The 138,577-nt window shown below is 46.6% G+C and overlaps 12 protein-coding genes and 1 long non-coding RNA gene across 20 annotated transcripts in view; 9 read left to right on the forward strand and 4 right to left on the reverse strand.

Moving 5' to 3' along the window:
• The first annotated feature begins 16,811 nt into the window (after nucleotides 1-16,811).
• fam20cb (FAM20C golgi associated secretory pathway kinase b) lies at nucleotides 16,812-43,878 on the forward strand. 2 transcript variants are annotated; one of them, XM_047032084.1, is made up of 10 exons: nucleotides 16,812-18,355; nucleotides 18,675-18,850; nucleotides 19,848-19,926; nucleotides 37,943-38,035; nucleotides 40,273-40,388; nucleotides 40,527-40,707; nucleotides 41,000-41,109; nucleotides 41,189-41,270; nucleotides 41,527-41,586; nucleotides 41,830-43,878. In XM_047032084.1, exons 1-10 carry the CDS (start codon nucleotides 17,820-17,822, stop codon nucleotides 42,098-42,100), a joined length of 1,704 nt encoding a protein of 567 aa, XP_046888040.1. In that variant the 5' UTR covers nucleotides 16,812-17,819; the 3' UTR covers nucleotides 42,101-43,878. The 2 variants fall into 2 exon arrangements, 1 of the variants encoding a protein (XP_046888040.1); XR_006956934.1 differs by lacking the exon at nucleotides 41,830-43,878 and having other exon boundaries at nucleotides 16,816-18,355; nucleotides 41,189-41,344.
• A 3,487-nt stretch (nucleotides 43,879-47,365) lies between these two features.
• Nucleotides 47,366-52,596, forward strand: foxl3 (forkhead box L3). The gene is made up of 3 exons (XM_047033154.1): nucleotides 47,366-48,048; nucleotides 48,672-48,840; nucleotides 49,182-52,596. Exons 1-3 carry the CDS (start codon nucleotides 47,903-47,905, stop codon nucleotides 49,647-49,649), a joined length of 783 nt encoding a protein of 260 aa, XP_046889110.1. The 5' UTR covers nucleotides 47,366-47,902; the 3' UTR covers nucleotides 49,650-52,596.
• Nucleotides 52,597-53,633: 1,037 nt separating this feature from the next.
• Nucleotides 53,634-64,774, reverse strand: tom1l2 (target of myb1 like 2 membrane trafficking protein). 3 transcript variants are annotated; one of them, XM_047033149.1, is made up of 14 exons: nucleotides 64,647-64,772; nucleotides 64,143-64,227; nucleotides 63,275-63,353; nucleotides 62,441-62,590; nucleotides 61,709-61,843; nucleotides 61,407-61,583; nucleotides 61,050-61,300; nucleotides 60,748-60,799; nucleotides 59,191-59,362; nucleotides 58,897-59,020; nucleotides 58,364-58,439; nucleotides 57,447-57,506; nucleotides 56,802-56,838; nucleotides 53,634-56,692 (listed from the first exon to the last, which is right to left on the reverse strand). In XM_047033149.1, exons 1-14 carry the CDS (start codon nucleotides 64,696-64,698, stop codon nucleotides 56,526-56,528), a joined length of 1,617 nt encoding a protein of 538 aa, XP_046889105.1. In that variant the 5' UTR covers nucleotides 64,699-64,772; the 3' UTR covers nucleotides 53,634-56,525. The 3 variants fall into 3 exon arrangements, 2 of the variants coding, with proteins under 2 accessions (XP_046889105.1, XP_046889106.1); XM_047033150.1 differs by lacking the exon at nucleotides 57,447-57,506; XR_006957010.1 differs by having other exon boundaries at nucleotides 56,631-56,692; nucleotides 56,802-57,506; nucleotides 64,647-64,774.
• Nucleotides 64,775-65,776: 1,002 nt separating this feature from the next.
• On the reverse strand, nucleotides 65,777-68,058 carry atpaf2 (ATP synthase mitochondrial F1 complex assembly factor 2). The gene is made up of 8 exons (XM_047033153.1): nucleotides 67,795-68,058; nucleotides 67,547-67,591; nucleotides 67,291-67,439; nucleotides 67,101-67,198; nucleotides 66,802-66,882; nucleotides 66,564-66,676; nucleotides 66,332-66,447; nucleotides 65,777-66,085 (listed from the first exon to the last, which is right to left on the reverse strand). Exons 1-8 carry the CDS (start codon nucleotides 67,928-67,930, stop codon nucleotides 65,948-65,950), a joined length of 876 nt encoding a protein of 291 aa, XP_046889109.1. The 5' UTR covers nucleotides 67,931-68,058; the 3' UTR covers nucleotides 65,777-65,947.
• Nucleotides 68,059-68,212: 154 nt separating this feature from the next.
• noxo1b (NADPH oxidase organizer 1b) lies at nucleotides 68,213-80,915 on the forward strand. Of its 2 annotated transcripts, XM_047033152.1 has the most exons (10): nucleotides 68,213-68,612; nucleotides 69,210-69,269; nucleotides 69,371-69,478; nucleotides 69,672-69,773; nucleotides 69,869-69,999; nucleotides 70,370-70,429; nucleotides 78,301-78,437; nucleotides 78,600-78,713; nucleotides 79,012-79,129; nucleotides 79,669-80,908. In XM_047033152.1, the coding sequence occupies exons 1-10, from the start codon at nucleotides 68,424-68,426 to the stop codon at nucleotides 80,333-80,335; spliced, it is 1,686 nt and encodes a 561-aa protein (XP_046889108.1). In that variant the 5' UTR covers nucleotides 68,213-68,423; the 3' UTR covers nucleotides 80,336-80,908. The 2 variants fall into 2 exon arrangements, with proteins under 2 accessions (XP_046889108.1, XP_046889107.1); XM_047033151.1 differs by lacking the exons at nucleotides 68,213-68,612; nucleotides 69,210-69,269; nucleotides 69,371-69,478; ... (1 more) ...; nucleotides 69,869-69,999; nucleotides 70,370-70,429 and adding exons at nucleotides 77,164-77,295; nucleotides 77,393-77,473; nucleotides 77,584-77,656; nucleotides 77,791-77,977 and having other exon boundaries at nucleotides 78,223-78,437; nucleotides 79,669-80,915.
• A 2,953-nt stretch (nucleotides 80,916-83,868) lies between these two features.
• rnf151 (ring finger protein 151) lies at nucleotides 83,869-86,074 on the forward strand. The gene is made up of 6 exons (XM_047032710.1): nucleotides 83,869-83,962; nucleotides 84,154-84,299; nucleotides 84,560-84,656; nucleotides 84,841-85,070; nucleotides 85,330-85,483; nucleotides 86,066-86,074. The coding sequence occupies exons 1-6, from the start codon at nucleotides 83,960-83,962 to the stop codon at nucleotides 86,072-86,074; spliced, it is 639 nt and encodes a 212-aa protein (XP_046888666.1). The 5' UTR covers nucleotides 83,869-83,959.
• Nucleotides 85,774-93,350, reverse strand: tex2l (testis expressed 2, like). Its single transcript, XM_047032711.1, has 12 exons — nucleotides 93,322-93,350; nucleotides 91,817-93,233; nucleotides 90,674-90,874; nucleotides 90,182-90,479; nucleotides 89,756-90,027; nucleotides 89,389-89,538; nucleotides 89,188-89,287; nucleotides 88,199-88,340; nucleotides 87,574-87,711; nucleotides 86,821-87,036; nucleotides 86,556-86,676; nucleotides 85,774-86,251 (listed from the first exon to the last, which is right to left on the reverse strand). The coding sequence occupies exons 1-12, from the start codon at nucleotides 93,348-93,350 to the stop codon at nucleotides 86,093-86,095; spliced, it is 3,243 nt and encodes a 1,080-aa protein (XP_046888667.1). The 3' UTR covers nucleotides 85,774-86,092.
• A 4,318-nt stretch (nucleotides 93,351-97,668) lies between these two features.
• neurl2 (neuralized E3 ubiquitin protein ligase 2) lies at nucleotides 97,669-101,625 on the forward strand. Its single transcript, XM_047032750.1, has 5 exons — nucleotides 97,669-98,750; nucleotides 99,040-99,629; nucleotides 100,065-100,302; nucleotides 100,380-100,497; nucleotides 100,735-101,625. The coding sequence occupies exons 1-2, from the start codon at nucleotides 97,961-97,963 to the stop codon at nucleotides 99,153-99,155; spliced, it is 906 nt and encodes a 301-aa protein (XP_046888706.1). The 5' UTR covers nucleotides 97,669-97,960; the 3' UTR covers nucleotides 99,156-99,629; nucleotides 100,065-100,302; nucleotides 100,380-100,497; nucleotides 100,735-101,625.
• On the forward strand, nucleotides 99,447-101,625 carry msrb1b (methionine sulfoxide reductase B1b). The gene is made up of 4 exons (XM_047032751.1): nucleotides 99,447-99,629; nucleotides 100,065-100,207; nucleotides 100,380-100,497; nucleotides 100,735-101,625. Exons 1-4 carry the CDS (start codon nucleotides 99,575-99,577, stop codon nucleotides 100,743-100,745), a joined length of 327 nt encoding a protein of 108 aa, XP_046888707.1. The 5' UTR covers nucleotides 99,447-99,574; the 3' UTR covers nucleotides 100,746-101,625.
• Nucleotides 101,626-101,689: 64 nt separating this feature from the next.
• On the reverse strand, nucleotides 101,690-106,218 carry LOC124475895. Its single transcript, XR_006956976.1, has 4 exons — nucleotides 106,006-106,218; nucleotides 105,750-105,909; nucleotides 105,451-105,525; nucleotides 101,690-103,062 (listed from the first exon to the last, which is right to left on the reverse strand). It is a non-coding gene; the product is annotated as an uncharacterized LOC124475895 (long non-coding RNA).
• A 4,048-nt stretch (nucleotides 106,219-110,266) lies between these two features.
• On the forward strand, nucleotides 110,267-120,770 carry si:dkey-121b10.7 (heparan sulfate glucosamine 3-O-sulfotransferase 6). The gene is made up of 2 exons (XM_047032657.1): nucleotides 110,267-111,121; nucleotides 119,402-120,770. Exons 1-2 carry the CDS (start codon nucleotides 110,607-110,609, stop codon nucleotides 120,018-120,020), a joined length of 1,134 nt encoding a protein of 377 aa, XP_046888613.1. The 5' UTR covers nucleotides 110,267-110,606; the 3' UTR covers nucleotides 120,021-120,770.
• Nucleotides 120,771-132,970: 12,200 nt separating this feature from the next.
• Nucleotides 132,971-137,712, forward strand: meiob (meiosis specific with OB-fold). The gene is made up of 15 exons (XM_047032489.1): nucleotides 132,971-133,631; nucleotides 133,745-133,779; nucleotides 133,952-134,050; nucleotides 134,255-134,312; nucleotides 134,564-134,695; nucleotides 134,874-134,946; nucleotides 135,054-135,249; nucleotides 135,565-135,665; nucleotides 135,919-135,971; nucleotides 136,060-136,155; nucleotides 136,241-136,333; nucleotides 136,580-136,724; nucleotides 136,972-137,158; nucleotides 137,266-137,352; nucleotides 137,448-137,712. The coding sequence occupies exons 3-15, from the start codon at nucleotides 133,979-133,981 to the stop codon at nucleotides 137,553-137,555; spliced, it is 1,401 nt and encodes a 466-aa protein (XP_046888445.1). The 5' UTR covers nucleotides 132,971-133,631; nucleotides 133,745-133,779; nucleotides 133,952-133,978; the 3' UTR covers nucleotides 137,556-137,712.
• Nucleotides 137,713-137,975: 263 nt separating this feature from the next.
• The window catches only part of mlst8 (MTOR associated protein, LST8 homolog (S. cerevisiae)), a 3,474-nt gene continuing 2,872 nt past the window's right edge, over nucleotides 137,976-138,577 (forward strand). The window contains exons 1-2 of one of the 4 annotated variants that reach the window (XM_047032271.1): nucleotides 137,976-138,096; nucleotides 138,342-138,537. In XM_047032271.1, the coding sequence (XP_046888227.1) occupies nucleotides 138,409-138,537 (129 nt within the window). In that variant the 5' untranslated portion in view covers nucleotides 137,976-138,096; nucleotides 138,342-138,408. The remainder of the gene's footprint in view (nucleotides 138,097-138,341; nucleotides 138,538-138,577) is intronic. The other 3 variants (XM_047032270.1, XM_047032268.1, XM_047032272.1) reach the window with 3 other exon arrangements.

Here is a 138,577-nt window from a genome sequence, read left to right on the forward strand (position 1 = left end):
TAATTTAGGATGTGCCATATTGCGTTGGCAAGGGGGTGGCAAAACCGCGCGGTCGCCTGGCAACCCGTGAGTCATCGTAACGTGTTTCTGGACACCATTTGCTGTCAGGGAAAGAGAAAGACAAAAGGAGAGCAAGAGAGGGAGGGAGGGGGGTGAGAGGGGAGAAAGGGAGGGAAACGGAGAGTGGTGAAGAGGGAGGGAGGGCCAGACAGACAGACGGAGGGAGGGTAGAAGCCTAATGGAAATGCTTCAGCAGAATGCCCTCGTCCCCCGCGGCAGCACCGTCGTCTGGGAGTTTCATACTGTAGAAGTTATCTTAGACCAGAGTGTGTATTGAGTTATATTAGACTGGAGCGCTATCTGTTTCAGACACCGGGCGGGGCCTCGGCATTGAGCTTTGATGTTCTCTCCCTGGTGGTTTCCCCATTACCATCCCTCATAGAGATGCTACATTGTTTATTGATCAGGCCTCATAAATAGAACAGGAATACAGAAAGGGGGGAGGGCCTGAGAGCAGCCCTAAATAGATGAGCGAGCTAGCGAGTGGAGAGCACAGCCTGCAGAGCATGGCGGGCTGACAGGAAGGGCCAGCTGAGAGCATCTTCACTATGTGAAATGACATAGGACGGGAAATGAGACAAACACACCAACATGTCCGTGGACACATGAACACACACTAACAAACAGTAACCCCCTACCTTCTCACACACGCACACACGCACTTTCAGCTGTCAGATCGTATATTTTTCATCGGCAGGGTGGAGATTGTTTGTGTACTGTATATGCTAATATTCTGTGGTAATCATGTTTGGAAGCTCCGACAGATAATTGAGTTGTTTAAATTACAAAAGCCATCTCTTTGAGTGTGACATTATCAAGCCTGCCTGCTGTCTTTCGCTGGGGTGTCGCATGTGTGTATATGTTGGCATATGTTAGTGTGCGTGTTTGGATGTGGTTGAATGTTGATGTGAGTTACTGTGTCTGCTTGCGTGTGGTTGTCGATCGGTGTGAGTTCATGTGTGCGTTTGTCCTGTGGTGTGTGTGTGTGGTTGTCTATTTGTATGAATAAGTGAGTGTGGATGTGTGTGATTGTCTTGTGGTGGATGTTTGTGTGTGCGTTTGTCGTTGTCTGTTGGTGTGTGATAGTGTGAGTTCTCTAGGGGGAGGAAATAAGCTATGAATTGTAATGCTGTTGCAGGGGGAACAGACATCCGTCTTTGTTCTGCTTGCTGATGTCCTGTTATATTTCACAGCCAAGATGAATGCAGTTAATAGACTGTGACACCACCATTAACTACAGCTGTAATGGAAGCACACAGCCTCCTCTCCCCACAGTGCCAACGCACACAGGTAAATGTTTAAACACTATGCGCCGTGAGGCTCCCCTCTCTCCTCGCTCTACATCTGTCTCGCTCGTTCTTGGTTCCTCTCCTCTCAACCTCTTTCGCCATCCCCTTTTCTCGAGCTCTCCATCGCAAACCTTTTCCCTCCCTCCCTCCCTCCCTCCCTCCCTCCCTCCCTCCCTCCCTCCCTCCCTCCGTAGTCCTCGTCCGTGGTCCTTCATCAGTTCCATCTCCGACATCAAAGCAGCAGATAAAAGTGTCCAATTGTTCGTTTTTCATCCACCAAAAGTTCTCCACAGGGGGGGAACCACATCTGTTGATGTCAGCTTTCATCCCCAGCATCTCCTGAACACACAAGGAGATAGGAAGACAGGCAGAGTTCGACAGACAGCTGGAGGCCTTTAAATCAGCTGGACCCGTGCTCCAGAGTGAAATTACACAACATGTCACTGATTGGCTATTTCAATAATAATGGCCCATGGTCTATGGGTATATGGTTACTTGCAGGCCAATCATCATTGGACAAGAGAGAGAGAGGGACAATCTGTCCACGCATGTTCTAGGACACTCCGGGAGATGTACTTACCGTAATTATGAGAAATTGCTTCTTTGTGTTTTCTGTGTCATGACTATACTGAAGCACATGAACTGTCTTTAAAAAAAAAAGGATTTGATTTACTTTGATTCAGCCTGTTTCAGAAGGTGTAGTTGTAGAATAAAAGAACAAAAGGTTGATCATGACAGCAGGATGGAGGCTCTGGAGACTGACCTCCCATGGCTGCAGCACAGCTTGGAGCAACCAGGCTGATAGATGAGCTGTGTCTGTTTCCACGTCTGACTGAGCAGCTGAGATGACTAGACCTGGGCTTTATCTGCTCTGATCACTAACACCTGTGTGTGTGTGTGTGTGTGTGTGTGTGTGTGTGTGTGTGTGTGTGTGTGTGTGTGTGTGTGTGCGAGCTTGTTTGTGTGTGTGTGGGTGTGTGAGGAGGGGGGGAGTGTGTGTGTGTGATCAGACCCACCTGTTTTTGGACCCATCTGGAGCAGTGCAAACCCAGCAGCGCATCATTACCTGGTCTGATTGGACCAAAGCTCCACTGACACCAACTGAGAAAGGTTCTGGACAAGACAAGGTTTCGACTGAAACCAGTAGGGAGAGAAAAGTGAGAGCGAGAGCGGGAGGGATAGAATGAGAGAGAGACTGGGAGAGGGACCTTAATTCATCTCCTTATTAGGGACTGTCCCCTCACTGACAGGCAGGGAGAGGCCCTGCATCTGTCCTCCCATTAGAGAGCAGCCTTGAGACATCACTGTCACCCTGCCTCCCTGAGAAATAACATCCTCACTTCCTCACCTGCCTCCTCTCCTCCCTTCCTCGCCTCCTTCCCTCCTCCCATCCTTTGGTTTAACCTTCCAGCTTCCCTACTTTCTTTATAAACACTTTTCTCTCTCTCATGCACACACACACACACACACACGAACACACGCAGTATTTTTAGAGCACACCGTGTACAGGCTCCCCAGTTCCTGAATACAGCAGGTCTAACATGTGAATGTCACCCCCGCGTTACTCGCTATCATACTGAGATCAAAGCCTTAAAGACATCCCAGCTAGAGTCACCTCCAAACACGCTCTGTAGAAAGTCACTGCAGATAGACACAGAGCTGTCTTAATTAGAGTGTGTGTGCTTATGTGTGTACCATGTGTGAGAGTGTGTGTGTGTGTGTGTGTTTGAATATAGGAGATGGTTACTCTACATATGAGCCTTCAGGCTGCCTCCAGTATCTCAAAGTAGCAGGTGGAACTCATGTGTAAGTGCTGTTGCAGAAGGGGCTGTTGGCAGCGTAACACTGGTGTGAAGCTTCAGGGCTGTGGCACCTGCAGAGAACAATATGAGTTGTACACTACAAAAGGTTCCCTCTTCTCAGAGTCTTAGTGTCAGCATTTCCTTGTGTGGATGCCAGATTTGAGGCATGGCTACATGGTGGCTCTTTTGTTTTCTGCAGTTGCATCATGATAAAAAGCCTGAAAAAGGCTAAATGTATTATTAGAGACATTTACTAACTGCAGTTACAGTAACTACCAGTAACACACTTCTGTAACCATGTTCCAACCACTGTTGGGAAAATACTTTCAAAAACTTTGGGTGAACTTGATTTTCTTAATGATTTCAATAACCACTTTGACAAATGAAGCATAGCGCAAGTTCAGTCAGGCAAGACCGATCCCTGCACTCGGGCGCATTCATAGTATGCACTACTCACTCCCCCCGCTAAGAACGCCCTACCTTCCCCCGTTCCCGGGTCGGGCGGTCACTGGGGTTCAGGTTGATTAGCGCTCCCGCCTACAATACATGGCGTCATATGATCCGTGCCTTTAAATACGATTCTCTCCCTGTGTAGTTCGTTCATGCCATCAAGTGCGCGACCCTCCACCACCCCGTCGCCACCCGGTTCCTGTCTCCTTCTTTGACTCGATTGGTCGTCGGATGTGCCACCGCCACCAGTGTCTGGTCTCCGCGGGGGATTCTCTTCGGGCGTTGGGCAGGCGCCCGTTGATTTATATAATTCCCCGCGGGGTCCAAGCTCCAAACATTGTAGTACATTTATTATGCTGTAATAAATATCTTTCACTATCCAGGTCTCTCCTGATTGAAATCAACTGCACTGGTTTTTGGACAGACTTTGCTAAATGTGGTCCACAGCGACGTGGTCATGAAGCAGGAGCCCTCAGATGCTGAGCCACACCTCGGTAGGGCTGCACAGAGAGCTCAACCATTTTCAAGACCAGCAACTTTCAACTTTATAAAAATTGATCTGTTTGTTGTGAGAGTAGACCCATTTGGACTCTCTCGGGCGTGAAATCTTTGTGAAATGGGTGTATCAATCAGAGAGAGGGAGAGGGAGAGAGAAAAAGAGAGTGAAAGAGAGAAATAGAGCTCAAAAGAGGGACAGAAGGAAAGAAGGTAAAAAGAGGGAGATGGAGCAAGAGAGAATACCTCTTTAATTGAGCTATTGTCTCAGCTGTATCTAATCCCTTTAAGAAGAGCTGTCTCTACACTCTACTGTCATCTCCAACGCTTTCTTTCGCTCTCTTACGCTTTCGCCATCTTTCTTTTTCCTTCGCTCTTGATATCTCTCGCTTTTTCTCACTCTCTCTTTAAGCCTTCTACATCCCCTTATCAGCCCATGGTCTCTCTCTCTCTTTTCTCTCTCTCTCTCTCTCTCTCTCTCTCTCTCTCTCTCTCTCTCTCCCCTTGCTAAACTTTCCACAGGTTCAGAACCCCTGTCCCAGTTCTCCGGAGGATCTGAACCAACCCACTGACTGTAACAAGACCATCCTTTAATTAGCCTTGTCTAATTGGCTACCACAGATTCATCTAGGTGCTGATTTGCAGGAGGGTGTGCACACGGGCATAATGTAAACCCAGTTTACACAGATCCAGGTTTGTCAGGAGAGATCTTCATTTAGCAATAACGAATTGTAGATGTGGCTTCAGTGGTTAAATGGACTATACAGTTTATCTTCTCCGTCTACCTGTGTGTGTGTGTGTGTGTGTGTAGGTGTGGGTGTGGGGTTATATGTGTACTTGGTATTCTAGAACCATAATTCACTGCTGACCATGTTTGACAAAGTAGCCATAGCAACAGCTAACCGGAGATCTTCATCTATCTTAATGGAGGAAGGAGAGAGAGAGATGTTGTTTGTGTGTGTGTGTGTGTGCTACCCCCGGTGAACTAAGTGTGCTCAGCTCATGGTCACAATGCTCTCTAATGGGGTTCATCCATTTGGACTGACGCAATGAATGCACAACCATATCATCTCCACAACGCTGGTCTGATCATACACTGCACAGCAGGGCTGGAGAGACAGGGGAAAGTAATCACCCCAACCAACAATCGCCTGGGCAACCACATCAGCTCTCATCCCTGTAGCGAGTGTATGGTGTTGAATGTACGTGGAAGGGGATGGGATGAGCCAGTCAATTTAATCCACGAGGGAATATCATTATACTGTGTGTGTGTGTGTATGCTTGTGACAGCTGTAGTCAGCCGGTCAGTGTGATCCAGGAGGGACTTGTCATTATGCTGTTCAATGGAGCAGCTATATCTTTGGGCTGCTGCTAGGACCTTGGGTCTCCCTGTGATACCTTGCAGCCTGGTTGGCTGGCTGGGTGTAAGGCTTGCTAACTGTTGAGTAGGTTGGTAGATGGCTGCCTGGTGGTATAGTGTTGAATGGATCGGACTGTTTGATTTCCCTGCTTGTCTGACTGGCTGACCACTCAATAACAAAGTATTTTTGCCCTGCTCCAGCCTTCTATTAAACCCAGGAAATACGTAACTTAATGAGGATTCATTAAGCACATCAAAACTACAGCTACCATCATGCACTGCTGTGCACAAAGAGTTGGCCAATAGCTCTATTAGGACCAACATTACATTAAAAGGCCAAATTGATTTAGATACAGCCAACTCCTTTCAGCTTGAGTAAAGGCAGTGTCCATTAAAACAGGCTATAAATCACACTGGGTCCTTCCCTCTCTTTCTCCGTTCTAGCTCCACTAGCTCTCCCCCCCCAAACACACACACACACACATCATCACTCCCCCCCCCCCCCCCCCCCCCCCCCCATCTCCCTCATCCGCCTGGTCCACAGCCTGTCCAGTCCAATCTGAATAGATCAGAAGGATAGAAACTACATATGGACTCTTATAGTAATAATAATGTATTCCTCCATTTGACTATTCTATTGTATTCTTTAAAAAAAACTGTTACTGTGTGGTTTGTGGAATAGACCATGCTGCAATCACATGTCAAGTACATGGTGTTTAAATGAAAGCTTCTCAAAAAATGATTGCGAGAGTCTCCTCGACAAGCAATCAGCTTATTCAAACGTATACCTTAACACAAAGATGGCTGTCCATTTCTATAAAAAATACAGACATCCCTGTCTGTATTACTTTACTTACGAGAACAGATGCAGTCTGTTCATTTGGGGAAACAGTCCAGTAGTTGTACAGAGATTTGACAGCTTTGTGAAGTGTTTTCTTAGTGGAGAACATGCCACAATATGAACCCTGTCTGATGTACAGTCTACTGTTATCTATACAGACATGCTGATTATTAAGTAGCTATTTCTAGTTTAAGTACGGTAGCCTACCACCTTATAGCTGTGAGAGAATTCTGTTAGTATCGCCAGACCAGAACGTCATAAAGAACGCTTTCTGAGTAGCAGGAAATTAGCTTATTCACATGGATCTCTGGAGAGCAGTCGATAATCAGCACTTTTATTTTTTTATTTCAGTGTGGGAGACGTCTCAGGTACCTTACACAAACAGATGGGTTAATAGGATGCCTTGCTACACAGGCCTCAACCTATCAGTTAAACCTGGCTTCGGTCATGGTAGACAGGGAAGGACAGTGGTAGAGCAGTTATTACTCGAACCTTCATAGCTTCAAATGGGTTCATTTCTCCTCTCAGATGGAAGATCTTTCTTTTTTTTGGTATTAAAGTCATTCGCATATATTTTACTCTCTCTTTTGTTTGTTTCTCTTATCTCTCTCTCAATCCCATTCGGAATGGAAAGCCCGGGGGGGGGGGGGGGGGGACAAGACTGCCAATGAAATCTGCTGACGTAGATGTTTTTTTCCTGTAACCTCATCTCAGTTGGAATCTTCATTTCTAAATCCTCCACCCCTCAACCAAGACCGCGCTCTCTCTGGAGGTCAGATCGATAATTGAAAACAGCAGGGTGATGGGAGGGATGGGGGAGGAGCGATTCATGTCAAAGCATCTGCTAATCCACCGAGAGGTCAGCCTTCAGAGCGGATTTCTGCAGGCCCCGGACAAACAAGAGGATGTGATGCGTCTCCCGCCAGTCCAAACAGGAAGGGACCCCACCATTAAAGGGACTCATTAACATGTTAATCTGCCGGAAAACTGATAACACATGAAAACACTTTGTGACCGACCAGTCCATCCGTCTGTCCCTGTATACTGTGTATCAGCCGTCCTGAGAAGCCAGTAAGGGTGGTCCATCTTGTCTAAACAGGTGTGAGAAGAACACTGACCATCATATCCAGTTGTCCTATGACTGCTTGATGTTACGTATCCCTCCACTGTGACCGTATGTTTAAAATAGAGCTTTGTTTCTGGGATGCAGAGAAGGTATCAGCCCACAGTGTTGACAGAGGTGTTAATTAGTTATGGAGCCATTCCCCTTTGTATCATGCCATGGCGTGTGTATGTGTGTAAGGGGGGGGGGGGGGTTGAGAAAGAGAAAGAGAGAGATTCTCCTCTTTCAGAATGAACAGTGCCCTCCTTTCTCACTCCTCTCCTCGTTCACATTGTCCCACCCTCCTCAGTGACTAATATTAGATATCATTTTTCACTGGCCTTCATTTGCTCTCAATGGAATTATGATATATTTTCAGAGAGTGAAAGAAAGAGAAGATGGAGACAGAGAGAGAGTGGGAGAGAGAGAAAGAGAAGAGGGAGATAGAGAGAGAGTGGGAGAGAGAGAAAGAGAAGAGGGAGACAGAGAGAGAGAGTGGGAGAGAGAGAAAGAGAAAAGGGGGACAAGAGACAGTGGGAGAGAGAGAAAGACGTACTGTTCGAGAGAAGAGGAAGTAAGAAAGAGAAGCCAGAGATATTAGGTTTGATTGATGTGGACCATTCCTGTAAGGCACCTGTGTGTGAGTGGTGAGCAGGACTGAGCAGGGCCGGGCCAGACCAGACAGATGAGCTTCTGCCTCGGTCACAGAGGAGGGACAGGAAGAGCACAATGAGAGGAGCATTCTTCAGCAAACAGCAGCCTTTCCCAAAGAGCACACTGAACAGCATCCATTTCACTAACAATGGCCTGGCCTTCATTCTCTGCACAAGGTGGTTGGATTGAGCACAGCTCATTTTCATCAGCAGAGAGCCAGAGAACGAGAGCCAGAGCGAAGGCAGGAGAGAGAGAGAGGGAGACAGAGTGGTGGACGGACAGAGGAGCGTTTCAAGAGCTTTGAGTGCAGGAGATGTGACACACCAATTGCTTTGAAAAAGCTGGAACTCAAATATCACTTCCTACTAATTTAACCTCACCTCCGCCCATCTCCACTGTAACGAGGGAACACATTAAAAAGCAGAACATACATTGGAAGGTAGGAGGCAGATGAACCCGCCAGGTATTCCTCTCCTCAGATTAGCCTCCAGCAGGACAGCTGGATGCCTTGATCCCGCCGCCGGCCAATCAATCTACCGATTCAATGATTGAACACGGCTAATCCTATTGATTCTTTTCCAGCATTTGAGGGAGGATTACGTGAGATATATTCAGCAGCTTCTATTAGTCCTCTTTCCTTGTCTGTGTAGTTTAAAATGGTAGGTTACCAAAGACTGACTGACCAATGACACGGGAGACTGTTCTATATATTTATTCATTTTTGCTAACCAATCATCACCAAATAAACACTTTAAATCACGTAAAACATCTGTACAAACACTGCATTTCCATTCTCCTTCCTTTTCAGTGTACGTACTATCAGCACAGGTCCAGCTGGTATTTAGATAGAGAGTGGCAGAGCTACAGCAGAGCAAGTCCTCCTATATTCTACACTGATCCCAGAACCACGCTGACACAGAGTTTCATCTCAACCACCTATCAATACAAACCTTCTGTAGGTTGGAGGTAGGAGGGCTGTCCGGCTGGGCTGTGAAGAGGAAGCAGGAAGCTGAGGAGGACCCTCCACGATAGGAAATGAGGTACAGCGGGGAAGCGGAGAGAGAGCCTTTGACAGCTTTAGCCCGTCCACAAGCAGTAAATCCCCCTTCACATCCTCAATGACCAGCAGACAGAGGCAGAGAAGCACAGGCAGAAAAAGATGACAAGAGGACAGAAATAGACAGAATGAATGAGAGAGGAATAGAGAAATAGAGTGAGAAAGAGAAGATGAGAGAGAGAGAAATAGAGCAGAGGATACAAGATAGAGAAATTGAACAAGAAAGAGTGCACATGAGATCGAGACAGAGGGAGACAGAGGAAAGAGTGGAAGAGGCAAGGCATCTCAGCCTGTACCCACGTCTCAAAAATTAGTGTTGATTGTTGATGTCATTAAAAACATGCAGTCAGGCGTCTAACTTCAGTAAATGCATGTTGGATTGCTGGTAGTCTGGTGATGCATGCTGCAGTACAGTAGGTTGTGCTGAAGCCTGAGGAAGGAGTTGACAGCTTTGTGAGCTACTATTCATTGCAGAAGATGTGTGTGTGTGTGTGTGTGTGTGTGTGTGTGTGTGTACAAGGATCAACAGCATCAGCAGGTATGTATCATGGGTTGACTATTCAATAACCAAGACAGGTGCACGAGCCTATACCCAAACCACCAGGGAAATAGCACAGGCTTGGGTTTGGACAGATCAATATGGGGTTTGAATTACAGACAGCACTGTGTTTTACGTCACAGATGGTGTCTATGGTTAGTGTAGCATGATCCACATGTTTTAGTGCTGGTGATTCTGTTTCAAGGTTTATCTCTGCCACATTGATCACACCCTCTACTAGTCTGATGTAATAAGAAACACATTAAACTGTAAAACATGACACTGCAGAGCGCAGATTAGCTGTGTACCATGGCTCATATAATCTTAGTTTGGGATTAAATGGAAATGGCTTCTATTCAAAATACAGTTTTGCCCTTTCCACATTGAAAGGGTGAAAACCATTTGTTGGCTCACCGAGGCTGAGAACCCTCCACACGGACCAGGGTGAGACTTTATCGTAATTTTCCATGACACCCGATAAGGAAAAGAAGGTGAGGGGGATTTTCTCTCTCTCTCTCTCTCTCTCTCTCTCTCTCTCTCTCTCTCTCTCGGTTCTCCTCCCCCTCTCTCTCTCTCTCTCTCTCTCTCTCCCTCTCTCCCTGCATTTGTTCAATCGTTGGCTCAATAAAGCTTGTGTTTCAGGGAAACACAGTGGCCGTGTCTCTCAGCCTTGCCTCAGGGAAAGTACCTGGTGTAGAGGCTATCACTGAAAGGTCAGATGCTCTCAGAGCCAAGAAAACTATCCAGGACACACACACACACACACAACAAAGAACATCCACCTGCATGCGCATACACCTACTGTACCTCACAGCCTCTAAACTGAACACACACTTCATGCCGTTCATTGGTACCCTTCTATCTAGTGGGTGAGGTGTGGAGAATGTCAGTCTATCTGATGACCTTTGAAAGGACAGAATTACAATGGAGATCTGACTCCCTGGTGATGTCATATTCCCCCCCCCCACACACACACACACACAAACACACCTTCTACTGTCGTTACCTGTAACCCTCAATACCCTATCTTCCTCAGTGTACCTCAACAGCAAATATAGATAAAAACTTCTCCTCTCCTTCCTCTCTCTCCCTCCTTACCCTCCTCACCCCTCCCCGCCCTCCTTAACCCCAGCACCATCTCATCTGTATGCATTTATGCGCCGTGTTTGTGGCTGATGGTGACAGGGTCTCGTTGATACTCTGCCTGGAGACAGCTCAGGTGAGGAGGAGAACCAGGAACCTTGGCAGGAAGAGCACACAGCCAAGAGATACAACTTGGAGATACACTAGAGATGCACTGCCCAGCCACCTAGGCATAATACCTACTGTAGATATACACTACCAAGAATCACACCATGCAGACACTCTTCCTAGAGTTACACCATGTAGAGAAGCACTACCACTACCTTGCAGACAAAGACTATCTGACAAAGACAGTCCTTGTGGGGGAGAAATAAGTGACCAGAGGTGGAATCAGCTACAGTCAGCAGGTATAAGTAGTGCGAGTGTGTGGGTAACGTACTCCTGTGCGTGTGTGCAGGTGTGACCCCACACTCCTGTGTGAAAGAATGAAGCCTACCTCCATATATCATATATCTAATGCTGTTGGCTGAGTGTCAAACCTTTAACATTCGTCTCCCTGTGTAGATTCCCCTTCTGATCTTTTCCCTCTCCCTCTCTCAGTCTCTCCCCCTCTCTCTCTCTCTCTCTCTCTCTCCCTCTCTCTCTCTCTCTCTCTCCCTCTCTCTCTCTCTCTCTCTCTCTCTCCCCTCTCTCTCTCTCTCTCTCTCTCCCTCCCTCTCTCTCTCTCGCTCTCTCTCTCTCTCTCCCTCTCCCTCAGTACTTTCATCATGAAATGACTGTTGGGTGTGATCCCAGTCATCCATGGCATTATTTTAAATTCTGTGTCATCATCGTATTCTGATTTACAGCAGAGCAAGTCTCCAAACCCCTTTATCTGCACAGACCTGCCTTTGATAAATAGAGGGCAGTATTAATAGGGAAGTATCAATGTTTTCAGATCATCAAAATTTACCGCTGGACAAAAATAAAGAATAAATCTCCTTTGCGTTTTAACTGCAGGGCTATGCTTGGAGGTCAGGCTGACCGCAGATGCGTTTGGAGGAGACATCAAATATATATGATTACAAATGTACACATAATAGTAATGTATAATGTTAAAGATTTATTTAGCAGACACTTTTATCCAATGCAACACACAAGGGGAGATTAGAACCTGTAACGTCTTAGTCTGCAGTCAAATGTTCTACCACTGAGCTCTACCAGCCCCACTATAACCCCTCTCCTGTGGATAATAGTTGATAGAAACCAAAAGATTTCACAGGTCCTTGGGAAAAGAGGTCATGATCTTCCAGAGGTATTATACAATTGTATCAAATTCATATGTCAAAATTCTGAGTAATAGATTGCATTAGGACATGCTTGTAATTATCATTAAGAAATGATGAAAGTTCCGTCTGCAGGCTTGGTGTTAAGCATTGAAGTCATTATTTGTGGCTGGCTCCTGAATAAGCTTTGCCTGAATAATGAAACTGTTTGTATGTTGGTCTTTTCATCTGAAGGAAATGATGCTCGAGTTCTTTCCTCGGGGAAGATGAGCCCTCCCAGATCCAGCATCTGACTGAGAGGAGCAGGAACATGGTTTCTAAGGTGTAGATGTGGGTCTTTTGGTCAAGATGTGTATTTATAGCTACTGAGGCCGAAATAACAAAAATCTTTCACACAGACCACTGTTATTTGGCCTGACTGTGTGTGTGTGTGTGTGTGTGTGTGTGTGTAGATGGGGGTGGTGGTCCTATAATGGGAGTCTTGGCGCAGGCCTGATTAAGAAACCACACTCAGAAATAAACACACACATACACACGCACTGCTAGTGAAATGATGATCTAAACAGGAACGCTCATCCGTCTAACCGCACACACTCATTAAAGTCATCCGCCCAAGGCTAATTATAGGATTAGAGGGGGGACAAACATCAGACTGTTGGCTACTACTACTCCACACACACACACACACACCACATATTCACATACAAACAAGTTGCTCTTTCTCCCTTAGAAAGTATATATTCACCCCGTGAACAGCATCTGGCTCTCCTGGTCATCCCTCTTCTTCTCTCTCCTTTTCTCTCAATTCTTCTGTCGTATCTCTCCTCCTCTTGTCGCTGTCTTTCTTTTTCTGTCCTCCTCTTTCTGTCTTTCTGTACTTACTGCATGTGATGTGCTGTATAGGACATACAGAAGCTCCTTTCTTCCATTCTGCTCAACTCCAAGCACACACACACACACAGCCAGCCTTATAAATAAACACAGGTTTGTTGAGGAGACAGTCTGATGGTGGGGGCAGGCTGGGGCAGGAGAGTGCAGAAGTAGCAGCCTCTGAGTGGAACTGATTCTTCTCATGTGATCACTGCTGGTGAGGTCACACAAGAGACGTTATGGAAATACTACTGTTTTCTATGTACATTATTTGGGAAGATGGCTCACTTACCAAAGAGGTTTTGGTCACAAGTGAGAAATAACCCTCACTTTACCAACCCTTCACTATATCTAAATACAGACCTGACATGACAGTACAGCTCTGCTCTCCTGTCACAGCCCTTGGGTTGTTCTGTAAAGACAAGCAGCAAACATGTCATATGGCTCCAAACCACAAGCACAAATGATGTATGCAAATAAACAGCACAAATCGGCTGATAAAAAAATACGTGACGGCACAAACTTGTAGCAATGAACAGCTTGGGGATTCACACAGTCTACAACGGATCGCTTGACATTCACACCTTAAATGTAAATTGATACAGTCAGTTAACAGAATGAAGTTGCGGTGTTTAAACAATTCTCCGACAATCGGCCAATGAACTCTTCTGTATGATGACAAAGAGGATGACGAGCACGGGAAGGAACAGAGGAGCAGCAGGAGGAACATTATGCAGGAGTGCGTCTTATTGGGGCCGACAGAGGGCAACATTATTGGAAATATTGAAATGGAACGTGTCCAACGCATAAAGAAAGTCTGAAATGAGTCCAGCTCCATCTTCTCTCTTACACTGGGCTGACCATGCCCTGGGCAACCTTTACAATTTTTTCTACCACTCAGAAAATAGCTTACATAGGTAGTTGTTTGCACAGTCTGTGCAAGAAGTAGGCTAGTGAAAATACAATGATTGGAAAAGGCCAAGACAAAGTCCTGCTATCTGATCATAATATAGAAATGTCAGCAGTTTTTTTTTTTTTGAGCTGGGTGACATTTACAACCCAAACTTCATACATTTTAATTCAGTATATTGTTCAATTCATAGTATGTTTCCATATTAGGCTACTGGAATGATGTTAACAGTTCTCTCACTCCTTTTATGATGTCATTGACAACCAAAGTTTACGTTCCTACCGCAAATTTGACTTTGAAAACGTACAAAACAGCCATTTCACTACACAATAAACTTTAACAAGTGAGAAACATTCCTACTGATAATTGAATCCGCTTTTCCACGGACACACGACAATCGACCACTGCCAAAGTCAGACCTCTTTCCCAGCTCTCTACAGCAGCAAATGGACTCTTTGCCCTCAGCTATGATAGTGTAGATGTGTGCTGGAGATACAGCTGGCTATCTCCCCATCCTCCTAGCCAGCTACTGGTTGCTCTTTCAGTAACATTGCACTACTGTACCTCGCCACCAGGCTCCTGTTTGGTCATTGACAAAGTCACTGATCTGTAAATTTGCACTACTGCACTGTACTCCATTTAGGTTAGATTAGTTTATAGGGTTGTAACAGGTTTTTTTTTTTTTTTTTTTTTTTTGTGTATTAGGGTTAGTATAGCGTACTATTTATTGTTATCTGTAATTTAGGAAGTTTTAGTGTTAGGGTTAGTATAGTCGTTTGTTTATTGCTATCTGTATATTTAGGAAGTTCACTTATCTAAGCTCAGCATAGATGTAAATTTGTTCTGTGTACTTATATGTTATGTTATGCCAAGTGCTTGCGTTGTCTTGTCTTAAGAATTTCAGTGCCCAGTCTAACCTTGTGTTGCTCTGTGCACCTGACAAATAAAAAGACTTGAACTTGGACTTGACTTGAACTAGCCAGGCTATAGATCTAATAGACAGCCTGAGGTGTAGGGGACATTTGTCGGCTGTATTTATGACCTGTACTGTAGTCAGCTCTCTGTTAGGATGGGTCTGAGTTAGGCTACCATGGGCCTGTGCAAGTCTGGGTCTGGGTTTGGGTCTAGGCCTAAATCGGAGTCTGTCTGGTTGGCCATCTACAAATATAGTTGAGATTCTTGTTATCAAGAAGTTGGTCAAGAGGGGGGGATCTCCTATTACCAATATACATGACATGTATGACATTCATTAGGTTCTTCAATGTTTAAAAATAAAATCAAAATCAACGTACAAACTATCTCAAATATATCCAGTTACAACCGTGGAAATCCTGGATAAGAGTAAGATAGGCTACCATCACTTTAATCGATGCTGATTTTTATCAGTGGACTTGGTAGTATGGTCTATAAATTGCCTATGTTTCAAAATTCTATGGGGAACTAACTCATGGCTAGAAGCCAAATCTTTCAGGTTAGTTAAATTGGGACGAGGAGATTGCGAAATAGAGGTCGTTCTCAGTGGGGTGTATCTTTGGGTATCCATCGTGGGATGAGCTTTAGAGAATGATAACATTTATGGCGTGTTGCTCATCTCCAAATAGTCAGCTCACATTACCAGTAGCTCACCCTTTAATAGCTTCTGACAGACGGTCCGTCACTGTGCGAGCTGAACGGACAGGATAGCTAGCTAATAGCCAGTCTTACTTAAGCGGGCACAAAGACGCCTGTTGATTCGACTTCCTGAAAGGCGTTTTACAAGACATCTTTGTGGAGAGGCAATGACCTGTTGAGATGCTGTGATCCTTGCTGACTAACTGACATCAATACACATCCGTCTGTGCTGATTTTACCCCGGGCTATGGCTTGTGTTATAGCGTTCTGTGTGGATGACATGAAACACAAGTGGAGTATTGTGAATGCGAACAACTATCGCTGGCAACAGCCGCTGCATTACGGTAAGTATCACTGTCATGAAGCACCATCAAAGGCGCTGTGAACCCCGTCGTGATGGCCTTTAGTCATTTGACTGCCCACGTCAATAAGGTTTTTAGTTTAACTAGAGGGAGGTTTGAATGACTAACTTCCCCTGTCTTATACAATGAAGAAAGGTATGACGGCAAGGTGGGCAAGTGCTGTGTGTCACCTGGTATGTCAGTTAATTATTAGAAAATACCCTCTTGGCAAGCCCGAAATAAAGCATAGGCCTAATTTTGAAATCATTGACTTTCTCTCACACACACTAGAACTGGCGTGTGCTTATTTCAACACACAAAGATTGAAAACGACCAATTAGTTCGCTATTCAATGTTGCCTTTAGTAGTTATCGTTAACTAGTCTACATCCATAGACCAGTCACCAGGCCCTTTGTGCGGACCTGAACCCATGAGGCGCATTACGCATCAGCGGGATGCGTTGGATAACCGTGGATGCGAGGTAATAATCTGATTGAACTATCAAAAGGGTTTTATTGTACCGATATAAACCCTATGTGGTCCATGTGTCCATCAGCCAATCACATTGAGTTTGGAAATACGTGAAATAAGCAATGAGACCTCATCACACAACGAGCCACTAAGGGGTATGGAGTCAAAGGTTATGTGCCTGGTTGAATTAAATGGAATGGTGTTGGTTGGGCATACAGATTTGGTAGAAGACCATGACCAAGACTAACGTCCATCTGACCTCACACCTGATGCTCATCAGCAGCTAATCACATCAATAACACGCCTATCTGCTCATCACTGTAGGCTATAGCATACACCTGAGCCAAGTCAATAAGGGACATTAAATACAATCATGCTCGACCTGTCACTTCTGGGTTTCTACTTTTGCACCCCAACGGTTGCCGCTTAATTGTCTTCGTTTGCCAGCAGCTCTTCCTGCCATCGAGGCACCTCCGGGATCTGCCCAGTTCTGGGAAGCCTGGCTGAGCTTCCACAATGAGTCTTCTGCAGTCTGTCTTTTAATTCACTTTGTCATTGTTATTGCTTCAAGTGAAACTACTAAATAATGTTCTGCAATTTACTCTGAACTCGTAAATACGCTACGTGTAGACTTTAGTGTTCAACAGACAACAACAATAGGCCAGCGGAGTGCTACGCCCCCTTGTTGCACAAGGTGGATGTGCAGGAACAGAGAGCGCTCCCCAAGGAATGGGTCGCTACAGTCATCCGACCATCGCGCTTCAGATGGTCGCTGTCTTCTCTCTTTGTGTCTGACTGGGAAACACGCTCAGCCAATCTGATTCCAGTGACGCAGCGCGAGGAGGATCTACTGCTTCATCATAATATTTAACACACCCACCCAAATTCACACATGCCTCAGTTTGCTTTATCTGGCTCTGGGATGCACTCCGATCCTTGGCACTTGTCACGATTTATTTGTGATTTGTAGGCTTTTTATTTTTATATTAGGTTTATTCGCACCCTGGATTGTTGGATGAGACATGTAGGCTACTTCTCAATAAATTCTGCTTTACTCAACAAAAGGACTTTCCTACTGTCTGCGATGAGCAGCGGTCACGGTGCATTTCTTTTGACACGTTACCAGTGGCCAGTTGATCAGCTGCAGCTTCGCTCACACCTTGGGCTCGAGGTTGGGAGGCTTGGATCGATGCTCGACAGTAGAAAATCGCGTGAACACTACTTGTTTTAGTGCTGCTTTGGTTCCCATCGCAGTCAGAAATATCTTGGATTGAGTGTACATTAAGGTTGGCGTGTAGAGAGAGAGTGAGTTGAGAATGCCGCTTGCGCAAGTCGGCAGTTTGTCTGAACGTAGTCGACCTGTTTTACCTGGGCGGATGCGGAGAATTATGTTATTCTGAATCTGGAAGAAAAACAGAGATTCTACATATTAAGGAATATAAAGGCTGAACACTGAAACCACCATTCAAGACGGCAAGTGAAGATGGTTACTACGTGTTCAATGTATATTTCATTAAATTGGCTTCCAGTGTGATAAACATTATCAGCGATGTAGTCAGCCTGGTTATATGCGTGTTGATCATTTGCAGTAAATACTCACAGTTGCTCAAACAAGGGACTATGAAGATGATACTATTCCGTAAATTTCGGGTCTTGATTCTCATGGTGTTTCTGATCGCCTGCTCGATGCACATTATGATAGACTTGTTACCTAAGCTGGAGCGGCGCAGCAACACCGGCTGCTCCTGCTCGCACACGCCGAGCGAAGAGCCCGAGAACTGGGCGAAGCACCGCGTCATTTCGGGAGCGGAGTCAGGCTGGCCTAACAAGCACACTCTGAGAATCCTGCAGGACTTCAGCAACGAACCAAACTCGAATATCTCGTCTCACTCCCTGGAAAAGATTACTACGGCCGGGGACAGAACGGAGGCTTTGAAACGACTTGAACATTACGCGCAGAAAGGAGACAACGGGAGACGGTTTATACAGGACTCGGTAGTTACCAAGCACGTGCCTGTCAGAGGGTCGCGCCTGCTGGCTCTGTTCGACCATCCTCTTTACATGCGAGCTTTACCGACGGTCACAGACGAAGACACCTTGTTCAACGTCAACACGGACATCCGATTCGACCCAAAAGCCGTTGAGAATCAGGAATGGTGAATCAATTTTGTCTACCCCCCCCCCCCCCCCCCCCCCCCCCCCATTATCACGAAAGAAATGTGTATATGTCCCAAGTTTTATCTTACTGTTCAAATGAGCAACTTACGGTGAAATGCATACAAACTGAAAACCTTTCAATTTTGTGTTTGCATATCAAACTTGGTTGTACAATTACTGTTGTGTGAAAGCCGTTGTCAGTGATTCGAATGACTTGCCATCCATGCACTCTGTGTGATTAAGATCATGTATCCTGTAATCATGTCACAATATCAAATGGAACCCCCCTCTCACCTCTACTCCTCTTCCCCTCTGCAGGCACGGAGAAGGGACTGTGGAAGAGTACCCTCCAGCTGGAGAGCCAGTGGCTGACTCCTACCCCAACTGGCTCCGTTTTCACATAGGCATTAATAGATACGAGCTGTACTCCAGGCACAACCCTGCCATCGACGCACTTCTCAAGGACCTGGTCTCCCAGAGAATCACCAGTGTTTGTAAGAGAAGGGAGACGGGGAGGGAGACAAGCTGGTGGAAGGGAGACGGGGAGGGAGACAAGCTGGTGGAAGGGAGGCTAGGAGGGAGAGCGGCGGTGAGACATGGAGGTGAAGGAAGGGCAGGAGGGAGAGAGGAGGCTAGTTGACTGTGAAACGTGCTTCAGACATTTCGACATTGTTGTTGTGAAGGATGGTGTGTATGTGTGTCTGCTCGCGTGTGAGCGTTTAATATGTGTGGATGCAATCTGGTGGAGTGTTCACCAACACATTGCCTGTGTAATTACACAGAGCGAGGGGGAAAGCCTGGGACTAGAAAAGTACATCTTGCATGCCTTTTTTTAATTTAGGAGGCTGTCCACAAGCCCACAGCAGCACACACACAAGTTGACTCCATTGACTTAAATATATGTACTGAGTGATCCTTATTCTGGGCACCAAGTAAAATAATTTAGATGTGAAAGACTGTCAGCTGCTGGGTTTATGGCAGCCATTTTTTCAGTAGTGTTTTGTATGGTCTTCTCAGAAGGCCTGCATGAATAACAGTTCCAACCAGCAAATCTGTGTTAGTAGGGAGAGCCCCCTGGAGACTCACCATAACTCTAATGCTAACCCTGAAATGGCCAACGAGAGGAAGAAATACAGAGGGAAAGTGTGAGAGAATATGAGGGAAGAAAGGCTTGGGGGACAACAGACACAAGACAGATTAATAGTGTGAGCCAAGGGAAAGGGGGATAAAAGAATGGCGAGAGGGAGCAAAGATAGAGAAAGAAGAGAGTGCACTAGAGAACACGGCATTGTGATTGCACTTGCTGTCCTTCACCCCCTCAGCCTCCATATTGATCAAACAAACAGTATGACACAGACACACACACACACACACACTTGCTAGCACCAAGCTTGAGTTGGAGGGAAGAGAATTCTGACAATTGCCCGTAGAGAGTTGGTGACTAAGCTGATTTGTTGACAGTATTTCTTTTGTTATTTTCTGTTTGGACAGCTATGAAGTCTGGAGGCACCCAGCTGAAGCTCATCATGACCTTCCAGAACTACGGCCAGGCTCTGTTCAAACCCATGAAGTAAGAACTTTCTCTGTTAAGCCAAACTTTTACAACCCCACCACTCTACCGTTGCAGTCTGCCACTAGTTAAAAGACAAACAGAAAGAGATCCATGTTCAGCTCTCCAAATTGAGATTAAAATATCATTTACATCATGAGAGACCTGGTTTCACGCTCCTAATCTCTTTTTGATTGGCGGATTTGAATGTCACTCTCATTTCCATGGTGACGGTGATTGCAGGTTGATGGGTTCAGGTGGGGATGGGTGTGGCTCTGTCAGGGACGGAGGCGGGATCTAAACTGGGAATGGTGAACAGATATCAGACGTAAAAACTAACCTAGAACAGACTATGGACTCATGTAGTGAGGGATAATAAAATCTAACAATTACTGTTGGCTGTTGGCACCAAACCTAACCCTGTTGGTACAATACCAACCTGTTTTTGTGTCCACTCGCACACATTTATTCACAATCTGCCAATGTGTATTCCGCATTGGAATGTGTTTCCACATAGCACATCAAAGAGGGAGGCTTTAAAACCTTCTTGGGAAAGCTCATCTCCTCTCCCTGTCGGACAATATGACAGATTGAAAAGATGAAGTGATGTACAGTAGGCTTATATTGCTTGAGGTTGTCTGGGGGTTGTGGCACACATGGATTGATGCAGGGGAGTGCAGGTGTGGTCTAATCTCTAGGAGGCTCAAAGATGACTCAGTCAGTGTGGTCCTGTCTCTGCCTGTTTACTGTACAAATGATTGTCAGCCCACACACTGTAGTTGCCTGTTGCCCAACCTGTGTGTGTGTGTAACTCCAGACCTAGCAATGCATAAACACCACCGTCTCTGAAATGATAATTATCTTGACGCTGGTGTACGTGCGTGTGTGGTTTGAGAGAGACGTGATAGTCATACCCTCAGTCAAATTAGCCCCTGAGCCCAGACGCATCATTTGATGATGAGTGGAGGGGGGAGGAGGAGGAGGAGGTGATGGATATAATGATGCCTTCCACCGCCGTGCTCCCAGTTAATTGTAAGGTTGTCAATCTTCGCCGCTCTCAGAAAGTCACACATGAATCACGTTTTGGGTGTGTGAGTGACATATCTGTGCCCATCACCCTACACTCAGCCTGGCAGGGTGATTGATTGCTGAAGTGGAGTGATGTGTCTTTAGCTGCTCCTGTCAATAGCTGCTCCCGTCAATATCTATTGGCAAATGACATGCCCAGAGAACTGCCTTTTTATTGTTTTTGTGAACCATTACGTTCGAATTGGCGGCACATGAATTTTGATGTTTTATCAAATGGCATCAGTGCTCAGGGCAATCTGTGGAGATGGATGAGGGGAGAGAAGATGGGAGGGAGGGACGAGTCTGAACAGAGCCCTCTCCCACAGGCTCACGTCTGCCTGTGTTCCTCTGAGAACAATGGAACAAGGACACGGCGAGGGGAGGGAGACGGGGACAGAACTGTTCCTCTGTCTGTCTGAGCCGAGAGGGGGAGGGGGAGGGGGAGGGGGAGAGGACCCACAAACGCCACCTTTCTGTTTCTCTCTCTTTCCTATTGGACATGGCTCAGTTGTCCTCCTCTACTGTGTCACATGGGTTTCAGAAGCCGTCAGTCAGAGAACACCCCCCCCCCCCCTGTGTCTTTCTCTTGGAGAGCAAAGGAAGAACAAAACAAGGGTCGATAATGTTGGTTCTGAGCATTGACTGCATCGGCTAAGGACACTTCACTTCCTATTGATCCAGCTGAAGTACAGCAGTACGTGTGAAGGAGAGGAGGGATGAGGAGACGACAGGAGAGGGAAGTTGGAGAGAGGAACAGTGATAAGCGAAGGTGAATAATTCCTCAATAATCTGAATGGTAACTGGATGCCGTATCTCAGTTCTTCCGGCTGTGAGCTGCATGTGGTGTAATTGACGCTGAGACAAGCTCCCTCATGTCATAATAACTATACCCCAGGCACTGTGAGTGTACAGTGAAGTAAAAATGTTAAAAACAACACAATTCTTTCAGGCAGACCTTGGTGCACAGTGCACATATTTAACACAACTGTTGAAACCTCTCCTTTCCTTTTCTCCTCTTCTAATGCTTTTCTACACTTCTCCTTCATTCTCTTTTGTTCCCATACCGTTTTAAACGCCACACACTCTCAACTCGCACACATACACTTGCGTGCAGTACCTGTTTGTGTGTGCATAACTCAGGCTTCCCGCAGCTGCGCGTTCTGATGCTATCTCACCGTTACCCGCCAGGTTACTGTTATCAGTCTGATAACGCACAGCTGTAGCTGTGGACGATTGGCAGGCTGGAACACAATCTGCATATGAAAGCCAGCGTTGGATTCCTTTGCTGTGCGTCTGCGTTTGTGTGTGTGTATCCTCCACAACAGTCTTGTAGGCTTATTCTTTGGCGCAATCCAAACTCTAATCTCTACAAATGCTGAGCCTCTGATCCACTGTCTCTGTTAACTTTTTAACAACACACACATGCGCGCGCACACACACACACACACACCCATGCAGACCTTGCACTCAGACCTTGCTCTCCCAAGAGATTGCTCTCCCTGGAGATTACATCTGCCATGCTGTGGTGGTCATCTTCACTGGACATCAGACATCGATTGATCTGGCCTGTCCCTGCCCCCTGAGGGGAGTGTCTTAATGATGTCAACAGGTGTCTGTCAGACTTGATTTTCCAAAATGGTTTCCAGCTGAACTGGTTTGTTCATCCTGTTGTAGAGGTGAAGTACTGTTCTGAAGGTACAAGGGGCCACATTCTGTCGGGTTTACTGTTGTTTTTACCGTCCTCTCTCCCCGGGTTTACTGTATGTGTGTGTGTGTGTGTTGCAGACAGTTCCAGATGGTGTATGTGTGTTTCTGTATGTGTATCAGGCTGGACTGTTGTCCTATCTTTATAACCATGAGAACCGCTAACAGAGGCAGCCCCCCCCCCCCCTGCCCGGCCCCATCACTCTCCCAGTCTGCAGCTTCACGGCCTGTGATTAGCGCTGAGGGAAGCACCTCAGGGCCACTCATTACTTCGTAACAAGACAGAAGGTAAAACATCACCTTGACCTCTACTCCACTGCCCCCCCTCCCCCCCCCCCCCGTTAGGTTTGGGCCCGGTGGTTGACAGGCGTCCCCCTCACCGTTCCGTTTTCGCTTCCCCTCTCTGGCACAGGCGGGCACATGTCATCGCCCGCCACCTCTGGAGAGCGGAGGGAAGTAGAGAGTGGGTGGGGAGCGCGTGTTGTGACGCGTGGTCTGGAGAGAGCGACATGTGGTCTGATGTTGGGCTGGCTCTGGCTGCAGCGTCGGGGGGGGGGGGGGGTTGACCTGCAGTCGCGGCTCTGAAGGCTCAGGCAGCATCTGTTCTGCACGGCTCCAAGCTGGAGATAAGTAGTGAGATTTACTCTTGTCTGCATCTCTCCCTGTCTCTTTTCAACAACCTGATCCGACTAGGAATGTGGGTTGCTCACCAGATTGCCCAAACAACCGCCTCCTTCTCCTCCTCAGAGAGAGGGAGAGAGAGAGATATAGATGTGATGGAGAGAAATGGAAGGGTTGGAAAGTCAAGTCAGTTGATGAAGCTGCTTACAGATGTGCAGGCTTCTCTGGCTCTTCCCCCAACTCTGCAGATGATTCACTAGAATGATTCACACATGCTCTCAGCTGAAGACCCGCGCTGGAAAGTGAGTTGGCTTAACATGTGCCCTGTAGCAGTCAGTCTGTGGCTCAGTCTAAAGGTTAAGAAGCCCAGCCACCACGGGAGAACCATGATGGAACACTGTGTCACCCAGGTCCCGTTCACAGAAAAGGACTGACCCTGTTTTTCTAGCCTCTCCTAAGCACCAGTGAAATATGAAAGGCTGTAAAGCAGATAGAGGGGGGGTTGGAGAAACGAGGGAGGACACGGCGTAACCATAACAGCTTATTTATTATGAATTCGTTCCACTCGAGGCTGTTGAAGCAGTAGCTGCCATTGAAGGAGGCAGGCAAACATGGCTGGAGTGAGAAATTACATCTGAATAAAGTGGTGGAATACAAGAACTGGGAAACTGGTCTCTTGTGACTTGAATAAGCAGATTTGTGCTGACAACCACAGCGTGTGCGTGTGTGTGTGTGTGTTTGTGTGTGAGTCAGACCCTATGCTGTTTTCTCTTCTATTATCCTGATACTGATTATTAATGTGGGATTTGTGAAGCGGAGTTAAAGGATAAAAGAAATGGCATATTGCAACAAGCCTCAATCCAACAAGGATTAGGAAGTGTTGTCATGGGGAAGAAAATTACAGTTACATACAGTACAATACTTTACATCTGCTTTGTGTGTGCGGTGGAGGGAAGGTTAGCTAAATATGTCTTCCACATTATATGCAACACTTGTGTAATGTAGTGCAAGCCTTTGGTGTGTGCGTAGGATTGGTTGGGTGTGTGTGTGTGCGTGTGTCCCGTGTGTACAGGAATGTGTGCAAGAATCAAGTTCTGCGTTTGTCCATGGCTTAGTCAAATATGAGCTTTGGATTTCAGCTCTTGTCCAAGCCATGGTTGACTGGCCCATGAGGGGGGGGGGGGGGCTAGGACACAGGATGCATGTATGTGTGTCTATATATACAGTGCCCTCCAAAAGTATTGGAACAGTGAGGCGAATTCCTTTATTTTTGCTGTAGACTGAAAACATTTGGGCTTGACATCAAATAATGAACGTGAGACCAGAGATCAACGTTTCAGCTTTTATTTCCAGGTATTTACATCAGGATCTGATGCACAACTAAGAAAATATCACATTTTGTTTGAATCCACCCATTTGTCATGTGATCAAAAGTATTGGAACAGATATACTTAAAACATATTTAAGTGAATAAGACTTAATATTTAGTTGCAAATCCTTTGCTTTCAATAACTGCAGCAAGTCTGTGACCCATTGACGTCACCAAACTTTTGCATTCTTCCTTTTTGATGCTTTCCCAGGCTTACACTGCAGCCTCTTTCAGTTGTTGTTTGTTTTGTGGGGTTCCTCCCTTCAGTCTCCTCTTAAGCAGGTAAAATGCATGCTCTATAGGGTTTAAGTCTGGAGATTGACTTGGCCAGTCTAATACCTTCCATTTCTTGCCCCTGATGAACTCCTTTGTTGTTTTGGCAGTGTGTTTTGGGTCGTTATCTTGCTGCATGATGAAGGCTCTGCCAATCAGTTTGGTTGCATCTTTCCTTAAATTGGCAGACAAAATGTTTCTGTAGACTTCCGAGTTCATTTTGCTGCTGCCATCATGTGTTACATCCTCAATGAAGATTAATGAGCCCGTCCCAGAAGAAGCCATGCAAGCCCAAGCCATGACATTACCTCCACCGTGTTTCACAGATGAGCTTGTGTGTTTGGGATCATGAGCAGTTCCTTTCTTTCTCCAAACTTTAGCCTTTCCATCACTTTGGTAAAAGTTAATCTTTGTCTCATCAGTCCATAAAACTTTGTCCCAGAATTTTTGAGGTTCATCTCTGTACTTTTTGGCAAATTCCAGCCTGGCCTTCCTATTCTTCTTGCTAATGAGTGGTTTGCATCTTCTGGTGTAGCCCTTGTACTTTTGTTCATGAAGTCTTCTGCGAACAGTAGATAGTGATACCTTCACTCCTGCCATCTGGAGGTTGTTGCTGATCTCACTAACAGTTGTTTTAGGGTCTTTCTTTACAGCTCTCACAATGTTTCTGTCATCAACTGCTGATGTTTTCCTTGGTCTACCTGTTCGACGTCTGTTACTTAGTACACCAGTAGTTTTCTTCTTCTTCAGGACATTCCAAATGGTTGTACTGGCTATGGCCAATGTTTCTGCAATGGCTCTGATTGATTTTCCATCTTCTCTAAGACTCACAATTGCTTGTTTTTCACCCAAAGACAGCGCTCTGGTTTTCATGTTGTTTTCACCTCTGAATACAGTCTGCATAGACAAAACCTATCTTACCCAATCTGAACCTGAGTGTAGACATTCAGTGGTATTTATTGATTGAATAATGTATGTAATAGGACACATCTGGGCAACAAAACACACCTGTCAGTCACATGTTCCAATACTTTTGCTCACGTGACAAATGGGTGGGTTCGAACAAAAAGGTGATATTTTCTAATTTGTGCATCAGATCCTGATGTAAATACCTGGAAATAAAAGCTGAAACGTTGATCTCTGGTTTCACATTCATCGTTTGATGTCAAGCCCAAATGTTTTCAGTCTACAGCAAAAATAAAGGAATTGGCCTCACTGTTCCAATACTTTTGGAGGGCACTGTAGATACATGGATATAAATATAGGTGTATGTGTGTATATAATATAAACTGTGTGTGTGAGATGCAGTGTGTAAGGTATATCAGATTTCTGTCATACCTGTTCTGTTGCTCTGCTGTGCTTTTGTCTTTATGTACTCACCACTTGGCAGGTTTCAGGATTCTAACTTCTCTGCTTTTAATACCTAGTTCTCCAGAAAACATAATAATCACTACCAAATATTACTTATATTCCATAGAAAGATTTGAATTCATTAGCCTCCACAAATATCTGGTACAATGCATCTTTTCTCTTCCTGTTTTTATTTCTTATTCTGGGTAACAATGCTGTACTTCCTCTTCTTCTGGCCTTGTCTTCTTACTTGGTGACTCTAAGGAAAGCAATTTATTCACAGCAAAGGAAAATATGAACACTTCATGCCTTCACCAGGGTTCAGGGTGTATGTCTTCCATTCTCTCTCTTCTCTCTCTCCTTTGTTCTCTCTCTTATTGTTCTCCCATCTGTTCTCTCACTCACTCACTCTCATCTCTTTCTTGTTTTCCCTTCAACAAAGCACTCTCTGACAAGCCTATAAATGTTTAACAAGGTCAGTTTGGGGATTGTAGTTTCCAGGCGTGCATCTCCTCTGTAGTGGAACAGCGCAGTTGGGATGGTACTGTAGTGTGGCTGGTTTGGACCACTGCAGTGCAGTGACCCTGTTTGTGGGGCATCATATGGTTATCAGTTTCCCTAGCTAGCTCATTTTGTTGTTCTAGTGACCACATTTCAATGGTAAAAACATGGAACTTGAGTTTGCCTAGACAACTTATGTTGACAAGATTTATAAATAGAGCTGGTAGTTCTGAGGTGAGACTGGGGCGGTCCCCTTGGATCTACATGTCATCAGTATTATATAAGTACGATAGGTGGATCAGAGAGACTCGTGGGAGATGTAGTCCTGTCTACCGATACAAATCTCTTGCTCTTCCCATGGAGCTCTCTCCCTTGTCTTCCTCCTATGTTTTGCATTTTCATTTCAGATTTCTCTTGCTCTTTCCCTTCTCTCCCTTTCCCTCCTTCATATCTCCCTTTCCCTTCTCTCTGTTCTTCCTTCCCTCCTCCTCCTCTTCCAGCTCAGCAGTGAGGGAGGCGGCTGGCTGCTGGGTGGGTTCTGGCGTCCTGGTTTCAGGGGCGGGGCCCTGGGTTGCTCTCTTCTGGGTATTTTTAGAGCAAGACATGGGTTTTCTCTCCGCTTATCAACCACCAAGTTAATCCCCACCCACCAATTTAGCATGGCCGGTCCCGCCCCTCCGCCACAGGCCCTGGCTCTGGCTCCGACTCACACGCGTGCCGTTCCCTCCATTCAGGAGAACCATCCGTGGCTGTCCCCTTCATTGGCTCTTTTGACTTTTCTACCTTTGGCCCTCTTCTTCTCTCTTGGAGAAGATCTAGAGATATGTCTGTTTCCGGACAAGCAGCTCGCTATCCAGCCAGCCGTGTCTAGTCTGGTGCTCCGGGCCTCTTGGCTGGGACGCCGCCACGCAGCCGGAGCATGAATGAAGCTGCTCTGTCTTTGCAATTAAGCGTGAGAAGAAGAGGGTAAACAACCTTGTTGGACTAGTTGGTTCCCGTCTCTCTGCCCCCTTCCTCCCTCCCCCCGGCCCCAATCCTCCACCCCACATGAACCTGTGTTTTATTGATTGAGTGAACACAACTGGGCAGGAGAGGACCAGAGGACAGGAGAGGACCAGAGGACAGGAGAGGACCAGAGGACAGGAGAGGACCAGAGGACAGGAGAGGACCAGAGGACAGGAGAGGACAGGAGAGGACCAGAGGACAGGAGAGGACCAGAGGACAGGAGAGGACCAGAGGACGGACCAGAGGACAGGAGAGGACCAGAGGACGGACCAGAGCACAGACCAGAGGACCAGAGGACAGGAGAGGACCAGAGGACAGGAGAGGACCAGAGGACAGGAGAGGACCAGAGGACAGGAGAGGACCAGAGGACAGGAGAGGACCAGAGGACAGGAAAGGAGAATACTTGAAAATGACTAGTCAATCAAAACGGCATCACGTAAAACAGGTCTTCTTCTTGGGCTGTAGATGGAGCATGACTCACCGCCGAGATTCGACCCTTTAGAAAGGGTGACAGGAAACGGTAAAGATAGAAATGTGGGGGGTGGGGGGGTGGGACGAGAGAATGAAATGGGAGTGGAAGATTGGAAGGGGGGAAACAATGAGAGAAGGAGCCTTAACAGGGGCCACTTGAATCGGGTTTAATGGAGGGTATTATGAACAGACGTATGAGACGTTCTATCTCCGTGGACTCATTCAGCACCACTCAGAACTCCATTGTTGCTTTAGAGAATGACTTTATGAGGGGGCCCAGTTAAAAGTGCTCTTCTGTGTGTCCCTAACCCAGGCCTGTGTGACAAGGGCATAGAACTCCCACTGTCCATTGTTGTAGACTAGATCTACTATGACACGAGCTACGCTGATCTGAGCATTGGTCAATGGTGTTTTTGGAGATGTTTGGAGTGAATACACAAAAGCGCACCTACACATGGCCAGAGGAATGACCCTTAGTGAATGCCTGCTTTGATAATTTTCGAGTGTGTGTGTGTACGCTCGAGTGTGTGTTTGTAAAAGAGAAGGCACTAATGTATCCAACATGAAAGAAGACAATAAGAGGAATGAGAGGGTCTGTGGTCCGGTTACTTCCAACCCCCTAAAAGGTACGCATGCACGCACACACACACACTTACTAGCCATGTCCCTAAATGGGCTTGAGTGTGTGTGTGTGCTGAGTGAACAGGGTCAGGTTAGGTATAACTGACTCGGGGGTAAATGCGAAACCAGACCTGAAGACACTCCTCTCCCTTCACTCCTCTCCTTCTTTCTTCACCCCTTCCCCTTCCTGCTCTCCTGTCTCCTTTACCTCCTCTCTATCTCTCCTCTCCCCTATTCTCTCCTTCTGACTCTCCTCTCCCCGAACCTCTCTTTTTTTCCCTCCCCCTGCTCCCCCCTGCTCCCTCCCTCTCCGTTCTATAAGTTCAGACAGAGATCTCTCTGTTTGGTGGGGGTAGCCCTGACTGGAAGCTGTTGTGTGCTCGCTAGCTGTCTCAAGGGCCTCAGGAGCATGGGGTTACATAAGCTGGATGGGATGTCCATAGGTGCTGTCTGAAAACGACGTCTAACATTACATGTATAGCTGAAGAAGAAAGGTGGAGTGAAATGGAATAGGAAAGTTGGGTGGCTGTGTGTGTGTGTAACCTGGATGACAGGTAGATTTTGAGCTTTATCCACCATGGGAAGGCTGGTCCACTGGGCCACTTACTGCTGGCCTGGTGCCAATGGCCAAGCAGCTAGTGTACCTCCACTTCTGCCTGCTACACTTACAGAGCCCAGGTGTGTGTGAGTGTGCATGTGAGCTTCTAGAATGATAGATGTATTGGTGTGTAGTAGTTAAAGGTCTGAGTACATTTAGCAGACGCTCTTATCCAGAGCGACTGACGGTAAGTACAGGGACATTCCCCCTGAGGCAAGTAGGGTGAAGTGCCTTGCGCAAGGACACAACGTCATTTGGCACTGCCGGGAATCCATCTGGCAACCTTCAGATTACTAGCCCGATTCCCTAACCGCTCAGCCATCGTGTGTGTGTGTGTGATGGTTAAGGGTCTGGAGAAGGTAGTGTCAGTAATGTCCAGCTGTTTCCTGTGTCTGGTCTGACCTGCTCCCTGGGGGCAAGGCTGGAGACACTCTCCTCAAACTGCAGTTTACAGCGGAAGCCAACAGTGTGTGTGTGTGTGTGTGTGCGCATCTGCTCCTCGATGTGAGTGTCTGTCTGCTTCAGTCTCTGTGTGTGTGTGTGTGTTTCACTGTGCTCAGCATCCTAGGAGCTCTGCCAGCAGTTCACTCCCTCTCTTCCTTCAGTCTTTCAGCTCAATCACTTCTCCATGTTCACAGATGGCCTTGCGAGCCCCTGGAGAACCCTACGTGTGTGTGTGTGTGTTGGGGTCCATTTATCGTCTAACAGCCTTGTCAGCCCATGTCAGACCACAACTGACCAGCATCCATGACTTGAACAATCTGATCTGTGTTCCATTCTTTTCAACGTTCCAAAGCTCTCGTTCTACCAGCAGCGTTCTATTCCAGGATGTTTTCCTCAGTAGACGGGCTGTGGAGCGGCAGAGGGGTATTTAGGGTGTGTAAAACGATCAGGTTTTAAGATGTTTGGACACAGTTCTGCTCAGTCTAGACCGGAGCTCCATGTGGAAGGGCTCTGCTGTTTTTGAGAGAGGCTTGGTGTGCTTATAAAAGACCTTGTGTTTTTAACAGTTTTCATGCTCTGTTTATCACACACTTTCTCACGCATGCACACACGTGTGCGCTCACACACACACACAGTAGCACAGCAGTGCTCTTCTTGTCCCTTGGGACGGGTGTCTGTGTTAGAGAGAGAGAGAGAGAGAATATTTAAGAGAGATGAGGGTACATTAATCTTGCCACTGGTCTCCATATGCTGGAGATGCTTCCTTGAGTCTGGACCAATCAAAAGTCTGATCTGGACAGTGTGACTGCTCCCAGTATACGGAATCACTGACAACTGCCTTGTGTGTAGATAGAGGGGGAGGAGAGAGGTTAGCACCCTTGCTAATCCATTACTATAGTTATGAAAAGCCATCTATTCCCCAAGCGTCATTAAAGATAATTGGTCGGCTTGTTGAGGGCGAGAGGTATGAATAAGACATCCATGTTCTGTTCATCAATTCTCTATATCTACTCCTCTCTCTACCCCGTACTAGCCAATATTTCTTCACACGCTCCTTGTTTTTTTTTTCTCCCCCCACCCCTTTCCCTCCATCCTTCTCCCCTGTCACCATAGACACCATGAGGGAGAGTTCAAAGCTTCAGTCAGCTCCTCTACCACCGCCATCCCCTGTTTGAGTGTTAACAAGGCGAACAAGGCAGTCCTCCTCTGCCCCATGCTGCTCTGCTGTGGTCCTCAGTCTCTCCGTGTGTTGTGGTGCGGCCGGACGAGGGTTGTGGAGACACCGGGTGCTCCGGAGGGAAAGGGCAGGAGAAGGAGGGAGGCAGGGTGGGAAGGAGGGAAAGGGAGGAGGAAAAGTCGTGCTGTGTTTGGGGTGCGAAGGAGGGTACAGACAGGATAATTAACCTTAATTGCTGTACAGAGAGAAGTGAGATGGGGGGGGGGGGGGGGGGAGGGAGAGAGAGGAGAGAGAGGAGAGAGAGAGAGAGGAGAGAGAGAGAGAGAGAGATGAGAGAGGAGAGAGAGAGAGAGAGAGAGAGAGAGAGAGAGAGAGAGAGAGAGAGAGAGAGAGAGAGAGAGAGAGAGAGAGAGAGGGAGAGAGGGAGGGAGGGGAGGGAGGGAGGGAGGGAGAGGAGGGAGGGAGGGAGGGAGGGAGGGAGGGGGAGAGGGGGGAGGGGGGAGGGGGGGGGAGGGGGAGGGATAATTGGTTAGGTTTTGACTTGAGGCCGTGTGTGTGTTGACTTCAGGTATGTTTGTTCTCAGCTAGTCCCAGCCTGCCCTGAGGTTCCTCTGCATCAGGGCACAACATGTTTGTAATAAGGTGCAGACCTGAGTCCTTTCCATTGTTCAGTAACTTAAAAGCATTGAAGCTTTAGTTAATTAAAGTTCATTACAGTTTCAGCCCATTAACTTGACTATCACCAAAAAAAAAAGATCACCCAAATAAGTGGCAAGCATTGTTCTCGGAATTTGAGTCGACTGTTCAAAATGTAGATGCCTAAATCTATACCGTCTGAAAGGGAGATTTACATCAATCTTTTCTCAACATATTTGACACTCAGGCAGGCAGACCATTTCACAGGCTTCTATCAGGCTGGGAGGGGGAACAGGATGAGATAAAGGTTTAGAGAGGAGGAGAGAGCCATGGTTCTGATATGATTACAAGGATGGCTGTGAACCCTGCTACTAGCCCGGGGCTCGAGGGAGAGAAAGGGGGAGAGAGGGAGGCGTTAAATCTGGTTCTAAATCATTTATTTTATTGTATGCACTGCCATGACATGCTAGCTGTATATGTTTTTTTTTTAATGATGCAATTAACTCAAGTCAGAGAGGGAGAAATGGAGGGAGAGAGAGGTGTTAAAGCCATTTAATGTGTTGTCCGTTAACACATTACATTATCAAGACAGACTGTGGATAACACTATAGATACATTCAAGATCCTTAAAAAATTACATAATAAAGCTGAATAATAAGTTTTCTATAGTATAGAATGCCATTAAGTGTTCTAGAATGACAAGTAGTCCAGTGATCTAGAATCAATCTTCCGTCAACCACATACTGAATGAGCTCTTTAGACCAGTTATTTCAGAAACAAAGACTGTATAGATCTACTAGGCTGTGGAAAATGGACAATGGAACCCTAGACCCTGGCCAGTCAGGTAAGGAGGTGCAGTAGAGTCTAGATCTAGATATCTAGTTCCCCTGGGGATGGCAGGTGGAACACCGTAACCCTGGAGTTGTGAAGGTCAATCCATTCTCATTAGTTCGACAAATGCACGATGGTTCGGATGACTAAACTCCTTGTGCAGGTCACACCCACACACATACTGATTGATGAAGGGTCAATTCCAATTATAGGGAGCTGATTGTAACGATGTCACATGACTAACTCGACAGTCAGCCATCACACACACACCCAGGAGACATGCGGCCTACAAGTCAGGGTAGTTGCTAGTGCTTTCTACAGTCGTGCCATCCAAATACAATGACAATGATGCAAGTATGTTCTTTCAGAGAGATCCTGTTCACCTTTGGCAAGCAGCAGTGTGTGTGTGTGTGTGTGTGTGTGCTGAAAAGATCATTGTCGTTTTACAATGTAATTAGATGGATATTATGCATCATACAGTCAATCTTTACATTGGAGAAGATTCAGCTCAGATTAACATTAGGAAGGTCTGTAGGGTACTGTGTGTGTGTGTGTGTGTCAAAAAGGAATGGCAGAGGATTAGTGTTTATGACACACAGATTTCTACACGACCCCCCCCCCCCATACACAGAACACACACACACAAGCCCGCCCTTCTCTTTTGAGATGGAGATTAAAACATTGCCAATCTGCTAGCTCCACTCATCCACAGATGGCTCCAGTAAAGCTGGTCTCAAGCATATTCTGTTTTTCTTTTTTTCTTTATTCTACTATAGAAATCAATTTAAATCCATACACTCACATTAACTGGCAACCCAGGGAGGATTCCTGGATAATGGTGAGGAAAAACTGCTTTTATGTGTGATAAGGAACCTGAGACACTCCAGTCTGACTCTGTCAGTTCAGGGATGGCATTAGCCTATTGAAATACTTAATTGCATTCTCAAGCTCAATTTTTAATCAGAGACATATTTTAATTAACTGAAAGCCCTTCAGAACGTTCCTGGTGGCTTTGAAGCTGAGAGTTGTAAGTGAAATGGGAAATGATTAGTAATAATTTCTTCCCAACCTTCTGACTGTTCGCCAGACGCGCGGGGCTGTGCATCGTTGTCTTGTGGCGAGGCTGGAAATATACCCAGAACCAAGAGGGACTTAAAGGGATACAAACAGAGCATTAGTGCCACAGAGTTCAGCCTTGGTCTTGAGTCAAGAGAAAGAGAGAAAGGGAGAGGCAGAGCGAGAAAGAGACAGGCGAGGTGGTATGCAGAGGCCGTGTGTTGAAGGGAGAGAGCGATGGAGGGATCAGGTCTTGTACCCGAGGGGAGAGAGAGGAGGGAAGATGCGATCGTAGACGCTGTGTGACGCGAGGCTGGAAGCGAGGCTGGAAGCGAGGCTGGAAGCGAGGCTGGAAGCGAGGGCAGCATTGTCAGAGGTAAATCAGTCAGTTAATCAGGCCAGGATTATGTTCAGATGATGGATCCATCTTTATGGCCTGTTTATCTGTCTGCTATACTTAGGACGCTGTAACAAGAGCAGATATGCCAGGGGGGAGGGCATTGTGGAGCATTCTAGAAGGCTAGGATATTACTGTATGCCTGTCATCTTATCAGCAGGGAGTGTTTGTGCATTCTGTGCGGTTGTGTGTAGGGGCGTGTGGGTGTATTCTGTGTGTGTGTGTCCTAGTGATCCGTCCTAGATAGTGTTGCAGGTGCTGATGCTGTCAGTCCCCTGTCTCACTCTGTCATCTTGAAAGCCTCTCTCTCTCTCTGAACAGCAACACACAGCTCCCCAATGCCTCTCGCCCAGTCAGAGAGAGAGGGAACATATTTCATAGTGTCTTGCCACACTGAACCTCTAATGTTTCTGTTTTGCTCTGTGATTTTCATTTGGGGGTATTTATAGTTCAAACACGGCCTCTTTGATGTGGCAGCAGAATGAGAGTTTATTCTTCAGAGTTAGCAGTTTATTCAAAGGGGGAAATGTTTCAAGCCATTAGACAGGGCCTGTAGGGGCCAACAAAATTATGTTTATTGTTAATCTAATGAGCTCAAAATGAACAATGGCATGGCTTAGTTGTGGAAGCTGCATGGTGTCTTACCAGGGGATTTGTACCTAAAGATTTTGGTTGAAGGCAAAAAGAATGAAGAGAGGGAGAGAGCTGGGTGAGAAAGAGAGGGGCGACAGAAACAGAGGAGCGAGAGAGAGGAAGAGAGCAAGAGAGATGGATGAAGGGAGGGGAAGGGAAGGGAAATAAATGCAAATAGCGTTAGAGAGAGGGACATCTACCCTCTGATTATTCTCTCTGATCCTGGGTCATCTTCAGTGTACGTGTCACCGGGGTCAAGGGTCAGGACCATGGCTGGGTCCAGCAAAAGTCTCTCTCGCTCGCACCTTATGTGTACACTGTCTGGGTATCTCTCTCTCCCTCTTCTTTCTTTTGGTGTTTGAGGTCAACCGGTTGAAGCTGATCACTCTGACTCAAAAACACACAAACACCTGGACCTGTCTTCTGAAGGAAGCGTGTGTCCCTCTGCGGAATGTTTACTGCCCGAGTGCCCAGCCACACATTCCCTCACATAAACAGGAGCGAGCCGCCCCAAGGCTGCACTCCTCCTCCTCCTTTCTTCTCCTGTCCTCTGCTCTGCCCTCCTGTCTCTGCTTCTTTTCCATCACGCCCAGCCTCCTTCCCCTCCCCCCTCTTCATCTCTGCCGCTGCTTGGAGATCCCACAGCTCCACAGCTCCTCCTAGAGGACAGACAGACAGACAGACACGGATGGACACACACGGACGGACACACGGACAGGACAGTGCCAAAGTGGCCGGCTCCTCGTCCTCCTCCGTGTCCGCCAGACGGATGACGTGTGACACGTGTGAGGACGGGGCTCCCTCAGGGCAGGAACAGTCAGCCGTGACCTTGTCCTTCTGCTCTTTAGATCCTTTACACCGTGTGCTTCATGCCCATAACCAGGATGATGGCTGGTAGCGTGGCCCAAGGGCTGGTAGATGGTTATGTACTGCATGTGTTCTACTGACAGTTTGCCTTATCCCTCCCTCCCTCCCTCCCATTCTAACACCCCCATGCCACTGCTATAAGGCTGTCTTCCCATTGGCTAGCTGGGATCGGGGCCCTCAAAGCCAGTAGGCCATGCCAGGAAGCTGTCTGTTAACTATGTGTTTACCCTCCAGCCTCAGGTGGACAGTGAGCATGCACTGGGCTGGAGGCAACCTGTATTGTATGATGTCATCAACAGAGTACTGCTGTCTGATGACATCGACAGAGGACTGCTGTCTGATGTCATCAACATAGGACTGCCGTGTCAGAGGAAGTTGTTATGTATCGATGAGAGCTAAGAAGAGTTCTAGTATGTGTGAGTTCTAGTATGTGTGAGTTCTAGTATGTGCACACAACATATAATGCTGAAAAGGATGTGTGTCTTTCAATGAGAGCAGGATAGATACTAATATTTGTACTTATGAGATGTCGACTCAGCGACAAACCTCAATGACAAGACCACATAGATGGTCGATATCATGAAAATCATCTTCTGCTCTCAGACCTATAACTATGATGAACATCTGTTTCGTTCAGGTCTCGCCAAATCTTTGTCCTTGGTCACATTGAGGACAGAGAAACCCTCAGGGGGGGTTACCTGGACGGAGAGGGGGAGAAGGACGGGGAGGGGGGGAAGAGAGGGCAGCACAAGGTTGTGTACCTGCAGCATGTCTGTCTATACCTGCAGCTTAGAGAAGAAGAGATTGCTGCAGAGGTTCAGAGTGGTAATATCCCTCCTCCTCTGACTGATGCCTCCTTTGCTTAGCTCTTTCTCTCTAACTCTCTATTCATCCCAACTCGCTTCCCTCTCTCCTTCATTCCCTCCCTCTCTGGCCGGGGTGTAATGCCATGCTCCAGATAGCTTTATTGGCGTTTCAGTTAGATGTGTATCACAGTAATTACCCTGCCTTCCTGCCTGTGGACCACTCATTGACAAAAGCATGTCAGTATCATCACAGGCCTAGGGAGATACACAGGGTGACCTGACACACACACACACACACACCACTGGAGGAGACTCACAAAAAGGACTCCTTGAAGTCTCTACAACCTGGTGTGCGTACTAGTCTTCTGTAGCATATATCAGGTTCTTGGTAACGTCTAGCCTCACGGGGAGGGCAATGTGATAGGAATGTGTGAGCTGTGTTTGTGTATTGGGAATGTGTGAGGTATGCTGGAGGATATTTTGGATGATAGATGGCCCCTAAATCATGGAACTGAAATGTTTGCCCAAAACTGAATCATGCTTGTTTTTTTCCCCTCCTGTGGGGTATACCGTAGTTTTGGTTTCTAGTGTTGTAAGGCATAGCATAGCATGGAATAGCTTAGCATAACATGAAGTAGCATAACAAAGCATGGAATAGCTTTGCATAGCATGGAATCGCATAGTCAATGGTTATTTGAGACAGTTACCTGTGCTCTAGGGATTTGAGTATGTTACTGACTGATGATATTCTATCATCAGATATGATATAGAGTGCAGGCTGTCTGAGAGGTCCCTCAGAAGACACCAGGAGGACCAGCAACCCTCCCTGGAGGAGAGGAGCTCAGTGCTTTGGAGCACGGAGGGAGAGATGGATGAGGAGAGAAACAAGAATTTTAAGAAGAGCCGAGAGGGAGACAAGGGGAGAGAAGAGTAGCGAGACAGAATAGGGGATAGTGCTGAGATGCATTTTTGAGAGCGGAGGTGAGAGAGAGGTAGAGATGGAGAGGAAGGAAGGGAGGAATGTGGCGTGGGGTGTTCCTGGGCTTCATGCTGGGTTGTTTAATGATCGGTGCATATGTCAGCTTTCCAGCAGCTGAAAGAGAGGGAGGAGGGAGGAGGAAGATAGGGGTACGAAGAGAGGGAAGGGGAGAAAGGTCTGCATTACCTCGTCATGATAAGAATCTGTTTCCATCATCCTCCTTTCCCTCCTTTTGTGCCCCCCCCCCCTGTGTCTAAGCTGGGTCGAGCAGCTTTTCCCCACAGTGAGAGCTTTACAGCCTAGATGTGTGTGGGAAGCATTTTTAGGGAGGATCATAGAAGTCCAGAAATAGTCAGAGGTACAGGAGTGGATACTAACCTTCACGCCATCCCTCCCAAACAACAAAAACAATAACATACCCTTTTCCTCTGCAGACAACCACAGGTTTTTCCAAGAACTAAGGTTCATGATTTATCATAACTTTTGAGCGATGTGTCGTTTCTTTCCACCCATTGGTATGATATGCAGGACCCTGAACCTGGCCCTAAGGCCACGAATTATCCAGAGTCTGACTCTCCAGAACATTCTAATAGATGTTGACCTATGAACTCTGACCCCGTTTCCCTGCAGGCAGACCCGGGAGCAGGAGACCCCTCCAGACTTCTTCTACTTCTCCGACTTTGAGAGACACAATGCAGAAATCGCTGCCTTTCATCTGGACAGGTAAACACCCTGGCAGCTTTGTGTACGTCTGCTTTCTCAGAAGGGAACCTTTAGTGTTGTCAGCTATATTAAATAGAAACCAGCAGGAGGCTACATAAAGGCTGCCTAAAGAATCAGAGGTAACAATAACTGTGGTTTGAGGCAGCTTGGCTACCAGGGCCGCCGACTTCACTACGTGCGCACACACATCCGAAACACATCAACACAAATCAGCCTGAACACAGTGACTGCAGCCTGAACGCAGTGACTGCAGCCTGAACGCAGTGACTGCAGCCTGAACGCAGTGACTGCAGCCTGAACGCAGTGACTGCAGCCTGAACGCAGTGACTGCAGCCTGAACGCAGTGACTGCAGCCTGAACGCAGTGACTTCATGGCCTTCACAAGGCAGGTGTTGTTTGACAACCCTCCTGGTGAGACGTGAAGGACTCCACACAGATGAGCTTCTGGGACGTCAAACTACTGCTCCCTGACTAGAAGGGGGTGGGTGTTTGATAGGAGAGTGATTGACTTGCATTCACAGAACAAAACATTCTTCTGATGATGAATGACTGGACAATGATGCTTCGCTTCAAATCTGTCTCTAGCTGTCTTTCTCTTTGTGTCTCTCACACACACACACACACACACACAGCAAATGGACTGAGTGTAGAGCTAAGGCAGGGACAATGACAGCATTGGGCATCAGCAGCAGACTGTCCTAACGAGTGTTACGCATCTGGTCTGGCTGCACGTGTGTGTGTGTTCACACACTCACACAGAGGCGTGTGTGGGTTAGGGCAGAGGAGGAAACCAAAAGCATGAAAAGCACTGCTCCCTGGCTATATATACCCCCAGAGGGCCCGTGCCAAAAACACCACTGAGTTTTCTCTCATTCTGTCTGTTTCAAATTAGAGCCTGAATGCTGAGCTACAAACGCTGAGACTGCATGGCTTCCCTTGGGGCCACACACACACACACAGATACTGTGCGCACTCACACTTGCCAACATACTGACTCACGCAAGTCAAGGCGCACACAGTCACATGACCCTACAAACACACAATATTCCTGTGACATGTCTGCAGTGTGTGTGTGCTACAGCCAGTCAGACATCTCTACTGAGCATCATTAATTATGGGACAGGATCAAAAGAGCGGTAGAACTCTCCTAAATGTGATCTCTGCCTGCTTTGGAATAGCGTAGAACAGAGGGAAAGGCAGGAGGAGGGGGGGAGTAGGGCTAGTGAGTGGCGAGGGGGGAAAACTGAAGCCAGCACTTTTCCCTTCAGTGTGGCGCACGCACGCCCCACAATGCCTTCCTGTACACTGACAATCAGAGGAGAGGGCAACACAGCAAGGTCTCTCTCCTTCTCATCATCCTCCTTTCCTTCCATTTCTGCCTTTCCCTCTGACTTTCTCTCTCTCTCTCTCTCTCTCTCTCTCTCTCTCTCTCTCTCTCTCTCTCTCTCTCTCTCTCTCTCTCTCTCTCTCTCTCTCTCTCTCTCTCTCTCTCTCTCTCTCTCTCTCTCTCTCTCTCTCTCTCTCTGCTTCTCTTTCTGTCTCAATCGCTGTCCTCAATCACTCCATCTCATTCTCTTGGCCTCTCTCTCTCCGTCTCCTCTCTCTCGCGGCTTCAATCTCTGTTGCTCAAATCGTTTCCTCTCCCCCTCTCACCTCCTTCTCTTCCCCTTGTCCTAGTCTCTCTGCCCCCCCCCCCCCCCCCCCCCCCCCGTGTGAGGCCATTCTGACGTGTTCAGGTGATAAATGTTTAAAGCGTCCGTGCAGTGGCGTGTGCTGGGCTGTGACAGAGGGATCATGCATGCATATAATGAGGGTACGGCACGCACACCAGGATATGACATCAGCTCTGAGTGAGGAGGGGAGGACGATCACCTACGATGACCGCACTTTGGGAGCTTGCGCACACACACTATTCATGTTTAGTTTCCAAACAGTGTAAACAAGGCTTTTTTTAATGGAGTGCTGTACATTGAATATCAACAGAGGACATGCATCAAGCCGGTTCAGTCGTCAAAGCTGAATTAGTTTGTAATTAGTTGGGGTTGTGCAGATCTGTATGGTTAAGGAGAAGGCCGTAGATTTACTGGGTCACAGCTTCCTCTGCTGGTGGCCACTAGCTATTACAGTCCCTGTGTTGTCCCAACTTATCTAATTGAAGGGTCAAGGAGCAAACATTTAGATTTATTTCATGAATAAAGCTATGTATATATGTCTTTCTCTCTCTCTCTCTACGTTAGGATCCTGGACTTCCGGCGTGTTCCACCTGTGGCCGGCCGGCTGGTCAACATGACCAAGGAGATCAGAGATGTGACTAGGGACAAGAAGCTGTGGAGGACCTTCTTCATTTCCCCTGGTACAGACACACACACTTGCACATATACACACACATACAGTACACACTTACATAAACCTACCATGCTGTTTCATTGTCTAAATCATGTGGATGTTGATATTACGAACCATTAATCATGATGTTCTCTGTCCCTCTCAGCCAACAACATTTGCTTCTATGGCGAGTGTTCCTACTACTGCTCCACTGAGCATGCTCTGTGCGGTAAGCCAGACCAGATCGAGGGCTCGCTGGCCGCCTTCCTGCCTGACCTGGCTCTCGCCAAGCGCAAGACCTGGAGGAACCCCTGGAGACGATCCTACCACAAACGCAAGAAGGCCGAGTAAGACATGTCCTAACACGCCCCACACGGACACTGCTCACTTCAATGAGCCCCTGATAAAGTGGCTGACTCAAAACGCTGTACACAAGTGTCAGATCCATTCATGATGACTGACGAACAAAACTTGGCAGATATGATGCACTATAGTCAACATGGATAATGTCCTGGTTTTTGCATTTACACTGCAAACGGGAAAATACCAGAGCACATGACATGTCTGTCTGTGAAAAGCACCTTCAGCCTGTCTAGACGAAGTACTAGAATGAGCTTGTGTTAAACTGTGTGTGTGTAGGTGGGAGGTGGACCCAGACTACTGTGAGGAGGTGAAGCAGACCCCTCCTTACAACAAAGGAACACGTCTACTGGACATCATGGACATGACCATATTTGACTTCCTGATGGGTGAGACACACGCCCATGTGCACACACGCACGCACGTGCGGGCGCAACTCTGGTGACTGAAATCTGTCTCTCCACACAGGGAATATGGACCGCCATCATTACGAGACGTTTGACAAATTTGGAAATGAGACCTTTATTATCCACCTGGACAACGGCAGAGGGTGACTCCATTACACAACCTGAAGATGGAATAGAACAGTCCCATCTCTAGGACTCTTAAAACCACTGTGTCAAAGTACTACAGAACGATCATGATCAAAACCGCTTTTCACAGATCATTCAAATAAATCCTTTTTTAACACTAGGGAATAGACACACACATGGGAAATGAGCTCCTTCTGGCCAGTTTCCCCTGGTTTAGAAGGAAGAGGGTGTTACAGAGTGGTGTGTTTGATGAGTCTCTTCTCCTCTGTCCAGGTTTGGGAAGCACTCCCATGATGAGGTGTCCATCCTGGTGCCCCTGAGTCAGTGCTGCAGGTGGGTTCCTCTCGAGGGTCCACAGACCACCATCTATGAATGTTACTGGTACCAGATGATTGTTTGGTAAATGTGCACGCTATGGAAGTGTCGGTGTGCATCGTACCACTCCAATGTCTGTCTTGACTCCTTGTGCTCCCCCCCATCCCCCCCCCCCTGCCCGCCTTCCTTCCGTCTCCTCCCTTTCTCGACTTCAATTGGACTTCAACCACTCCCTTCCTCCCCTCTCCTCTCCTCCTTCAGGGTACGCAAGTCCACCCTCCGGCGCGTGCAGCTGCTGGTGAAGGAGGAGTACCGTCTCAGCTCCCTGATGTCTGAGTCCCTCCTCCGGGACCGCCTGGAGCCCATCCTCATCCAGCCCCACCTGCTGGCCCTGGACCGCCGCCTGGGGAGGGTCCTGGACGTCCTGCAGAGCTGCATCTCCAAGGAGGGCTACGCCAGTGTGGTGGAGGACGACCTGGGAGAGAGGGTTGGGGGCAGGGAAGAGGGCCACACCATGCCCAGGGGGAGGTAGCTGCCTGGGGGAGAGGACTGGAAATGACTGGGGTTGTTTGAACTGATCTAGTCCAGACTAGCTCAGATGAGTTTAGAAGGGGCTGGACAAGAGATTGCTTTTGTGGACCAACTAACCCTGGGCCAGAATAGCCTGGTCTGGACTGGATCAGGCTGGTATTCCCGCCTTGCCTATCCTGGTCTGGACTACACAGGACTTGCGTGGACTACACTTCACAGAACTGTCTGGAATGATCTGAGTGTCCAGACTGGTGTGCCTCAGCCCTAGCTACACCAGACAGAACTGGTCAGGACCAGACTAGACCAAAGTCACCATATTCCCCTTAAGTAACCTGTACTACCCCCTAGTGGACAGTCTATCCTACACCCCACCCACTTGAAGCCACCCGCCCAGTCCACTTAAAAGTACAAGACTGGGGAAGTGTTGTGAGATCCACGCGTCCAGTCCTGGAGATGTGCTTTTTGAATTCAGTGAATTCTGAGACTTGATTGTTTCACCCCACAAGCCCCACTACAACAGTCTCCTGGGACACGGAGTTGGACTGGTTCATTTAACATCATGGAAAAACTTTTTCTTGCATCCGATACTCTACTGCTTCTGTTGCTCTTTCTGTTGTTGTTGTTGTTGCTGTTGTTATTGTTGTTGGATGGTTTTGTTACCCAAGATAACCCGTGACTGGAGTGCCGGTTTACTCCTGACACTCTGGCTACTTTGATCCCATCAGAGATTGGATGTCCCAAGATATTTATTGAATGTCATATTTATTATTTGAGGTAAATGAAACGTCCACCGATGCTCCCACATGGGGTCATCTATGACAACATGACCAACACCATTCCCAAAAACTTGACTGGTGTGGACGTGGTTCTATACGTGGACAATAGAGGGCAGCACCAGCACATGTACTGTAGGGAAAGTCAAGGGCCTTGCAGAAGAACTTGGCCTTGCTCTCCATAACCCCAGTTTCTCCAGTGTTCTCAGAAGGCTTCATAGGACAGCCTACATCGTTGATGCGACATTCCAGTTTCGGAACTATTTGGAGCTCTTTGGAACACGGCTGCGATAGCCTGAGTTGTGTCACTGTATGTCCAGGACATTTATCAAAAATAGAATAGCTTACTATCTTGCCTTGTCAACAACACATATCCACCCTTAAATAGATTTAATTAAAAGGAAAATGTGACTCAACTTTGTAACCCTATGTTTACAAAATGTTATTTTTTTTCCTTTTCTTTTCTGGTCTTCTAATTGTTTGATATTTCAATTTATTTGATAAGGTTACATCGATGGTACTTTGCAGTACCGAATGTGACACCAGGAGTTGTTTTTGTATTGTTATTTCTTACGGTGTTATGTCTGTTGTCCAGGTGTTGTTGTTGATAATGCTTGATATTTCTCTACCTTCAAACGGATGAAATACATTACGCGAAGTCAGCTTTTCAAATGTGGCTGGAGGTTAATGTAGATCGTAGGAACATCTAGTGCCTGTGCAATGATAGACATACTTGAATGTTTGGAGTTTATGACTGAGGGAGTCATTAACGAAAATGGTATTCCCATATCGGAAGCAAAATACTCGGAATTGGAGTGCGGAGGTCTGTGTATACATCCCACTGTGTTTTCGATTTAAGTTTCCTTATTTCTGTGTCAATATGTTGGTATGGAGACCGGCTGCATAAAAGACTGCAATCTGCAGTAAAAACATCTTTTATACGCAGTTCATTGTGTCTGTGGAGTTTATTTGCATCATGTTTGAAGTGCAATAAAGACAAATGTGCAGAAAAGTTCATTGTTCATCTCCAATGTCATTGAAAGTACAAGGTATACAAAGTCGTTTCATGACTTTGCCCCAGCAGCATCATTAAATGGTGCTGATGAGAAGCTTGATGGCGTATAGTCCCAATAACAAACGGCCGTCAGCTCCAGCATGTAAACATGTTTACAGTATACAGTCCACTTTGTTTGGATAACCTTTCCCTACCCCTCACAGCCCCCGGAAAGCGTCTCGGTTTAGAACTGAGGCCGTGGCCCTTGCACATGGTGAACGGAGGAAGCCTAGAGAGACAAACATCAGAGGGACAGGGACCGCAAGACTAACGACCGATAATGATCTGCCCGCAGACTGGAATGGCAAAGGAAAAATCGTCATGGGAATGAGTTGGAGACGCAAGGGTGCTACTTATCAGATCAAGCAATGTAGGCTGGGGGCACTCCCCCCCCCCCCCCCCCCCCCCCCCCCCCCCCGTCTGACATGGTGGAATGGAATCCCCGGAGTATGTCAGTATGGAATGCTAGTCATATTATGGGTTGAATAAAAAAATGGAGGCTATTTTTTTTCTTCAACTGTAGTTCCGTGCTTTGGAAGATAGATTAAATACGTACCTTCATGATATCACTGTATATACATGACGGTCCACAATCTGACTTTATTTTCACAGGATTGTGTGAGCTTTTGAAAAAAAAATCCTTTATTCGTGGACTGACTAGTGTACCAAGCATACTAAACAGGGTTTGAATTACGGGGGGGCTTGGTAGGGTTTGAACCCCTAATTAAGACTTGGGGCCCCCCCAAAAGAGGTCAAAACAACAGGTCAGGGAGGTCGATACATTTATATATCTTTCTTACCTGTAATTGTAAATATTATTTTACGCCCTGGAAAATAAATTGACCCCCCCGATTATCACTGTATAATTCACACTCTGGTTAGCATGTGTGTTTTGGGGTAAATGACCAAAGGGGTTAGCATGTGTGTTTTGAATGAAATGACCAAAGGGGTTAGTATGAGTGTTTTGGGGTAAATTACCACAGGGATTAGTATGTGTGTTTTGGATGAAATGACATATCCGGATAAATTTGATCTCATGCAACAATCACCAGGATAGAAACAATGAGCACATCTAGCTCTAACATTGGATCAATGGGGAACCAAGTCCTCAAAATGTATGCCAATTGTTTCTAGCCTGGTGATTGTTGGTCATGTGATCTGATTGCTAATCAATACAAACTCTTGCCAGGTGTGTTTTGCTAGTGAGTGGGTGATTATGAGCTAGTATGACTGTCCACATCCATTATTTGGGCTGGAAGGGTTAGCTCAGTGGTTAAAGTGGCTGACTGCTAATCAAGAGGTTGGAGGTATGTATCCCTCAAGGTACTTTTGGTAGGGATGGGCGAACGATGCCTTGTGAAGCTTTGGTGGTTTCTTCCGGATTGTGCCGGCCCAAAGAGCCGAACTATCGGCGCATTGAAAATGAACAGCGTCATCTAGCAGCCGCTTAAACTGGCTGAATGAGGCGTAGTGGTTGTCTCCGACGGTAGACTACCCTACGTTATTCAATATTTAATTAAGGCTACATGTGTTCATTTTGATCTGATATTAGTTCTCACACATTAAAATGTTGTGATACATCCGTAGGCCTTTAGAATTGTCATTTTCTCACAGTAAAAGTTAAAGAACGTCGTACGAGGGTCCCTGCATTGGGGCGCGAACTCAGGATTCAGGAATGCTTTAACCAACTACACTACCGAAGAAGTCATTACTTTTTGTTGCGGGTGGACAGAGTTTATACGATATGGTCTTTATGTCAATTAAACTAGATAACACCGATTTTTTCTTAACATTTGTGATATGTAGGTCTATTGTGAACTGGGGGAACTTTATTTTTACAAATTATTATTACTGTTGACAATGTTGACGAATCATCAACATTTGTTTTCTGGGCACTGTATAGACCTACCTAGTCCTATCATGTTACGTTTCATTTCAATAAAATAACACAACACAAATGCACGGATTTATAATTATTACTATACGGATTTGGCTAAATAATAATGACTGATGGAAGAAACTCTAGCGATGCCTGGTGCTGCTTCTCTGACAATGTGAGATTTGTCTTTAACAAGAAGTGGTGGCTTCGTTCCTTCCATGGCTCTGGTTCAGAAGAGCGGTTAAACTTCGAACCAGTTCGTGACGTTTGAAGCATTGAACGTCATCTGTCACGTGGTTTCGAAATTTGATACAAGCTCCAAAACACTTTTTCGAAACTGTGCGTATTGGTTTTGCGACACAAGCATCGATGCGTCAGTGCCATACGTCCCATCCCTAACTTTTGGATGAAAGCTGAAAGTGGGCGTCTCTCAAAGATATATTTGAATTCTGAAGGCAGTTGAAGCAGGTTTTTGGTAGCCCAGTGGATAAGCATGTGCACCATGCAGGCTGCTCTCAGGTCTTGGCTCACCTGGGTTTAAATCCAGCTGAGGTACAGTTCCTTTCTGTCATGTGATAATGAGAAATTGCTTTTTTAAAGATACATGTTACTTTGCCATGTTGGGGGAGTGGGTCCCTGGTGGCCCACTGGATAAGCACCTGCCCTTCACCCAACATGACAGCCTGGTGTCAAATGCCAGCCCAGACTGCCATCACTCTTGGAACCTGGCACGGGCACCAACATGGACGGTCCCCACCCCTGGAATCCAGCAGGGGCACCAACACACAAAGGTAGAACCCAGCTTGGCATTACAAGGGGCACTGACATGCATGGGACCCGCTTCCTGTCATACTTGGTCAGAAGAGGAAGATGCTGGAAAAAAAGATTTTAAGTTAAGCGTTAAGTGTGCTTTTTAAAGAGACAATTAAAAGATCAGCTTTTACTTTATTTGGGTAGATCTATGAAGACACACAGGGTCAGAACCCAAGACCCTTTGACAAAGCCTCAGTTTACATGTTACACATGCTTAACCACTGAGCTACCAGGGTCCATGACAACATGAACATTTTGTGTTCTGTGTTGTAAAGATTCACTTGACTAGATTAGTGAAGCTAGACAAGGGATTTGAACCAAAGACCTTTAGGCTTAGCCCAGTTTACATGTTGCACATGCTTAACCACTGAGCTGCCAGGGCTCCACAAAACTCAGTTCACCGGGGCAAGATTTAAATAATAACTATTCTCATTAATGAAAATTGGGCTACAATTGACAATGCTTGTTGACAGTTTTTTCAATTGCTCTGTTAATATACAAGAAGTAAACACAACTGTGCTTATAAATGGCTGTGATCGCATCGGTAGAGGCGCACAAAGGGCCGTTACAGCGGTCTATCTTGCGCATCAGAGGCCACACACGCAGGCCTCACGCCGCAGGCTGTTTCTCCGGTCTCCCTCTGCTCACGGGAGAGCCCCAAAAGTCCCGTTTAGAGCACTTCGAAGTAGGCTACACATCCCCCCCCCCCCCTTTCAGTCACGGAAACGCAATTTATGGCCATTATGCAGCATTATAGATTGCATCTACAAAACTCCTCCAGAGTAAAACGCCTGTAACGCATGGTGCCCAAAAGCTGTGGTCGGAATTAGCAGACAGAAACACACATCCCAAAGAGAAAATGAGAGACATGTAAGGAGTTTGTTTGTTAGTATTGGATAGACTAGAAAAAGAAACAAAACAAGTCAACATTCTGACTGCGACCGAGACCACCCAGAATCAGCCGAGGAGAAAAGGAATTGTCCGGTGTCCAGTTGATGACGCCCCGGGTTCATGCGTTCAGCAGGCGGTAGCCTATTCGCTGGCCAAGCAATTAGCTGCCTTATCGACGCAGGGATATGGGGACCACCTCTCTGTACTGATGGAAAGAGGGGAGGGGGGCTCCTGGGGACCCACAACAAGCAAGAACGAAGCAGGAATCATATACTTCATTGAGTTCGAACCTGACGTATGTTGATATAGCCTACCTTTTCAACTTCACAGAGGTGTTCTTGGATTGTTTCCTCGCCGCAGGTATATGAAGAAGTTGTAATTTATTTGAATTAGATGAAGCAGTCTAATGCTAGTCAGCCTGGGAGCGAAGATATGTTTGATAACTCGCAGTATCCATATAACTGCTTTAACTATGATGGAGACGGCTACCCATCCAGCAGCACGGATGAAGACAAGAAAATCGGCCGACCGGCTTACAGGTATGGTGCTTGTGTTTGGAAATATTCAAACTTTATTATTATTCTTTTTTATTTGTATGTATATATAGCCTATTATTCATGTTCATGTTTTCCCATTCTTATTTTAATTATTAGCCTAATTTCACAAATAATAACATATCAATGCTATAAAAACATTTGGACTGGATAATATATGACTTAATTTATTAGATCAAAGTTAACAATTTAGTGCAATACCTAATTCTACTGAATTAGAATATGTATTTTACAAAACTTTATTCTATATCATAATTTGATTTCGCATGCCTTTTAAAACATTTTGACATTTAAGGGAAAGGCTATTCCCATTGTACTGTAAACAGTTATTCTCTCTAGAATTAATGGGAAAATAATACCCATCGAATGTAAACTCATGAATTATAAAAGTGTTTTGTTTGAGGGACAATAATAATATTCTCACAGACAGCCAGAAAATGGACCCTGTCTGGTGATTACGCATAATTTATTGCACTGCTGTCTTAATGCCCTTAAAACAAACAATCTCTCTTACTCTCTCCCAGTAACATAAAGTAATGATTAAAATCCCATAAAGGCGATAAAAGATTTTTAAAAACGATTCAGTGTTGAATGTGTCTGTGTTCCAGCTACATAGCCCTCATTGCCATGGCAATCCAGCAGAGCCCGGACCAGCGAGTCACTCTGTCTGGGATCTACGAGTTTATCATGAGGCGCTTCCCCTTCTACCGGTCCAACCAGCGGGCCTGGCAGAACTCCATACGGCACAACCTCTCCCTCAACAGCTGCTTCATCAAGGTACAGCCCTGTACCTGTCACAATGTTTCAATTATTTTAACATCCTCGGAGGGTCCATAAATGCAAGTGGAGGTGTTTGAAAATTGAGAAATATATCCTTATATCTGTTCTTATATTTAAGATGTTCTGTTTTATAGCAACAGCAAATAAAGATGGATTTAAGCCTGTGAAGGATGTTAAATAATTACCAAATGTCAGACTGTGATCCTGTATGTTAGTCCTACGTGTAATATTACCACACTGTTGACAATGCTTGCATGAAGATAATATAGGGGTTGGAAATGAACAGTACAGTGGGTCCAGGACAGTGTTCAGTACTCATTGTGTGTGTGCATTCCCAGGTTCCAAGAACAGAGGGGAACGAGAAGGGGAAAGGGAACTACTGGAGTTTCGCGGCGGGCTGCGAGTCCATGCTGGACCTGTTTGAGAACGGAAACTTCCGCCGCCGGCGCCGTCGACGCAACATGAAGATGGGCTTCCGGGATTCGGGCGAGTCGTTTCTCCGCGTTGACAACAACAACAGCAGTGACCGTATCAGCAACAATCAGCATGGACCCTCAGGCCGGCGTTCTGACGCTGACTCATCCCCTTGCCCTTTGACCCCCAGCCACAGACCCACTCAGCCACAGATCCAGCTCAACCCAAACCAGGCCCACCAGAATAACAAACCAGAATCTGAGATCAAGTTTAGCATCGATTACATCCTGTCCACTCCGGCCCCTCCTCTTCCTGGGTTCAGACCCCCTCCTCCCGCCCCCATACATGCTCTGGAGCCCCAGCACCTCAACCTGCATTTCTGGACCCTTTGAGGATGTTCTAGAAGGAAAGGAAAGTTCTAGAACAGACCCTATTGCTCTGTGTCTAAAATGGGAAAATGAAGGACATCCAAAGACAGTTAATAGTACAAGAGTTGTATTGACTACAAAGAGATGGACTGTGAAGAGGTACAGTACAGTGTTCTTTTCTGGATCTTTGCTGTGCATGCAGTGGGCCAGTCCATCATGCATTCATGTACAGTCACTCACACAACTAACTTGAAATGTGTACATTCCAACACTTGTGATAATCCACTGTGTCCTGTGCTAGATTAGCTTTACTGTATTGGAAAGAAATCGTGTTTTATAAATACTAGGATCTACACTAAGGAGCTTGGAGGCCATGTATTGGAAAGAAATCGTGTTTTATAAAAACTAGGATCTACACTAAGGAGCTTGGAGGCCATTTATTATCAGTCAGACCACTTTTTCTCCAATAATGCTTATCTTTTCTATTGACCTTTTCAAACCAGTTAGAAGGCCACAGTCCACCCAACCCAGACAGCCCTATTCTGATATCATTCATAAAGGTAAGAGTTTAACACTCACAAACTAGGGACCTGTTAACATTTATTTCCCTCACAAAGGATATCAATCATCGGCTGTTTCTCTGCTGTTTGAAGTAGACATATTTCAATTTAACCTTTATATTATGCCGTGACTACATCAGGACGCCTCTCAACACGCTGTAACATGAGTGGCATTTAATATAGCATTACACTTGCAAGGTGAAGCCAAGATGTGACCCTATTCAAATACGCAGGGACCTGCCGCCATAACAGCACTACCCCCTCAACGTAATTATAATTAAACACACCTTATGCCTCCTTGTAAATCTGCTGATCGATCGGCAGTGTTAATGTTGCTACTTGAACTGCCCCCCAGCCTCCTTTTGGCTCAGCGCTGCCTTTATGGATCAGCAAGTTTCCATTAACGGAGCCAGTGACGGCGCCTGGAATGCCGCCGTTCCAAGTCGCTCTGCCTGGCCGTGGATATATTTGGGTAAATTAACTTAGCATAAAATGCTGGGAGGCTGCAGGGGTCTCTTTAAGACACTGGAAGAAAAGGCAAAAGGCAAGCATGCAGGTTTAAAAGTCAATGCACATACAGTATTATTATGGTGTTGTCAGTGAATGCTGTCATTATGTAGCTGCTGGCTAAAGTAACTTGTACCTGTGAATGGCCTCTATTAAAGTACTCATCCAAATCCCAAACCTTGATTTCGCAGTAATTTTCATTCAGTTTGAGGCTAAAATATTTTTTTCAAGCCATTGCAGAAATCATTTATGATACTAGCAAATAAGGAAGAATAAAATACATGCATAGTAGTGATACTTGATAACTGTACTGTCTGAATGAGCTAAAACTGGGCTGTTGGTACTTGGTTGTATCAGTGGCTTTGTGCAGACTGAGCTGGAAGGAAGAGGGAGGAAATTGGGAAAGCAATGATGTGCAACGTTAATATAACAACAAAATCATAAACACAAACAGGTCATTTAATTCTAAGCATTTATGCTTCGTAATTGGATTTCATGCAGGTGTGTGACTATGGCTATGGAACTCATTATGAGCACTTGAATAGTTGTTTTTGTTTAATATAGTGACGGTCTATGTTTAGTAATGAGGTAGACTGTGTACAGTAATGTTCTACTACCTGACTAACAACCATCATTTCCAAGAGCTGTGGGCAGTACATGAGTATAAAAGAGATGCTCTACTCAGCCATCTACCAAGGGCCTACACCCCAATGCAGATTACAGGGTAATGATATCGGGATTAGCTCCATATGAATGGAAAGTGTTCAAATACCTTGAGGGGGAAAGGCCTCATACATATACACATCCAGCACCCTCTGACATTTAGAACCTTGTCTATCAGTCAGACACTGGGGGGTGAATTCAACTAGGCTATCAATGGAATATGCCACCATTTTAAATGGGGTTTTAAATGTGCTTTGAATGAGAACATCAAAACAACACGTCAATCAATGTCACTGTGGCTCTGTTTACACTGAAGGCCTACAGAGTTGGAGCCTGTGGTCCCTGAGAACTCCATCCCAAGTGACTGTGGAAGCTTATAATAATGTTAAATGGCTGGAAGGGTGTAAAAGAAGGAATATTAGAAATCTAATAGAAGTCAGGGGCTTGTATACGAAATGACAGCTTGGTTGGAAATGTTCTGGTATTCTGTGCTTTATTTGAGGGGTTAGAGCACTCTAGAAGATTCTAAAAGGTTGGCTGGATGCTCCTGACCAGAACAGTGTGTGCTGTTTGATGGCTTCATTAGAGTAGTGGTTGTTGTTGCTGTTTTCCAGCATTATGTAAACTAACATCAAGCCCTTTATCAGGAGCATCTAGATTCTAGAAGGTAAACACTAGGCTGCTTCAAACAGCAGCACACGCACATACAAACACACACATGCACACACCCAAAAGAAAAATACACCAACACGTGTGAGTAAATGCATATTAAACAAGGTTTAAATGAAGAAATCCAGTTCTTGGTAAGAGGGGGAGCCAGATGAAGACAGCCATCTTGGTGAGGTTGTGGTTCAGCTCTGTGTTGCACAGCAGAGACATTGCACTCGGTTGATCTACACATGCAATGCAACTACAATGCACCACAGCTCTGTCCAACAGACACACACTAACATATAGACCGTTATGTAGTACACACAGATCAAATCCACACATATCAAATCCACTGACTATGTGGTCTTGTGTGGTTCAGACCGGTGACTGAACATGGTGATTGCTACACCTTGTGATTCTCAGTAAGACCAGGCCATTTCTGTATTTTAGCCACTAGAGGGCTATCCCAGCTTGGCCTGTGAGGAGAGCTGGTATTGAAGCCAGGGGAGGGAGAGGGACTGAGGAGGAACATGTCATCATCCCTTGTGTTCATGGACAGCTCTGATGGCTGATACCTCTGCTCTGTGGAAGCCATTCCTGCGAGGGAGACATGATGAAAGATGAGCATCCTAGTCACCACAGATTAGAGAATGTATTATCAGAAAATGTTGTCAGTGCATGCAGTCTGAATCCTGACAAACGCATCCTGCTTCTGCTATCACAAAGCCAGGGGTACACTCCAACTAGTTTGTTGATTCATCGTTTTATATTGTTTAACCACCCCCCGATTTAAAACACATCCGTTGCCTTTCTCTATTAATTGTGAGGCCTGGAGTGCGTCTGTTTTAGGACACTAACACCCTAACCCCCTAACCCACCCTAACCCTTAGCAGGTTCTTTAAAAGGATACAGTACGTCTATGTTAGGACAAACTGTACACATCATTACTTTCATCTTAGTTTCAATTGGTTGATGATATGATCAATACATTGCACTGGATAGGAAACTGCTCTCTGTAAAACATGGAAGTGAAACACGTTAGATATTCTAGTCATGATGAAATGACACACAAGCCGGGATTCAAAGAACACATCAAAATTACCTCAGGAGATCCAAAGTGGCATCAGGTATGAGTTAGGATTGTAGAACAGGACGGAGCAGAGTAAACCAAGCCTGAAACCAACACTGGGCAAAGTAACTGTGTGAACGAGTCTTTGTACTAGCCCACACGAGAGACAGAAAGAGAGGGAGAGAAAGAGTGGCTGACAGAGAAAGAGAGAGCATGGTGGGAAAGTATGACACACCCCCTCTTATTTGACCGGGAAAACCGACCATAGAGAGAGGACAGACTGAGAGAAGCCATGTTTTAGAATGAGGTGATTCCCATCAACCAATGGGAGAGCCCTGGCCCCCTCCTCATCCCCCCTCAGTGAAGAGCCAGAGAAGGCCTTGGGTTTAGGAGGGTGGGAGGGGTTTCTAGGCAAGGTAAATAGGATCTATATGACAACCTAACCTGCATTACTCTGGACTGGAATAATGGAAAACATTTACTAGCTAGCTATATAGACTAATACTGGATTACAAAGATGTGTTTTAGAAGTGTAGTACAGAAAGGCAAGAGCCAAAATACAATACACACTGCTAGTGTTTTATTGGAGTTCAACACATGCATGAGTCGGAGAGAAAGAGAGAGCAGACAGCAAGAAAAAGATGGCACACACTCATGAATGTACCTTTTACTATTTCCAAACAAATACATCGGTCTTTCAATAAGTGGGTATAGGGATGACAACATTATATATATAAATGAAAATGCTCTTAATTTTTGACAGTGTATGCTGGTGAAAGCATCCTAAAGCAGTCCTTTCCTTTAACTGTTGATACAAAGTGCTGTCAGCATTTATTCCACCAATAGCCTTGCCAGGGATACAGCCTGACCTTACGGGTAAAGTACACACACACACACACACACACACGGAACGCAGTAAAAACACTGAATAAAACCCAAGAAACCCTTTCCACGGTGACAATATACACGTTGTTCAACAAACAAAAGGACACACAAAAACAAACAAGACTCCCTTCTCAAAGGTAAAGTCATTAGCTAATGAGTCAACGTTTGCTACAATAAGATGTTTGTTGTTCACCGGATTCAAAACTCATCCTGGCGAATCCTCCCGAAGGATTTGCAAACACTGAAGCAGACGCAGAAGACTGGATGCTAGGAACCCTTTGAACTCCATAAACAGTAGCAATATTAAAACATCTTTCGACACAATCGACATGGAAATAATAATTCATTTATCCCCACTCATAAAGTAATTAGTTAATTTCATTCTGTTTTTGTACAATAAAACAATCATTCAAATACTGCTAGATCAAGAAAATAATGCTTCATAAATTATTCCTACACTTGTGTCAATAACATTTTCTCATGTATTACAGCTAGCATATTCCTAGTGTCCCAAGACGTTCCCCTCATTGATAACAAGCATACAAAGTGGGCTGACGGTGGAGGGCGTACTAGTAGTGAGCTCATTGTGACTGCATAACTCGGTACAACAGTAGACGGTATCCCAGTCAAACTGACGGAGTACTATGTTACTGGAGGGAGAGAGGGAACATTCAGTTCAGAGTCCTTCCATGCCCATTTGAAAATCATGGATATAGTAGTGTTATTCTAAGAGGTGAAACAAGCCAAGCATGGGCTTTCTGCATACATGACAGAGAATTGCGCTGTAATGCCGTGTGAATGGTTTCTAAAAGAGAAATCAGGCACGTTACTTTGAATCAAGAGATAGATTTTGTTTGTAAGCCCTACAAAGCCTTCAACAACAACCAATCAACAGACACGCAAAACTTTGGTCCGTTAAACGCAGCAGGCGAGTGAGTTACAGCACGGCCATCAGACTGAGCTCCGTGTGAAGGCCGGCGTCACCAGGCCCGTGTCACCGGGCCCGTGTCACCAGGCCCGTGTCACCAGGCCCGTGTCATCAGGCCCGTGTCATCAGGCCCACCTGCTGGCTTGATGTACCCTCATCTCTATCCATGTTCATGACCTCCCTCATCTCATCAACAGGACTGGGCTAGTGTTTCAGCATGTGGATCAACACCAACGTGTTTGGACTCAAATGACTTGTTGGTTAGCCTGCAAGCCCTTCAGTCAACAGACCAGAGCCATGTGACTGAGGACCAGAGCCATGCGACTGAGGACCAGAGCCATGCGACTGAGGACCAGAGCCATGCGACTGAGGACCAGAGCCATGCGACTGAGGACCAGAGCCATGCGACTGAGGACCAGAGCCATGCGACTGAGGACCAGAGCCATGCGACTGAGGACCAGAGCCATGCGACTGAGGACCAGAGCCATGTGACTGAGGACCAGAGCCATGTGACTGAGGACCAGAGCCATGTGACTGAGGACCAGAGCCATGCGACTGAGGACCAGAGCCATGCATCGTCTAGTCATGTTAATGATTTTCATTCAGCCTCAATCTAGAAACAGTGCAATGGAAAGCAAAAACAAAAAAATCCTATCTAGAGATAACTGAATTGACTGTCATCGATTCCTTTTCTAGACGGTTAGACACTTAAAGTTCAGCAGCTGATTGACTTCTCAAACGTTCTCTTCACACTGAACTCAAACTCCCTTTATCTGTCCCTTTAAAAGCTTGATTCAACACACGCACAAACACAACCTTGCTGATTCTTGGTTCTACAGCGGACCCAGACCCAAAGCACCACAACAGCATTGAACCCCAACCGGCCCCAGGGGGATCTGAACCTGGACCAGAGACTGTGTAATGGACTTGGTTGGGGAGGGCAAGAATTATATACCTAAAAAAAACAACACAATAAAACAGTCCAGCATATTCCCTACTCATCATATCTCATGACTGTATATTTATGATGTTACTCCCCTACACTGGTGTCTTTACAGGTTCAATGCTAAGAACCAGTCCCTTTAGCTCTCAAGTTCCCTTTGACAAATGGAAGTTGAGTTTGATTGAATGGTGGGGGTTTGTCCGTGCATGCAACAAGGTGTTTTGAGGAATCGGCTCCAGAAATGGCTCCGTGTCACCAAGGCAGAACAGGGTGTCTCATCTGAAAGAGAGAGCAGCCGGTCCATCCGACAGGCAGGCAGGCAGACAGACAGGGTAGGGTTGATGGTCTTGCAGGGTTCAGTGCGTTACAGCCATGCCAGACTGGTAGGTGTCTTCATCGGGTAGTGTATCAAAATGGACCAGTCGGTGGGAGTCGTTTGTAGTGTAGCAAATTCAACGGAAACACAAGTTTGTATGGGCTGACACGTGTGCGCACGCACACAAACACACACAGAATCATCAGGTGGATGTTCCGGTTGGGGTGAGATGATGAGATGCAGAGGAGCAGATAGACGGATGGTGTGTGTGTGTGTGGGTGGGTGTGCACAGACACCCAGCACTCTGGGGCCAGTGCTGCTGGGCTGGTGGGGGTGAGAGACTGGGGGCTCAGGGCTGGAGGAGAGGAGAGGACAGGTCTACATGGCAAACAGGGAGTCCTCCGGCCTGCTGGCCTTCTTCCTGCTGCCTCCTGGCGTGCCTCCTGGCGTGCCCTGCCCTGCAGCTGGGTCTCCACCAGGGGGCAGTGGCAGGCTGGGCACCATATCTGCAGCCTTGGCCCTCTCCTCCAGGAACTTGTCGAACTCTGCAGGATGTAAGCGAACGGAAAACGGATGATTAGGGAAAGGTAAGGGTGCAGGGGGAGAGGGTTTGGTCTGGGAGAGAGACAGCGGGAGAAGGGAAAAGTATCTTACCCTCACTAGTCACGCCCTCCTCCCCTTCATCCCCTTGCTGTGGAGTAAAGGAAACTGGTTATATTCTTTCTTGAGAAAATCTGGAAAATCTTTCTTGAGAACCCCACACAAAATGTCTATTCATGGATCACCCCACCCTATATTCCATACTCATAGATCATTAGAAAAGGACAGACTTCCAAGGATTTAGTCGATGAAGAAGCTACAGTGACGCAGCTGTTCTCTATGCTGCAACTCACAGACAGCAGAGATAGACCCCCACACACACACCCCCTCCAGAGAGATCTCTTCTCTGGACAATCACCACAATCCATTCACATTGGGCCTTTAGATTCCAGGGCCACACCATCATATGCAAGTTACAGCAACACCCCCATGCACCCAGCCTGGCAGGGCAGAGCCCTCCACACTGAGCCCGCCCACCACAACACACTGTGAGTAGCTGCACAGGAAGCTACGGTGGATCCTGACACGTGATTGGTTAGAAGGGGAACGGAAGGAGAAAAATGTTATGGTCAGCTCAAAAACAGAGACGGGAGAGAGAGAGAGAGGCGAGAAAAAACGAAGAGATGAGAAGGAGAAAGGAGGAGGAGGGAGAAAGAAAATAAGGAGGAAGGAAAAGGCAGAGGTAGAATCATGTCTCACCACATCAGCACCGAGCCACTCCTCTATGTCATCCATGACAGAGGACTGACCAACCAGAACCTAGGGCCAAACAGACATGTCCCCCCAAAACAAAAACAAAGAAAACATAAGAAACAAAAAAAAAGGAAAAATCAACTTAGGGCACACGTCTAATGAAATAAATAAATGATTTCAAACTGAAGGAAAAAATGAAAGAACTTATGATGATATTAACACATTTGGTTGGCAATGGTGAGTTCAAATTCAGAGTACACCTCAACGCTCCTTAATGTTTGATGGAGCACTGTCAAAGGGACACACACACACACACACACACTCATCATGCTTATTCCAGGCATGGCCCGAAATGGTGCGGAGAGATGACCAACTCATAGGCTGTTTAGAACAATATGCTGGGGTGTGGTGTGTAGAGGGCTGACTTCTAAGTAACTGGGAAGGTTATCAAGAAGAAGTACAGCAGAAACCACTCAAACACCAGGCCACACACACACTGGTGCACACAAACACCAGGCCACACACACACATCTCATCTGAAACAAAACACAGTTTGTTATCAGTTGCAGATAGGACCTGTTTGCATTTGCTAGCCTGTTTGCAGGTGGAGCAAGAGTAATGCCAGATAATATCGAGGTCTAGCCCAGATAATATCTAGGTCCAGCCCAGATAATATCTAGGTCCAGCCCAGGAAATATCTAGGTCCAGCCCAGGTAATATCTAGGTCCAGCCCAGGTAATATCTAGGTCCAGCCCAGGTAATATCTAGGTCCAGCCCAGGTAATATCTAGGTCCAGCCCAGGTCCTCCCAAACACTGAGCTAGGATGATGCACCGCTGTCTCCAGGTAACATGCAGGTCCACGATAACACAACAACACAGCAAGCGTCCAGGTAACACCCCAGTCCAGCCCTGGCTCACTTACCCCTCCTGCAGTGGGCTGTCGTACCTCCAGGGTGGGGGGCAGCCCCGCTCCTGGGACACTGTCCTCCACAGGAGCCCTGAGCCAGATGGGGGTCACAAGAGAGGGTGAGAAGGGGGGGCTGATATTATTCTGTATTGGTTCAAGGGAATCAACCAGTAATGAGCACAGTGACTAACTGAGCAGTAGGAAGCCCTCCCCAGCTGTCTGAGGGAGCGAGCAGACAGACAGACAGACACACACACCGACAGACACACAGACACACAGGCAGACAGTCACACAGACAGACAGGCAGACACACAGACAGACAGACACACACACCGACAGACACACAGACACACAGGCAGACACACAGACAGACAGTCACACAGACAGACAGACAGACACACACACACACACAGACAGACAGACACACAGACAGACAGTCACACAGACAGACAGTCACACACACACACACACAGACAGACACACAGACACACAGACAGACAGACGCCTGGCGGCTGACAGGAAGTGAGAGGTAGCGGCCGCATCCTTACGTCCTGCGTGGCTCCGTCGCGGCGCCGGTCCGGGTCTGGGCGAACATGTCAAAGTCGTCCTGGGCCGGAGGTTGGCAGCTGGGCAGGGAGCTCAGAGTGCCGCTCACGCTGTCAGCACCCACGTCTGGCGAGCACACACACACACACACAGACAGACACACACACACACACACACAGATACACAGACTCACATTATTGTCGATACAAGGGATGGAAATCTGTCCCCAGCAGCTACAGAACACACAGAGTCATTAAGAGTGGCTGTGCTGTAATCAGAGCAGCAGCAGTACACACCGAGGCCAGCCAATCTGGAGGCCAGCGAGGCGGGGGACGAGGGCCTGGCAGCGGGGGCGCTGAGGGAGGGGGGCAGGCTGGAGGGCGGGAGGGCGTTCACCATGTTGCTGACCACGGCGGGAGAACCAGGGCCCAGGTCGATCAAGTTGTCCTCCGTGGCCTCGCTGAGCACCTGGGGGGGAGAAGAGAGAGGGGGATGAAGGGAGGGAGACAAGGACAGAGAGAAGTGACTCTCTCCATGTGTATGCTCCTCAGACAACAACTGAGCTACGCTCTGTCAAATGGGACTGTTTCAAGGTCAACAAGCAGGGATCAGTTCCAAACGGAACATGGCTCATTAGGTTTGGGACTGGGGAGACCCCGGGGCCGGCCGCTGTAAATCAGGAACAAACATCAGCAGCACAAGACAAGAAGGTATGGGCTGGGTTTGGGTGTGTTGGTCTGTAAGGGCAGGAAACAGCCCTCAGCTAACAGCAGAAGCATGGCAGGGTCCACACAGAGCAGAGACAGCAGGACATGGGCTTTCCTTAAGGGGGCGTACAGCAGCCTGCTGGACACTAACAAACCAGGAAGCTGGGCGGTCTCAACTTTCAAGGTTGTCTGACAGCAACACAGCCATTTACCACAACAACAACCTGAGTCCTGGGAGGCTTCCCCTTAAGGAACAAGGAGGGGGGGGGGGGGCACCAGCATATCCATTAGGACTGTCACTGCACTAGCCAGAACAAATGCCTGGTAAGCTGATGTTGCGTTGCTGTCTCGCAACTGACTGCTCAATATGCTAGCAGTTACTACAGTATATAGTTCAACTGGGTTAAAACGATGCCTGTGTCATTAATTCACAGCTCAAATTCAACACTTTTTCAATTCATTCTTTGACTTATTTTGTGGTAAATACACGATACATGGGGTCCTTTACTTCCGGGTAAGAAAATCGTGCAGGGTATGATGGATCGTGCAGTGACAAGCACACATCCACTGTACTGATCTCAGATCAGTGTAGGGAGGAGTGGGTGGCTGCATGGTTATATGGAGTTTGTCTGAAGGCTTGGAGCTTGTAGCACTACAGCAGTTCCCAGCAGCTCACCCAGCTAAAACAAGCAGAGGATGTTTGGTGCATTGAGAGGGGGGGAGGGGGGTTAATACTTGCCTGCCTCAGCTAGCCATAAAGACACAGAAACAGAAAGAAAAGGGAGACAGGATGAGTAGTCGGCACATGCCTGTGTGCAGAGACACTGCACCGTGTCACAGCCATGCAGACACACACACAGGCAGACACAGAGACACAGAGACGCATGCAGACAGACACAAACTATCAATGTCTGACACATCTCTCCAGACAGACAGCTGTTTCAGACAGGACTGATGAGAGAAAATGAGAGAACAATGTGTGTGTGTGTTTCAGGTTACGTGAAGGAACAGAGGAGCGAATGTAAGACGTAAGGGTTACGTATTAGTAACTCTATTTGTAAACATGGAACTAAATGAAGGGTCCAGGAGGAGACCGAGTGTGTGTGTGTGTGTGTGTGTGTGAGTGTGTGAGTGAGAGCGCCTCACCCCGTTGTTGATACCCTGAGAGGAAGATCTTCCAGACCTGAACCTCTCGTACCTGCGAGACAGTAACAGAAAACACAACACTGGTAGGGGTGCAGGTGTATGTAAGACTGTTTAAGTGCGTGTGTGTTTGTGGTGGGTATGGCTAAAGGGCATAGAGGTGAATGTGTGTGTGTGTGTGAATGTGAGGTGGGTATGCGTAAAGGGACACAGAGGTGCACGTGCACTGATACGCACGAGCGTGTGCCCTGACAGGTGAGTGTCTGTGAGTGTGTGTGTGTGTGTGAGCGCGGCCCCCCCCTCACCTGTCGTAGCGCAGGAAGATGTTGTTGAGGTCGTCGTTGACGTGCAGCAGCTCCTCGGTCACCTCCTCGTTGGCCACGCAGGAGATGAGCTCCACCACCCTCTGCTGCATGGCCCGGCACGTGCGGTTCAGCTCCTGCAGCAGCTCGTGGTCCGACGGCTCCTCCTGGCCCGGGACCATCTCCGTCAGCATCTCCGACATCACCTTGGTGTTGCCGCGCACCACGTCCAGCTCGCTGCGAAGCCTGCAGATCTGGGGGTGGAGCAAGGGGTTATGGGGAATAGTGTCATTCGTTCACGTGCAGTTCAATGACGACGTGTAGTGTTAAGTGTGTGTGTGTGTGTGGGGGGGAGGGTACCTGTTCCGGTGTGGGGTTGATAGATCCCGAGGCCTGGAGGTTGGGGACCTGAGGGCTGGAGTAGGAGGGTGGGGCAGCGTGGGGTACGGCCTGCGGGGGAGGCTGGGGGCTGGGGAGGGGCGGGGGAGGGGCGCTGTACTTGGGCAGGGTGGAATCCCCCTCCGGTGCGCTGGCCAACTGGGGAGGAGAGGAACAGGAGGATGTCAGTGAAAACACCCACACCACTTCTGTTCCAAAGCCTCTTTTTCTCTCACAGTTTGTCTCTAGCTCTCTCTCTCACACACACAAACACACACACATACCCGGTGGGGGGTGTGTATGGGAGACAGGGTCTCCAGGTCGGACATGGGGAACTCGATGCCTTTCCTTTTGAGCTCCTCGTAGATGTGGACCACGCCTGTCAGATCTGGGCTGCTCCTGAACGCATCAGCCCACGCCTGGAACGGGCACAGAGACAAGCATGTTAGTGCCGTTAGGACAGCCAACAGCCATCCCATAATATGGAATTTATGCAATGAGGCTTCAAGCCAAGCAGGCACCTCTCAGCGTGTCTGTCGACGCCCACACCCCTGTAGACTCCATCACTGTACAGGTGGAGGGTTTTGTAACATAAACCAAGCATGGGGCGATGTGATGATGATGATGTGTGTGACATAAATCATTTCTCTTACTCTATCTCACCATCTGTTTGTCTGTCTGCCTGTCTCTCTGGGGAAGATGTAATTTGAGCCCAGAGAGCCAGGGCGACCTGAGCTGCTGTAACCAGAGATCTCTCTCTCTTTCACACACACACACACACGCACACGCACACACACAAACACAAACACACTCCTGGATGGCAGCGAGTGTAGCGCCAGTGGAAAACACTGGACCCCCCCCCCCCCTCCAGTCTCAGGTAACAAACACTCCAGCCTGATCTCCTCAGCTCAGCTTTCTAAATGTGGCTACGAATAGAAACCCATCATTTGCTGATTAATTGTGTCTCACGGCTAAACCGACATCCCCAATCTCCACACACACGCGCCTACGCATACCTGTATAAGGGCGAGCACTTTGTCTTGTACAATGGTGGGGGGGTTGTTCTTCGGTGAGATGATTTTGACCAGAACCCCGTCGATGAAATCTCTGCTGGTGACGAGGGCGTGGAAACGATGACCACAGTTCTTGACGCACGTCTCCAGCACCTGAGGGAGGGGCAGCAGCAGCGGGCGGGTTAGAGGACACGCCTCATCACACGGGGGTTGGAGGTTGTCACGCAAAGCTCTTTTTCTGTCTTGCCAAGCACGGCGGCATTCAAATTCAAAGCATTTGGCTTTCATCTAGCATGTGTTGAAATGAATTGTAGATGATATTGTTGCAAAGTTATTGAGATGTTATTATTTTTTGCCATGCCAATACTTGCCTTGCCTGGTAAAATTACAGACCGTTCATGGCTCTAACCACTAAAATACTATTAGAACTGTGCACTTATTATCCTTAAGTATCTGCAGATCTTTCATATCAGCACAATTCATCTGCTGCTTTGGATTACAGAATCCCCTAAAATGAAGGAAATGTGAATGTGTGTTCACGTCCTTTCTTCTAAACAGGGCACACTGCGTCACCCCAGCTGGGTTCCTGATACATGCTGAGCTCTTACCCTTCCCCCCTCGTGCCCTCTCCACCCTCCCCTCCCTGCCCTCCTGTCTCTCCACCCTCCCCTCCCTATCCTACTGTCTCTCCACCCTCCCTGTCCTCCCGTCTCTCCACCCTCCCTGTCCTCCCGTCTCTCCACCCTCCCTGTCCTCCCGTCTCTCCACCCTCCCTGTCCTCCCGTCTCTCCACCCTCCCTGTCCTTCCGTCTCTCCGCCCTACTCTCCCCGTCTCACCGTCAGAGCCAGCATCACTTCCCTGTAGTTCCTGTTGCCGTTCAGTCGCTTCTTCACCGCCCTAATGGCATCCTTGGGCCTGAAGACACACAGACAGACAGCCCACGGTTAAACAAGGGGCAAGATAGAGAATCTTGAGGAGGGGTGACTGGGTACAGGGCCATTACACAGACCATAGTCTAGACATAAGATAAAGACATCATTCTGACTGATGTACAGTAGCTACAACATCTTATTTTATTTGTTAGGTCTTAACTTGTTGAGGAAACAACAGATTGGAAGATATCAATCATCTTACAATATCTGTTATACAACAAAGCAAGGTGGAACACATTGCTCCCGCCGGTTGTCCAGCACCCTCTGTGGCTTCTCCTTCCACCAGCACAGGGTGTGGTGGGTTCTGTAGCCACATAACCACAAACATGTCACATAGATTGCTGGGTGGAACATCCTTGGGATGTGACAGAACACAAAAGTCCTTTGTGTTACTGTTGTCACACATTCACAGATTAACTGGGTGTGTATAAAAGCAAAAGAAACTAGCTTTGACATACAGTGCTTTTATCAAATATCAAACCATTTGCAAGCTTGACATGCAAGGTTCATGAAAGATAATTCTTGGGTGAGATTCGTATTCCAGTCCATTACAGTTGTGATAAGACAAGAACCAGATAAGACTTGGGGAGAGCAAAGACTGGCTGTGTCATTTCCTAAATAAATGACATGCCAATACAAGGAAGGGCAACTGCCGATTTAAATGTCGTAGTTTGAACAGTGAATGGATTGATCAGTGAACTGATTGGACAGTGCAGGCCCCTGGTATAATAGGTAGTTCATCAATAACTTGATCCTCTCGCTAGCTACTCACCCATCTTCTGTTTCATTGATTATGTCACATATTTCCATGTTGAGGGTCCAGTCCTCACTTTGTAGTGAGCCATCCGTGGCTCTTTCTAATAAGGTAGTAACACAATAATTAGATGTGAATACAGACATCTGGAAGACTAGCACAGCAGGCTAAGAGCTAATGGTTATACTGTGCTTGGTTGGCTGTCTGGCTATCGAGCTAACAGCTAGAATATTCTAGATTCTTGTATTTGAATTATCAATTCCATATTGCATTAGATATGTCTAACTATATTTCTAAACATTTCTTACAATAGCTACAGCTATCAAGTTAGACAGCTAGCAGGATAGCTGTCGAATCAGCTAGCCGAGCAGCTAATCATGCTAGGCTAGCCAGCTGGTGTACAGCTTTTAAGTACCATAGCTATTAGCAAGTCTAATAGAAAAGCTAGCAAGCGACCTAACGACAAGACAACCGCAGGGTCACTACAACGGAATATTTCTGAATGTATCAAATATGACATACCAATGCAATGCCCCACTGGGGTACTGTACGGGTTTCCTAAAAGGAACTCCATCTTGGTCGACAATAAACAATTTGTACGAAGTCACAGTTCGTGAGGAAGACGCCATAAGCCTCGCCCACACTTTTTTGTATCTAATTGGTGGAAGAATCTTTCTTGTGAATGTGATTTGGCAATTGAAATGTCTATCATGTGGACGTTGTCCATTGTAAATAAATGACATACAATTCTGCATTAACGCATCTCTAGCTAAGTATGTGGGTAATACAATTGTAATGACTTTATCATTTATATCTAGCCTACCTCCTCTTCGTTATACCAGTAACATTACGTTGTCTGATTAGAGATCTTTAACAATCTCATTTTAAACGACATTTCACTCTGCGGGTATTTCCATGTCACTTTACATATTTGATCTTTCCTCATAGTGTTGCTATCTTTTGTTGTTGCCTTTTTTCAGCTTTATTTCTTTAATAGCACAGTTTGGAAGAGAAAAGAACGCAGAGAGAGAGAGAGAGAGAAGGAGAACAGAGAGAGAGAGAGGAGGAGAACAGAGAGAGAGAGGAGGAGAACAGAGAGAGAGAGAGAGAGAGAGAGAGAGAGAGAGAGGGGAGAGCAGAGAGAGAGACAGAGGAGGAGAACAGAGAGAGAGAGAGAGAGAGAACACAGAGAGAGAGAGAGAGAGAGAGAGAGAGGACACGCAGTAAAAGCCAAAGTTGCATTAAAACCCAGACCCTTGCATTAGGCATTAGCATTAATGGTACTGCTCTTACCCTGTAAACCGCCATGGCACCTGATAGTATTGCTTTATTTCTATTGTTGCAACACAAAAACACAATCCATACTGTACAGGTTTTGAAGCACATACAGGTTTGGTAGGAACAGGCAGGGTCACAAGGAACTATCATTGAACATCAGGGAATGAACAAGTCACTGTTCCCGTTGAAACATGCAACTGTTTTCAATGGTCACTGGAGACTGAGAACTGGTTCAAAAACAACAACGGCCCAAAATATGGGTGTTATACTGTCCTATGCAACTTGGGAACTTTTTTGTAAGAAGTGCCTTAATTGTTGACTGAGTTTAAATAACACTGATGTTAAAGATAATGACAGATTACCATACAACGCTGTCACAGAGCAAGTCATTTAATTTGTTTACCAACAGAGGACAAAACAGGATCTAAGTTCTAAGGTCTTCAGAAGCTAAATTAGGTATGTCGTTTGTGTACCTTGTGTGTATATGTGTGTTGTCTGTGCGTGTGTTAGAGAAAGAAAGTCCAGAAGGCTCAGAGGCCACTTCCTCAGTCCTGAAGGAGTTTGCGTTTGATGGTTGAGCTTTCGGAGGTCAGGTAGACAAACAGAGCGCCGGCGGCTGTCCTGGCCCTCAGCTCATGCGTGTCGTAGTCATGAGCCCACTCTACGCTCCCCCAATGCTGGATCTGAGGAGGAAGCAAGACAACAAAGAACATATGGAGTCAAGGAGAAAACCCCCACCAAGATGCCTGAGTGAAACAGAACCTACCCACGACAGAGCACAGTAGATGATCCAAAGGAACCAGATGTTGTGATATCTGGATTTACTCTGCTCATGAGTTAGTAACGGTAGAAATCTTCTACATTAAGGTAAGCACTGAGTCATTTCTAAGTGTGACATGCAGTCTGGAGCTCATGAGATGAGGTCATACCTGGTACTCCTCCTCTAGCCGTGACAGCAGCACAGCCTGTTCCACTGTCAGGTGTCTGTCAATCAGTCCTAAGGCGAGGACCACGGACTTCAATTGGGTGATCACAAACTCCAGCCCTATAGTCAGAACACACAATGTAATTATTAATCAATACAAATCATGATGTAATATAAAAATGTATACTGGCACATTGTTACATGCTTTATACCAGTGGAAACATGAGTACTCTTACCTGTCAAGGACCAGAAGTTATAGGAGCCTAGGTGCTGGTGGAAGGTAGCTTTGGTTGCCTCTGGGATGTCTGGCCCCAGTATGCTGGAGGAAGAGCCGATAACAACGTTGTATCTGTAAAGAGAGAGAAGACAAGGTTTATTATAGTCAGACATACTGTTTTGCTGGGAGAAGACAAAGTGTAGAAGGTGCAACCTCATCTTGACTGATGAGACAAAGATCTGAAAAGTCAAACAAACCTGTCTTCAGTCCGGTTCAACACAGGGTCCCACTCATTCTTCTGCAGCTCCACCAGACCTGGGGGTTCATCTACTCTGAAACTGCAGGGAGGACCCACATTCAACACCATCATCCCCATGAACACCAATATCACAGTCATGTAACAGGGTATGTAACTATAAACTCTGAGATTCCAATTACTCCATTGCTATAACCTAATCATCTATAATAATAATAATCCATTACCGTTGCTAAATGAGAGAGCGGACTGGAGACTTTCCTTTTGTCCAGGTGATATCAATTGTATCATCCCACATACCAGATAGTGTCTGTTTCCAGGAACTTGAGGGCAGCGGTGATCATCTGTTCCTTGTCACGCTGTGTGGGGTTATCTATAGCTGTGTTGCAGAGAGTGGTCTACCAAGAGGAAGATGAAAAACAACATTAACCATATATTTACTTGAAGTACCAAACAACCAATCGCATTCTCTTTAGCCCACGGGCTGTACCATGTGCATGGTGTAGAATTTGAGTGTGTCCCTCTGAACATCCCACTCTGTTGCCACAGCAATGGCAAGGGCTTCGTTTGGGACAGCGAAGAGCTTCCCTCCAGGGGTTTTCAGTTTCCGCTTGTCAAGGTTGATCTCAAACAAACCACCTGGACAGACATGTAAGGACATGGAACATTCAACATCATTTAATAACATTCTAAGAATACATACATCATTCAACCTTCAAATTATTTTCATGAGTAAATGTTCTTACCCTCTCCTTGCGATATGCTGACATCTTCATAGAATTTATTTCTTTCTGGTTAAAATAAATACAGAAACACCATCACAATAATGCGTGCAGCATTCATGTACATAGTTGTGTGTCCACTGTTCCACAAAACCAACTTGTAGTTAGCTATGAGTGTATTAGTGTTTAAACTACTTGATTGGTATACAATTCAAAAACAGTCAGCAGTGGGCAAATGAATGAGATACACTAACATTTCAATGTTTTCTTACCTGTTATAGCAGAGGAGTATGCTTTACAATCCACTGAAAAACCAGTAAGAATGGCTTCACATGCTTTAGGGTAAACAGTGCGGGAAGACAGGGCACATCCCAGTCGACTCTGTAATCTCACAAGATTCTTCAACATATTTGCATGGACAACCTGCTGATCATACGTAAAATACAATCATTAAAACATTGCATCCCTTCGTTCACAGTTTCCAAACACAGCCATGCATGTGACCTTCCGACAGATGGAATATTTTGTCTAATCCAAAGAGCAGAGGGAAATGTAGTCTGGAAATTATGTTGCAATGCCCGCAGAGAACCAAGGTTGACACAGAAAAAACTACATTCACAAATCTCCCAAGAAACCTTTTTGATAGATAGGCCAATGAGCAGTTAGTTTTTAAACCTGTGAAATCTCTCAGCGAATGGGAGAGGTGAATGCTGATGCCTAATGTCGCCGCGTCGAAGTCCACTTACTTTTCGGGCGCTTGATGAAAACTGTGTTTGCTGATTTCAAGGGAATTGAATGTAGGTGAGCCGCCTCATCCGTGCTCTCCGTGACTCCCTTTCCAACTCTTATCGCACGGACGGCCACTGACTGCGGTCAGTGACAGCCCCGCGATACGACAGCTATGCCTGTCCCCGCCAGATACCTCAGCAACATCCCTATGGCCTTTGCGTCCTCGGCCTCGCTTATCCCCCCTCCCCCGATCAACACCCACCAGCCCGGCGTCGTTACTTCCCTTCTTTACAGCGGCTCCAAGTTCCGAGGGCACCAGAAGAGCAAGGGGAACTCGTATGACGTGGAGGTGGTTTTACAGGTGATTTTCAGGGGTTGTCATGTTAGCTAGCTATCTTATTTGGCTGTCAATCGACAAGGCATTTGCTGACCTGTCAAACAGCCCAACTGTCTGATTGACAGCTCATATGTCCTCGCTGGAAAATCACTGACAGCTGGCAGGTACATAGCTTTTTGACGATATCGTCATTTTGTAGCTACAACATTGTCTCAAGTAGTTATAGCTATTCATTTTTGCTTTATCTTGCACATGCTGGTTCAAGAACACGAACGATTGATAGCTGTCGTAGCTATCTTTCTGCAAGTAGTCTGTCTTGGCTATAGCTATGTGTACCATTAGGCTAATTTGGGTTTTCATTGTGTGGTACATCATTCTATGCACTTTGTAAAGCTCTCTCTTGGAAGTCGCTTTGGATAAAAGCGTCTGCTAAATGAATACATGTAAATGTAATAAAGACTACCATCTGGTCAAATGTATTGACTGATGGCAATGAAACGTTATGAACAGGATTGACTAATAATAATCAAGCATCATACAGATTATTGACTGTTTGTAATGAAAGATCAGGATTATATTTGGTCATGCATTTTTTCTTATATCTGTGATGTTTCCTGTCAGCATGTTACTATGGAGGATTCCTACTTGTGTGGGTATCTGAAGATCAAAGGACTTACAGAGGTAAGACAACAGGCTTCACTGTAGGACATGGAAATGCAATAGTTCCAATTCTTCTGACAATATGAGCGCTTTATAAATGTGCTACGTCCTCCCACCTGTAGGAGTACCCTACACTAACAACGTTCTTCGCTGGTGAGATCATCAGCAGGAAGCGCCCGTTCCTGACCAGGAAGTGGGATGCAGATGAGGATGTGGATCGTAAGCACTGGGTAAGAGGGAGGGGCCCGTAAAAACTCTAAACCCCAAACAACAATTGCACTGTCTCCTGGCCTGTTTTCCATGGTGATTTTACTGGGTGTTCCGCCCCTCAAACCTGGTCCTCCAATGTGTGACGCAAAGAAGTCGAGGGTCAGGTATCAATGCTGTGCTCCCTCTGAAGTCAATTATTCTTTTACACAACAGGGCAAGTTCCAGGCCTTTTACCAGTACGCTAAGACCTTCAACTCTGATGACTTTGACTACGAGGAGCTAAAGAACTCAGACTACATCTTCATGAGGTGGAAGGTAGAGTACACTTGACATGGGTTGTATCAGGCTACATGTATCCCTGGTTAGCTCTATTGTCCATTGGGTAACTGTGTGGTGATTGGCTCCTGCAGGAACAGTTCCTGGTTCCAGACCACACCATCAAGGACATCAGTGGAGCTTCCTTCGCTGGCTTCTACTACATCTGCTTCCAGAAGTCCACCGCCACCATCGAGGGCTACTACTACCACCGCAGCTCTGAATGGTACTAGGATGACTTCTTTAGTAATACCTTTAGTCCAAGGAGGTTACACTGTGTAGATTCTAAAATGTTTCCTTAAGTTTTGTTGTAAGCATTGGTGAATGGGTAGCAAGGCCCTCATGAGATGCTGTGTATTTGGAAAAAGTAATCATGGGGGCTCACCGTGTTCCTTTTCCCTTTTAAAATAATTTAACGTGTCACTCCATTGAGGTTAGTTTGTGTCCCAATTATTCTCTGTCCCATGATTGGCAGCAATATGTTTCCATCTCACTTGAAATAAGAGTGCAAGCACAAATACACCCTCTTCCTCCTCCCTCTTCCACCTTCCAAACACACTTTCCATTTTTCTGCAACCCCCACCCTGCCTTCCCAGGTACCAGTCTCTGAACCTGACCCATGTTCCAGAACACAGCGCTGCCATCTACGAGTTCCGGTGACCCCGGCAACCAGGCTCTGTTGGCGCACAAAGACTATGAGGCAGAGCAGAGACCTGCAGATGCAGCTGGAAAGAGGCAGAGGAGGAGGGCTTGAGGGAGGATGGTGTTAAACGGAAAACTGTGTTTTATGATAAAGATGAGGACGTTCCTGTCAAAGGTTGACCTAGAATAAGGGAGATGGGGGGGGGGGGGGGGGGGGGGGGGGGGAGAGAGAATGGAAGGATGCCTGGTAGCTTTTATTGGCTGTAGGATGGAGGGAGAAACGACTGACTGACTGATTGAAGGAGGAAAGGAGCACCGATTGGCTCGCTGACTGGAGAGACAGCGCTCAAGGACATCTGCATCGGATCACCTCTTCACTTAATCTGTTTGTTTTTTAACATATTGGTTTTATTGGTCCTTTTTATCCTCCGGCTCTCTGCTGCTGCTTGCTGTGCTGGGACACTTTCCAGAGGTCAAACTAGGGTCACGGCCTCTAGCCTGGGGGGGCGGCGGGCGTAATCTCGTTTGACTCAGCTAAAATATGACAATGATTCCTTGACGGAGTCTGCTAAAGAAGGATGGATGGATGGATGGATGAAGGGATGGACAGGTGGGGTCTGTCTCTGCCACAGCCGAAGCAACAAAACGGATGCATTGTGGGATGAGTGGAGACGCTGAGCTGAGGACCTGTGTACAGGAGCTGGCTGGACTTAGTGGCTGGACAGTGTTTTTGTTGCTATGCTAGGTCTGATGCAAACGAGATTTTGCTACAGTATTTACCTCTTTTAAATAGACAGAAACCTCCGCAGAGCTTCACCAAGTCATGGGGGTCTTTGCTCTAAGCTAGTCTGGGCGATGTTGACGAGTGGTGGTTGTGGGTATTGTGTTGTTGTGGGTTACGCAGATGAATCAGTGGGTTTCGCAACCAGGGGTAGTCCAGCAAGGTTCGGGTTTCACCGTTCACCGGTGGAATAACCGATAAGTAACGTGCCAGCGACCTGGTGAACCCAATGAGGAAAATCAAGTGTACCCTCGTGTTACTATCCCCTACCTATCTCTGCATCCGACACAGACAACACATAGAAACAGATACTTCTAGATAGCTATATCCTTTGGGTCTGTTTTAGATGTTTTTCATCCCTTGTCATCTCCAACTATGCAACATTATCAACATGGCACTCCGCAACTATCAACCTCAACTTTCCAGAGAAACAAATCTATTCTATCATCATCATAGTATTAAATGTCTATCTTTATCACCATTAAAGGAACTATTTTTGTCTAAATGCCTTTGGAATCACACCCTCTCCTCTCCCACCTTTGCCCTTTCAATGTGACGGTGCCATCTTTTTCAAGCTTAAAGAGTTGTATTATGACCACAGAGTGTGTAATGCTGGACTTGTGAGTGGAGTAAACCATATCAGAACAATAATGACTCTGTGTTTGTCCGTAACCCAAGGATACGTGCTGATAATACATACACCTGTCTTCATTCCCTTAAAAACAGTAGTCATAAAGTTTTATCAGTAAGTTTACTCAAAGGCAGTTCATGAACACGACTGTACCCATAGCCTGGTGTAGGTTCTGGACATGCTGGGTGGAAGTGTTGATTTGGTCCCTCGCCCATTCTGTTCACTCATGAGCACCCTCTGGTGGTTACAATGGTACATTTCACTGTAATCAGAATCAGAAAGGGATTTATTTGCCATGAAAGTTTGCACAGACAAGGAATTTGCTTTGGCAGGAAGGTGCATACAATAAACATATGGGAATCTTAAATTTAAATTGTGGTCTTAACAGAGCGCACCTAGCTACCGCGGCTGCCTTCGTCGGCGCCATCATAGGAAATTGATAAATACCTGCCAAAAACATTAAAACCAGAAATTGAGTGAACTTGCAATTTCCATCTCCATAACACTGAAGAAAACCTGCTAATGTACTTGATTTCAGCCTTTTTAATCCTGTCAAGTAATGTTCATTTAAATCCAGACTTTAAAGCTAGTCATGTAATTTGCTTCAACAGAACACAGTGATTCCCATTTTACAAATAAATAATAGTAATAAATTATAAAATAATTCATGTTGTTATTGTTTAAAAAAACGGTATTGTTAAAATGTTTTTAACAAATGTGATTAAATAAATAATACTGCTTTGGGTTCCCTTACATATATGGATGTAAGGGATCTATTACATTCATGGTTCCAGGGAAACTCCACTTTTAGATGTTTGCCCTCAGGTAAAGACATAGTACCTGTGCTTGTTCCTCGTTGTCACTTGATGATGGGATATGCCTGTAAAATCGCTCACCTGAAATGTGACCAACAATGGATTATGGAGCTGCATTCCTGGACCTAGTCTAAAGCGTTAGAGTAGCCGAAGCCTACCTTCAGAAATACCAGGATTTCCCAATCTCTTCTCCTGGAACACACCCTACGTAATGTAGGAGTACAAATGTTTGCAATGTTTCAGACTCATTCTATCATACCATCTAACTTACTTAAATGGCTACTTACTATAAATTGTACATTTTCCATTAGTCAGTGGTACATGTGTTGGTTTCAGGGTCAGGATGTCCCAGGTTTACAATTGAGAGAGTAAGAGAGAGACAGGCCTGGGGACCTGGGATCAGGTAATAGGTGTCCAGTCAGGCACATGATGAACTCCCTGTAAATGAAACCAGTTACATGATGCATTCTGTCCATGAGAAAACATTCCATTTTACAAATTCTTCTTTGACAGTGTCTTTCCACAAGAGGCCCTTTTTTCTTCTTCTTTCTGTTTCCAAGCTTTGTACTACCTGGCAGTTTACCTGGCACAGCGTCTTCTTGACATTCTGTGTATCATGTTTCTGCAGCCTGGCAGTGTTTGGTGTTAAGAGCAGACATAGGTACCTGACACTGCCCGGAAATAAAGGAAGTGTGCAGAAATGTTGATGGTTAAGTACAATAAAAATTGTGTCTGGCCTTTTTGTGTGTGAGTGAAACAGAAACACAGCATCACTCATTTTTAACATTACTTTTATATTAAATATTCACTTACATGTAACATGCTACTTTCCCCATTTAGACCCTGGTTTGTCTTTGGTAACATACTTGGAAATGACATATACTAGAGTAGGTGATCTGAAAGGTAGTCTAAGGAGATTTGTACGTTAGGAGCATAAACTGTGTGTTGCATCATGGGTAAATATGGATAGGAACAATGACCCTAGCATAGGAGCTGCAGTGCAGAAGATAAACAGTACGCAAAAGAGATACGTTTTTTTATTCAAATATACTGGTAACTGGATCTTAAACATTGAGTAAAACTTTAAGTTCATAGCATACAGGGGATGTTTGTTAGGAGGTTGGCACAGTCATTTACTAAGAACCATTGACATCATTTGGTTCTAAGTTCATCTCTGTGGTAATAGCTTACCACTACCAAGATGTACCTAGGATGAGTTCATGATGCAGTAACTCTGCTGAAGAGCTCCCAGTCTGAATGAATGGTAAAATACATATACAATAACATAATATCAAATTACAAAAGGTGGAGATTTTTCCATAACAGTTCCCTGATCAGATAATTAGAGAGTAGAAACAGTATGGTGATAGTGAGCAGTAGAATCGCCAGCAACGCAGTAAACCAGCTTCACAACAAACAAGCTTCCAAGGTGTGGCTGTCAATCAAACCATGTCCTAGACACATGCCCACACACCCTGCTTCTGCCAAACTGCCACAATGCCCGTTATACCAATGGTAAGGAGGAAATGTTGTGATATCATCTGTCCTTTGTTACAGTATCTTAGGTAAGAATCAGAAGAGATGGTGATCACTGGTAATGGTGGAATGCCTCAGGTGCCAAGGGTTGCCAGGTTGGAGGAACCTTATCTGAATCTCGGCATGCAATGCTTCAAGTTTCTTTGACCACAAAAACAATGGGTCGGATTGTTGCCTGTTCCCTAAGAGTATAGAAAGGTTGGTGTTTTGGAACTGACTGAGATTAAAGGACTTCAAATGATCAAATCTTCCAAAAGAAATCTCGACTAGGCCTGGACTGGTAAACTGGCATACCAGGCAAATGCCCAGTGGGCTGACACACTTGGGGCCGATATGATATGTAATTTATATATGTATAAATCTTTATTTGTATATTTTTTATAAACTTGGCCAACGACCGGCCCATAAAGCAGGGACAGCGGCCCATTGGTTCATTTTTCACACTGACACTGGGCTGGCCCAATCACATCTCTTAACTATTTTGGTGTACTGGTGGGTAGTGGCCATTTTTTGTCCCAGTCCATCCCTGATCTCGACAAACTGAGTGCTTTTAAATCAACACTGAAATCTTCTATAAAGTAGCCCCTCCCACTTTTGAAACAGGGAAGATCCTTACAGTAAATGACTCATGTGCTTTGTTTAAGTCAATACAAAGTGAGGCAACTCTTGTTCCCGTACTGAAGAATAAAGCAAAACACCAATCCTAATCTGTGATTGATCACTTGTCAAATGCTTGGTCAACAATAATTTCCGCCGTGGCTCCTCCTCCTGCCCCTCCTCCTTCCCCGGGGTACCAGCTGTTTACTATCTCTTCCTTCCCAGAAGCTAAAGACAATGCAACACCTATTCCCTTCAGCCTCCCAGAAATGACTTGGAAGTACGGGGGAGGTGAATTGCCAACCATAAAGCACAGTGACAGATATCACTGTGATTATGTTACATTCAGTCCAGATAGATAAAACAAAACAAATAAAAACATCAGTCTGCTCAATTTAATGGGTTTTCAAGTTGACTATTTTGATAACTTCTTAAATGTAATATTAATTCTCTGAAGAGACAGGAGTTTTACATTTGACTTTTCCAATGAACGTTAGAATCCTATTCAGGAACAGTCCACCAGGACTCTGGATAAGAGCGTCTGCTAAATTATTAAATGTAATCTTGGTTTGGCTGGACCATTCAATGTTGAACCTCTTCTGATTGGCTCATTGCTTTCATTTTAATTCTAATGTTGGATCTCTGGATTAATTCACAAGTTCAGGATCTAAGGCTGGCAGATGAGGTTGTTAATCACAAAGTTTAGGTTTTCTGTCCTCTGCCAACTCTAGTTCTAAATCTCTCCTCATGTCTGGTGTTACAACATATTTTAAACATAGCATGTATACATATTATGTATAATTAAAGATTGCATGTTGGCATCCACAACATGAATGTTTTTCCAATATTGTTGAGTCATCTCATTGGCAAGACATTGATCAAACGTAATTGCAGATTTTACAAAATATGTTGTCCATGGACATAAAAGGGGTGCAAAGTAATTGCAAACAAGTGCCTCCATTACCAATACCGGGACCTCTGATAGAATACAGTGAGCAGATCTAATCTGATTTGTAGGAATAGACACAGGGCCTATTCATAGATAGGGTTTCGTGTAAGGAACTAAAGCAATGACTCTTAGTGGGATTTATGTTTAAACATCATTGCGGGCAATGACATGTATGGATGCTTGACCCTTTCTGTCTCTTGAAAAGCATACCTGTTTGGTTGATCTAGTCCCTGAGTTGGCTTCAGATCCTTGTTTGTTGTGGTGCCAGCAAAAAGGCATCCTAGCTTTGTAGTTTCTGTTTGTTTAAACAAAATTCTGGATTTAGCTGTTCCAGTTTTATGGTTTTGCAGTGGAATAGCAGGCAGTTCTGATGGAAAATATCATTTGTATGTGCATGTTTGTGTGTGTGTGTGTGTGTGCATGTTTGTGTGTGTGTGTGTGTGTGTGTGTACACGTGCACCAAACAGGCTTTGTCCTCACGACCCAATCAAACAAGGCCCATGTGGCGTTTAATCCACGTGCCGATGCACCCCCACAGGCCCAGGCAGTCCTGACCTTTACTGAAGAGAGTGTATGTGTTTGTGTAGAAGTCCTGGCACCCTTTCAGACAAACCTACTGTGCCCCCCCCCCCCCCCCCCCACACACACACACACACCCCTGAGATCCACGTGTGGGATAACCCCTTACTTTGAAGAGACACCTGCGCCCCCACTCACGTGCCCCCCCACCATCCGGGTCTGCATGGGTTGGAGAAATTACAGGTAGATGACAGGTGCAAGTGACTGCACGTGACTGTAGGCAGCTCTCTCCGAGGGGAGGTTCAGGGAGGCAAGGCAACAGGAACATGGAACACGTGGCCAGTCATGGCAGGGCTCAACAAGAATCCCGGTGATATTATACTTTAATATTCTTAGATGAATAATAATTTTTGTTTAAGTATTTTTTATTGAATAGTCTTTGACCCCCCCGCCCAGGTATTATACTTTTGTGTCACGGCGCTAGTCTATTAGGCCTTCCAGTACTGAAACCACAAGCAGGGAAGAATACATTTACATTTAGTCATTTAGCAGACGCTCTTATCCAGAGCAACTTACAGTAGGTACAGGGACATTCCCCTCAAGGCAAGTAAGGTGAAGTGCCTTGTCCAAGGACACACCGTCATTTGGCACAGTGGGAATCGAACCGGCAACCTTCTGATAACTAGCCTGATTCCCTAACTGCTCAGCCACCTGACTACAACATTCCTGTTGCAGCTCATTTCATTCTTTGGGCGGTGTCATGCCAAACAATTGAGGACACGTTTATTTAAATCTAAGCCATGTTGCCATACATTTGCAAACAATTGCACTCTGTCACGTGTATTCGGACATCTAAACCCCGCCTACTCCTAGTCTGTATTTAGAGTCCACTGTCGCACTGGGAATCAGAACGAGACGCAGCGGCTAGGCAAACAGTTTAAGTTGGAAGAAAGCCCATAAGTACTCCAGGTGAAAAGATGGGTGAGCAACGGCGATGCGCAATTAGTGCTCGAATTATTGGAGTGATGCAAAAAGACGAATCCACCAAAAAGGTAAAGTTCACTACTGAAGAAAAAGTGTTCAATTACGTATCTGATAAATCTTTAATGATCAATCAATATGATAACTTAAAACGTTTTTTATCAACAGATGTTCATGATATCCATTTTGTGGTCGGATCAGAGTGAAGTGATTATTTACAGATCTTTCCACGATTTTAAGAAATTAAATGTAAGTTTTTTTTTATAAAGAGCATCATGGTGGTTGTGATAAGATGTCTGTAGTGTGTTAAGGACACATTTTAAATAATTCAATTGTAAAATTATCTGTTGTTTTAACAGAAACAATTGAAGAAAAGGTTCCTTGTTGAGAATCCTTTCCGGAAGCAGAACGGAGTCATTCCTAAATTCAGAGGTAAAGTTTCTACCTGCTGTTTATAACAGAATACATACAGTATGTTGATCATGTAAGGATACTCTCTAGTATTACTGGTCTGCTTTGGTTTCCACATATCCATTTCGACCTGTTCCTGCTCTGCTTCTTCCCAGACCAAACCATAAAGACCAGCTTCCAGAAGAAGAGTGGTCCAGGGAAAACCCTGCGCCGCATGAGGTCCCTGGAGTCCTACTGCACTCAACTGCTCAACTGTGACTCCTCTGTGACACAGAGTTCAGAGGTCATCCAGTTCTTCGTTCCAAAAGATCATGACCTGCAGCCCGACTTTGCCAAAAACAGGTACGCTACACTAACGCCTGAAAGTGTTTGTAAAAAAGTTTAAATGACAATGTCTAGCAAAGAACAGGAATTGAAGTAGAACACATGAAAAGGTATTTATATCCTCTGTGACCATGTTTAATAACGAGGGTTTGTTCTAGTGAGAGTGTTGTGTATCCTACGGCCCGTGCTAGTATCTCGTGAAAGTACCACCCAGACGTGGTTGAGGGAAGGTAAGATAACACCGCATGCCTTTCCTCCACCAGCACTATGATCCTGCCTTCGGAGGACCTGACGGGGACCGGGCGGCTGGGACAAGGCCACAGCAAAAGTCAGCGTCTGAGCATGGGCAACGTGACACATCCATTTGTGACGCGGATGTACCGCTGTGTGGCGCCCTACGAGACCAAAGACACCATGAACCGGGCCTTTCCGGTGGCCCTGGGAGAGAGGCTCGACGTGCAGATTAAAGACCCCGCAGGTAACGGCTTCAAAACACTTCTCTCATGCAGAGGGATTTTTCTCCGTTCAAGTATTCATGGTCCACGTGTCACTTGTTTTTTGGGGACGATTGTGCTGAAATCTTTTTCTTTCTCTCTCTCTGTCTCTCTCGATTTCTCTTCCTCTTTCTCGTTGGGTCTAGGCTGGTGGCTGGTTGAGAATGAGGATAAGAAGCTGGCCTGGTTTCCAGCCCCTTACCTGGAGTTGTGTGACGAAGAGGAGGAGGAAGATGAGGAGGATGGAATTCCACTTGGAGGTAAAGTCGATGACCTATTTCAGTTACATTTTGACAGCGTCATCTAGAATTCTCTGATTTCAGCTGATGGCGTTGTGCATTCAGCGTGTTTTAGACCGGTCATTACAGTAGTTATTCCACCTTGTTACCACTAGAGATCAGTGTTAGTTCAGCAGGATATCCTCCCCTCATGCCAAAACGTTGGACCACTTTTATATCATTTTCTGATAAGTTTCTCATGGGACATGAACTGATAACCACATAATCAATGTTTCCTGAATGGAGGACCGTGTGAGTAACCCCTTGACTGTTCTTGCAGACAAGCTGTTCTGTGCGGTGAGGACCTACTCTACGAAGCAACATGACGAGATCTCCGTTCCTATTGGCTCTGTGGTGGAGGTCCTGAGGCAGTCAGACGACGGCTGGTGGCTCTCCAGGTACGCTGAACCATCCGTCTCTCCAGTCTCTCTCAGCGTTAACGGAGCAGGCCCGCCTCTTAGAGAGAATTTCCTCTGAGTAGAGTGAGCGGAATGACGGAGCATGTGAATCAGGGGCGGTCATCGAGAGTCATTGGAGCCGACACGTTTCAATATGCCGCAAGTTTAATTAAGGAAGTTGTTTAACAATCTCGGTATCATCGAGGTTATAACAGGCAGGAGAAACTGTCTGCTTGGCATGGCACCAAGAATAACCCAGGGTGTGAAAGTAACATGTTAGACAGGCGTTATTTAACAACAGCTGACAAGGGAGAGGCAGTGAATCATATCTGTTTGAGATTTCGTCCTGATTGTCTCAAATGTCAAGTGTGAACGCGTTGTGACAAGTGACGAGCGGGTGTGGAGGCTGAAAGGAAATAGATTTAGGCCTTTCATGTTAGGAGGTCTTTGTAGGATTCAAGGAAATAACAGATCTAATATGAAAACCAATCTTGTGTTTTGGTTATTTATCTCATCCATGGTGAACCTATCTCCCACAGATACAATGGCAGAGTCGGCTATGTTCCCTCCATGTACCTGCAGCCCTACCAAAACCCCCGCGCCGGCCTGCACTCCTTCCAGAGAAAGCTGCATAGTTCCTCCCTCAACCTGGCAACCCAGTCAGTGGTCAGCATATCTGGCAACCGTAACCTTCCTAACCTGCAGGAGAGCAGCCTGGAGAAGCCTTCCTCTGCCCAGCGAACCAAATGGCTCCAGAAGGCGAGGTCTTTGGATGACCTGTCTGACACCTGGCCCAGCCCGGCCCCCACAGAGAGGGAGGAGTTGGGCTCCGAGAGCCGGAAAAGCAGCCTCGATGCTTCCAGCACAGGGTCTGAATTCAGCTTCTCCTCTGGGAGCTCCTCAGGTAGTGAGTCCTCCACCCCCCCCTTCTCCCCCACTGGAGCCGAGCATCAGACTCACCCAGGCAGCCCCTCATCTTCACCCCCCCTGCCTGGGCGGAGCAGCGACGGTCAGAGTAGCACTGACGTCAGTCTACCAGCCCTGAGCCTCAGCAGCAGCCCCAGTAAGATGTCTTGCCCCAGGGTGCCCCCCCGGCCCCAGCCCCACGAGATTCTGACCCGCTGTACCACCATGACCCGCAAGGCTGCCCTGGCCTCCAGAGCCAGACTCCTGCCCCAGCCGTCAGACCTCGTCCTGACCTGCTAGAGAGGGAGGAAAGGGGGGGGGGGGGGGCAGATGGGAGGCCAGGTTAGAGACAGATAAAGAAAAGGATGGAGATTTGGATGGAGAAAGGGTGTTGATGGAGTTTAAGGGTAACTTGTTGAACGTGACTGCAATCCGACAGATTTTCTATCTAAATTGCATCTACAACTGTATGTTGAATGGGCCTTGTGTTCAAGCCTGTCTGCACTTTAGTACTGCAACGGGAAGGAGTAAGAGGGTCAATTGTTCAGATAAATCAAGATAGTCGTTTATTCACATATGTGACATGTTAGGGTGATTTAATGTTACATTCAAACACAAATACATTTTCATTTTCAGTGGGATACTAATTCAAATGGCCTATGAGCATGAATGGAGTATGTTTATGTTAACACAGAAAAATTCTACTTAGAAAATGTACACTGTAGATACGTTTGATAGGTTTCTTTCACTGATGTCTAAAGTTTGTTATTCCATAGTGGAACACTACTGTAACCATTTATTAATGAAGGGAATATGGCAGTTCATTGTAAATACTGTACAAACCCATGTATATGCACCTTTTATAATGTTGAATTAAACAATTTCAAATAACTTTTACATCCGTGCTTTATTTTCTTGTTGGTTGTTGATTGTACTGTAGGTGAACACATCAAACAAAAAAAATGGCAGGGAATTAAAAACCAGTAAAAACCAATATTAGGTTTCCCTAGTAAAATAAATGTTATCTAAGAACAACTTTAACTTGTAAATTACTTGATTTTCACGAATACTACTGGCCCCTCAAGCCTACACCAGACTACACTATCCCTGTAATCCTGTGGTATTTCTTATTGTTTAAAAGTCATTGTGGACAGGTGGAGGCTCCAGGTGCATTGCCTGTCGGTTGAGGCTGCCCCCCCAAATGAAATGCTGTGCCCCCCTCCCCCTATTATAAAAAAAAAGAAAAAAAAAAGGCCCGCCCATCCTATTTGTTCTGGAGCCAAGCCTAATAAGAGATCAAACAAACTGAAAACAACCTGACAAACTACTCTCCCCAACACAGTCACACAGTCACACACGCACACACTCACACATCCACCCACACACTCATACACACACACACACATACACTTACACATACACTCACAGACCCACACACTCACCACACTCAGGAATGTCTGGCAAACCATCACACAAGCAGATGCCGACACTGATGGATTCCAAAGAGTGTAGAGGCAGATGCTGCCAAATCACAAATTAAAAGCAACACAGCAGTTGATGAAGTAAAACACACAGATTGAGAATGACCGCAGATCAGCTGCAATCTTGGCCAGAACCAGATGTTCCATGAAGGCTGGCCTTCCAATGATGTGAGAGAAACCAGAACAGAATTGTGTGGGTGGACTTTCTTTGTTTAACAACTACATTTACACAGACAGGGAAAGTCGTAACATTGACTTTTGGAGTGTGTGTGATGTTGTACAGTATATCCAGTCCCATTAGTTAATGTCAATGTGGTTGCTGTGTCACCTTAGTCAGCGAAGACATCCATTTTTCATTCATTATTGACCTACCAAGACTAATAGTTGTCCATACAGTATGCCTTCTTATTCAACTATTTGCTTTGCAGCATCAAAACCTTGGTCTGGCTGCCGATTGGCACGAGCACAGTCAGCTGACTGATAGCGGCAAAATAGTGACTTGCCTTACCCACCAAGGTGGCGGCACCTCCCTGACTGATATCAAACAATGATGCCACTAGTGTGATAGGATTATTTGGCAACTATTTCCCAAATGAATCATTCATTGTCAACAAGTCACTTTCATAAAGTCCAGTGTTGAAATTCCAATGGTTAGTGTTGTACTGAATGTACTGATCTGTTTTAAAATGTTAATGAAGTGACTGAGTTTGGTCCAGTCATGAGAGCCTAATGTTCCTCTGTTGTTAGGGTTGGGTTGTTTTGGCCCTGAAGAAAATGGAGTTTCCCAGCTGGCATCATCCATATTTACTTTCAAAATGGATGTGGTCACCTTTCAGAGGTGTGGCTTTATATGATCCACAAAGGAGCCTATTGTGCTCTCTGGAGTCTGACTGTGTTGGAGAACAAGCAGAAGGAAGAGGTTTGATAGGACACGTACATGCTGGGAAATGATCACTCTCCTGTGACACTTGTAAAACAAAATATAGTTTATGAGATGTGTGTGTGTGTGTTAGTGAGTGTGCACGTTTCCAGCCTACGTGTGCATGGCATTGCTCCACATTGTAGGGATGGTTAGTCATTAAACAGATATTTAACACAACCTTGCTGAACTCATGAAATGCAATACCATGCCATGATACACAGGTGAAAAAAACAGCTCGAATGTCATGTTCCACGTTGACACACATTGTCTCTCAAAGGGTGAAACCCCTTACACCAAACATGAACCTACCATCCAGTACAGTCCTGTACAATTCAAAGAACATACAATCACCATGGTACGTTGGTATAATAACACAGAGGTCCCTTGGGTTTAGACTGAACCTTTCCCCACATTGTTTAAATCAGACATTAAACAAGAACCCTATAGGTCTCTCCCTCTGATCAATACTGTACGTTTGTAATCTCTCATGGATGGCTGCCAGTGCTGGATGTTATCTCAGGAATTGATCACTATTTTTCTGCCACCATTTGTGTAGTAAATCATTTACAAGTGTTTTGATGAGCTTGATTACATTTCCTCTAAGGCTGAGCCAAACTTCCCAAAAGTGTTTTGATGAGCTTGACTACCTTTCCTCTAAGGCTGTAAAACGTGAGCAAAGATCCCTTCTATGTCTTCCTGTTGTCCTTTAATGATTGATACACGTATTTTCTCTTCACATAACCTTTCACCAGACGTGGAATCTAAGCACAATAAAACGTGAATGAGGAACACACCCATTACTGTTAGGCCTGCACATGGACAACAACAATACGACCACTCCTCTAGCTGCTGAAGGCCATACACAAAAAGACACAGATAAAAATACAGAAATCCTTGACAAGGGTGAACCTTAGCTTGTGTAGACCCACCAAAAACATTACAGTTTACTGAAGTTATGCAAGTCCAAACGACATATGAGAAAGCTCCATAACAGCTGTGTAATAGAAACTGCTTTTCAGAGCAGAAGCCTCCATGGATTTCTGAGAGCTCCATTCGTCCCAGCCCCCCTCACACCTGACAGAACATCTAGAGAATGATTGCAAGCTCCAGGAAAACGCTGGTTGGTGCATCCACAGCCACAACCTCTCCTCTTCTGTGAAAGAGAGAGAAGTAGACAGAGAGAAAGATAGACAGAGAGAGAGAGATAGACAGAGAGATAGACAGAGAGAGAGATATAGACAGAGATAGAGACTGGCCAGTGTGCATGTTCAGGTATGGTTGGCTCTGGAACTAGGCTGCTCCAATCTGGGTCTTCCTCTGCTGGACCAGCTGAATGAGCCCAGTTTCCAGGGTGTTTTAGCAGTGCAGCCTATTGTTTTGACGTGGTGGCTGTTTGTGTTGTTTGTATTGTTGGTTACGCATGCATATGTGTCATTGCCAGAGGGATTGTGCGAGGGAGCTGTGAAAGTAACACTTGCAGCAAGTGTGGCTACATGAAAGTTAACAACAGAACAGTGAATCATGGTGAGTTATGAAGCCACATCAAATACATCAAAACAGTTCTGAATGAGATCACACAAGGATGACCTTCCATTAAAATAAGTTTTGTTCATGTATTGCATTATCTAGTAGTGTACTGTGGTGCCACTGTGTATTTCACAAGTGTGTGTGCCAATGAGTATTTGCGTGTGTTTGTGTGTGTGTGTTTGTTCCAGAGCGGGGGTTACGATGTCGACCTGTTTGTGGAGGTTCCAGACTGTGAGCTGATCTGCACCATCTGCAGGTGTGTGTTAAGGTGTCCCGTCAGAACGGCCTGCAGCCATGTTTTCTGCAAGAGCTGCATCCTGCAGTGGATTCAGAGGTACACAACACATCGCCCTCGCCACACACACTCTGTATAGATACACTCATGTCCTTCACAGTATCCAGACACACATATGGATGACCGACCGATCAGACACTAGATCAATCAATCAACCAATCAATGAATCAGAAGTCATTCTCGCATCTCAAGAAAACCAGAATACATCTAACTGGTTTGTTTAGGCCAAGCTGTGTCAAAGAGTTTGATCATAAATCCTGATAGATTCTGTAAAGGGGAGCTGTGTATTTGTGCTGCAGGCAGGACACGTGTCCGTGCTGTAGGAAGCCAGTCAGTCCCAGTCTGATGATGGCCTTGTATAAGCTGAACAAAACCATCGGGCGTTTGAGGGTCAAGGTAAACTCGCAAAAACAGACGCAGCGTAAACTGCGCCATTGTTAGTAAATGAGGCCCACTGTGTGAACGAATTGGAGCTGCCCCTCAGTCTCTTAAATCAACCGTATCTTTCTTATTCAAGCAGTGCTCTCTCTCCCAACGATGACAAATAGCCACGTTTACAATATCCTTTCCTCTCCTCCAGTGTGCCAACGAGGGCTGTTCCTCCACCTTCTTCCTGTCAGAGGAGCTCCTCCACTCCTCCTGCTGCCTCTTCCAGGAGGTCCCCTGCCTTCACCAGGGCTGCTCTGCACAGGTGCCCCGGCACCACCTGGAGAGCCATGCCCGCCACTGCAGCCACTGGACCCAGCTCTGCCCCATGGGCTGTGGAACCATGCTCACCCAGGCCACAAGGGCTCAGCACAACTGCTACAGGTCAGTGACTGGGGAAGTCTGCCCCCTGGAGGCGTGCTCAGGCTCTGGTTTTGTTTTTAATCCGGGGCTTTCCTTCAGTGACAGTTGAGGGAAGTTCTCTTAATTGTGAGATGTTTGTTAGGTGTTTCTCTTTGATTTGACGAGGCAAAGGCTGCTTCGAATATTTTCTGTCGGCGTGTCGCTGATCCCAGATCAGCCCATTCCAACCACAGCTGTTCAGAGAGACCCCAGACCTGATCTCAGACCTGTCCCTTCCCAGGCAGCTGAAGCAGCAGGTGGAGGCTCAGAGGCGGAATCACAGGGCCATTGCCAGAGCTCTCAGCAGGAAGATGATTCGAGTGCAGAGCGCCATCACTCACATGAAGAGACAGGTGGCACTGATCAGCAAGAGCTTGGATTGGCTGGAGGGGGGCGTGGAGGGGGGAGAGGAAGGAGAGAGGATGGGAGGAGGAGAGGAGAGTGGAGAGAGGGAAGGAGAGGAGACCACAGACGAGAGCAGCAACAGTAGCAATAGCAGCCCCTAGAATAGCACCATCTTCATTAAAGATTCATCTCTTGGTGCTATGAGATCATTTGGGAAACAAATTATTTGTGGGTGGGGGTGTTTATGGAGGGAGACAACAGGAAGTAGAATAGATAATATCACAGGGGGGAACACAGTGAAAAGAACATAGGCAGCAGCAGTGGCAACACTTGGCTTTATAAAATATTTATTGACCTGTTTTGAGGTTAGTTTATTTTTGCATTTTTATAGAAGGAAAGAGACATTTGTCAATCACTACGATGGGAAACGGCAAAAATCTTGTCTGCATGAATAAAAAGGCATTCAATATATGACTTGATTCTTGCTTTATTTTTTTACTGTCATAATAAATATGGAACTCTCAAAATAAGATCGAACTGTAAACAATCAAAGCAGCGTGCTAACACACATCACGGTACTGTCTGTCACATGTAAACGTGGGAGTTTTCAATTTGTGTGTGTGTTGTTATAGAGTCGGTAGTCCATCAGGAGGCACTATTTAGTCAGTTGGGTGTAGGGGAGGAATTCTCTCTATGGAGTCCAGGGAGGATCTACGTGAGGGTGGAGCTGGGCTGCACTGATATCCAGGAGGACTATCCATCCCAGAATGCATCAGAGGAAGGCAGATGTCGTCCATGTTGGGCAACACAAATACTTTCTGAAAGGAACAGATAAGAGTGAAGTCAGCCGGAGAGTGGGGCTCACAACGAGAGTTGGAACGGAGGAGAGAAAGGATGAAGCAGAGAGCCACAGGGACAGGAGGAGACGAGACAACCAAGAGATGGACGGAGCAATGGAGGGGGGAGTGCGGGAGGCAGCGATGGAGGGGGGAGTGCGGGAGGCAGCGATGGAAGGAGGAGTGTGGGAGGCAGCGATGGAGGGAGGAGTGTGGGAGGCAGCGATGGAGGGGGGAGTGTGGGAGGCAGCGATGGAGGGGGGAGTGTGGGAGGCAAGGCTGTGACCTGGAACTCCTCCTGCAGCTTCCTCTCGATCCACTCGGTCACATGACAGAAGGTCACCTCCCGCTCCCCAAGCTTGGGCCGCACGCGCAGGTCCAGCTTGGGAGGCTCACTGAAGCTGTACCTGAAAATACACACACACACATACACACACACATTACTTGACACAAGTAATATTCAAGTAATATTCATTCACGCAGAAGTGGACAAACCATATGATGGCTTGTACCATTCTAGGATTACTGATGTCAGTCATGGTGGGCCGTACCATATCCTGTCGGTCGGTGGGGGTGGTATGTTTACCACAAGGGGGCCAGACAGCTCCTGCACCTCCACGGCCAGCAGCAGCGGCGTGTTAGACATCTCCTCGATCTTCTTCTTGATGAACTCGTTCTCTGTTGCCTTCTGGAAGTACTTGGACTTGGCGATCTTGTCCACAAACTTGAGCAGCCTCCTTCCTGTCTTACCTCCGCCCGCAGCCACGCTGTGGAGGCGAGGAGAGGCCAAGAGAGGAAATAGGATAGGAAGAAAGGGAGAGGGAAAGAGAGAGATGGGGGAGAAAGAGTTTGAGGGAAATACAGAGAGAGAGAGAGAGAGAGAGAGAGAGAGACAGAGACAGAGACAGAGACAGAGACAGAGACAGAGACAGAGACAGAGACAGAGACAGAGACAGAGAGAGAGAGTGAGTGAGAGAGAGAGAGAGAGAGAGAGAGAGAGAGAGAGAGAGAGAGGGGGGGGGGAGTTAAAGGAAGATGACTTAGCATAATGCTCCATGATTGGAATATAGCACTAGGAGGTCAAATATCAAAACTGTCCAATGATTAAAATCATGAGACGTTCCCTGTCTCTATTTCTATCCCCTCCTCCTCCCTCTACCTCTTGTATGCCGTCCATCTTTCCCCATCTCTCCCTCTTCTAAACTCCTCTCTCCTCCCCCCTCTACTCACTCCCCCTTTCCTTGAATTTCATCTCTCCTCTCTACATCCCACCCCTTCCCCCACCTTCCTCCCTCCCTTCTCACCCCTCGGCTCCAAGTGGCGTCCCTTTTTCTCCCACAATGCCTTGGGGCTCGGAGAGCGGCAGCTCCTCCTCGTCGGAGGAACCAGCGCTGGACGACTCCTCGTCACTGTCGGCCAGCGTAGCAAGGACGGATCGAGACCTGGGGGGGGGGGATTCACAGAATCAACCTTTTTAAATAAAATGTTGCTTTCGAGCAAAAGCATACTAAGAATAAACACGTAACCATAGTGACTGTACAGTACGGCCGGGCAGAGACAACCCACAGCGGCACTGAGGTCACGACAACACAGACAGTGTAAGCCCATTTCATATCCAGACTATCGCATGGGTTCAGCTCATCAAGCTAATGCTGTGTTTATCCATCCTGTGGGCTGAGTTGGGGCAGGAGGGGGTGGGGGGGGGGCAGTCATAGGGGAACAGAAAGTGCTTGTCTATCCGATGAAGCTGACAGGACCTTCGACTGTCTGTCTGGGTGACGGTTGTCTTATCGAGACACACACACAGGGCATGGAATAACTGCTTTCACAATGCCATGCCCTACAGTACATTACATGCACCCCAGGCCCCTAAACAGGCTATTTTTATTTATTTTTTTACAACAGAAAACATGATAAATGAGTACTGACCCTGTGCTGCTGGTCTCAGCCAGACTGTCCGTGTCCAGACCCCCCTCCCTGCCCTCCCTGCCCAGTCTGGACAGGTTGAACTTGGTCTGCAGGGTCATTTGGAGGGCCCCTGTGTACACTACATCCAGCTCCAGCCAAAGGCCTGGGGGGAGGGGGGAGGGGTTAGAGTAGAGAGAGAGAGGCACACACACACCACTACAAATGCACACAGTCAGGGTGGAACAAGCATGGGCACGTGCACACGCATGGTGAGCTCTACTGTAGTGTAATCCAGATCAGGCCTTAACATGGTCTAAGAAATATTATGGGATAGAAGCAGCACTTTTTCGGAATCAAAAGTCTTTAGCAGGCGCTGTCCAGAACAGTACACTCCATGTAATCCCTACTGCTCTGTGGCCACTCGGCCTGCACAAAACTGCTCAGACAACCAATTATCCAAAGACAATGGCAGCGTCATCGTCCCCAGGAGAGCTACTCTGGAAGCAGATTAAATGGATTTGCTGTGATTATGAGGCCTTGCCAAATTACGGTAAATTACGGCAGATTATAATAACAGAGCCAGGATGACTCTGTTACGGGGGGGGGGGCGAGGGAGGCAGGGTGGGACGTGGGAAGGGGGGAGATTGACGTGGAACTCCTGGGCAATGCCAACCACTCTCTCCTCCAGAGCTGCAAATCCTTCCTAAGCACTACTTAGGCCTACTGCATGGGGACGAGGATGTTGGGGCACACACACACACACACACACACCAACATGGCTTGTTGTTTGTGCCCAGCAAGGGGTACCGGCCCCACGGCTCAGAGAGCTTACAAAGAGATAAAGAACATCTCATTATTATATGCAGTCAGACAGACAACACTCTGCTTCAATCACGTAGGCCAAATCTAGATCTGTCTGTCCCAGAATGAGACTCTATGTGTCAGAGTGTGTGACATAGATGTATGTGTATGAGTGTGTATGAGTGTGTGTGTGTGTGTGTAGTTATTGCCTCTCTGGTTGACCACTGGTCTGGAGGTTCGATTCACTTGAGGCAAACAGGATCCCATGTCCAGCTCTGTCAGAGTCAGCTCATTCATGAAATAAGGCAGCTGCAGGTAAACACATACACACACACACATTATATATCATCCTACTCCATTGCTGCATTGCTGTAAAACATGCACAAGCATGAGCACACACACACACTCACTCGGATCTTGCTCAGCTTTTTCTGGATCTTGTGGGAGACGAGGTCGGCCCAGTACTTCTCCCGCAGAAAGTCCCAGAACATTCGACCAATCAGCGCATTGACCCACTCGGTTTGGCCCGCCTCTGGGAAATCAGAGAGATCGCAGGTGCACTGTGGGAGAACATTAAACAGCTGATTCAGAGTTACAAGACTGGAATAATGAATGTGGACACAGCAAGAACAATCTACAATGGATATTTCTGGGATGACCACCAGATTCTAAAACATAGTGAAGCCCTTCTCTATTCCCCAATCGTGTCTTCTCTAAATGCACGGCATCAAATCCGTCCTGTGTTTCCTGTTTAGTCTGAATCTGCAGTCGTCTCACCTTCTCTTCAGCGGTGGCTGTGGGGCTGGCCTCTGGGCTGGTACTTCCAGGGCTGGCCAGTGGGCTAGGCTGCTCCACAGCCAGGAGTCGAGCCATGTAGCTGGGGTAATCGAGCAAAGGAGGCCCCCTGATGCTCCTGGAGGTCTGGGTCTGGGGGAGCGTAGGGATGGTGGGAGCCAGGGAGGCCTCCTCCTCGGTGCTGCCTAGCCTGCTGCACCCCATGCTGCCTGGGGTGTCTCCTGGGGGACTGGCACTGCCAGCCACTGATACAGCTAGAGCGTGTCACAGAGGTTAATAATGTAGTGTTATCTACAGGATGCGGCCTATGGGGACTTGCTAGACTTTTTGAATTGAATTTTCATTCTCAAGACAGCCACACAGGCACACCCACACACACACACACACACTTCCTCTCTCCCACTGTACCAGATCGAACTGCACATCTCCCAGGGGTCTCCTTCTGCGTAACCATGGATGCGGAGGAGAAGCGGTGAAACCATTCCTCCTTCTCTCTTCCTGTGCGACCGAAGAGGTAGAGGGTGGCGGGGAGGTCGGAGGCCGGTCTGGGCTCGGTCTCCTCCACAGGGGGCTCCTCCGCCCCCACCCCCGCCCCCATCCCTGCCCCCGCCTCCTCTTTCGTCGGTCCCTCCCCGAGCTGGAGGCAGATGGGGTATTTAGGGTTCCAAAGCCTCTTGCGGGCCAGTGGGGAAGGCAGTAGGAACACCTGGGAGAAGAACACATGACTGTAATACAGGCTGTGATGTCACTCTGCTGTACTGTTCCTGTCGCTGGTCTTCCTGTGCTGATGTCAGCATTGTCGATGGTGATCTAACCCTTCTCAGAATACAATTCTTGGAATGTACTTATTCCGTCATGTATACATGAATTCCTGCATTCATTCACCCCTTCCTCACGCACCTTGCAGTGTGCCAGCTGGTAGAACTGTGTCCTGGTGAAGGAGGCCTCCGGCAGCCTCTCGTCGTACGCTGCCCGGCGAGGGATGCTGGTCCTGGGGTAGGACAGGCTCAGACACCCCCCCTCCACACTCGCCCAGACAGACTGGCTCAGGCACGGGTGGTGCGTCTCTGGGTCGTACTCACTCACCTCGTTCATCCAGCCCTGATGGGGGGGAGAGAGAGAGAGAGAGAGAGAAAGAGAGAGAGAGAGAGAGAGAGAGAGAGAGAGAGAGAGAGAGAGAGAGAGAGAGAGAGACCCTTAAATGGGCATACGCAGTAAGGAACGACATTGCAGGGAAAGTCTTCATGTCATGTCCCCAGTTTCCCTTCTTTGGGGGTGAGTTTAAGCATTCCTTTGCTTCCAGATGATTTTGCACATGGCACGTGTTCTCAATTCACCCGTGTGTTGAAGTGAAGTGTGCAGATTGCAGTGTCTTTCAGCTGATGAAAATTACAGGCTGGGTTTAATTGGACACTCCTTCCACTGTGCATCCACAAATACTCTTGACTGTATGCTTTTACAGAACTACCACTCTGCCATTCCTAAACATGGTTTTACAACCTCCCTCCATCTCCACTCCATCTTCGTCCTCCCTCCATCTCCTTCACCACTGATTACACAGTCAGGCTGTGCACCTGACCTATTACAGAGCCTACTTGCCCAGAAGGGAGAGGGGATTGAATGGAAGTTCAGGGTAGCAGTGTGAAAGACAGAAAGAGAGAGATAGAGATAAAGAGAGAGAGAGAGAGAGAGAGAGAGAGAGAGAGAGAGAGAGAGAGAGAGAGAGAGAGAAACACTGTGTCTGATCCAGGCTCTCAGCCCTAACTGTAGGGCAGAGTAGTGTGGTTAGAGAGTGTTCAATTCAGCTCAGCAGTAAAAGGGTTGTGGGTGGCCACACTGATTGATCACCAGACTCCCACCTTGACGAACATAAAGGACCCCATACTACAATATAACCAGCCACCCACTCAGACAGGCTGAGGCTGAAAGAAACCAATAGAAATTGACGTCACACTCAGTTCTAGCTGTTCAGGCACAAGCTGTTCCATGGATTTTTGCTTATGATGCAGTTGAATCTCTGCAAACCATCGTTACAATACTCACCTTGAGAACACAAGGCTCCGTACTGAAGGGGTCAGCCTCAGTGCTCTCCCCCAGGGTAAGGAGCCCTTTGTGGGGGAGAGGAGGCCCACAGGTCCTAGAGGTTCTGGAGGAGCCCAGCTTGATGAGCAGCAAGCCCAGCAGGAAGCCCAGGGCCAGGCCCAGCGCCAGGCCAGACAGATAGGAGCTGATGGGAAGCGTGAGGTAGGCGTAGGACAACACGGCCACACAGAACAGCCCCATACGAGGCAGGGCCACAGGAGGAGGTGGAGGTGTGAGGCGGACACTGGGTCCTGAGGGGATGAGAGTCTGAGGCCATCTCCTCGGTCGCCCAGGATCGCGGTGATCGACGGCGACGACCTGTATGATGTCATCGTACGTGCAGATCTCCAGGTCTTCCCCGCGGTCTGATGTTTTGGCGTGGGCGGAGCAAGTCCTGTGGTGGCTTCGCCTCGGGAATCGGCTGCGAGGACAATCAGTCGCAGTGGGCGAGTCGGCGTCTGTACTCCTGGAGCTCTTCAACAGAGGCTCGGTGACCGCCACCTCCCCCCCACCGGTGTCCCACCCTGCTGCCCCATAGACACCTCTGGAAATGGGGGAGCCGGCCAGGGGGGGCCCCTGGCTTCCCTGGGCCCTCTGGTGCTTGGGGCTGCCGGAGCTCTCCTCCTTCATGATCTTGGTGAACATGTTGAGGGGCTCCTGCATGGCCTCCGTCAGCTTCCTCTTGGTGTCCTCCAGCTCCATCTTGAAGAAGCCGCCCTTGGGCGTCTCTACGGGTGAAAGGCAGCTGGGAGAGGGGGGCGCGGTCCGCGAGTCCCCGTTGCTGCGACCTTTCGGCTGGGTCAGCTGCTTCCACAGGTGGAGGTTGAGGCGCGAGTCCGACCTGGACTGGGACACTTCAGGCTCGGAGCGGGAGAGCTCGGTGGAGATGGACTTGACCAGGCTTATGAGGGGCCGGGGCCGCAGCGAGGAGCCCTCCTTGAGTTCCAGCTCCGTGGACAGGGACTTGACCAGGCTGGCCAGGGGCCGGGGAGAGGAGGCTGGGTTTGGGCTGGGGGTCAGGAGGCTGGGGGCCGGCGAGGAGCTGAGACACTCTCCCAGGGAGCCCGGGGAGGAGGGGGAGAGGGGAACGTGGAAGGCCGGGGAGTGCAGGTGGCCACGGTCCACCTTTGTCCGCTCCTCCTCCTGGTAGAGGTGGTAGTCCCTGGACAGGGAGATGGAGGGGTAATCTTGGTCCTGATCCGGGTCCAAGGAAAAGATGAGCTGGCTGTCGTCCAGACTGTCCCACTCTCCCTCCGTCCCAGTCAGCTGGATCACAATGTCCCGCTTGGACCCAGCTGAGGGGCCCCTCTCTGGGACAGAGGTGGAGGGGCATGGGGCTGGGACAGAGGTGGAGGGGCATGGGGCTGGGACAGAGGTGGAGGGGCATGGGGCTGGGACAGAGGTGGAGGGGCACGGGGCTGGGACAGAGGTGGAGGGGCATGGGGCTGGGACAGAGGTGGAGGGGCACGGGGCTGGGACAGAGGTGGAAGGGCATGGGGCTGGGACAGAGGTGGAGGGGCATGGGGCTGGGACAGAGGTGGAGGGGCACGGGGCTGGGACAGAGGTGGAGGGGCATGGGGCTGGGACAGAGGTGGAGGGGCATGGGGCTGGGACAGAGGTGGAGTGGCACGGGGCTGGGCTCTCAAGAGGCCTGAGACACCCTCCCTTGTGTCCTCCTCCAACTCTTACGCTTCTCTCTCCTCCATTTTCGCCCATCTCTGCCATTCTTATCTTTACATTGCACACCCCAGGGACCTAGGAGTTAGTGAAAGAAAGAGAAAGAGAAGTAGCCAGTCAGCTGTGTCATTAAAACCTTGGCGCAATAGAAAGAAAAGAAAATAGAGCATGCAGGGAAAGAGAGTTCATTCATTTTCACGTTTAATATTTGTTTCCATCAGCAGTTACTTTGTCAATGTGAGACTGGCTGACGGTGGTGTCCGTGAGATAGCGTAAATATGTTTGTGTCTGGAGGAAATTACATAAACCTCTGTATGGACTGTCTAAATTAGACCCAGATAACACAGACCTCCCTCCCTCCCTTCTGCTTTTGCTCCATTTTTGAATGGGTTTTGGAGGCACAAGAGAGTTTTCTCCACAAATGTTGTGTAAAAAGTCGAGCAGTACGCAAAGAAGACCCAAACCCAGCCAACATTTGACTTTAGGGTCACTGGTTCCAAAAAGCATCCAGGTAAAAAAAAAAGGGCTCTGACACATCAGCCCTAAACGCCGAGCTGATCCTTCTAGATCAGTCACCTCTCTCCGGGGTGGACCATGTGTATGACTGGGTGGCCCTTCCCACCGCACCACACTAATGAAGAGCATCAAGGTGGAACCGCTTTCTCTCCCTCCTCTAACGAGGCATCCGTCTGCCTCAAACCTGCTGTCACAAACACCGCCTCCCTGATCTGATGGCTGCTGGCGCCGCTTACGCAATCCTGAGATGAGCGCTCGCACACCAAATCAAATCAAATCAAATCAAATTTATTTGTATAGCCCTTTTTACACGCAAGCATGTCACAGAGGGCTTCACATGCGCCCATAGAACTGCCCCTCAACCAACCTAAACCCTCAAGCACACCCGTCAGCCAAAGATGCTCTGCGTCGGGATGTGGGTCTAGATGCAGCTTGTGAGGCAGCTTGCAAGCTATGCTATTGTTTACACCCATTCATCCGTGTCCTCGATAGCTGAACAGAATCGGGACGCATAATGCCGACGGCTTAAGATGTTGGGGGCCGGGGAAATGTCTGGGGGGACGAAGGAGGCTTTCGAGCAGCGTCATTCGTTGTTGAAGGAAGAAAGTAGAGAAGAAGAAAATAACATTGCTAGATGGCTTTGGAAGGAAGGATGGCTAGTATAGCTGAGACCTAATGAATCCCTCCTTCGTCTTTTTGGGTCAAGTACTCTGCTCTTTAGAAGTGAGTTAAAGAGCACCTTCTGGAGTTGCATAACTGTATTATAAAACTGTGGCACAAAATCAACCAGTTTTACAGCATCTGGCAGATTCTCCCTAATCCCTTTACCCAAAATGAGCTGGAGAAATCCACACAAGTCAGACACACACACACACACACTTACAGACATACGCAAGCTGACACAAAAATCCCCTTTACCACGCAAACACTAACACACACAGACAGAAACATTAACAACCCCATATGAAGATTTACACAGATGGGAACCTCCAACCCTCAAATACAAATCTAAAAACAAACACAAAAGTAGGTTTTCAGACTGAGGTAATCTGTTCTGTGTGGGGCAGGCCAGTGACAGACAGGTTATGAAATGCCTCAGTAAGCATGATCCTACAGGGTAAACACTCATTGACCATGTTGATCCTGTCAACAGTGTGATAGGACATGATAGACGTTTAAAGTGTGATTTTTGCCAGTGTGGTGAGGTGAGTGCTAGAGGGGAATGCAATCCACTGGTCCGAGCTGCTGTAAAAAAAAAAGCATGAACTGCAAAGGTTGATGGAACATGCTTTCCTATTTCATGTTCACCAGACAGTGATTCAAAGAGGATTCTGGAGGGTATGTGTTGGTGTGTGTGTTCAAGTACAGCTAGTTCCCTACTCTCGCCTCAGACTTTACAGTCTGACAAACTCAGATTATCTGTTCTGCAGGATTTTAGGGACAGCTGGATTATCGAACAAAAACGACCCGGTCAAATCCCTTGAGAAATGAAAATGTGTGTAGTGTAGGGACATACATACTTCAAGCCTACTGTACAGCAACCTGACATTTAAGTTAAAATGCTTCTTCGAATGCCGTCACTTGTTGAATATCTAGGCTACATTTAACATTTAACTACATTCCAGATTCATTCCTATTGAAAACATTGTCGACCCCAAGGCAAAAAAATTATTCAGCGTCAGATCTGCATGCATTTCTTAGAGTGTTCGATAATTAGACAGACAATTCGGCTGTGTCATTAACATGCGCACCTACTCAAAAAAACGCGACCATTTGTGTTTGGTTGATCTGCATGGTCCTCAAACCCAGCGATGTCACCGGTTGAGGTAATGAAAAAATATGTATGCTACAGAAAGTATGAACTATTTTTTCGTTTATAGATTGTAGCTCAGATTAGTCTAGTACCGAGTTAATTCAATTTACAAAACGTCATTGCTTGTTTTAAACACGATTATCATAGATAAATTGCCAAAATCCAACGTCAACATGAAAGGAACATTATTTTGAGATATAGCGCACTTACGTTTGACTTGAAACTCGCTGGTAGTACAATATTTGCGTCACTCCATGCCTGGTAAACGTGCGCACCGATCTGAAAGTGGTGAGATGCTCTTCCAGCCTCACCGTGTTGTGATCACACCTCCCCCCCGCACTCACGGACCGCTTCAATCCAGATGTGACACGCGCTGCTGAGCAGCGGCTCACCATCACCAATCTGATTATGAAAATCCTGGCAGCAGTGCACTTTAATCCAGATTAAATAGCCCATCCATGCCGCCCCGCCCCCCCACACACACACACACACACTTTCAAACTGATACAGAGACGATCAGTTAAGTGAACAAACAGTATGGCATCTTGATATAACATTCCCCGACAATCTGACCAAAGTACCCTGGAAAACCAATTAAAGCGAGCCAACAGCTAATAATATTGGTATGGTTCACCTGTCACAATGACTTTGCTCTCTCTCCCATTCCTGTCTGAATGCAGCACGCCTGAACGAGAATACTGGAGTCAACCATGCCCTGGAGCACTAGCAAGAAGCTTCACTAACAAATAAAAATGAACCTTGCTGTCTCTCTCTCCCTATCTCTCTCTCTCCCTATCTCTCTCTCTCTCTCTCTCGCTCGCTCTCTCTCTCTCCCTTTCACTGCCTCCCCCTTATGTGTGTCCCTCTCTTTCACTCCATATCACAACCTCCCCCACATATCTCGCTCTCCCTTCTCTTTCAGTTGCTCTCAGTCTCCCTCTCTCTTCCCTCACCCGTTCTCCTGGCCTAGATACAGAGGAGCCCTGGAACTGACAGTATGAGGGATGGCCATGCAGGGCCTGCTCTGTGGAGACTGCCACAGCTGGGGTCAGCACAGCAGCCTGCCTCTGGGCCCCCCTGTGCCACTAGCACAGCAGCTGATGGAGTGGTCTGTTGGAAAGGCTCTGCTCTCTAGACCTCTGTGGTGCCGTATTGTCAGTCCGTGCTGTTAGAACCACCCTAAAAAGGTTCTGCATACAGTACAACCCTGAGGTGAACATTGCTTTCAACTTTGTTACAATGGGTTGTCTTTAGTTCTATAGAAATGGTTCTTTAAATAATGCCCATTAGAGTGTAATCTGTCTGTCTCTAATTTCATTCATAAATGCAATGGTTTATCATTTGGTTGGAGTAAATAAGACCAATTGTATCTTAGATACAGTATGCAAACTTAGTCTGCAGCAGATAGAGTACTATTTTAATCAATCTGAAATAGATCCAGGCATATCATAAGGAGAAAATTAGATTTCATTATGCTAAGCAGACACATTGTATTGCTGCTTATTGGTTTAATGACAATTGACACAGTATTTGAAGATTAGCTATATTTAGAAAGTGGTACAGTAGGCTTGCTGTTTAACATATTAATCTCGCATATGGAATTATGATAATTAGGCTGCTGCTATAGAACAAGATGTTGTAGTACTGAATGAGCACTAGGAGTCAGAGGGATTCCAACCACCCTATCACACACCTCTCCAGTTCCTGTGTGTGTGTGTGTGCACAAGTGTCTCTGCATACCTTGCCATCTGTTGACGTGCAACTGTTCAAAAATAGCCCATCTCACAGTCACTGGAAACTTCTCTGAGTGGCTAGCATAAAGGCTAGCGAGGGCTGTCAGTACATGTGTGAGTGTGTGTCTCTGCACAACGACCATGCGCTTGCTACAGACTGTCAAATCAGATAAAGAACAATGGACAGCACATAGTGAAGTCTGTGTAGTTTATGGAGTGGTGGAGTTCATGAGTTTATCCCTAATTTGTCTAAACAACTGAACTATATGGTCAAGTGAAGTAGGAATACGCCTGACGCTGCCTGCTACACTGTCACCTATTGAAGTCATTGACGTGTCATTACTGGCGGCTCTGTGGTTTTGAGACATGGAGCCTTTCTCAGACCAGTTCCTGGAGTTCCACCACATCCACGGCTCTAATGTGAGATTGGACCCATCCTGCACCCAGGCCACGAGGGTCGAGAGCTTCGCCAATGGGGTTTGCTTCAGCAGGAAACCCCTGAGCCCGGGGGAGATCTTCCTGGTGGAGGTTGAAGAGAAAGAGCTAGGCTGGTGTGGCCACCTCCGCATCGGGCTGACCAGCCGGGACCCGAGTACCCTTGAGGTGGTACCAGAGTACTCTCTCCCCGACCTGGTGGACCTGGGGGACAGCTGGGTCTTCGCCATCACACGCAACCATAACAAGGTCGTGGAGCAAGCACCAGGGGCCGGGGGAGAGGGGGAAGGGGAGGCAGAGCTGGCTGGAGGTAGGGTGCTAGGAGGTGGGGAGGGTGAAGGCCGGGTTCTGGGAGGTGGAGGAGAAGTCAACCCCAGCACCAACAACAAACCCAAGGCGTTCTTCACAGACTCTCACCTCCAGATCAACCGCTTCTGCATCCCCATGGACAAGCTGGTGGGGCGGAGCCGGCCGGGGCGATTCAGCCACATCCTGGATGACCTGTACAAGACCAACGCCCTGCCACCCACCGCCAGGCGCAGCCGGATAGGCGTGCTGTATGTGCCAAGGGGGCAGGGCCTTGCTGACATGCATATCGTCATCAACGGGGAGGACATGGGGGCGTCAGCCAAGGGGATCCCAACCAATCAACAGCTCTACGCTGTGGTGGACGTGTTCGCCGCTACCAAAACCGTCCGCATTGTCCAGGTTGAGTACGGATGTAAGTGATAACCTGTGGGTGGGAACTAAAGTGATAACCTGTGGGTGGGAACTAATGTGATAACCTGTGGGTGGGAACTAAAGACGGATGAAAAACTAACAGAAACATACAGTAGAATGAGCATATTTGTTATTGAGAAATAAACAAAACAAAACAGGCTGTAAATAAAAATACTCTTGTCTGTCTGTCTGTCTGTCTCTCTCTCTCTCTCTCTCTCTCTCTCTCTCTCTCTCTCTCTCTCGCTCTTGCTCTCTCTTGCTCTCTCTCTCTATCATTGCTTCCTTTCCAGTCTCCTCCCTGCAGACCTTGTGTAGGAAGAGCATCCAGAAGCACATCGTCCACAGGATGGCTCTGGACTGGCTGGATCTGCCTGAGAGACTCAAACACTTCTGCAAATACGAGTGACGCAATGGAACATGGACTCAAACAAATTTGACAGACGAAACCAGTGAACTGAACAAATTGCATAGTAAATTCGTATCTATTCACTTTTCCTAGGTGTATGGTTATTTTAGTGTACTTTGATAAAGTTTCACTAACTTGTCGTCGACCTTTACTTGTCATAAATTTAAGTGCAATAATTCACTACCCCGCATGCATGAACTTTCACCGTTTATCTTGCGGTGACATCTAGTGGTTGATTTTAGAACTCACCAACGGGACGGGGCTTTGAATACGTCATGACGTTTTTGTATTACGTATGAAGAATCTCGCCGACACCAACAGTCAGGTTGTTTAGTAGCTGCTGTCGAGCATTAACTGCACGAATAGTGAGGTTTACAAAGGCAAACTTAAAACCAAACCGTCTTGACTCTGTAATCACCATGTCGTTTTGTTCGTTTCTTAATAGTGAGGTTTATAAGGACCATTTTAAGCCAGGTGAGTGGTCAGAACTTAAGCTAGCCTAGGCTGTTGGTGATGTAACTGCACCTGCTCTAAACTGATTATACATTACGTTGTATAAATTGTTTACATTTAAAAGTGACATGTTTTTACGTATATTAACTAAGATACTGACGCGAGATATGTATGTTTGCATAGAGAAATTAAATAGGTATCGCCAGAAGGCCTATAGCTTTCTGTGACTTCCCCAGTCACAGCACTAGATCAAACACACAAACACTTCTGTTTCATACCAACGTACAGTACCAATGGGAAAATATGTCCAAACTTTTGCCTGGTACTGTACTTCACAGCAAACTAGTGAGCGTGTATGTTATTCCCCCAGCTGTGGCACTAGCAGACATTCCCCTTGAGCTGTAACAAAAGTAATAATCCCATCCATGACCCCTTCATCCGTGTCTCTTCTCTAAGGGATATACGTGTGCTCCCAGTGCCGCCACCCTCTCTTCTCCAGCAGGTCAAAGTTCGCACACTCCTCCCCCTGGCCTGCCTTCACTGAGACCATCAGAGAAGACAGTGTCACCAAGATGATGGAGTCTCTCACCGCCTTCAAGGTCTGAAGTATCACCCTAGCGTCACAGCCAGAGGGCAGAACTGATGCTGTGCTGATGTCCAGCTCCCGGGCCGGGCTCCCCACTGTGTTCCTGAGGTGTGCTGTGTTCTTGTGTTCCTGAGGTGTGCTGTGTTCTTGTGTTCCTGAGGTGTGCTGTGTTCTTGTGTCCCCAGGTGCTGTGTGGGAAGTGTGGGAGCGGCCTGGGCCACGAGTTTGTGAACGACGGCCCTGAGGAGGGGCGCTCGCGCTTCTGAATATTCAGCCACTCGCTGAAGTTTGTCCCCAACAAAGGTAACAGGCTGCTGCATCCTGAGAAGGGAAAGTCCTCTGACGATGTTCGAGAAATACCGAATACTGATGAAGTAAAGCTTTCCACTACATCAGTGTGAGTTTTCGTTTCCTTTATTTGTTCACCCTACTTCTCTTACTCTCCCTCTCTTCTCCCACTCTGTCTTGTGGGGTCCCCCTCTTTCCCTCATCCCCTTCTCCCCCCATCTCTCTCGCTCTCTCTCTCTCTTTCTGTTCCAGACAAGCAGTAGAGGCGAGGACGTTAGGAGCCAACACAGGAAGTGCTGTAGAAAGTAGGAAGCTGTAGTCCGCACAACAACCACCACCACCATCCCAGGCCTCCATGTTGGAGGGGCCGGTCAGCCAATGATGTGGACAGGGTTCAGGCCTGAGAAGGACACCTTGTCACACGGATGAACATCTGACCTGCCTGGCCACTAGGACCTGGGGGTGGATCAGGTAGCAGAGTATCATGTCCTGGAGACCTCTTATGAACGTACTTGATAAGGATATCTTATCAAGAGTGCAATGATTTCTATTGTGATAATAAAAAGAATGTGTAAAGTATTTACATTTTAATGTAGACATCATAGCTCCTTGTAGTCCAAGCAGGGTACAAGAAACCAATGTATTTATGTAATCTTTTGATTGTAGATCAATGCACCAATGGGAGCAAGGAGGAAGCAAATGTATCTCTAAATGTTAGCATTTTCATTTCTTTACTAACATTTGCTTCCTTCAATTTTGATGATTTCAAACCCACGTTGAGGGTTATTCTGTATACTTCCTGTTTCTTCACTTGAATGCCTGTTTGCACTATGAGCCATGCTATTATTATTCTTCAACAAATTTGCATGACTCCTCATTGGTCTATGTCCTGTATGTTATTAATGCATTTCTTGTTATATATATGTTAGAGTACTTCATTTCGATACATGTTGTTTGATATTGTAGTTTTATTATTTGTATCAACCAAAGCAATACCTAAGCTATGTTTGTTTTTGAATCAGTTAGGTACTTTAGCAGTCTTATCTAATTTGTCCTTGTTGATAAAGACATTGATAACCTCATGGTTTAAACTCTTATAACTCAGCAAAAGAGAGTGACAATAAATAAGTGACCAAAGTTGGATACTTAGCTTGACAGACTATTCATTGTCTCCTCCTTTAACATTGAGTGCTGTCCTGAGGCTGTGGCACTAGTGATGTCACTAGGAGAGAGAGACCAACAGGGGGGGCTGTCTGGCCTCTGTATGACCACCACTGAGGCGCTACTCTGGTTAGCCCCGTTGAACCCTGGCCTGCCAGGCTGGCGATCTGTCCATCATCCATGCCCTGCCATCACTGGCACTCACCATGGAGTTAGTTCCATCTCAAGTCATCTATCTCACCTCCTGAAACAAACTGTAAGAGACTTGAATTAGAAATCTGTCTTTTTCAGCCCCTGTGAATGAAGACAAGAACATGAGATTCTTCCTGTGCGATATCTCCAGGTATGATTGTGTCTGTTGTACTGTTGGGTCTTTAAATACTTGAAGTGTATGAGAAGCAGTTGTTCAGTGGTGGGTGTATCCTGGGGGGGCAGTGCTGGTCTGGTCGTACCCCAGTTGGAAGCTGTTCTGTGGGGCTTGGCGTCTGCCACAGCCCCCTGTGGGTGAGAGGAGTGGCCCTACTAGCCCAACCTGACAGGGGGACTATTATTACTGTACCAGCAAAATACACACACTTATACACAATACACAATATCCACACACACTGCCACTGACATCATGGAATGTGTGTTTTGGGCAGGATACTGTACAGTATGTGTTCAGAGACACACACACATTATCCTGCGATGAAATGTCTCATTTTGGTTTTGGATCACTTATTTCTTTGCTGTACTAATATGGTGAACTGTTTTGCGAGTGTCTCAAGAGAGCTTTTTAACATAGCATTAGTGTAGACATGGTTTACACTGCAAGACCCAGTTGAATCAGAGCCATGAAAAACTTGAGTCAAGCTTTCATTTTTACAGTCTGCTATCCTTCTTCCCATCTAGATTATAGAACTGGAATGTTCTGTCTCCTCATTGATATTCTAATGACACGATAGAGAAGTGTCTAGCTTTCAGTAGATTAAAATGGATCTCCTCCTGTCTGCTGTTATCCCTAGTCTCTAGGGAGCTCCTGGGCAACATCTTTGGGCTCAAGCTGTAGTCTCCCAAATAAAAAAAACTCCTGAAACAGCTGCTTAGCTAGCTAGCAATTGACTCTAGGTTAACCAATGAAACTTGTACACACCTCTGACACCAAACCTTTCATACAGATATCATCTTTTGATATCTGACCACCTTCACTAACTACTGTGGGGTGCCAGAAGCTGCTTGTTTACTTCCCCTTCACAGACAGATACTCGGAAGTCGTTTCCTTTGAAAGGACACATGAACTTACCTACACATGCACAGCGCTCTGTGCACGCCGCCAGGTGAACTGCCAGAGTACATGTGCCCATCACATGCACATCAGAGGTGTCGTGTCGCAGCTGAAGGCTCCTCAGTGCCATCCACCCTGCCAGGTGCCTGAAACACCTGAGGTGTGGGAGCTCAGGTTAATGTTTGAATCAAGGTTTATGTTCCAGAAAGGTGTGACGAGTCTTTATCAAGCTTAGTCACACATCATAAAGGCAGGAATGTTAATTGGTTTGCAGCTTTTGTTGGGTCAAGGTGGTGTCAGTGTAGGCTAGACTTAATGCAGTGTTACGGTGTTGTGTATAAACGTACAAAACTATTTTTGTCTTTGTCTGGGATCATATGGTTTTGTTTTCTACTATCCTTACTGTCTACAACTGACCCTGTTACAATCAACCCCACTTTTCCCCTTCCTCCATTAGACCAGCAATGCAATGAAAAGCAGGTGACCTGTATACGCAACCAAAAACACACACACAAACAAACACACACACATTCTCACAACCATTAGCGCTGCCATGGAAGACCTCAGCACTCTTTGGTCTGATAAGAACAGTTAAGGGCCATCTGCAAACGTCTGAACCCCTCCATGGCAGTGCATGTGTTGTAGGGGTATTTACACACCTGGATCCCATCCCCTATTACGGTGAGGGTGGCTAAAACCTTTGGTGCATTTGTGACATTTTGCCCTGAAGAGAGATCAGTATTGACAAGATTCCATTAGTTATTTGGAATCCAAGTGCCGTTCTACAGTAGATTCTAAAACTGAAATGTTACCTCATCCCTCCAGCATTGATGGAGCAAGATGGAGGAGGAAACTGATTTAATTAGACTGAAATGGCAATTGTCCTCCATGCTGGTTTCTAGGTGGAGGGGGAGCTGGTTGAGCCTGTCACTGGGTGAATCACACTGCATCTGGGCTGAGTTAGGCCTCATCTCCCCTTTGAATGCTGGGTAAATCTCCACATCCATCTTCCCTCGACTGACGTGTGATGCGATACCTCTCACTGCACAGCCCAGCATGGGACACTGTCTGTGTCTGTTTGTGTGTCTCTGTGTCTGTGTGTGTTTCTGTGTGTGTGTGTCCCATGTCACCAGCATCAGGTCCCTATGGAGCACACACACACAGCCATGCATCAAGCCCTGTCTGCATGTAGCTGCCATCCCAAGGCAGCGTGTCAACAGGCGGGAGAGGGGAGGTTATCGACCCCCTCCCACCCCCCCTCCCACCCCCCTCCCAGCCTCCCTCCCCGTGGTCTCGCTACAGGATTTGGCGCACACTGTAGTGGGGGGAGACATCAGATTTACTCTCTTTGTGTCCTCGAAGTTGACTAAACACGGAAACTGGAAGTAGAGAAGATATATCTGTTTCTGAATTCCCTGCTCGTGTATGTAGTTGCTGTAAATGAATTCATCCTTCTACCCCTTGAAGTGTGTGACAGTGAGCATGAGTGTGAAGTCTGCTTGCTCCAGCTGTAGTGCATAGCCTGTGCTGGCTACATTCTCTTCTCCTTTACCCAGGAGAGAAGGGAGGTCGTGCATGTTTGTAAACATCACCTCAGGGCCATTGGTGTTATCTAACCCTGGTGAGGAGATAACACTGTAACGCACACAACCCAAGCTAAACATTGCTCTGGTCCTCACAAGCACCAACACATGACGTGCTCTACAGAACAGCTGGCACAGAGCAGGGAACACTTCAAAGTTGCTATGCTTGGGTCTGTGGCCATGCGGGTTCTTAAACTATTTAATCTCTTCCCTCTCGTTCCCTGATACCTGGAGCTAGATAACTGTAGAGCGAGCGATGTATCTATTACTCTCTCTCTTTCTCTCTCTGTCTCTCTCTCTTTCTTCTCTCTCTCTCTCTCTCTCTCTCTCTCTCTCTCTCTCTCTCTCTCTCTCTCTCTCTCTCTCTCTCTCTTTTGGTCCCTCCCTCTATCTCTGTCCTCTTTCTTTCCATCCAGCTCCATTCTCTCCCTCTCACTCCCTCTCTCTCTTCTCTTGCGGCTGTGCAGTAACACAGGGCACCAGAACATACGAGCTACAAGACACAAGCATTTGTCATTTTTATTTGGTTTGTGGTTTCCAGAAGCTTCAGTCAGACGGTTAGCCACAATGGACAGTTCTGAGTATTTATGACCATGCTAGTAGCAAACTACTAGCAAAGAAAGAGGACATGATTATAGGCCTTGTTATTCCGTTCAGTACATCCTTAGGCTGATCATGCGATCAACTCTTATGGTTTAAAAATCGGTCAATTGTATGAGCATTCCCAGGTACTTAGATCAGAGTTTTGACTGGTGAAAGACAGACACAAAGATCAGGTCAACAATGACCCTAGGAATAAGGATGTGTGTCCAGCAGACACAGTCTCATGCACACACACTCACACACGCAATCATGGTGGTCTTTCTTCAGTAAATTATACCTTCATGCAGTACCTCTCTGATATGGTATCAAAGGAGGCCTGATTGCTTACTGCTGTGGGTGGGCCACAGCAGAGATTACCTGATTCCTTCTGGGTCCTCTGGTTCCCCTGGTTCCTGTGTTCTAGATGTTTCTGTCTAGTTCTTCACATTACGTCTGCATTGTTGTGGGAAGAAAGCGTTTGTTAAGTAAGTCAATTATTGGCAACTGTTGGTTTTATGGTTGAGAACTACATACACCCATAGATTGAGCTTTCTACACCTAGAGAGCATGAGCCAGTCAATCTCTGTCACTGTTTCCTAGGCAACATGACACATGTAGGTACAGACACAGTTATAATGGTGTACACGCACAGCTACAACGCTGATGAACAGACACACCTGTAACTCTGATGTCCAGACACAGCTCCAACACTGATGGAAGGGCACACCCACAACATAGCTGCAGCATGTGGTAGATTATCAGCCTACATCAGCACTTTCCTCCTCCTGTTGGGTCTGGGTGTTAGAACCACAGCACACCTGGGGCTGTTATCTCCATCTGATAAACAGAGAGGGGTTAGTACTGCCAACATAGATATGCCTGACATCCTGCTGACAGCACTGTCACCGCTGACAAGTACAGCATTTCACTGACCTCCGGGTTTGAGTTTCGAAGCCATTTTACCCGGTCCCATCACACGCAATGTAGGTTTCATAAGATGTAAACCGGCAATCATGGTAACAGTGTTTGTTTTGAGTTGGTCTGACTTTTTCTCCTCGACATGGTTGAGCTGATCCCCACACTCCGTACATGCACCACCTCCAGCCAATGTCAGACTGTTTCTCTTGAGGAACAAGTAAGAAAAAGCACTCTGGGCCCATTACTCCAACCTTCTAAGCTTTATATTACTGCTGAGAGGGTCTGACCTAACCAGTCTTTACAAGAGACACAATGAGCCATTTTAACCACAGTGCACTCCAGTAAAATGCTTAATACGGGTGCCAGATGAGCAGCTGCTCTCTATGGCATTTTTATAATCCATCCATTCATCATCCATCAATCCATCATTCGGCCCATCCCTCCTGCCTATTATCCATCCATCTATTCATTCATCCATTCATTAGTCAATCCCTATTCTATTCATTGATAGATTAATAATAGATTAGAGAGAATAGAGTAATAATAAAAACGTTTTTTTATATGCTCTCGTCAGACCAGTAAACGTTTGAATGATCCCCAGACTCCTACATGTGGTAGGGTTTGCTCATGTGCAGACATGTCCTGGCATCCAACACCCTGCTGCCTGTTTGAAAGCATTTTTTGCCCTGCTACACCCATGTGATAATACACACTACTATGTTGCCCTATACTTACCCAGCTAACCGCACTACTCTGCCCTACAGTTAGGGCTGAGAGCCTGGATCAGACACAGTGTTCTCTCTCTCTCTCTCTCTCTCTCTCTCTCTTTCTCTCTCTCTCTCTCTCTCTCTCTCTCTCTCTCTCTCTCTCTCTTTCTCTCTCTCCCCTCTCTCTCTCTCTCTCTCTCTCTCTCTCTCCCTCTCCCAAACACAGACACACACACACACAGGAGCTGACAGACTGGTATGATGATGGTTGTTGTGATCTGTACTACGTCTGTACTTCCCCCTTTTGCTGATTACAGGAACAACGATGTAGACAGTTGCAGAATACGTGTTTGTATTTGCTGTGCCACGGTTTTTTAAGCAAACACGGCGGTTGTCTTGGCTTAAAATCGGGAAAAGAGCACTTCTCTGTTCAACCAAGTCTACCCGACACCCTCTCCGCTCAGGTCCACCACCACTCTCCCTCAGATGTCAGGTTCAGGCTGAGCGTGATGGGCCTCATCCTTCCTTGTCTTTTGGTGCCTCTCCATGATCCCTAATGACAGCCAAGGCTCCCCAGGGCTCTCTACGTGTGCTTGTGTGTGTGTTGTAGTGAGTGTGTGTGTATGTTTGCGTGTTTTTAATATGTCTATGTCTGCGTGTGAGTGTGTGTTCAAGTGTCTGTGTCTGCATGTGTGTTTATGTGTGTGTGTGTGTGTGCTTGTGTGTGTGTGTGTGTGTGTGAAGGGCTTATCGTGGCCCTTAGTGAGGCCAGGACACACATTCCATGCAGGTGATTTAATAGGCCATTTAGAGAGCTCTTTCTCAGAAGCTCGTACCCTGTATTGTCCTTCTGCAGGCTTGTTTTTTATGAGGACAATGGGCCCTATTCTCCAGTGGGACCACAGTGCTGTCTCACACACTCTTATCCTCTAGGAGGCTAAACTAGTCTAGTCTCACCTGAGACTCCAAGACCTCGTGAGACTGAGACAACCCTGTGAGAGAGTTTAGTCTCGCCAGCAAATGTGCTCCATGTCAAATCCATTCAGCACTTTCCTCAGGTCTGAGATGTACAGGTGGCATGTCTATCCTGTCGCTCAGTGTAACTGTAAGAACAGGGTAGTGGTTCTGCATCACTGGGAAAATCACTTCCGAGAAAACTCTGTCTAGTATCAAAACTAGAAGTACTGTCTGCAGGAGAGTCAGAGGGAGTATATTCTAATATGCGGGGGTATTTACTTTGTAGTTCACAATCATGTCTTCAGCAGCTAGGTGACATGGATGGATATGGAGTTGGGGATAGGATGAAGAGGGAACACACAATTGGCCTGATGGTTCTGGTTAGCAGGATCAGAAGGAAAACAAAGAAGTCACTGTACACTCTTGCGAGGATGCAAAATATGTTGTTTATTTCACTAAGTTTTGATCAGTCAATTCTTGTTTGGTCTTTTCTTCTTACACAGTCCAACGTGCCTGTTTAGTTGGAGCCCGAGGGTCCTGAGAGAACAGAGACAGTTGAAACGGATCCTTTCTTTGAAGCGGCCGAGCAGGTCGTCATGGGGACTTACCCAGGATTACAGACCATAATAATCTGCTGCCAAGCTTTGTACAGCTGTCTACTTCCCAGAGACTTTGTAGGTTACACAGGTGTGTTGGAATTCAAAACGAGAGGTTCAGCTCGCAGGTGGGAATGCATTTTTTCTTGCCGACATTTATTCTAGTTTTGAAGCTGTTCATAATTCATTCAAAACTCCAAGTATGAAAAGCTGTCACCAAATACCTGCTCTGCGTCAACAGTATTGACCACTTTGACCATACAGTGACAGAAATCCAGTGTTTTTCCTCAACACTAAAGAAGATCAATATCCGAGAGTATTCACTAAGACAAAGAGTTAACTGATTAATTGGAAGAGGCTCTGGCTCGATTGGCAGTCTGCTAGGTGAGGTGAGAGTAGGATTCGATAGACATTGTCACCTGATCTAGATGGATCATAGAGTCCTACTCCAACTCCAGCTAACTGATCAAGGTGATCAATAACTGTCCAAATTGATCTTCTGACTCCCATTGTGATTCTCAAAAGCAAGTTCTTATAAGCTGGAAATGCTGCTTTCAAAAAACACTGTGGATGCTCAGTTGGTAAGGACAGAGCAGAGTCTACTGAAATATTGAGGCTTTATCATTCAAGTTACAATTTGATCGTCTTACTCAGGCTTTTGATTTTAAAATATTTGTTGCTTTCTTTTTGTGGTACTTTATTATGTCTTCATGGGGTTCCTCTGTGGTACTAGAGTGAGCCAGCAGTGTTTTGTTCAGACTGAAGATCACTTGAAGTGGTGGTGTTGGACTTTGCTGACATAGACAGACACAACAGAACCTCAGTCTGCTGCAGATAAGAGATTGTGCTGAAGATGACATTCTTTGTGTCGCTAATGTACAACTGTTAGTGTTGCGGAGTGTAATGTAAGCATGTTTCTGTGCAACTTAGGTTGTGTTTACTGCAAGTACTGCAGCTGACTCTGCTGTCTGCTCACACACACACACACACACACACATGCAAGCACACTGACTCTTAACCTCTCTCTCTTTCTCTGTATTTTTCTTTTGATCTTTTCTCTTGTTCATCCTCTCCCAGAGACAAGCTAGCAGAGGCCACCAAACTCGTGTCTTATCTGTTACCAGTCAGCCTTAAATATATCCTGAATTTTCATGTGTGTGCGTTTGGGTCAGTTTAACTCACATTTAGGAGAAAGAGGTTTAAATAAAGGCAGCTGACAGACTGATATTATTACTGATACAGCTAGCTATGCAAACATGCTATCTGTGTCATCATCATCAACTAAGTGGCTTCAATTAGCTCTGCATTCCAGTATTTAGGTATAAGTATTCACACACACACAATCTCTCACAGACACACACACACACACATACACGCAAGCACACTGCTATACTTAGCCCTGCACGTCAGTGAGTGCAGAAAGAGAAGCTGATGGTGGTCTGGCTGCATGTTTACCATGAGAGCAACAGGAGGCAGGTTTCTAACGAGGCAGCAGGCTGGAGCCGAGGCTCTCTGGCCGGAGGCAGCACCTGTCTGGCTCCGTTAGGAGAGGCAGGAGGGGTTAAACGCTGGTGTGAGGCCTGGCTCCATGGGGTGTGTGGCCCTGGCCCAGCAGAGCCAGCGAGGCCGCCTAGCTCCATGGAGTGTGTGGCCCAGCAGAGCCAGTGAGGCCGTCAGACAGACAGGTGGCTCCATGAGACTAGATCATGGAAGTATTGGACAGAGACAGGGACTAACCCCACACAGAAACTCTGATTGTCACCGGTCTTACAGGAAGCCCTTCTGAGCCATCTGAACACAGAAAATACTTTAACACTTTGACTAGACTAAAAGTCTGAGGTCAAATATCACACATTTATCTATTTAACTTCCAATTCTATTCCTAGTAGACTTATGTAAATGCTCTAATTGGAATTTGTCCTCTTCTATTGTGGTTATTTTAGTGTTGCAAGATGGAGAGGGTGGGAGTTTGTTAAACAGGGCGTGGATTGATTAACACCCAGAAGGAAAGGGCGTGTCTGCCGCTGATGGGGTGCTGCGTGCGAGCGCGCAGGAGGGACAGGAGTCACAGGCAAGGAGACGCACGAGAGAAGGAAAAAAAACTCCCAACTGTTTCTTGGAGCGACTCACTTTGAGAAAAGTTAATGAAGAGATGTACAGGTTGACCAGTCACCAAAGCGTTAAGGAGCATGCAATCATTGAAGAAAAAAAACTCTGATGACCTTGAAAAATGATACTGTGGCATATTGCGCGACATGACGTTTAAAATAAGAATCCACTTTTAGAGTCACTGGGCTATAATCATTAGACAAGGCATGTTTCCTGCGCTTTGCTTTGTGGTCCAGTACAGCGACTCATGGGATGTAGCAAATGGAGAACTGGGTTCAACTTTGGACACCTGAAGGCGCAGTCGAAGCTCTCCGTCTCCTTTACCATGATCATCATCTTTTCCTACCTATTCTACTCCCTCACCGGATACTGCGACTCCTTACCTCGACCTGTATACGAACAACAATCAAATTTCCTGAATAAACTGCTTTTAAATAAGGAACTGAAGACTTCACCGCAGCGACAACCTGACGCACAGAACACTTCTCCAGGGTCGGTTGTTAGAGAATTTGATTTTGACAGTGTTGACTCTCTCTTGCCAACAGCTGACAACGAACTTCTACCGGTACAGGGCGACAACAACATATCCATCTCCAATAATTTTGGCAGTAAAAAGTTCCCACAAGCCATCATCATTGGCGTAAAGAAAGGAGGCACGCGGGCGCTGCTGGAGTTTCTGCGCATTCACCCTGATGTGAGAGCAGTCGGAGCGGAGCCCCACTTCTTCGACCGCTTCTATGATAAAGGACTGGAATGGTACAGGTGCGTATCTTATTATTATTTTTGCGTCCCGGCCAGTTGAGTGTGAACCTTTCTATGTACACCTTGGTGACTGAACGTCTTCACGTCTTTGTTGTAAACTTTGGACAAGTGATGGTGGCCAATTATGTGCATAACTTGAGAGACCTCAAAACCAAAGTGTACAATAAATTATTGAGCACTCTGTGTGAAGCCTTAGCCTATAAGTCTTATTCAGTTAATAATATCCTCCCCCATCCACCCATATTCTCCTAATTATACTCCTCTCCTACTCCATCCCTCCGTTCTCTACCCCGTGTCAGTGTGAACCACCTTCATTTGAGCTTGTCAGCGTCCTTTGAATAGAGATCTGAGAGCCTCTCCGTGTAGCAAGTATTCATCTGCTGCCAATACCGGCCTGTTTATTAACCTGGGGAGCTGTATCTCGAGGTGTGTGTGTGTCTCCTGGGGGACTGCTCCAAGTGTGTGTGTGTGTGTGTGTGTGTGTGTGTGTGTATATATATATAAATATCTATATTTGTGTGTGTTTGTATGTATGTGACATCAGTTCAGCTGGTTGGCCATACATGGATGCGTGTGACAGAAAGAAGAGGAAGTGCCATCACGTTAGCTAAACTTGCTTGTAGCTTCTCTCTGTCAATGTATGTGTACTATAGGTATTTGACTTACTATGTGGTTTCCATCTCTGTCTCCATAGTTTCTATCCATCCTCTGTGTCTAAGTTTCTCTCTTTCTCTCTTTTTATCCTTTCATTCACTTTATATCTCTCTCTTCCTCTTTCCCCCCACTTCAGTCCCTCTCACTCCCCACACGTTCTCTCATAATGGTTCTGTCCGGCGTGTCTTGATGACAGGTTGTGTCAGCACTGTGTGGATTGGTCTGGTGTTGTGACAGGTCAGGTATTATGTTGGACATAGGGACAAAGAGAGGGAGAGGGTGAGAAAGATTAGGACTGCTCACAGCTAAACAGAACAGAGTAGGCCCGACTGGTCAAAGGAGGTTGACTGCAAGGCAGTGATATTAGGCAACTGATGCTGATATATTTTCCCACTCTCGATTCTCTTCTCCTCTTCTTTCCTTTCCTCTTCTGTGACTCCAGGGCATTTTATTTCAAAGCATTTTCAGTTTGAAGCGAGTGCTGTCCACTGTCTTCAACTGGTAACCAAATAAAACACATGTACATGTTTAAAGGAAGCATTTGGCAAATTGTTCTTGCAGAAAAGCTTAAATGTGGAAAGGCCTTGGCTCTGTGAATGACTGGAAATGCTTCTGTGGCTTTGTGGGAAGGAATATATTTTATAGCATCTGGTGTGTGTGAGAGAAAGAGAAGGAGAGAGAAAGCTTCTAAATGTGTACTCTGTTCTAGTAATCATTTTAAATTCTATTTCAATTTGCAACGTTGTGATAATATCTGTACGTATGTCTGTTGTTGTACAAGAAGTCTGTGCGTATCTACGTTGTTTAGTATGCGTGTGTGTACGTCTAGTCTACAGTGTCTCCAGTCTACAATATGCATGTCTGTTCATTTTACCTGACGAGACCACCCCAAATATCCCCTCTCTCCATTTCACACCTCGACTGTCTTTAGCCTGTCTCCTCAGCTGTGTGCTGTTAAACCACTCCTTTCTCACAACCCCATAAACATCGGACAGATATAAATGTAATTTCCCTTATCGATCAGCTAAAATGGGAGCTCTGTATTGATCTTCTTCTCCCTGCCTTTATCAGAACTGCACAGCACAGATGTATTAACTCCTGAATATTCAATCTTGTTGACAAGGTGCAGTTACCATTGGCATTTATAGCACCTCTCTCTGCCTTAATAATGGATTTATCACCTTGGTAGGTGTTTTAGTCTGCATTAAATAGACCATGGGCCTTCAGGAGTGAATTCTGTTGCATAATTCCGCATTGTGTTCAGCAATGTGTCTCCATACAGGCTGGAATGCCCAGCTCCTATTTCCTGTTTGGCTTTTCATCCAATCACAAGGGATTGCACTGTGGAATTCTGGGTACTTAATATGAAATATTATTTTGAGTATGTCATTTTTTGAAATTGAGAATTTGAAAGACTTATTTGACCCAACTGAAAGTGTTTTGCTGAAGCTTCTTGTGGTGGAATTTGAACAGTATGGAGATGATTGTTATAATAAACCAGTGTGTAAAATGTGACTGAACAGAAAAGGCTTTGTATGACGGCCAGTGTAAGGTCAGCAATGCTTTAAAGGACAGTGAAAGTCAATTTCACTCCTGTTGCTTAGTAACAGCATTTTCTGGAAAATAACTGCTTTAACTTCATACTTTCAAGGTGCAGGGATACACCTCCAAAATATATATATAAACGGATCACTTCGCACTTCAGTCAATTAGACCCGATAAAGGTAGTCTGCATTATCAAACAAACACATCCTGATAAATTGATCAGAGGTGAGTAGTGATTTACTGACTGGCTGAGTGAGTCAATATTTAGCTATCACATCATAGGACGATCTTTCATTGCTGCATGACAAGACACGTCCAATCAGATGATAGCTAATGAAATAAGAAGACGTGAAGTCATTAGATCCAAACTGATGACAGAAGAGTGTTTCGTTCAGAGCAGCTGGAGAACATATTCAATGACATTTAAACCATGTTAGCACCTCATCTTGTTCCCCCTCTCTATACCTCCCACCTCCCTTTTCCTCTTTTCATTCTCCGCCTTTGTTTCATCGTCTTCTCTATTTTTTTCTTTCTTCATTCTCTCTTCTTTGCTCGTACACCCTTCTCAGTTCCATTATGTGGAAGGAAAGATGGAACGTCAGGCCCAGTCTCTACCTCTGAACATATTCTTTCTCTGGGACCTTCATTCCCTCGGAACAGGTTTTAGGGATGCCTGAACACGAATGATGAGTGTGAAATGATTGGAATATAATTAGCCAACATCTGTCTGGTTCGTGGTGCCCTACAGCCACTAAACTGTCTTCCTCATGACTCTGTCTGGACAGCCTTGTAATCATTGACAACACTGCGCGTGTATGTGGGTGTGCTAGATGGGGTGGGGGTGGAAGGGGGGGGGCTAAGTGGGTGGGTGGGATTGTGTGTGTGTGGGTGTGTGTGTGTGTGACCGTGTGTGCTGTCTCAGCTGTGGATCTCCACCTGATGTCCCCGTTTAATGTCTGACTGCCTGACTGGGAGAGGGTGAAAGAGTGAGGGGTCTCACTGGGTGAGGTTGTGGAGGGGTTAGGTAGGAAGGGTGAGGGAAAGAGAGAGAGCGTGAGAACATCAGATGCTTACTTAGAGAGTCAGCGAGGAACACACCTTTCTTTGTTTGGAATGTTTCTTGACAGAAATGCTTGCAGTAAACTTAACCAACTTGAAAGAGTTGTTTAGGTCTTGCCTCCATTGCATACGGGTCATTCAGTGATTATGTCATTTGCAAGGAAATTAGATTAATTTAGCCATAATGAGTGGTCTGGCAAAGCTTTGCTGCTAATAAAAAAGAAGGTGTGCAGCGCTCTCTCTCTTTTCTCCCTCTCTTTCTTCTATCTCTTTCTATTTCTCTCTCTCTCTTTCTCTCCCTCTTTCTCTTTCTTTGTAGCAGTCTTTACCATCATTAACAGTATACATTAAATAAGTCAAAGGAGACAGCAAAACCACCACAGGGATCAGGAAGTGGTTTCACACCTCAGTCCAATAACAAGCCTTCTCATTGGTCTAGAACTGGGATGTTGCCAGATGGCTAATATTTGGGACCCATTCTGAGTCCATTAGAATTCTCTGAAGTGGTGTTCTGTTCATTTTGGAGAGTTGTTTAATGAATGGAAATGTGTTGTGGAAGTGACAAACTGACATGGTGAGGGGGAATAACCAGTAACCCGTACTGTAATTGCTAACTGCAGTTCAAAAGGAATGGGACAACTTTTACTTATAAATAAACTTTAACCCAGCTATCAAAAACCTTTTCTGTAAAATATTAATTTAGAAAAGAAGATTATCGTACAAGACGAAAGCCCAAAGAAGTTTTCCGAGTTCAAATGTGGCTTGATCTAACTCTTGATGAGAATTCAAAGAGCTTGATTAGGAGGAGGCAAACTGAGGGTCAGTGATGACATCACGGAAATCCGGCTACGGGAGGAAGGAAGTGACCCTCAGTAATCTGTCCATCCCTCCATCTCTCCCTCCATCTCTCCCTCCATCTCTCCCTCCATCCGTCCCTGCTTCCTGTGTCAGTGTATCAGTTCATCGGTGGGTGGGACCGCACCCCCAGTAACCAGCCTATTAAGACACAAATGGTCCAGTGTAAGCCTGACAGAAACTGACAAGCTGATTTTCCCATTTGATAAGAGGAGCAGGAGGAGGAGGAGGGAAATTAGGAGGAGGAGGAGAAGGAGGGAGCCATTACAGCAACACACACACGCGTCTTTCTTTACCAAATCTTGCAAAACTCTATCTCTGTCGTTTTTTCCTATCTTTCTTTCATGCATACTGTCCATCTCTTCTCCTTTCTCTCTCTTTCTACACATCTTCTTCAGGGATGGAATGTCAAGATTCATCCTGCTGTAGACAGGCCCAGGGTTGTTCTCAAACACCACCCCTCAACTCCACCCCCACCACACAAACATACACACACACACTGTCATTATAGCTCCTGGTTAGGCACTGTCTCTCAGAGGAAACTGTGAGACCACCGCTCAGCCACTCAGAGACAGCTTTAGTCAGGATTAGCTGTTAGCTTCACGTTTTCCCTCTAGTAGACAGATTCCTGGGGCCTTTCCTACTGACCCACCTCCCTGGTGTAAACCTCTCCTCTGAACCCAACCCACAGCCCGCCGATGGAGGCGTCAGGCAGCGTGGTGTGTCCTTCAGACTGGGTGGGTGTATGATTACACCCATATCGTACACATGTACACCTACACACAGCTGGCAGCTCGCATCATATACACACACACACACACACACACAAACACAGCAGCCCTCAGCTCCTCTTCCACTCTGCCTGTCTTCTCTCGTCCATCTACAGGTGGATATGGTCATATGCAATTGACAGAATATATTTTTTTACATATATCGAGTTAGAATATGAAAATGAGAAAAAAGAGAGAAAAAGTGAGCGAAAAAGAGAGAGCGAAAGAAAATAAACCGTGAGGTAATGACAGAAATAGACGGAGAGGGAGAAAGAGAGAAAGGAAGGAGCGAAAAGGAGTGAAACCCTATGTGAAAGACATCTTGCATTACAAGACCCCTGTGGTCATGGTGGTCTCACCCAGGGAATCATAGCCATCTGTCTCTGACCTTCAGGGTGGAGGAGTCCATATCCTCTCACTGAGGGGTCTGGTCCGGCGCCCAGTCAACACAGAACACAGACCTGGGCCAAAGCACCAGAGCCACACACACAGAACACACAGAATATATCAGAACATGGCGAACCAGGGGAATACTTCCTAAGCCTGAAGACACATACCAACACACACATGCACACACACAGGCACATGCACACTCACGGACACATGCACACAAACACATACTGTGTTATTGCTGCCAGATGTGGAAGCGTCCTGCAGTGTAAAAGTTGGTGAGACGGTTTGAGCAATTTGAATGTGTGTGTTCCACTTAACATTTATAAAAAAAATCGAAGCCAATATTCCGTGTTTATACAAGTGGTCACACTGTATATAAAACAGTAGGGAGAAAGGTGGACAAACAGAGGAAAAAATAAAACTATTCTTTGCAATGTGTGCTTTTCTGGGTGTGTTTGTGTGTGAGAGATATTCAGAGAGAGACAGAGAGAGCGAGAGAGAGAGAGAGAGAGAGAGAGAGAGAGAGAGAGAGAGAGAGAGAGAGAGAGAGAGAGACAGACAGAGAGAGAGAGACAGAGAGAACACTGGGAGAACCAACAATGTTAAAAGCTCTGCTTGGATCTCAGTCTGTGTGTGCTCAGGCAATTAACGCCACAGTGGATCACTGATAACTACCTCCGTGTTTACAGTGCCTACAGGTCCCTCTTTTAAACAGCACACACACACACATGCCATCAACTGACGCTTTTCTTTTTCCAAGTGAGCTCCTTCAATTAGAGCAAAGATGGAAAATTCTGAGCAAATATTTGTTTTTATCTCTCCAACAGTAACTTTGTGATCCTTTCACCTGGATCTTGGCCACCACCGGTACACTCAGTACACAGCTTTGTACTTCTAAAACACACCAGCAGCTGTTCAACTGTAGCCCTTAGCAGCGCCCAGGCCACCCACTCTGTCAGCCAGCTAGCTGTGCTGATAGCAACATGTCTGCTGGAGAGATCAACACATCTGTGGACTCCCTGACCTGTCTTCCAGCTCCAGCCATTGTAGAGGCCAGGCGCTACGCTAAAGGTGTGATCCAAACAAACAGCAGGTTTTGAGGCCGTGGCCGGCGGCGCTAACTTTGGCTAGCCCCCCCCCCCCCCCCCCCCCCCTTCCTGTGGAAAGCACACTGACAACGTTAGTGGCTAATGCTAATCTGATCTAGAACAAAACGTCAATCTTTAGCTGGAACCGGGTCTTTCATCTTGTGTGTGAGAAAGAGGGGGTGATAAGGTTCTGGTGCTCTTGACCAGGTAATGAGGGACTCTAATGCCTTGCCCCTCTCTCTCTCTCTCTCTCTCTCTCTCTCTCTCTCTCTCTCTCTCTCTCTCTCTCTCTCTCTCTCTCTCTCTCTCTCTCTTTCTCTCTCTCTCTTTCTCTCTCTTTCTCTCTCTCTCTCTCTCTCCCTCTAAGACCACCCGTCACCACCACTACCACCACCACCAGCAGTGTGTGGCCTGCCTGCTGGGTTGGTGTTCTAGCCAGAGTTCCTTGATTACAGGCCAGTGTTCCAGAGTGTTTCACAACGTAAACATGATGTCAGTGTAACTCCTGCCGCCACAGCATGCCTCCCATTACACTGATTGGCCAGAATTAAACAGAGTCCGTCTGTGTGTGCGTGTGTTTGTGTGTAAACAACTTCAGCAGATTGATTTTGGCATAATATTATTTCATTTTGATAGTTACTATGTAACTGTCAACCAAAACATTAATCACACTATTTATTAGCGTTTGTTTTTCTACTGCCCTGTAACAGTGACACATGGTATTCTCTGCTGTTACTACATCTGTCGTGTTGCTGCTGGAGGACCAGGTTAGGAATGGGGAGAGGAGAGAGAGGAGAGAGAAACAGAGGGTTGGGCGCGACACAGCTCCCTACAGGATACAGACCAACCACACAGCCAAACAGACCTCAATAACTAAGCCACCAGAGAGGACCATGGGAAATTCAACTGGGGCATCTTGAAAGAGTCCGAACAATCTACTTTTGATTTCTAAAACACAAATCCAACCATGATGTTTTAATTCAATAGGATAAAAAAAGGGGGGAAACTTTTTTCTATTGAAAAAGAATTAGGCAATGGACATTAAGTATTTTTTTTTTGCAGACGCTCTTATCCAGAGGGACTTACAGTAAGTACAGGGACATTCCCCCCGAGGCAAGTAGGGTGAAGTGCTTTGCCCAAGGACACAACGTCATTTGCCACAGCCGGGAATCGAACCAGCGACCTTCTGATTACTAGCCCGATTCCCTAACTGCTCAGCCATCTGATGATTGAGAGAACATTCGGGGCTGTCAAGGTTCTACATAGCTCAAGTGTCCTAGATCATAGCTGCTCGGATTCTAGTTAAGAATAAGCATTCTATACAGCTGCTGTACTTTCCTACTAACTTCCCAAACTTCTGTTCCAGCCACATGCTGTGCATGAAGTAAAGAGGAAATGACTATTCTGTGGTCATTACAGTCTGCTTTTCTGTGGGTTTTCTGGAGCTGTGTCTAAAAGACCTTCGGCTCAGTGTGCGTGGGTGTGTGTGTGTGTGCGTGTGCTTTTGATTCCTCATCTTCTGATCAGAGTCTGATGTTGTACAGTAGATGTGTATATGTAGTAGATGTGTGTGTGTGTGCATATTGGGGTGATTACAGTACTGTGGCCTCTAATCAGCAGTGTGAGCAGCTGCTGGGAGGCTCTGGGTATCTGTGGGTCGGATCTTTCAGCTCTCCGATGCTGAAGGAATGTTCATACATCGGAACATGACTCTCCTAATGTGGAACATATGGCTTCTGTTGTCTCCATGCAACTTCACAGCACTGGTTGAATGGTCTTATGTTTTCTCTTTTCGCAACTTAATTATTAGAATCGCTTGGTATGCGTGCCTCGTATTATGACTCATATTTTGCCCTCTCATGACTCATTGTTTGCCCTCTCTCCTCCTCTTCCTCCCTCCTCCTCCTCCTCTCCAGGAGCCTGATGCCTCGCACGCTGGAGGGCCAGATCACCATGGAGAAGACGCCCAGCTACTTCGTCACCAGGGAGACCCCTCGCCGCCTCTTCTCCATGAGCCGCCACACCAAGCTGATCGTGGTGGTCCGTGACCCCGTGACCCGCGCCGTGTCCGACTACACCCAGACGCTGTCCAAATGTCCCGGCCTGCCCTCCTTCCAGAGCCTGGTCTTCAGGAACTCCTCCGGGGGGGTCATCGACACCTCCTGGAGCGCCGTGCGCATCGGCATCTACGCCAAACACCTGGAGGCCTGGCTGCACTACTTCCCCCTCTCCAGCTTCCTGTTCGTGAGCGGCGAGCGGCTGGTCAGCGACCCCGCCGGCGAGATGGGCCGCGTCCAGGACTTCCTGGGTCTGAAGCGGGTGGTGACGGACAAGCACTTCTACTTCAACCAGACCAAGGGCTTCCCCTGTCTGAAGAAGCCCGAGGGCAGCAGCAGGCCCCGCTGTCTGGGGAAGTCCAAAGGCCGGCCGCACCCTCAGATCTCCCCCGAGGTTCTCCTCAAGCTCAGGGAGTTCTACAGGCCCTTCAACCTCAAGTTCTACCAGATGACGGGGCAGGACTATGGCTGGGACTGAGAGAGAGACGGTCACCCTGCGGGCACACTGACACAGGGGCTGGGCTAGGATGGTCCTAGGTTGGTCCTAGGAGGGTCCTTTACCTAAGCTGTCAAAGGCCTTAGTGGAGCTGTTTGCTGACTGACTGACTGGGCTGAGAGAGAGATGGGATCTCCCTCCTTGGACTGAGTCATACTTTAAAATGATGCAGACGAAGGTCCTGGCATGGGCTTTCCAGAGGTTGAATCACCAGCTGTTACTCTGCATACAAGATGTTTTTGTTTGTTTGTCCAAGATGGCGGTGGTAGATATAAAGAGACCCTGAGAATATTTACGCACAATGAAATCAGCAGGATACATTTTCACCTTGTTGTCTCTCTGATCAGTTTTTCTGAAAGATATTCCCTTCATTCAGTTCATTTATATTCAGCATCATTTTAGACGGTTAGTGATGTGTAGAAGCACCAGCACTGATGCTGTGCTGGGATGTATGGTAAACCCATATATACATACAACCAAAACTGTAACCATGGTTGTGCACTAAATGTGCAGTTATTTATGTTACCTGCTAATAGGAATTGTCAATCATTGTTATTACTAATTTGTGTCATTAATACCTGTGACATTTGTTTCCACTATTCCCATATAAGCTGTCCTTACTGACTACAAATTTAGAAAGTTTATTTATAAGACAACAAAAATGTTTACTGTTTTATGGTCTACTTTTGTATTTGGAAGGTGAAATACTGACTAAAACCATTTTTATTCAAAAAATACTGTTGTCTGTGTATCATTAGAAACACTCATATGGACGAAATGAATGGTTAAACACAGCTCAGCCAGTGTGTGTGTGCATGTGTGTGCGTGTGTGTGCGTGTGTGTGTGGGGGGAGGATCATTGAGCCACAGCCTCCAGAGCTAAATGTGAAGTTACCGCTGAGAGGAAGCTTTCTGATGTGTAAGCAATCAATCCACATTGGTCACTAGAGAACCCTGGGATGGGGTATCGTTGACCCTTGACTCCTGCTGCTGACCTGCAGGCCTCTGTGGTATAAACTGCTGACTGCCTGGACTGGCCAGCTAACAGTGGATTGGCTGGAAAGGCTGTCAGTCACCCTTCCCAACTCTATAGGATCCATTAATATTGCAGTTTCCACCTCTGGGAACTGCTCTTCAGGGAGCGGGCTAATCAATACCTGCCTGGTTAGTTTATAGGCGGAGGGATATTTGCTTCTGTGCGCCGTGTCCCGTGGCATGGTGATTTAGCTCCGGGTCGCACCGAGGTCGCAATCACACATTTGTAAAAAAAAAAAAAAAGATTTAACTGGTGATTTATAGCTCATACATGTCGAATCGATGGCAGTACTCTATGGAGAAGTGCATGAGAAGGGTGTGTAATATTGGTGTTGGTGGGTGGTTAGCAACAAAATACAATAAGCTACAATCTCTCTGTGCCAGGTTATTTCCTCTGGGTAGTATTATTCATGTTTTATTCATGACTATAAATAAAGAACACTAATACTTCAGACTTTCATTTCACAAGGCAAATGAAAAACTTGTTTATGTAGGCCTGACTAATCAAAACAGGGAAGAAAAGATAGTGGTTATTTCAGATGACATTACAGATCAGTGATGCCTTCTTGGTCTTCTTTGTGACCCTGCTACTCTGACTGGATCGTGCCATGTAAACATGGGCTGAGTCCTCTCTACTTTCAATTAAGCTGCTACAGTCTCCTCTGCACTCTTCACACTTGTCTTCCTGAAGCGACTTGGCCAGCTGCCCTCTGGCCCGGGCCAGGGTAGAGGCCTCTCAGTGGGGGTCTCTCTGACCCGGATGACCCCTGGAGGTCAGAGAGAGAGAGGGAAAGAAAGACATAGACAGAAAGAGAGATAGAAAGAGAAAATGCCACCTTTGGGTCACCAAGCAACCCCTGACCCTGTCTCTCCCTTGGCTATTCTCAGAGAGACGGAAGGGAAGCAGGAACAGGGAGAGTGACTGATCTGTTATGGGTACTAATGGACTAATTTAGCCTGATGGATAATGTCAGAGGACTGTAATTATGAACAGACAAATGGGACGAGGTTTGACCATTACGTTGGAGGGTATTATCTTCAGGCACCCTCATGACTGTTGATCATTAATGTTGACCTTTAATGGTTACTTAGTGGTATTCTAATAATTAGTTCAAATGTGTTAAGAGGCTTTTTATTGCACTGAAACCTAGTTTAAAAACATATCAGTATGTATGTAATGTAATGGTAGTCATGTGACCAGGTACCAACTGTTGCCCTTTGACCTCCTAGTCAGGAAAGGTCAGAACCGAAGAAAGTTTCCTGTCAGAGGGACACACTTATGTTCTTCTAGCACCATAATGGAAATGTTACACTTCCTGTCTCTATCGTAAATACATTCTATAAATTTATATCTATTTTTTTTTTTACAGTATAGTTTTCTAAACGTGGACCATGTGACCTTGTTCTACCTCTCCCTGGACAGCATGCGAGGTATTGTGCAACAGTAAAGCTGAAAAAAAACCAAGAGGCCTTGTCTTTAAATGAAGAGAGTTGACGGTACAATCTTATACAAAACTGGGATAAAGGACCTTGGTCAACCCACAACAGTCTTGTGTCTTTCATAAGCCAACAGTCATTTTGAATTACATACAAGTACATAGAAAAAAATGGCAACGCTTCTGGCAAAGGCTCTGTGGAAGAGCATGCTTTCAGAGCACATGCCAAACCCATCTCGATCCCCCGCTAGTTTTAATATGAGGCTTCGCTCTTTTCAGCTAGGAGCCAGTCTTTAATTACAGCACAGAACATTTGGTCTGGCTGAAGAAAGGAAGCAAGGAAAGAAGAAGGGAAGAACATTTTTCTCTCCTCCTCCAACTAGACGACTGGCAGGCTAACATTTAGCACCCATGTGCCTTTAAAATTAGCTGATCAAAAGCCCTAAGTCAACATGCGCTGTAATTATAAATCAGACTGACAGGCTCCTTCTGTCCTTGCTGTGTTTACCCTGTTGTTGTGTAGTCCTCCAGACCCCTCGCATTGATTAGGACGTTTACTCAGCCTGGTTTCCCCTCCGTCTCTTCCCTCCATCCTCTCCATCCTCTCCTCCCTCCATCTCTCCACTCTCCCCTCTCCTCCCATCCTTGATCCTTTTCCTTGGGCCAGCCCACTTCAAACACAGGGAGAGGACCTACATGGGAATAATCACCACAAGGATCAACAGAGTCAAGAGGAGGATGTGGTTTAGTAATGATGATAGAGGGATGATTCGTCAAATAACACTGCGATAAGAGAGAAGAAAAGACAGAGTGGGTGAGAGAGAGAGAGAGAGAGAGAGAGAGAGAGAGAGAGAGAGAGAGAGAGAGAGAGATAGAGAGAGAGAGAGAGAGAGAGAGAGAGAGAGATGGAAAGGGGGAATAGAGGAAGCTGAAGAAAGTTTTTGAGAAACAGGATATAGAGGAGAAGAAGGAGAGAAAAATAGTGAGATGCCAAAAGACAGCTTGGCCTAATGAAACCTTATTAACGGTTAATGAGCCTGACCCCTGAGTGGATATCTATGGAAGACCTCTGACCTTAGGGGAGGTTTTTGAGTGCCTCTGCATGTTAAGGACCTCTGCTCTCACCGTGGAACACTAGCCACATTTAAGGACATAGGGATTATGGGCTGACAGAACTAGAAAGGGAGGGACAGAGGGTGTGTGTGTGTGTACGTATTTGTGTGGGTGTGTGTTAGTGTGTGTGTGTGGGTGTGCCCATGTTTGGGCAACCAAGTGAGACTTAAAGAACAATACCTGTTCCAGAGTCTTATATTCTACCCAATGGTTGAGTGACTTCACTTCCCCTTGGTTCTCATTACCCTGTGTACGTGTGTGTGTGTGTGTAAGTGTATCTTTGTGTGTATGTCACGCCTGATATTATACTGCTGCTGCAAGGTCCGCTCACCACCTGTACTCTATACTCTCCAGCCCCCTTCTGTCCCCAGAGAGAGAACACACACACACTCAAGCTCTCACACACCCCCACCTACAATACCAAAAGGTAGATTAGACCCCAGTCCACACACAGCAGATGTCCAGGGTGTCTCAGTGGGTGGGGGGTGGGTGGGGGGGTGGGTGGGTGGTTGGGGTTGGGATCTCTCTCTGTGGACTGCAGTCCTATAAATTACACTGAAGAAATGCCTTGCTCTGCCCTTCTACATTATATTCCACTATAACAAACTACCCAAGGACGGCAATTATTCTTGACATAAGCAATCACTGATTTGAATTGATTATAGAGAAATGCTTGTTTTATTGCTGTCATGAACAATTTGACCAGAGTTCCTGTGTTTCCATTGGCCAATCCTAGTGTTCATAGTTCCTGGTTTGTTGGAGAGTGAAGCTGAGGTTAGGGTCAGCTCTACTCCAAGATGATCTCCACCGATTAGTGCCTAACGCTCTGAGACAATGTCCAACTTCCTGTGGCCTGGTGGGAGAGCCTATTTGCTCTATTCCCACATGTGGGAAGAGCCAGCCGTGGCATTACATCCAGCCCGCAGGGCCGACAACCGACCTCCCTCAGCCTCTTTCCTCCTTGTCAGGGTGCTCTACCGAGAGGCAGCAAGAGGGCTGAGATTAATGTCAGTATTCAATAAGAACCGTGTCACACAACAGTATCTCTCAGGCCCTGGGATTTGCTGCCTGCCAGAGAGCAGGGACTGTGTGTGTGTGTACATGTGTGCGTACGTGTGTCCAGGTCATCATCTCTGGAGAGAAGGACGCAGGCCTGACAAAAGAAGACATGATGGATTAGAGACGCTCTACTCTGCTCTCTCCCTCTTCCCCTCACTAATTCCTCCTCTCTCTCCAACTCTCTCGTTCTCAGAATTTTGTGATTTCAAGAAAAGGACAAGACAACCAGCGTTAGCTAAACATCAACACTATTCATCATCTATTCCTCAAACTGTGTTTTCTTCCAACCGTGATCATATTTTGGGGATGAAGTCACTGTGGGGCAGATGCTCAGTTTTACAGGCGATACATCAGCTTGACATTACGGTCTGGACAAACTAGAAACCAACCGCAAACTGACGAAAGAAAAACACATTATATATGTTTGCTATTAATCCCAAGGACCATAACTGCCACTCAGCCAGCACAAAAAGATTTTTGGACATCCACATTCTTTAAATGCTGACTCCAAACCATATCTGGTGGTATCTATGGCGACCATGTACTGAATGTCGTTCACTTCGGTCAATATTGCACTCTAACCGTCCAGGCCTCCCCCTTAGACACACACATACACACACGTACGCATTCAAAAACACTTCACCCATATTGAAGGGGGAGGGTAGCTAGGATGAGTGTTATGGTGTCAGGGTGCCTCTGCTTCTCTGCCACACACGCTCACTGGTAATAGAACATGTCGTAATCCACACATGAACAGGCCCACGGATCAATAAACAGATAAAAGATCAGGTAATATGGTATTGATGGACTGGCCTTGAGAAGAGTAGACGCAGTGTAAGAGTGTGTGAGTGTGTGTGTGTGTGGTAATGCACCACAGCTTGTTTCTAAGTTAATGTGTCTTTTTTACAATGTAGATGCATCTTCACTGGAGATGACATGCCAATGCATTTAGAGCAGCTGCAGCTCCAGTCACCAGAGAGCAGGGCAGATCAGCTGCTGAACTGGTGATGGCAGCCCAATGGAAATCAATGAGACAGAGAGCCAGTAGTTAATACGAACACAGCCTGTCCAGTCTGTTGAAGCCTTGATGAGAAACTAGATGCACAAAAGACTCAAGTCAGCCCTGGGCTCAAATGGACCCCTGGGCTAAAATGGTAGAGTAGCTGGTCTTCAGAAACCCCCCGTTCCCCCCATCACCACCATTACTGTGGGGCTGACGACCCTGTCTCCCCCTCCCTGCTGTACTGTGGGGCTGACGACCCTGTCTCCCCCTCCATGCTGTACTGTGGGGCTGACAACCCTGTCTCCCCCTCCCTGCTGTACTGTGGGGCTGACGACCCTGTCTCCCCCACCCTGCTGTACTGTGGGGCTGACGACCCTGTCTCCCCCACCCTGCTGTACTGTGGGGCTGACGACCCTGTCTCCCCCACCCTGCTGTACTGTGGGGCTGACGAACCTGTCACGACCCTGTCACCCCCAGACTGCTGCCCTGGTGCTGATTGAAAGACAAGGGGGTCACTCTAAGGGTGAGGACTCCCTTCCTCTGCCCACCCATACAGAGCCCGACATCCTCTCTCTCTGCTTCCAATGTGTCCATCTGTTATGTCTAAATGAACAGTCCTCTGTGGCTCTATGTTATACAGGCTGTTGAAAATAGAAGGCAGAGTTTCCAAATGGACGCAAAACCAAATCTTGCCCATGGTTAGGGGTGGAATGTGGGTTGTTGAGAGTTTCCAGGGGTCTGGAATCCCACAAACAAGAGAACACCAATGAATTGTTGTCAAAGATGTCATCATTGAGGCCCCCCCTGTAGTTAGGGTGTAAGTTAACCCTAAAATGACCTGGAACCAACAACGATATTCAGCCGGTTGAAACTTGTGGTTACATGTACTTGAGCTGCTGTTGCTAATAATCTACCACTCCACGTCGTCTGGCAGTACAGTGCAGTGCTTGGCTTGGCTGTTTAGAGGGCTATAGGTTTAAGATACCCAAGTCTCTCTCTCTCTCTGTGTGTTCTCAGTTTACCAAGACAGGGCCCTGGGGATGACTGGTAACTCCTCGAGGCCTGTGTCTTCTCCTCAGAGCGACATTCCTCCCTCTGTCATCTCTCCATCACTGGCAGTTGCCAACTGCCGCCAGCCATATTCATGCCTTACATGACTGGGATAAGTCCATAATTGGTTCCATTCCTTTTTTATTAAAAGCCAAACCAGCACTGTTATTAATGCTTCTTGAAGGGTTTGACTGAAACAGAATGTGATGGGGACCATATGTGTGGCAGAGAGACTGCTGACTGCTCTGGACTAACAGTTCAGAAATGTCCAAGTCTGGATCGACCCAGAGAGACATTTATAAAGTGAAACCTTGTCATCCAATAGCTGTGTTTGGTTTCAAATTTGGCCAACTGACATCACAAAAGGGAAATAACACGACCTGGAGGTCTTGAAAGTATAGATGTGTCTGTGCCAGACAACTCACAACCTTCAAATAAGCCAATTTCTCTGTTTCAGTCGATCTCAAAGTAAGGTCAACTTGCCTTACTTGCCTTATTTCAGTACCTTGTCTGCTGTAATATCGCTCATCACATACACAACTACACTGAACACCATGCCAACTTTGTTTCTGGTTATAATTACAGTTCAACACATAGACCACTTCAATATAAAATGTACATTTCTGTTGACATGTCCCATATGAAAGAGGACAACCTGGTCCAGAAATAGTCCACCACAGTTTTTGGCGTGATGGGAGGTCTGTGGGACAGGCGGCCATGACGGTCATGTCATGACATTTTAAGGGTCCACTACTTCTGTTTACATTCACACCCACCTGAAGGGCCCAGTGTCACACTCTCATACTGTCGACAAAAGCCATTGCTAACCCACACATCACATGCATACGTACTGAAATCAGCACATAAACTGTGTGACTGGGTTATTGAATGGCATTATTGTAATCATGCCGTGGAACTGTGTCCAACATCTCACCCTCTTTAGGGACGAGGGGGGTTCTGGAGTAAAATGGACTCATTGTTCAGGGGAGCATGTGCAATGGAGAAATGTAGGCTTCTGTTTCATATGTTTTCTGAAAACATAATTGAACAAATGTGTGTTCATACTTATTTGGGGCCGAACTTCAAAAGGCTCGTTTTGTTGAGAAAATGAAGACGTTTGGGGTCAAACTCAGAGCGGGATACTTTTTCCGAAGCCGACTCGGTCGAGGAAAACCTTAAGGTTGTGTTCTGAAGGCTTGTCGGATGGTGACGAGCTGCATTGGTCTTTCATGTTGCAGAATTACGGCTCTGCTTTCTTCACTCTATGTATGACATATGGAGAGAGATGTCTCTGGCTAACATTTACATTTACATTTATTCATTTAGCAGACGCTTTTATCCAAAGCGACTTCCAAGAGAGAGCTTCACAAAGTGCATAGGTCACTGATAATAACAACAAGATAGCCCCACAGCATTGCGGGTAGTCAAAAACAAGAAGTACATATTGTGAACAACCAAAAAATAGTGCTAAAGGGAAGAAACCATAAAAGCATGTAGTTAAACAAGTTAAAAATTACACAACATTAATCTCTAAGTGCAGGTGTACCTGTAGGAAAGCAATAAAAATAGGATTAACTAGAAAAAGAATACAACAGTTTAAATCAGCTACCACTGACCAACAAGAGCAACAGTCTAAGCAAGAGTCATTGTGAACCTTGAGGAAACTAGCGTTGGGTTCAGCAAACCATTCCTAAGTACCATTGTACTCCCGGAACAAGTGTGTCTTGAGCCTTCTCTTGAAGGTGGAGAGACAGTCCGTGTCTCTGATGGAGGTGGGGAGTTGATTCCACCACTGGGGTGCCAGGCAGGAGAAGAGCTTGTGCTGGGACCGGGCGGTCTTGAGAGGTGGGACCACCAGGCGGTTGTCTGAAGAAGACCGTAGGTGGCGGGTGGGGGTGTAAGGCTGCAGGAGAGACTTGATGTAGTCGGGCGCAGTCCCGTTCACTGCTCGGAAGGTCAGTACCAGGGTCTTGAATCTGATGCGGGCCGTTATGGGTAGCCAGTGGAGGGAGATGAGGAGCGGGGTAACGTGGGAGCGTCTGGGTAGATTGTAGACCAGACGGGCCGCTGCGTTCTGAATCCTCTGAAGAGGGCGGGTTGCGCATGATGGGAGACCGGCGAGCAGCGAGTTGCAGTAGTCCAACTTGGAGAGGACAAGTGCTTGGACAAGCAGCTGGGTGGAGTGCTCAGACAGGTATCTCCTGATCTTCCGGATGTTGTAGAGGGTGAATCTACACGACCGGGAGATTGCAGCAATGTGGGCCGTGAGGGAGAGCTCGTCATCCATGGTAACCCCAAGGTTCCTGGCAGAGGATGAGGGGGTCACCGTCGCAGATCCCAGGGTGATTGAGAAGTCATGGGAGATGGAGGGTTTGGCCGGGATGATGAGAAGTTCCGTTTTGGCAAGGTTCAGCTGGAGGTGGTGCTCAGTCATCCAGGCGGAGATGTCTGCGAGGCAGGCCTCAATCCTAGCTGAAATCCCCGGATCGGTCGGAGGGAATGACAGGTACAGCTGCGTGTTGTCAGCGTAGCAGTGGTAGGAGAAGCCATGGAAGGTGATGATTGGTCCAAGTGAGGTGGTGTACAGAGAGAAGAGGAGGGGACCAAGGACGGAGCCCTGTGGGACACCAGTGGAGAGCTGGCGTGGGCCTGACAGTTTGCCTCCCCAGGAGACCTGGTAGGATCTTCCCAACAGGTAGGATGAGATCCACTGGAGCGCAGTGCCAGTGATGCCCATCTCAGAAAGTCTGGAGAGCAGGATCTGGTGGTTAACCGTATCAAACGCCGCAGAAAGGTCCAGCAGGGTTTTTTGAGTAAAGGGGTAACTCTGGCCTGTTTGAAGGCAGAGGGGAAGGTGCCAGAGGTAAGAGAGGAGTTTAGAACATGGAGCAGAAAAGTTATGATAGAGGGGGAGATGGTTTGAAAGAGAGGGGAGGGGACAGGATCAAGGGGACAGGAGGTGGGGCGATGAGAGAGAATGAGGTCAGAGAGCTCTGCCTCGGACAGGGGAGAGAAGGAGTTTAGACATTTAGTTGGGTCAGTAATGGAGGGTGAGGGGGTAGGAAGGGTGGGTTTAGGGAACCGACTGCTAATGTCGGCGACTTTTTTCTCAAAGAAGGAGGAGAAGTCGTCTGCTGTCAGGGTGGAGGGAGGGGGTGGGGGAGGTGGGTTAAGAAGGGTGGAGAAGGTAGAGAAAAGTTTGTGGGGGTTTGAAGCGGAGTTAATTTTGTTAAGGAAGTAGAGGGTTTTGGCACCAGTTATGTGAGAAGAGAAGGATTTGAGGAGGGAGTGATACTTATCAAGGTCCAGACCGTCTTTGGACTTGCGCCATCTCCTCTCAGCTGCTCGAAGGGTGGACCGTTCTTCACGAATAACATCCGTAAGCCACGGGCAGGGGGGAGAAGATCGTGCAGGCCTGGTAGACAGGGGACAGAGAGAGTCAAGTGATGCAGTTAAAGTGGTTAGCAAGGTGTCGGTGGCAGTGTTAGTGGGGTGGGACGAGAACTCGTCAATGGGAGGGAGGGAGGATGTTACAATAGAGGAGAAGTGGGAGGGGGATAGCGAGCGGAGGTTGCGCCGGAAAGTTACGAGGGGAGGGGAGGTGGGAGGGATTGGAGGGAGAGAGACAGTGAATTGGATAAAGTAGTGATCAGAGATGTGCAGTGGGGTTACAGAGGTTAAGTCAGTGATACAGTTACGTGTCAGGACGAGGTCTAGCTGTTTGCCTGCCTTGTGGGTCGCCGGTGTGCTCAGCAGCGTCAGGTCGAAGGAGGTCAGGAGAGACAAGAAGTCGACAGCCTGCATTCCTTGAAGGTGGATGTTGAAGTCCCCAAGGATTATCAGGGGGGTTCCAACATTACATCGACAGTTGCTGTATTTCAAACTGGAGTTTTGTACGAGCAGAAAAAGTTGAAGAAAGCGTCATGCAAATTGCTGTCTCTCACTGTCACTACTTGAAAATAAGCATATGGTCAAACACACACAAACACACACACACACAGACATACAGACTCGCTGTCTCTCTCTCTCACATACACACAAACACCACTAACAGTATTTTATGATGGACATCAAAGACAATACGCTCCTGTGTAACTCTCACAGGAACCCCCACCTAAACATGCCCCTGACGGACTGCAGGTTATCATGATGTAGGAAGGCCAAAGCTACATTGATGGGTGGATGTCAGACGTCATGCAGCAGCGTAATATCTCTGCCCTCTCCTACTGTGGTGCTCCTTTTCATCAGCAGGTTATTAGGATGCTTCAAGGCCTTTTTCTGGAGCTCTACCAGCTTTCCTGGACGTGATGGAAAACAGACTGAGGGCATTGTTCTGTCCGGGCGCTCAGCTGGACACACACCACACAGAAACACACACACACACCACACCGAAACACACACACACACCACACAAAAACACACACACACACATCACACATTTATTCATGCATAACACACACTGGTGGCAACATGATTACAGAATGCACAAACTAGTTTGACGTCTTCCACTTGCTTTCCATATATACTCCAAACAGTAAAGTATGTTAGAATGTATTTATCTGATTAAATAGAATGATTCTGATTGCTTCAATTTGATACCAGTAGCGACATGCAATGCTCGTATTCAATTACAATGCCGCATAGTAATTCTGGTCTCATTCCAAACAGTAGTCCTATTGTTATTGATGTGTGTGAGTGTGGTTGTGCACGCATAGGCTATTTGTGTGTGTGTTTGTGAGTGTCTGTGTGTGTGAGTGTGTAAGGGTTCAAACTCTTTGTTCCACCTGTAACCTAGCACCTGAGAATGTAGCTCCTTTGCACAGTTCTTGAATTGCAAATCACAACCATATTTGTTGCTGGCCTCCATTCAAATTTGAAAATAATCAACCTACTTTCTACTTGTTTCTATTGTCCTGTCATAACACAGGTATCACCCTACACCATATACATGTAAAAAAAAACACCAACAAAAAAACAAGTGTGAATTCGCAATAGCTGTGACCAATGATGCACCAGAGGGTGGGGACATGTTTGTGGACCGACCAACCACCTGACACGCCTTGTCACTCAGTACAACAGCATAGAGGGAGATCTCTAACATGACCTGAACATAAACATGCATCCCTATGGTCAAGTGTTCTGATCTCTGTGGAGAAATCTGCCTAAGATGCCGTAGGGAGATGTGTGACATGGCTGTCCTTTGGGGAAAAGAGATGTGCAACACGGTTGATTGATAGTTCAGAGGTCGCCGGACCACACAGGCCCTCCCTGCTGTGGACTCATGGGGGCCGACCTCAGGGCCACCCAATCACAGCACATTCCATCAGTGACCCTGTACGTTTTAATGTCCCTGCTTGGGTCTTAGAGAGTCATGTGACGTAGAGTATAAACCATGCATGCAACCAAAACCAGACTTTGCTTGATTTATTTCATGTCATTTTCATAGTTTGTGATCAATGAGGGGTTCTGAAGTAACTAATGAATAACAAATTGGGTTTGGTTATATGTAATGAAATTAGAATTTGTAATTTGTGTTTTGAATGTCTGGCCAAATGATAAATGGGTTTGTCCTACCAGGTCACATGTGAACACCATGACATTACATTAGGATGTAAAATACCCATGGATGTATCGATAAAGCATTAGATCTTGAATATAAAATAATCTTCTATTTGTCAATCATTGATACTGTACACATGTACCTTGAGCATGTACCACACAGTTCACTTTAGTGCATGTGATTCATGATGTTTAAAATACTACACAGATATTGATGTCAGAAAGAAGCAAAGTCTAAAAGTCTAAATTCCATTTAAAAAGCCTTTAATGTAGTGGCATATCGTTCAGGGAATAAACAGCGCTGAACATGTTTCTACCATACAATCTTCATCAGAATGAAAAGGAGTTTCCTAAAAAATCAACACAGCCAGGATTCTTACCCCATAACACAACCAGGGATTACCGTATCCATACAGAGCCTGACTGACAAAACCTGAATTACGTTTTTGGTTACACCTTTTGATATGCATTCAGCTGTGTAACACACTGTATCACATGTCAACTGGGGCTTAAGGTATCAAAGCAGCTCAGGGCATCTGGCAGAGCGAGGGAGGAACCTGTCATATCCCTCCCAGACACACCCACACAAACACCCACACACCTGTACACACACACACACACATCCTACCTGTAGCAGGCAAGCTGGATCACTAGGCCTTAACTCTCAGATGGGACAATATCTTTGCCTGAGGCCCACTTTTGTTTCTCTGTGAGGGGAAACACTGAGAACATCATGGCTCCAGAACGGTTGGCCTTTGCCAGTTCCTACTACTTTATGTTTGATGTTCTCAAACTAGAATGCAGGTGTAGTAGTCTAAGCCTTCCAATGTTAGTAAGTTAGATATATTGTTACCATTTGTCTTCCGTGTTTGTTCATCTGCCTGTTGGCTTGCTGTACTGAGGTGATGAATGTATTACAATAGCAGATTATAGGTTACTCACTGTGTCTGAACTGGCTATAATTAGCAAGACCATGAACTTGTGCTTTGAGAGGTAAGACAGTAGGCTACATAAAGTGAAATAGTTGTCCATATGTTGGCCTGTTAATAAAGTATAAGAAACAAAAATATAGAGCTCTTAATATGAAAAGACACCAGACCAAGTGAATTTGGATGAGGGTCAATTAAGTAGGCCATATGAAACACAGTGAATTTGGGGGGGTCATTTAGGTACTAGGCTATATGAAACAGACATTTTCTCCTCGCTATGCCTGTCAATCACGGACGGGGTCAAGAGTGCCTCTCGGCGTGGATGCTCGAGCGGCTGGCGTTTGCCGCGAACATTCACGCTCTTGCCATCTGAGCACCTGTCAGAGACCGTGGTTTCAGATAACCATTTGGTAATAAGAGTTAACTCTTTATTAGTCCACAAAGTTTTTATAAATGTTCTGTGACACTGCTAGCTAGAACTTACTCTAACTACAAAACCCATTTATTTTACTATCTTGTCAAGTCACCCCTTGTCGCATCCTTTAACTTAAGGAACAGGTAGGTTATTCTTTAACATCTTCCTTGCTGTAGCCTTCTGAACTGTTGCTAGCTAGTTAGCTCTAATAAACAGTAACGTCGCTTGGCCAACAGTATATTTATTAAAACCGCAGCTGTGACTTAATATTGATACAACTGCAGTCATGTTTATATTCTGCCAATCCTAACATAGGCCTAACAGGACATTGAAATCACCGAGATGTCTTACAACGCACTCGGCGCTCAAAGTTTTGTTGCCATTTCGGAGTTGCATCCAAACACTTTACATCCGGTGAGCCAAACACACTTGCTACAGTTTAAAGTGTTTACCAGTTTTTACCCAAGTAGAACCAAAATAAAAGCACATTGCAGCTCCAAGTAGTACCATCAGTAAAAAAAACAACCTATGGCCGTGCTGTAGAGTTGTCAATCAATATTGAAATTGGTTCCTGTGATCTAAGCTTGATTTTGAAAAAATTGTCTGCCTGTTTTTCAGAGAGTTGCTGGTGTAATTATTGGAAAAACGGACGTCAAAAGCTTCCCAGACAGAAAAAGTAGAGATGGAACATTTTCTCGTATAGCTAGAAATGTTAGGCAATGTAGAAATGGATTACAAATGGATTGTCCTCCACATCTCCACTCATCAGATTTATATGACAACCAAAAAGCTCCTAAGAGTACCCTGTTTATTCTCTTGACACACTTCTGAATGCTTTTTGACTGACTACCGCCCTCTGCTGATAACGTTTGTGAACTACCCTAGTTCCCTGCATGAAAATGTAACATATCTATTTGTGTGCATGAGATATTGGCTTTGACAGATTCACGTTTGGCTTCACCGTCAAAGACTCTGTCGACTACTTCATCAATGTGACGTCATGGGGCGGCGAAGGCTACATCAACAGTCTCTCTGGCAGCTTCAGTATTGGAGACTGTGGTCAGTAAAACTATATGCAGGATGTTTCAACAAATCCAATTACATCTTTGAATAAAACATAAAAAGAGATATATCACATTACCCATGTCGCATCACATTACCCATTACCATACTGTACATGCATATACTGAATTCTGTACTGTACACAGCATAACATCATGTCTTCCATCCCAAACAGTCATCATTGAAAATCCTCTAGTTGCTACTAAAGATCCTGACAAAGAGGATAAATTCTGCCCTTCTACTCCAAGGTAAGGAGAGTACCTTGCCGAGAGACTGTCTTGCTCAGAACACCCAGAGCTTTAACGTCCCACTGTGCCACCCCTGGGGGACATAACCACCTGACCTGTCTGCTCAGTTTCTACAGGCTGCTGGTGACGGAGGCTCACTCCCGGGTGTGTCTCTGTGCAGACACGGAGGCCATAGAGCGGCTGCTGCCGCTGCTGCACCTGCCTGTGAAGGACCCCAGAGACTTCTACTCCCTGGGGGACATCGTGGCCAACGGACAGAGTCTGGACGGGAGCGTCATCAACATCCTGGCTGCCGTGAGATCCGTAAGAGCGGGTACCGTGGAGACCGTGGTTACCGTAGTTACCCTGGTCGGGTAACCGCGGGCCGTCTCCGTGACAGGAGAATGTGAGGTTGTAGGGGTCCTAATTTTATTTGTATTTTTATATTTTATCCAAAGCGATAGAACCAATATAGAACCAGCACATCTACCCTTGGACCAGAGATATTTGCTGGAGTTCCTTGCGATATGTGGACCTTCTCACTCCAACAAGCACGTTTTTGGCAGTGTACCGCAAATATTACAGGAAGGACCTACAGTAGAGGGAATAGTACTTTTGTGCTCTCTCTCACCCTTCCAGATTGGTGAGCCAAAGTTTTTTACCACATCAGACGGTCGCAAGGGCCAGAGGCTGGAGGTGAAGCTGTTTGACGACTGCGTCCCCTCCTTCTCCTTGGTCTGGTGAGAATGGCGGATCGCTTTATTATTACACATAATAAGTACAATGCTGAATGTAAGCAGAATAAATGATATCTGGTGCCACTTGTCTTAGAAGTAGCCACCTATATACATATCACGTTATTAAAATAGTTGCCTGGAGCTCTGGAACCCAGGTGTATTTAATGTTCAGCCTGTTCTTACATGTCTGTTTTTCTGCCTGATCTTAATTTTAACTGTTTCCTTCTGCGCGTCCCACTTGCCCCCCCTCACACAGCTGGGATAGGGAGGCCATCCAGCTGGTCCAGAGCTTGCTGCCCAGAGAGACAGGTAGAAACTAGGGACCCTGTATACTCTGGGACTTTTAACAGGAAAATCCCCAAACGTAACATCACTGACTGCCTCTCCCTCTCTGAAGTGCTTTTTGTCTCAGACGCACGCGTCGGTTTCGACAGCTTCCGGAACTGCATGGCAGCCACGGTCAACTCCAAAACCATCGTCACCGTCAACCCTGGTGAGGCTATCAGCCAGGGCAGCCTGGTTACCTGACTTCCTGTTATGGACGCTAACAGCCTGTCCACCTTGCTGTGTTCCGCCAGACACTAAGGAGGCCAGCCTGCTGTTCAGCTATGCTAAGGAGCTGTCTGACTCTGGGGCTCTGGAGGAAGAAGACAGGCCAGGAGATGTTCTTGGTGGGTCTCAGGGAAGACTAACTTACAGTGTTATGAATTCATGGCTCGTTCATCACTGCCATAGCTTTAAATGTCAGTAGCTTCTGTCATAGATTAGCAGCAGTGTGCTTGCACCATAAGAGGGCCTAGCTCAAGAAATGGCCTCCTGCCCAAAGGGCCAGTCAAGCCTTATTCAATTATTTAACCATAAATATATGACATGTTGCTTGATCTTGAAAATGTGTGGACTTGTGGCCCACTGTCCAGTGGAGTCCATCAGTGACGTATACACAGTCAGTGAGCTGAAGCTGAGAGCCCAGGAGAACCCAGAGGGCTTCTGTGGGATCACCTACAGCTTCATGTCCAAGCTGGACCTGGACTCCTCTGTGTCCAGGGTCATCAGGAGCAGGTGGTGGGTATCTCAGGGCAACAGTAACACAGCCAGACAGAACAAGTATATGTCTGTTACATTTCATCCAGATCTGAAATGGTGAGTCATAGATGTGAACTGGACACCCTGCCAAGGGTTTCAGCAAACCGAATGGTGATAAAACTATAGGTATCTGCGCTTATATGTGTATACATCTGTGTTTATATATATATATATATATATATATATGTGTGTGTGTGTGTGTTTGTGTGTGTGTGGATGACATCAGTTCCAAGTGCAGGTACCAGGTCAGTGAGGACCTGCAGAGCTGCAATAACCCCTCCTGTCCAGCAGGGGGCCAACCGCTGAGCATCACCACAGGGTTTGACCTACTGGTTGATGTTACTGACCACACTGGAACCCTGCAGTCCTGCTACCTCAACAGCAGCGCTGCAGAGAAGACCCTGGGCTGCACCGTGAGTCAGGGTCATGGTCAATATGGAGGACACAGAATGACTGTGTTTGGAGGTTTGTGTTCACACGCAGACAGACTGGCATGTCTTTTGTATATGTCCGGTTTCAGCCTGAGGAGTTTGCCAGTTTAACTGATGACGAGCGAACGGCCTTGAAGTGGAGGTTCCTCTTGGAGAGATGCAAGATCTACCTGAAGGTGGAGAACAGTTGATCAGCACAAATATTGCAATTTATAAATGTATTTTCTTTCAAAGACTCGATGTAGATAACATAAAAAATATGTTCTTCCAGATCCTTCCATCTCCTAAGTCCAGGAATGGCGTGAGAGGGAGTGTGCTGGCCTGTTCTCTGGCTGACCCTGGGGAGGTCAAGCAGAGCCTGGCTGCAGGCCTGCAGTAACTGTTACCAGCCTCAGTCTGTGTCTGTTCCAGTCTGGTCTAGTTGTGTCATGTGTGTTGGGTCTATAGATTGATGGCTAGTATCTCAGGGACTAATTGTAACTCATAAAGGACAGAACACATATTTGAAATGCTGGTTTGAGAAGACTTGCTGAAAATATCTGCATTTATAATTTTCGCTATATTTATTCCTGTATATATTATTTTATGCATGTAATGTATGCATGTATTGAGTACTATATTATGTATGTATTGTAAAATATTCCGTTCTTAATAAAATATTTATTTCATGTTTTTTTCAAACAAGTGTCAATTCAATTTTAACAGAAGGAAGTCTCATGCCATCCGATCTACCTACACAACGCTGAATTCACAAACGGTGTGGAGTAGGAACCATAACTGCAATTTTTGTTCCAGGAAGGAACAGTTAAGACAGCGCACGACTGTTTTTACAATCAACACAACGTTGGCTGATAGTTTTCTCATGTCAGACTTTCTCCATTATTTACTTTAACAACGTCATTTAACACTGCATATTGAAGGTGAGATAACCAGACATTAAATGCTTATATTGTGAGCTTTGAACTCGTGCAATGCACTGCTCACTTACGAAAATGGCTCAAGCTAGCTAACTAGCTAGTCCGTTATCTCTGTCTCGTTGGTATGTTATTGACACTTACATTTGTAGATGCTCCTTTCCTGCCAACTTGTCAATCATAATCGTTAGCTGCCTGTCTACATATTATATAGTTAGATCTTGTTTTCTGGTATGTTTGTGTTCCCATAGTGTGGACAATACGATGTCATTAGTGTGTGCTGTTTTGAAGGTAGGTTTGCATTGACAGCGGTCAAGCATGAATGTGAACCAGGGTACGGTGGGCAGCGATCCAGTCATCCTTGCCACGGCGGGATATGACCACACAGTCCGGTTCTGGCAGGCCCACAGCGGCATCTGCACCCGCACCGTGCAGCACCAGGACTCCGTATCCTTTATCACTTGAGTGTTGATTCTTTTGAATGCAG

Source organism: Hypomesus transpacificus, chromosome 13 (genome assembly GCF_021917145.1).
Source record: "Hypomesus transpacificus isolate Combined female chromosome 13, fHypTra1, whole genome shotgun sequence".
In the NCBI taxonomy this organism is placed as follows: Eukaryota; Metazoa; Chordata; class Actinopteri; order Osmeriformes; family Osmeridae; genus Hypomesus; species Hypomesus transpacificus.

What these genes read in the sequence shown, in the direction of transcription:
- tom1l2 (XM_047033149.1), bottom strand. Translation starts at nt 64,698, where the DNA reads ATGGAGTTCCTTTTAGGAAACCCGTACAGTACCCCAGTGGGGCATTGC. An exon ending in CCCAGTGGGGCATTGCATTG is followed by an intron (nt 64,228 to 64,646) that starts GTATGTCATATT and finishes CTACCTTATTAG; the next exon opens with AAAGAGCCACGGATGGCTCA. An exon ending in ATCAATGAAACAGAAGATGG is followed by an intron (nt 63,354 to 64,142) that starts GTGAGTAGCTAG and finishes GTGTGTCTTCAG; the next exon opens with GCCCAAGGATGCCATTAGGG.
- tex2l (XM_047032711.1), bottom strand. Translation starts at nt 93,350, where the DNA reads ATGCCCTTCCACCTCTGTCCCAGCCCCGT. An exon ending in GAGATGTGCAGTTCGATCTG is followed by an intron (nt 90,028 to 90,181) that starts GTACAGTGGGAG and finishes GACACGCTCTAG; the next exon opens with CTGTATCAGTGGCTGGCAGT. An exon ending in GCTGAGACCAGCAGCACAGG is followed by an intron (nt 87,712 to 88,198) that starts GTCAGTACTCAT and finishes CCCCCCCCCCAG; the next exon opens with GTCTCGATCCGTCCTTGCTA.
- atpaf2 (XM_047033153.1), bottom strand. Translation starts at nt 67,930, where the DNA reads ATGTTGAAGAATCTTGTGAGATTACAGAGTCGACTGGGATGTGCCCTG. An exon ending in TTGAACCGGACTGAAGACAG is followed by an intron (nt 66,677 to 66,801) that starts GTTTGTTTGACT and finishes CTCTCTTTACAG; the next exon opens with ATACAACGTTGTTATCGGCT. An exon ending in GGCTAGAGGAGGAGTACCAG is followed by an intron (nt 66,086 to 66,331) that starts GTATGACCTCAT and finishes CTTCCTCCTCAG; the next exon opens with ATCCAGCATTGGGGGAGCGT.
- rnf151 (XM_047032710.1), top strand. An exon ending in ATCCTGCAGTGGATTCAGAG is followed by an intron (nt 84,300 to 84,559) that starts GTACACAACACA and finishes TTTGTGCTGCAG; the next exon opens with GCAGGACACGTGTCCGTGCT. An exon ending in GCTCAGCACAACTGCTACAG is followed by an intron (nt 85,071 to 85,329) that starts GTCAGTGACTGG and finishes GTCCCTTCCCAG; the next exon opens with GCAGCTGAAGCAGCAGGTGG.
- noxo1b (XM_047033152.1), top strand. Translation starts at nt 68,424, where the DNA reads ATGCCTGTCCCCGCCAGATACCTCAGCAACATCCCTATGGCCTTTGCG. An exon ending in GCTGCCATCTACGAGTTCCG is followed by an intron (nt 70,430 to 78,300) that starts GTGACCCCGGCA and finishes TCAGCGTCTGAG; the next exon opens with CATGGGCAACGTGACACATC. An exon ending in GGATGGAATTCCACTTGGAG is followed by an intron (nt 78,714 to 79,011) that starts GTAAAGTCGATG and finishes CTGTTCTTGCAG; the next exon opens with ACAAGCTGTTCTGTGCGGTG.
- si:dkey-121b10.7 (XM_047032657.1), top strand. Translation starts at nt 110,607, where the DNA reads ATGGGATGTAGCAAATGGAGAACTGGGTTCAACTTTGGACACCTGAAG. An exon ending in AAAGGACTGGAATGGTACAG is followed by an intron (nt 111,122 to 119,401) that starts GTGCGTATCTTA and finishes CCTCCTCTCCAG; the next exon opens with GAGCCTGATGCCTCGCACGC.
- meiob (XM_047032489.1), top strand. Translation starts at nt 133,979, where the DNA reads ATGTCTTACAACGCACTCGGCGCTCAAAGTTTTGTTGCCATTTCGGAG. An exon ending in AAGCTTCCCAGACAGAAAAA is followed by an intron (nt 134,313 to 134,563) that starts GTAGAGATGGAA and finishes TGTGTGCATGAG; the next exon opens with ATATTGGCTTTGACAGATTC. An exon ending in CTTCAGTATTGGAGACTGTG is followed by an intron (nt 134,696 to 134,873) that starts GTCAGTAAAACT and finishes CATCCCAAACAG; the next exon opens with TCATCATTGAAAATCCTCTA.
- neurl2 (XM_047032750.1), top strand. Translation starts at nt 97,961, where the DNA reads ATGGAGCCTTTCTCAGACCAGTTCCTGGAGTTCCACCACATCCACGGC. An exon ending in TGTCCAGGTTGAGTACGGAT is followed by an intron (nt 98,751 to 99,039) that starts GTAAGTGATAAC and finishes CTTCCTTTCCAG; the next exon opens with TCTCCTCCCTGCAGACCTTG.
- fam20cb (XM_047032084.1), top strand. Translation starts at nt 17,820, where the DNA reads ATGAAGATGATACTATTCCGTAAATTTCGGGTCTTGATTCTCATGGTG. An exon ending in GCTCTGTTCAAACCCATGAA is followed by an intron (nt 19,927 to 37,942) that starts GTAAGAACTTTC and finishes GTTTCCCTGCAG; the next exon opens with GCAGACCCGGGAGCAGGAGA. An exon ending in GACCTTCTTCATTTCCCCTG is followed by an intron (nt 40,389 to 40,526) that starts GTACAGACACAC and finishes TGTCCCTCTCAG; the next exon opens with CCAACAACATTTGCTTCTAT.
- foxl3 (XM_047033154.1), top strand. Translation starts at nt 47,903, where the DNA reads ATGAAGCAGTCTAATGCTAGTCAGCCTGGGAGCGAAGATATGTTTGAT. An exon ending in ATCGGCCGACCGGCTTACAG is followed by an intron (nt 48,049 to 48,671) that starts GTATGGTGCTTG and finishes TCTGTGTTCCAG; the next exon opens with CTACATAGCCCTCATTGCCA. An exon ending in TCAACAGCTGCTTCATCAAG is followed by an intron (nt 48,841 to 49,181) that starts GTACAGCCCTGT and finishes GTGCATTCCCAG; the next exon opens with GTTCCAAGAACAGAGGGGAA.